Raw genomic sequence first — 144,179 nt, forward strand, 5'->3', positions numbered from 1 at the left:
AAACTACACAGTAGCATTCTGTGAAAATACTTTCTGTTCTGTGCATTCAACTAACAGATTTGAACCTTACTTTTGATTGAGCCGTTCTGAAACACTCTTTCTGTAGAAACTGCAATTGGACATGCTAAGCGCTAAGAGGCCTACATTGGGAAAAAGAATATCTTCAAATAAAAACTACACAGATGCATTCTGTGAAACTTATTTCTGATCTGTAAATTCAGTTAACAGAGGTAAAACATATTTTTGATTGAGCAGTTATGAAACACTCTTTTTGTAGAAAATGCAAGTGGAGATTCGGAGCGTTAAGAGGGTAATAGTGGAAAAAGGAATGTCTCCAAATATAAACTACACAGAATCATTCGGTGAAACTTCTTTCTGATCTGTGCATTCAGCTAACAGAGTTAAACCATACTTTTGATTGAGCAGATCTGAACACTCTTCCTGTAGAAAATGCAACTGGACATTTGGAGCGCTAAGAGAGTAGTAGTGGAAAAAGGAATATATTCAAATATAAAATACACAGAAGCATTCTGTGAAACTTCTTTCTGATCTGAGCATTCAGCTAACAGATTTAAACCATACTTTTGATTGAGCAGATTTGAAACACTCTGTCTGTAGAAAATGCAACTGGACATTCGTAGCGCTAAGTGGGTAATAGTGGAAAAAAGAATATGTTCAAAGATAAACTACACAGAAGCATTGTATGAAACTTCTTTCTGTTCTGTGCATTCAACTAACAGAGTTGAACCTTACTTTTGATTGAGCCTTTCTGAAACACTCTTTCTGTAGAAACTGCAATTGGACATTCTGAGCGCTAAGAGGCCTCTATTGGGAAAAATAATATCTTCAAATAAAAACTACACAGAAGCATTGTGTGAAACTTATTTCTGATATGTTCATTAAGCTAACAGAGTTAAACCATACTTTTGATTGCGCAGTTCTGAACACTCTTTCTGTAGAAAATGGAAGTGGACATTCGGAGCGCTAAGAGGGTAATAGTGGAAAAAGGAATGTCTTCAAATATAAACTACACAGAATCATTCGGTGAAACTTCTTTCTGTTCTGTGCATTCAACTAACAGAGTTGAACCTTACTTTTGATTGAGCCGTTCTGAAACACTCTTTCTGTAGAAACTGCAATTGGACATGCTAAGCGCTAAGAGGCCTACATTGGGAAAAAGAATATCTTCAAATAAAAACTACACAGATGCATTCTGTGAAACTTATTTCTGATCTGTAAATTCAGTTAGCAGAGATAAAACATATTTTTGATTGAGCAGTTATGAAACACTCTTTTTGTAGAAAATGCAAGTGGAGATTCGGAGCGCTAAGAGGGTAATAGTGGAAAAAGGAATGTCTTCAAATATAAACTACACAGAATCATTCGGTGAAACTTCTTTCTGATCTGTGCATTCAGCTAACAGAGTTAAACCATACTTTTGATTGAGCAGATCTGAACACTCTTTCTGTAGAAAATGCAACTGGACATGTTGAGCGGTAAGAGCGTACTAGTGGAAAAAGGAATATATTCAAATATAAACTACACAGAAGCATTCTGTGAAACTTCTTTCTGATCTGAGCATTCAGCTAACAGAGTTAAACCATACTTTTGATTGAGCAGTTTTGAAACACTCTGTCTGTAGAAAATGCCACTGGACATTCGTAGCGCTAAGTGGGTAATAGTGGAAAAAAGAATATGTTCAAATATAAACTACACAGAAGCATTGTATGAAAATACTTTCTGTTCTGTGCATTCAACTAACAGAGTTGAACCTTACTTTGATTGAGCCTTTCTGAAACACTCTTTCTGTAGAAACTGCAATTGGACATTCTGAGCGCTAAGAGGCCTCTATTGGGAAAAATAATATCTTCAAATAAAAACTACACAGAAGCATTGTGTGAAACTTATTTCTGATATGTTCATTAAGCTAACAGAGTTAAACCATACTTTTGATTGCGCAGTTCTGAACACTCTTTCTGTAGAAAATGCAAGTGGACATTCGGAGCGCTAAGAGGGTAATAGTGGAAAAAGGAATATATTCAAATATAAACTACACAGTAGCATTCTGTGAAAATTCTTTCTGTTCTGTGCATTCAACTAACAGAGTTGATCCTTACTTTTGATTGAGCCGTTCTGAAACACTCTCTCTGTAGAAACTGCAATTGGACATGCTAAGCGCTAAGAGGCCTACATTGGGAAAAAGAATATCTTCAAATAAAAACTACACAGATGCATTCTGTGAAACTTATTTCTGATCTGTAAATTCAGTTAGCAGAGATAAAACATATTTTTGATTGCCCAGTTCTGAACACTCTTTCTGTAGAAAATGCAAGTGGACATTCGGAGCGCTAAGAGGGTAATAGTGGAAAAAGGAATATATTCAAATATAAACTACACAGTAGCATTCTGTGAAAATACTTTCTGTTCTGTGCATTCAACTCACAGAGTTGAACCTTACTTTTGATTGAGCCGTTCTGAAACACTCTTTCTGTAGAAACTGCAATTGGACATGCTAAGCGCTAAGAGGCCTACATTGGGAAAAAGAATATCTTCAAATAAAAACTACACAGATGCATTCTGTGAAACTTATTTCTGATCTGTAAATTCAGTTAACAGAGATAAAACATATTTTTGATTGAGCAGTTATGAAACACTCTTTTTGTAGAAAATGCAAGTGGAGATTCGGAGCGCTAAGAGAGTAGTAGTTTAAAAAGGAATATATTCAAATATAAACTACACAGAAGCATTCTGTGAAACTTCTTTCTGATCTGAGCATTCAGCTAACAGAGTTAAACCATACTTTTGATTGAGCAGTTTTGAAACACTCTGTCTGTAGAAAATGCAACTGGACATTCGTAGTGCTAAGTGGGTAATAGTGGAAAAAAGAATATGTTCAAATATAAACTACACAGAAGCATTGTATGAAACTTCTTTCTGTTCTGTGCATTCAACTAACAGAGTTGAACCTTACTTTTGATTGAGCCGTTCTGAAACACTCTTTCTGTAGAAACTGCAATTGGACATTCTGAGCGCTAAGAGGCCTATATTGGGAAAAAGAATGTCTACAAATAAAAACTACACAGAAGAATTTTGTGAAACTTCTTTCTGTTCTGTTTGTTCAACTAAAAGAGTTGAACCTTAGTTTTGACTGAGCCGTTCTGAAACACTCTTTCTGTAGAAAATGCAAGTGGAGATTCGGAGCGCTAAGAGGGTAATAGTGGAAAAAGGAATGTCTCCAAATATAAACTACACAGAATCATTCTGTGAAACTTCTTTCTGATCTGTGCATTCAGCTAACAGAGTTAAACCATACTTTTGATTGAGCAGATCTGAACACTCTTTCTGTAGAAAATGCAACTGGACATTTGGAGCGCTAGGAGAGTAGTAGTGGAAAAAGGAATATATTCAAATATAAACTACACAGAAGCATTCTGTGAAACTTTTTTCTGATCTGAGCATTCACCTAACAGAGTTAAACCATATTTTGATTGAGCAGTTTTGAAACACTCTGTCTGTAGAAAATGCAACTGGACATTCGTAGCGCTAAGTGGGTAATAGTGGAAAAATGAATATGTTCAAATATAAACTACACAGAAGCATTGTATGAAACTTCTTTGTGTTCTGTGCATTCAACTAACAGAGTTGAACCTTACTTTTGATTGAGCCTTTCTGAAACACTCTTTCTGTAGAAACTGCAATTGGACATTCTGAGCGCTAGGAGGCCTATATTGGGAAAAATAATATCTTCAAATAAAAACTACACAGAAGCATTGTGTGAAACTTATTTCTGATATGTTCATTAAGCTAACAGAGTTAAACCATACTTTTGATTGCGCAGTTCTGAACACTCTTTCTGTAGAAAATGCAAGTGGACATTCGGAGCGCTAAGAGGGTAATAGTGGAAAAAGGAATATATTCAAATATAAACTACACAGTAGCATTCTGTGAAAATCCTTTCTGTTCTGTGCATTCAACTAACAGATTTGAACCTTACTTTTGATTGAGCCGTTCTGAAACACTCTTTCTGTAGAAACTGCAATTGGACATGCTAAGCGCTAAGAGGCCTACATTGGGAAAAAGAATATCTTCAAATAAAAACTACACAGATGCATTCTGTGAAACTTATTTCTGATCTGTAAATTCAGTTAACAGAGGTAAAACATATTTTTGATTGAGCAGTTATGAAACACTCTTTTTGTAGAAAATGCAAGTGGAGATTCGGAGCGCTAAGAGGGTAATAGTGGAAAAAGGAATGTCTTCAAATATAAACTACACAGAATCATTCGGTGAAACTTCTTTCTGATCTGTGCATTCAGCTAACAGAGTTAAACCATACTTTTGATTGAGCAGATCTGAACACTCTTTCTGTAGAAAATGCAACTGGACATTTGGAGCGCTAAGAGCGTAGTAGTGGAAAAAGCAATATATTCAAATATAAACTACACAGAAGCATTCTGTGAAACTTCTTTCTGATCTGAGCATTCAGCTAACAGAGTTAAACCATACTTTTGATTGAGCAGTTTTCAAACACTCTGTCTGTAGAAAATGCAACTGGACATTCGTAGCGCTATGTGGGTAATAGTGGAAAAAAGAATATGTTCAAATATAAACTACACAGAAGCATTGTATGAAACTTCTTTCTGTTCTGTGCATTCAACTAACAGAGTTGAACCTTACTTTTGATTGAGCCGTTCTGAAACACTCTTTCTGTAGAAACTGCAATTGGACATTCTGAGCGCTAAGAGGCCTATATTGGGAAAAAGAATGTCTACAAATAAAAACTACACAGAAGAATTGTGTGAAACTTCTTTCTGTTCTGTTTGTTCAACTAAAAGAGTTGAACCTTAGTTTTGATTGAGCCTTTCTGAAACAATCTTTCTGTAGAAAATGCAAGTGGAGATTCGGAGCGCTAAGAGGGTAATAGTGGAAAAAGGAATGTCTTCAAATATAAACTACACAGAATCATTCGGTGAAACTTCTTTCTGATCTGTGCATTCAGCTAACAGAGTTAAACCATACTTTTGATTGAGCAGATCTGAACACTCTTTCTGTAGAAAATGCAACTGGACATTTGGAGCGCTAAGAGCGTAGTAGTGGAAAAAGGAATATATTCAAATATAAACTACACAGAAGCATTCTGTGAAACTTCTGATCTGAGCATTCAGCTAACAGAGTTAAACCATACTTTTGATTGAGCAGTTTTGAAACACTCTGTCTGTAGAAAATTCAACTGGACATTCGTAGCGCTAAGTGGGTAATAGTGGAAAAAAGAATATGTTCAAATATAAACTACACAGAAGCATTGTATGAAACTTCTTTCTGTTCTGTGCATTCAACTAACAGAGTTGAACCTTACTTTTGATTGAGCCTTTCTGAAACACTCTTTCTGTAGAAACTGCAATTGGACATTCTGAGCACTAAGAGGCCTATATTGGGAAAAATAATATCTTCAAATAAAAACTACACAGAAGCATTGTGTGAAACTTATTTCTGATATGTTCATTAAGCTAACAGAGTTAAACCATACTTTTGATTGCGCAGTTCTGAACACTCTTTCTGTAGAAAATGCAAGTGGACATTCGGAGCGCTAAGAGGGTAATAGTGGAAAAAGTAATATATTCAAATATAAACTACACAGTAGCATTCTGTGAAAATTCTTTCTGTTCTGTGCATTCAACTAACAGAGTTGAACCTTACTTTTAATTGAGCCGTTCTGAAACACTCTTTCTGTAGAAACTGCAATTGGACATGCTAAGCGCTAAGAGGCCTACATTGGGAAAAAGAATATCTTCAAATAAAAACTATACAGATGCATTCTGTGAAACTTATTTCTGATCTGTAAATTCAGTTAACAGAGGTAAAACATATTTTTGATTGAGCAGTTATGAAACACTCTTTTTGTAGAAAATGCAAGTGGAGATTCGGAGCGCTAAGAGGGTAATAGTGGAAAAAGGAATGTCTTCAAATATAAACTACACAGAATCATTCGGTGAAACTTCTTTCTGATCTGTGCATTCAGCTAACAGAGTTAAACCATACTTTTGATTGAGCAGATCTGAACACTCTTTCTGTAGAAAATGCAACTGGACATTTTGAGCGCTAAGAGCGTAGTAGTGGAAAAAGGAATATATTCAAATATAAACTACACAGAAGCATTCTGTGAAACTTCTTTCTGATCTGAGCATTCAGCTAACAGAGTTAAACCATACCTTTGATTGAGCAGTTTTGAGACACTCTGTCTGTAGAAAATGCAACTGGACATTCGTAGCGCTAAGTGGGTAATAATGGAAAAAAGAATATGTTCAAATATAAACTACACAGAAGCATTGTATGAAACTTCTTTCTGTTCTGTGCATTCAACTAACAGAGTTGAACCTTACTTTTGATTGAGCCGTTCTGAAACACTCTTTCTGTAGAAACTGCAATTGGACATTCTGAGCGCTAAGAGGCCTATATTGGGAAAAAGAATGCCTACAAATAAAAACTACACAGAAGAAATGTGTGAAACTTCTTTCTGTTCTGTTTGTTCAACTAAAAGAGTTGAACCTTAGTTTTGATTGAGCCGTTCTGAAACACTCTTTCTGTAGAAAATGCAAGTGGAGATTCGGAGCGCTAAGAGGGTAATAGTGGAAAAAGGAATGTCTCCAAATATAAACTACACAGAATCATTCTGTGAAACTTCTTTCTGATCTGTGCATTCAGCTAACAGAGTTAAACCATACTTTTGATTGAGCAGATCTGAACACTCTTTCTGTAGAAAATGCAACTGGACATTTGGAGCTCTAAGAGAGTAGTAGTGGAAAAAGTAATATATTCAAATATAAACTACACAGAAGCATTCTGTGAAACTTCTTTCTGATCTGAGCATTCAGCTAACAGAATTAAACCATACTTTTGATTGAGCAGTTTTGAAACACTCTGTCTGTAGAAAATGCAACTGGACATTCGTAGCGCTAAGTGGGTAATAGTGGAAAAAAAATATGTTCAAATATAAACTACACAGAAGCATTGTATGAAACTTCTTTCTGTTCTGTGCCTTCAACTAACAGAGTTGAACCTTACTTTTGATTGAGCCGTTCTGAAACACTCTTTCTGTAGAAAATGCAAGTGGAGATTCGGAGCGCTAAGAGGGTAATAGTGGAAAAAGGAATGTCTCCAAATATAAACTACACAGAAGAATTCTGTGAAACTTCTTTCTGATCTGTGAATTCAGCTAACAGAGTTAAACCATACTTTTGATTGAGCAGATCTGAACACTCTTTCTGTAGAAAATGCAACTGGACATTTGGAGCGCTAAGAGAGTAGTAGTGGAAAAAGGAATATATTCAAATATAAACTACACAGAAGCATTCTGTGAAACTTCTTTCTCATCTGAGCATTCAGCTAACAGAGTTAAACCATACTTTTGATTGAGCAGTTTTGAAACACTCTGTCTGTAGAAAATGCAACTGGACATTCGTAGCGCTAAGTGGTTAATAGTGGAAAAAAGAATATGGTCAAATATAAACTACACAGTAGCATTGTATGAAACTTCTTTCTGTTCTGTGCATTCAACTAACAGAGTTGAACCTTACTTTTGATTGAGCCTTTCTGAAACACTCTTTCTGTAGAAACTGCAATTGGACATTCTGAGCGCTAGGAGGCCTATATTGGGAAAAATAATATCTTCAAATAAAAACTACACAGAAGCATTGTGTGAAACTTATTTCTGATATGTTCATTAAGCTAACAGAGTTAAACCATACTTTTGATTGCGCAGTTCTGAACACTCTTTCTGTAGAAAATGCAAGTGGACATTCGGAGCGCTAAGAGGGTAATAGTGGAAAAAGGAATATATTCAAATATAAACTACACAGTAGCATTCTGTGAAAATTCTTTCTGTTCTGTGCATTCAACTAACAGAGTTGAACCTTACTTTTCATTGAGCCGTTCTGAAACACTCTTTCTGTAGAAACTGCAATTGGACATGCTAAGCGCTAAGAGGCCTACATTGGGAAAAAGAATATCTTCAAATAAAATCTACACAGATGCATTCTGTGAAACTTATTTCTGATCTGTAAATTCAGTTAACAGAGGTAAAACATATTTTTGATTGAGCAGTTATGAAACACTCTTTTTGTAGAAAATGCAAGTGGAGATTCGGAGTGCTAAGAGGGTAATAGTGGAAAAAGGAATGTCTTCAAATATAAACTACACAGAATCATTCGGTGAAACTTCTTTCTGATCTGTGCATTCAGCTAACAGAGTTAAACCATACTTTTGATTGAGCAGATCTGAACACTCTTTCTGTAGAAAATGCAACTGGACATTTTGAGCGCTAAGAGCGTAGTAGTGGAAAAAGGAATATATTCAAATATAAACTACACAGAAGCATTCTGTGAAACTTCTTTCTGATCTGAGCATTCAGCTAACAGAGTTAAACCATACTTTTGATTGAGCAGTTTTGAGACACTCTGTCTGTAGAAAATGCAACTGGACATTCTTAGCGCTAAGTGGGTAATAGTGGAAAAAAGAATATGTTCAAATATAAACTACACAGAAGCATTGTATGAAACTTCTTTCTGTTCTGTGCATTCAACTAACAGAGTTGAACCTTACTTTTGATTGAGCCGTTCTGAAACACTCTTTCTGTAGAAACTGCAATTGGACATTCTGAGCGCTAAGAGGCCTATATTGGGAAAAAAAATGTCTACAAATAAAAACTACACAGAAGAATTGTGTGAAACTACTTTCTGTTCTGTTTGTTCAACTAAAAGAGTTGAACCTTAGTTTTGATTGAGCCGTTCTGAAACACTCTTTCTGTAGAAAATGCAAGTGGAGATTCGGAGCGCTAAGAGGGTAATAGTGGAAAAAGGAATGTCTCCAAATATAAACTACACAGAATCATTCTGTGAAACTTCTTTCTGATCTGTGAATTCAGCTAACAGAGTTAAACCATACTTTTGATTGAGCAGATCTGAACATTCTTTCTCTAGAAAATGCAACTGGACATTTGGAGCGCTAAGAGAGTAGTAGTGGAAAAAGGAATATATTCAAATATAAACTACACAGAAGCATTCTGTGAAACTTCTTTCTCATCTGAGCATTCAGCTAACAGAGTTAAACCATACTTTTGATTGAGCAGTTTTGAAACACTCTGTCTGTAGAAAATGCAACTGGACATTCGTAGCGCTAAGTGGGTAATAGTGGAAAAAAGAATATGTTCAAATATAAACTACACAGAAGCATTGTATGAAACTTCTTTCTGTTCTGTGCATTCAACCAACAGAGTTGAACCTTACTTTTGATTGAGCCTTTCTGAAACACTCTTTCTGTAGAAACTGCAATTGGACATTCTGAGCGCTAGGAGGCCTATATTGGGAAAAATAATATCTTCAAATAAAAACTACACAGAAGCATTGTGTGAAACTTATTTCTGATATGTTCATTAAGCTAACAGAGTTAAACCATACTTTTGATTGCGCAGTTCTGAACACTCTTTCTGTAGAAAATGCAAGTGGACATTCGGAGCGCTAAGAGGGTAATAGTGGAAAAAGGAATATATTCAAATATAAACTACACAGTAGCATTCTGTGAAAATTCTTTCTGTTCTGTGCATTCAACTAACAGATTTGAACCTTACTTTTGATTGAGCCGTTCTGAAACACTCTTTCTGTAGAAACTGCAATTGGACATGCTAAGAGCTAAGAGGCCTACATTGGGAAAAAGAATATCTTCAAATAAAAACTACACAGATGCATTCTGTGAAACTTATTTCTGATCTGTAAATTCAGTTAACAGAGGTAAAACATATTTTTGATTGAGCAGTTATGAAACATTCTTTTTGTAGAAAATGCAAGTGGAGATTCGGAGCGCTAAGAGGGTAATAGTGGAAAAAGGAATGTCTTCAAATATAAACTACACAGAATCATTCGGTGAAACTTCTTTCTGATCTGTGCATTCAGCTAACAGAGTTAAACCATACTTTTGATTGAGCAGATCTGAAAACTCTTTCTGTAGAAAATGCAACTGGACATTTTGAGCGCTAAGAGCGTAGTAGTGGAAAAAGGAATATATTCAAATATAAACTACACAGAAGCATTCTGTGAAACTTCTTTCTGATCTGAGCATTCAGCTAACAGAGTTAAACCATACTTTTGATTGAGCAGTTTTGAGACACTCTGTCTGTAGAAAATGCAACTGGACATTCGTAGCGCTAAGTGGGTAATAGTGGAAAAAAGAATATGTTCAAATATAAACTACACAGAAGCATTGTATGAAACTTCTTTCTGTTCTGTGCATTCAACTAACAGAGTTGAACCTTACTTTTGATTGAGCCGTTCTGAAACACTCTTTCTGTAGAATCTGCAATTGGACATTCTGAGCGCTAAGAGGCCTATATTGGGAAAAAGAATGTCTACAAATAAAAACTACACAGAAGAATTGTGTGAAACTTCTTTCTGTTCTGTTTTTTCAACTAAAAGAGTTGAACCTTAGTTGTGATTGATCCGTTCTGAAACACTCTTTCTGTAGAAAATGCAAGTGGAGATTCGGAGCGCTAAGAGGGTAATAGTGGAAAAAGGAATGTCTCCAAATATAAACTACACAGAAGCATTCTGTGAAATTTCTTTCTGATCTGAGCATTCAGCTAACAGAGTTAAACCATACTTTTGATTGAGCAGTTTTGAAACACTCTCTCTGTAGAAAATGCAACTGGACATTCGTAGCGCTAAGTGGGTAATAGTGGAAAAAAGAATATTTTCAAATATAAACTACACAGAAGCATTGTATGAAACTTCTTTCTGTTCTGTGCATTCAACTAACAGAGTTGAACCTTACTTTTGATTGAGCCGTTCAGAAACACTCTTTCTGTAGAAACTGCAATTGGACATTCTGAGCGCTAAGAGGCCTATATTGGGAAAAAGAATGTCTAAAAATAAAAACTACACATAAGAATTGTGTGAAACTTCTTTCTGTTCTGTTTGTTCAACTAAAAGAGTTGAACCTTAGTTTTGATTGAGCCGTTCTGAAACACTCTTTCTGTAGAAAATGCAAGTGGAGATTCGGAGCGCTAAGAGGGTAATAGTGGAAAAAGGAATGTCTCCAAATATAAACTACACAGAATCATTCTGTGAAACTTCTTTCGGATCTGTGCATTCAGCTAACAGAGTTAAACCATACTTTTGATTGAGCAGATCTGAACACTCTTTCTGTAGAAAATGCAACCGGACATTTGGAGCGCTAAGAGAGTAGTAGTGGAAAAAGTAATATATTCAAATATAAACTACACAGAAGCATTCTGTGAAACTTCTTTCTGATCTGAGCATTCAGCTAACAGAGTTAAATCATACTTTTGATTGAGCAGTTTTGAAACACTCTGTCTGTAGAAAATGCAACTGGACATTCGTAGCGCTAAGTGGGTAATAGTGGAAAAAAGAATATGTTCAAATATAAACTACACAGAAACATTGTATGAAACTACTTTCTGTTCTGTGCATTCAACTAACAGAGTTGAACCTTACTTTTGATTGAGCCTTTCTGAAACACTCTTTCTGTAGAAACTGCAATTGGACATTCTGAGCGCTAAGAGGCCTCTATTGGGAAAAAAAATATCTTCAAATAAAAATTACACAGAAGCATTGTGTGAAACTTATTTCTGATATGTTCATTAAGCTAACAGAGTTAAACCATACTTTTGATTGCGCAGTTCTGAACACTCTTTCTGTAGAAAATGCAAGTGGACATTCGGAGCGCTAAGAGGGTAATAGTGGAAAAAGGAATATATTCAAATATAAACTACACAGTAGCATTCTGTGAAAATTCTTTCTGTTCTGTGCATTCAACTAACAGAGTTGAACCTTACTTTTGATTGAGCCGTTCTGAAACACTCTTTCTGTAGAAACTGCAATTGGACATGCTAAGCGCTAAGAGGCCTACATTGGGAAAAAGAATATCTTCAAATAAAAACTACACAGATGCATTCTGTGAAACTTATTTCTGATCTGTAAATTCAGTTAACAGAGATAAAACATATTTTTGATTGAGCAGTTATGAAACACTCTTTTTGTAGAAAATGCAAGTGGAGATTCGGAGCGCTAAGAGGGTAATAGTGGAAAATGGAATGTCTTCAAATATAAACTACACAGAATCATTCGGTGAAACTTCTTTCTGATCTGTGCATTCAGCTAACAGAGTTAAACCATACTTTTGATTGAGCAGATCTGAACACTCTTTCTGTAGAAAATGCAAATGGACATTTGGAGCGCTAAGAGCGTAGTAGTGGAAAAAGGAATATATTCAAATATAAACTACACAGAAGCATTCTGTGAAACTTCTTTCTGATCTGAGCATTCAGCTAACAGAGTTAAACCATACTTTTGATTGAGCAGTTTTGAAACACTCTGTCTGTAGAAAATGCAACTGGACATTCGTAGCGCTAAGTGGGTAATAGTGGAAAAAAGAATATGTTCAAATATAAACTACACAGAAGCATTGTATGAAACTTCTTTCTGTTCTGTGCATTCAACTAACAGAGTTGAACCTTACTTTTGATTGAGCCGTTCTGAAACACTCTTTCTGTAGAAACTGCAATTGGACATTCTGAGTGCTAAGAGGCCTATATTGGGAAAAAGAATGTCTACAAATAAAAACTACACAGAAGAATTGTGTGAAACTTCTTTCTGTTCTGTTTGTTCAACTAAAAGAGTTCAACCTTAGATTTGATTGAGCCGTTCTGAAACACTCTTTCTGTAGAAAATGCAAGTGGAGATTCGGAGCGCTAAGAGGGTAATAGTGGAAAAAGGAATGTCTCCAAATATAAACTACACAGAATCATTCTGTGAAACTTCTTTCTGATCTGTGCATTCAGCTAACAGAGTTAAACCATACTTTTGATTGAGCAGATCTGAACACTCTTTCTGTAGAAAATGCAACTGGACATTTGGAGCGCTAAGAGAGTAGTAGATTAAAAAAGGAATATATTCAAATATAAACTACACAGAAGCATTCTGTGAAACTTCTTTCTGATCTGAGCATTCAGCTAACAGAGTTAAATCATACTTTTGATTGAGCAGTTTTGAAACACTCTGTCTGTAGAAAATGCAACTGGACATTCGTAGCGCTAAGTGGGTAATAGTGGAAAAAAGAATATGTTCAAATATGAACTACACAGAAGCATTGTATGAAACTTCTTTCTGTTCTGTGCATTCAACTAACAGAGTTGAACCTTACTTTTGATTGAGCCTTTCTGAAACACTCTTTCTGTAGAAACTGCAATTGGACATTCTGAGCGCTAAGAGGCCTATATTGGGAAAAATAATATCTTCAAATAAAAACTACACAGAAGCATTGTGTGAAACTTATTTCTGATATGTTCATTAAGCTAACAGAGTTAAACCATACTTTTGATTGCGCAGTTCTGAACACTCTTTCTGTAGAAAATGCAAGTGGACATTCGGAGCGCTAAGAGGGTAATAGTGGAAAAAGGAATATATTCAAATATAAACTACACAGTAGCATTCTGTGAAAATTCTTTCTGTTCTGTGCATTCAACTAACAGAGTTGAACCTTACTTTTGATTGAGCCGTTCTGAAACACTCTTTCTGTAGAAACTGCAATTGGACATGCTAAGCGCTAAGAGGCCTACATTGGGAAAAAGAATATCTTCAAATAAAAACTACACAGATGCATTCTGTGAAACTTATTTCTGATCTGTAAATTCAGTTAACAGAGATAAAACATATTTTTGATTGAGCAGTTATGAAACACTCTTTTTGTAGAAAATGCAAGTGGAGATTCGGAGCGCTAAGAGGGTAATAGTGGAAAATGGAATGTCTTCAAATATAAACTACACAGAATCATTCGGTGAAACTTCTTTCTGATCTGTGCATTCAGCTAACAGAGTTAAACCATACTTTTGATTGAGCAGATCTGAACACTCTTTCTGTAGAAAATGCAAATGGACATTTGGAGCGCTAAGAGCGTAGTAGTGGAAAAAGGAATATATTCAAATATAAACTACACAGAAGCATTCTGTGAAACTTCTTTCTGATCTGAGCATTCAGCTAACAGAGTTAAACCATACTTTTGATTGAGCAGTTTTGAAACACTCTGTCTGTAGAAAATGCAACTGGACATTCGTAGCGCTAAGTGGGTAATAGTGGAAAAAAGAATATGTTCAAATATAAACTACACAGAAGCATTGTATGAAACTTCTTTCTGTTCTGTGCATTCAACTAACAGAGTTGAACCTTACTTTTGATTGAGCCGTTCTGAAACACTCTTTCTGTAGAAACTGCAATTGGACATTCTGAGCGCTAAGAGGCCTATATTGGGAAAAAGAATGTCTACAAATAAAAACTACACAGAAGAATTGTGTGAAACTTCTTTCTGTTCTGTTTTTTCAACTAAAAGAGTTGAACCTTAGTTTTGATTGAGCCGTTCTGAAACACTCTTTCTGTAGAAAATGCAAGTGGAGATTCGGAGCGCTAAGAGGGTAATAGTGGAAAAAGGAATGTCTCCAAATATAAACTACACAGAAGCATTCTGTGAAATTTCTTTTTGATCTGAGCATTCAGCTAACAGAGATAAACCATACTTTTGATTGAGCAGTTTTGAAACACTCTGTCTGTAGAAAATGCAACTGGACATTCGTAGCGCTAAGTGGGTAATAGTGGAAAAAAGAATATGTTCAAACATAAACTACACAGAAGCATTGTATGAAACTTCTTTCTGTTCTGTGCATTCAACTAACAGAGTTGAACCTTACTTTTGATTGAGCCGTTCAGAAACACTCTTTCTGTAGAAACTGCAATTGGACATTCTGAGCGCTAAGAGGCCTATATTGGGAAAAAGAATGTCTAAAAATAAAAACTACACAGAAGAATTGTGTGAAACTTCTTTCTGTTCTGTTTGTTCAACTAAAAGAGTTGAACCTTAGTTTTGATTGAGCCGTTCTGAAACACTCTTTCTGTAGAAAATGCAAGTGGAGATTCGGAGCGCTAAGAGGGTAATAGTGGAAAAAGGAATGTCTCCAAATATAAACTACACAGAATCATTCTGTGAAACTTCTTTCGGATCTGTGCATTCAGCTAACAGAGTTAAACCATACTTTGATTGAGCAGATCTGAACACTCTTTCTGTAGAAAATGCAACCGGACATTTGGAGCGCTAAGAGAGTAGTAGTGGAAAAAGTAATATATTCAAATATAAACTACACAGAAGCATTCTGTGAAACTTCTTTCTGATCTGAGCATTCAGCTAACAGAGTTAAATCATACTTTTGATTGAGCAGTTTTGAAACACTCTGTCTGTAGAAAATGCAACTGGACATTCGTAGCGCTAAGTGGGTAATAGTGGAAAAAAGAATATGTTCAAATATAAACTACACAGAAACATTGTATGAAACTACTTTCTGTTCTGTGCATTCAACTAACAGAGTTGAACCTTACTTTTGATTGAGCCGTTCTGAAACACTCTTTCTGTAGAAACTGCAATTGGACATTCTGAGTGCTAAGAGGCCTATATTGGGAAAAAGAATGTCTACAAATAAAAACTACACAGAAGAATTGTGTGAAACTTCTTTCTGTTCTGTTTGTTCAACTAAAAGAGTTGAACCTTAGATTTGATTGAGCCGTTCTGAAACACTCTTTCTGTAGAAAATGCAAGTGGAGATTCGGAGCGCTAAGAGGGTAATAGTGGAAAAAGGAATGTCTCCAAATATAAACTACACAGAATCATTCTGTGAAACTTCTTTCTGATCTGTGCATTCAGCTAACAGAGTTAAACCATACTTTTGATTGAGCAGATCTGAACACTCTTTCTGTAGAAAATGCAACTGGACATTTGGAGCGCTAAGAGAGTAGTAGATTAAAAAAGGAATATATTCAAATATAAACTACACAGAAGCATTCTGTGAAACTTCTTTCTGATCTGAGCATTCAGCTAACAGAGTTAAACCATACTTTTGATTGAGCAGTTTTGAAACACTCTGTCTGTAGAAAATGCAACTGGACATTCGTAGCGCTAAGTGGGTAATAGTGGAAAAAAGAATATGTTCAAATATGAACTACACAGAAGCATTGTATGAAACTTCTTTCTGTTCTGTGCATTCAACTAACAGAGTTGAACCTTACTTTTGATTGAGCCTTTCTGAAACACTCTTTCTGTAGAAACTGCAATTGGACATTCTGAGCGCTAAGAGGCCTATATTGGGAAAAATAATATCTTCAAATAAAAACTACACAGAAGCATTGTGTGAAACTTATTTCTGATATGTTCATTAAGCTAACAGAGTTAAACCATACTTTTGATTGCGCAGTTCTGAACACTCTTTCTGTAGAAAATGCAAGTGGACATTCGGAGCGCTAAGAGGGTAATAGTGGAAAAAGGAATATATTCAAATATAAACTACACAGTAGCATTCTGTGAAAATTCTTTCTGTTCTGTGCATTCAACTAACAGAGTTGAACCTTACTTTTGATTGAGCCGTTCTGAAACACTCTTTCTGTAGAAACTGCAATTGGACATGCTAAGCGCTAAGAGGCCTACATTGGGAAAAAGAATATCTTCAAATAAAAACTACACAGATGCATTCTGTGAAACTTATTTCTGATCTGTAAATTCAGTTAACAGAGATAAAACATATTTTTGATTGAGCAGTTATGAAACACTCTTTTTGTAGAAAATGCAAGTGGAGATTCGGAGCGCTAAGAGGGTAATAGTGGAAAAAGGAATGTCTTCAAATATAAACTACACAGAATCATTCGGTGAAACTTCTTTCTGATCTGTGCATTCAGCTAACAGAGTTAAACCATACTTTTGATTGAGCAGATCTGAACACTCTTTCTGTAGAAAATGCAAATGGACATTTGGAGCGCTAAGAGCGTAGTAGTGGAAAAAGGAATATATTCAAATATAAACTACACAGAAGCATTCTGTGAAACTTCTTTCTGATCTGAGCATTCAGCTAACAGAGTTAAACCATACTTTTGATTGAGCAGTTTTGAAACACTCTGTCTGTAGAAAATGCAACTGGACATTCGTAGCGCTAAGTGGGTAATAGTGGAAAAAAGAATATGTTCAAATATAAACTACACAGAAGCATTGTATGAAACTTCTTTCTGTTCTGTGCATTCAACTAACAGAGTTGAACCTTACTTTTGATTGAGCCGTTCTGAAACACTCTTTCTGTAGAAACTGCAATTGGACATTCTGAGCGCTAAGAGGCCTATATTCATGATAATGTTTAAAATTTTTGCTACATTTAAACCCTAAGTTAGTTACAAAAACCCTAAAATTATGCTTGTTTAAAAACTTGGGCTAACTTACTTTTGAAAACATACTGACATATTCGTTCCATTCTTCTTATAATTATTTTTTTGTCACTCCCAAGCAGCACACCATTGTATATATCCCCAAAACGGCACTTCTTTGTTAAAGCCATTAGGACAGAAATATTTTTGAGCCAGATGCAATGGCTCATGCCTGTAATGTCAGTACTTTGGGAGGCCTAGGTTAGAGGACTGCTTGAGGATAGGAGTTTGTGACCTGCCTGGGCAACATAGCAAGACCCAGTCTTTACAAATGAAATGAAAATAAAATATAAAATAAACTGGCTGGACAAAGTAGTGCACACCTGTGGTCATAGCTACCAGGAGGCTGAGATGAGAGGACCATATGAACCCAGGAGTTTGGGGCTGAGAATGAGCTATGACTGCACCACTGCACTTCAGCCAGAACTATGGGTTGGTGCGTTAGAAATAAGTTCTCAGTTCTGAATATAATAACTGCTCCTGGCACTCCCCAGAATGAGCTGGGTTTTCTTTTGCCTCTCTATAGTCCCTCTTCCTCAGGAAATACCCCCATGGTTCTGCCCGCTGTGCTATTAATTACACCAATGCTTATTATATGTCAGTTCAGTTTTATCTAGATTCTCCCAAAGTCAGTGCTGAACTTAGTTGTTTGAAAATGTATATATTGTAATAGTTACCAAAAAGACCAAATACAGCTAGATATTTATGCTATTTGTTTTATTTCCATCGTAGGTATATTTCCTTTTAAAATTCATATATATCTTTCTCTAAGGATTGTCTCCGTTTTCAGATGTTAAGCACTTTCTCATGCACACACCACCTAAGCAGCAAAGACAGAGTCCACGTCAGGGAATGTCACATTCAGGATAAGTACCTATTATTCTGTAACTCAGAAGTAGGAAAATGGATGTCCTCAAGCAGATGCTTTTCTTGACAGATACAAAAATTTGACAAGGATCACTGACTGACTTCCAACCCACCATTCATCACTTTTATCTTATTTTGACCCTAAGGGTCCCAGAGGGATAATGGCACTACATTCCTATTTAGAATTCAGATTTCAGATTGCATTTCTTATATCATTGTTTATAAGTAGTGGTTGCACACAGTGGCGATAATACTATGACATTAATCTACATTCCTCGTTAAATCGATTTTTGTCTTCCGTTTTTGAGCTTAGCTACAATTTCTCACACGGTTTCTCTAGGAAGATTCCTCAATGACTGAAACATTTAGAACATGGTCGATTCATAAATACGACACTGGGATTCCCCAATGACTGAAACATTTTGAACATGGTCCATTCATAAATACGACACTGGGATTCCCCAATGACTGAAACATTTAGAACATGGTCCACTCATAAATATGACACTGGGATTCCCCAATGACTGAAACATTTAGAACATGGTCCATTCATAAATACGACACTGGGATTCCCCAATGACTGAAACTTTTAGAACATGGTCCATTCATAAATATGACATTGGGATTCCCCAATGACTGAAACATTTAGAACATGGTCCATTCATAAATATGACATTGGGATTCCCCAATGATTGAAAAATTTAGAACATGGTCTATTCATAAATATGAAGAGCTTGTGTAGAAAGTATAATTTACTTATCCTATTATGCTTAAGAAATTATGTGAAATAATGTGAAAATAATCTTAAAACATTTGCATGCATATTTGCTGCAAGAGTCATCTTTCATTGATACTTAATCATAATCATGGACATGGTGGGTCCCAATAACCAATATTTAATGCAAGACTGTAAATTTAATAGAGAGAAAACCTTATTTATAAATTTTCATGTGTTCTTTTCTTGACAATAAGGAGCTGTGAGATTTGTATTTTAAAAGATACTTAGTAATAAAAACTTTAATTTTTAAAACTTTTATTTTTAAATTCTGCTTAATTGCATAAAAGTTAAAAGGTAATATTTAATATTTAATGAGGCTTATTGAGCTAAATGATGATATGCAGCTTGGGTTATACTTGCAATTATAAGATTTGCTCATTATACCTAAGCAATCTCCTTCACTCAATCTAGCTACCACTAAGGAAGCAAAATTCCCTGAATCATAGTATCAAAGCATTCCATTATGTTTTCTATTAAGTTGTTTTGTTCTTTGAATCATTGTCTATTTTAATTTATCCTTTTAGAAAGAAAACAAATTACTTAACTTGCATTTCCCACTAGAAGCTTCACTACAGCTAGACTTGGAATGGATTTCAGGCCATTTTTTAATAAATGATGGTCCCTAGTGAAAGATAGAATACTTGAGCCATCAATATTGAGTAAATAAAAGGGTTTGGGTAAATAAGAGAGAAGATACCTATTTTTCTCAAATATTTTAAATATCTAATAACCTATTCCTCATCTAAAGCAAGCCACAATTACTGGAAATGATGGTCAGAGGAAGGTATTAGCAACCCTGTGTAATACTACATGTCATGTTGGATCACTATTACAGAGAAACAGTTGTCATGCTGCATTTTAGTAATTCTACACATCACCAGAGAAATAGACAACTCTTATAGCCAAAGAAATCCAACGTAGCTACTGTCTACATATTCTTGTTTTAGACCTTTGGTGAAAAAAACTACTATGTGTATTGAATATATTTTACATTAGTTTTATCACAAAAGAAAAATGAGAATTCTATTAGATGCAAATACAAATTCTGAATGACAGGAAAGAAAAATTAAAATCAAAGCTGATCTTAATTAACAAAATGTATTATCTGCTTACATGTATATACAACTGTTCATATACAAAGGCACAGATGCATTTGTGGTTTTGAAAAAATATCTATTTCATTTCAAATCTTCATTGAACAATATTACATATGGCAAGAAAACTGATCTTTTTGAAGGATCTTTTAAAAAGTGTTAAACTTTATTAGATACTCCAAACTAGCAAAGCTCAACTTCATCACAATTATATAATAACACTGCACACTTTCAATTTTATCTGGAGAAATATATCTATCCCTTGAAATAACTCTGTAAACTTCCTGCTCACAGATTTCATTTCAAGCCTTGAAAATGCAGAAAATCAATGCTGAATATACTTGCCCCGAAAGGAAAAGAAAATTTCAGGGGTGTCAGGATGTTTTATCACATAAAGTACAGAATTGCAATTTTTATATGAGCAGGCAACACACCTCCAAAAATAATACAATACTTATCACAAAATACATTCACAGATACTAGATTTGGCACAAACCACTCCATACAGCTATTGATGAAATCAGTATTGAAAGCCTTATTCCAAAATCTATGGCCCTTTTCTACTCTCCAACTGACATTTCAGGATGCCACAACCTTGCAGCTCCACTCTCTCATTAATTTCCCCTAAATACCCTTGGCAGAAGAACGAGAAACGTCACATTTTTCATTTAATTTCTAAAGAACATCACATCCTTTAAGAATAGGTTCTTGAAATTTTAAAATGTTAAACATAAAAACCCTAAAGAGACAAACATCCAAAAACATAAAAACCCTAAACAGACAAACGTCCAAAAACTTTTCTTCAAAATCACAACAACTTTATATGCTACGTGTTCCTGTAAAATACCACATACACAAACTCACAGGCACACCCACCCACCCAAAACCCACACACTCGAATTTATATGGCCTCGTAATACCTCACATATATATACATGTCACCAAATGCAACAGAGACACACGCATATATATGGCCTCATAATACCTCACATATATATACATATCATCAATTACAACAGAGAAAAGCCAATTTCAGAAACATGGCTTCAATTTTGATGCATTTACTCACACTTAATTCTATTTCAATTTAACTGCAGAGATATTACAATACCCTGTAACAAAAACCTGACGGAAGATTGTAACAAATTGCTTAAACATCAAACCAAACACTAAACATAATTTCATCACAAAGTGAAATTCGCATCCAACTCGCAAAGAATTAGAAAATCCTTGCACTTACCTTGGCCTTGTCCATTCCCCAGATGACCCCAAAACACCACCGTCATCATCAACAGCCCCGGAGCCCACGTCCACATCCTTCTAGTGACACGCTCGTGTCTTCTGGCCATTGCATCTTAAACTCTGCATATTCAGTGGGGTGGATGTGAAAGTACAATAAATTACATTCTTAGAGAAATACACTACGACTCAAATCCCATATCTAATATGCACTGTGCATTTCTGAATTATCCTGCCTACAAGGAGGTACATTTGAAAATCATGCTTCCCTTTAGGGTTGTCATATTGATGATTAATACGAAAGCTCATTCATTTTTAATCTTTAAGCATTCATCTGAATTCCATTTTTAATATCATTTTCCAAAACAGGCCACTTAACCTATGAATGTTAAAAAGTACTCCCGATATACATATTGGAGTTCAGTCAAGCAAAAGCATGGTGTATGGACACTACTTAAGTATAACTTGATATTTAGGCAAATTGATGAATTTAACATACCATGTAATCTCTACATATATACAAAAGGACTTTTCAACACATTTATGTAAGTTTTGCATAAATACCCTTGAAAATATTCTCAAGTTTTAAGTGGTATTCTAATTATGTCAGTAATTTTAACTGAATAAAGAGATGCATCATGTGCAAAAACTAATCTTGTTTACTTAAAATTGAGAGTAAAATTAATTATAGAAGGTACAAAACACTTGTAATTTTGATTTCAGATATATGACCCACAGGAACCTTCATATATACAAATATTATACACATATATGACAATGTATATTTGAATGTTCATTTTGAAACTGCTTTTCATACTGATACATGAAAATACTTAAATGTCCACCAAAGCAAGGTTATTTATTCATACATTTGAATGATATACAGTAGCTCAAAAGAATAAACTTGAGTTGCATGTACTAATATGGATAAGTGTCCAAAATGAATAGTGAAGCAAAACTAGCAAATTTAATAATGATAAGTTCAAAATTACACCTTTCATATGTAAACATGTGCAATAGTTAAAACTATAAATTTTATGTTGCATAAATATATAATACAGTATAATAACGCATAAGAATGAGAAACACCTTCAAGACTAAAGTTAGGAAATTACAAGACTACAATTTAAATGGTTAGTAGGTGGAATTTTAAATCAGAGGTTACTCCTAAATCCCAATTTTTCCACAGTTGACAAAATAACGGAGTTAAGAAAAATAAACTTAATGATTTCCAGAATGAATGCTTTATTCAAAATGCTACGTAATTACAATTCTAATAAACTTGCAAGGGAATCCAGTCACCCAGAAATTTTTTATGCCTTTCTCCTACATCACGAAAGGGGAAGATTTAATTACCAACTTTGCATTACTTAACGTCAGACTCATAGTATCAGAGCTAAAGAGAAATTGAAGAAACACCTAACTCAACCTCTCCATTTTAAATGACCAAATGAGTTGAGAAGGTTACAATGACATTTCTAAGTTCATATGTAAAAACAGAATTTTGATGACAATGACAGTTTAAGTACTAATAAACACTCCTGGAAAAGTTACTGTAATCCAGGTTATTTTACTGTGCTAAATGCCTTACATTCTTTACCCAATTCAGTTTTCACAGAAATCCTATGAACAAAGCACTTCCAAAATTTACCACTTCACAGCTAAGAAAACAAGGCTTAGAGAAATGCTACACGATCCCCTAGTCATGAGGTTAGTAGGTACCACTGTGGAGACTGAGGCAAAACAGGACGATTTCAAAGCCTATGCTCTGAACAAGTAAACACTAAGCAGGAATTTAGTTCTAGATCTCCCAGTTGTAGTCCAATAATCAGCCAAAAAATGGTGCTGAGAAGAGGGGAAAGAAAGATGTCTTGTATGTGGAGCCTCATGTATTTGATCCCAAATACATCTTCATATTGAAAATCATTAGAGCACAAGGCAAAAGAATTATTAGTTTGTTTCTAAAATCATCAACCTTTCCCAAGTTGAACATACAAATATATTTTATCATATATATACTATATGTGTGTATAGCGTGTGTTTATCTAAGTATTCCTGTGGTTTATATATCTGGATGTGGAATTACAAGTGTTTTGTGGTTTATTATTTATTTATTATTATACTTTGAGTTTTGGGGTACATGTGCACAATGTGCAGGTTTGTTACATATGTATCCATGTGCCATGTTGATGTGCTGCACCCATTAACTCGTCATATAGCATTAGGTGTATCTCCTAATGCTGTCCCTGCCCCCTCCCCCCACCCCACCACAGTCCCCAGAGTGTGATGTTCCCCTTCCTGTGTCCACGTGTTCTCATTGTCTCCCTCTGTTGCTCTGGCTGGAGTCAGTGGTGTGATCATAGCTCACTGCAGACTCCAAGTCCTAGGCTCAAGCGATACTTTTGCCTCGGCCTCTCAAGTAGCTCGGACTACAGGCACGCACCACCATCCCCGGCTAATTTTTTTACAGAGATGGGTCCCACCGTGTTGCTTGACTGGTCTCAGCCTCCTTAAGTCAAGGGATCCTCCCACCTGGACTTCCGAAAGCACTGAGATTACAGGTGTCAGCCACCGTGCGTTTTTTGATTTCTTCAATTAATTTTACTTATACACTTGATTACACAAGATTAATTTTGTGTACATAATGAATCTCTTTTGAGGTTTAAGTTACTGATTAATTAGAGTACCACTTAACAAGCGTGTCATCCCAGCACTTTGGGAGGCTGAAGTGGGCGGCTCACCTGAGGTCAGGCATGAGCCACCGTGCCCGGCTTACACACATTCTTTTCACTCCTGCTTGCAGATCTCTGTTCCCTTCTAATTCCAGTGGAACCACTTTCACTTAGTATCAAAATATCCAGATCCACTCATCAAAGTGTAAATAATCCTCCAGCAAATTACCTTTGCAAATCTATTTTTATGTAATATTTCCTTAACTTCTTCTTACCTACATCCAGTAGTCATTTTACAAGGCAGAATTTTTTCTATTTTATATAGAACTGAGGCAGTATTTGAAAAAAATCTCAAAACACTCTTCAGGAAGGACTGGCATCTAAAACACCAGTTCCAATATATATTTCAGTAACATTTTAAAGGACAGATGCTTTTCAAAATGTTATTATAATTTAAAAAAATGTAACCTTCCTCTCTGAGTTCATGTTTATGGAAAACTAATATTTCATAAATGCCAAGTTACTATGATGTATTATCTAAATGCTGCCCCTGCCATTCTATAAATACAAAAATCATAACCTTCTAACTAACTTTGGTATTAGTCAACAACTGTGCTGATGAAAAGTAAAATCAATTCATTTAAAATAATTTTCCATGAACAAAATCAAGTAACTTGTAAGTAGTATGGTAGATGAACCAAAAAATAAAGTAACATTAACCAGAAAGACATGCCATGGACTTCTCTAATCTTTTTTTGGAACACCCTTTTCATGCATATGAAAATAAAAATTAAATATAAAATACCTACTTTATGTATGTACTTTTACTTGTGTCTATTGTTCTTTAAAGATTAAAATAACTCCTAAAGCCTGGATAGCTGAGCCCATTGTGCTCTTCTGCCCATAAAATAGATCGGATGTGCAGTGAAAGAGGTAAAACTTAGGCTTTCAGGTTAGTTATGACGATGGAAACACAATTCTATTCAATAGTGTTCATCTTGGTCTTTCAAATGTTTAAGGTCACAAGGCAAAAGAGAACAGACTTTAAGAATGTTCGTGTATTACTTCTCGTCTTACCCAATAGCTACATTAGTTCAATTAGGCCAGTGTTTTGGAGTAAACAGCACTGTGAAATGTGTCGTGGAGTCCGGAGGCTCCACCACCTACCTCCATGTAGTTGTTCTGTCCGATGGAGCCTAGAGTAATACCTTAGGAGATGCATTACATCTACAGGTACCAACCAGGAAGGGTAGTCTTGAATTAAATGGCTTTAGAACACGTTATAAGAGCAAATCGAAGCTTCTAGGTATTACAACCACTTCAATCACAGAGCGTCTCTGGGTTCTATCTGTGGCCAGCATCAAGTATCTGTCTGCCCTCCCCGAATGCTTTCTCTCATCATGTGGATCTTCTAGATGGTCTTATTCTTCCCCAGCCAGCCAACTTGATCAACAAGCCTAGGTATATTAGATATGTATAAAGTTGGTTCTTAAATAAAGTCCATTTCTGTATCTAGGTAAGTAATGTCTTCAGACTTACAATTTCATTGATATCTAGAAAGAGTGACTCTAGTTAGCTTCTAGTGTCAGTTTTTCTAGCAGCTTCTTTAAAAACAAAAATCCTCTCTGGAACAAAGCTTCCTTGCAAGTATTGCTGTTGGCAATAGTCCTCTTTACTGAAATGCTTATCCGGTGAAACTTGCGCTGTGCCAGTGAGCCTGCAGGTTGATGGTCCTTTTGTTCAACTTCTACATTATAAAGCAACCTCTCTGATCACCCTTTTAAAACTAAAGACCAAAGAATCAAATGAGATCAGGAAGTGACCAGAGCTCACAGGTCATCAACTCCTCTTCTTAGCATATTATAGCACACAGTCTAAGCCCGAAAAACACAGCAGAACCCATTACAGCTCTCGAGTTCCAGTTATTAACATTGATTTTTTCCAATGGGAAATTTTCATTAGAAGCTATCACAGGACTCACATTCAGTAATAACTTAGATTAGGATACATACTGGAGCCTTTGTCCTTAGAGTAGGTGCCACTGAGTCACTATTAAAAGGAGTCTTTTTGATCTTAGTAAATTCTCACAGGGCTTATCTCAGTCTAAACTGTAACTGGCCTTTACTAGTGATGTCATGTGTAGTTCAAATTAATATTGTAATGTATATAAATTGTATATATAGGTATAATACATGCATGTATTTACAATTATTTATTTTATTTTATTTTTTAATAAGATAAAAGTTAGAGGTTAAAATATGACTCTAGGCCATTGTGCTTTAGAATGAAGAGCACAGACATGGGTTGGAAATGTAAATTTTGGCCCAATTTAATTTCTGTGACAAATTCATTAATGTCTTCAAGGTTCAGGCTCTATGTATGAGACAAATGAAAACAGCTCTAAGATTCCTGAAAACCCTAAAATATTAAAATTCCACTCTGCCATTAGTTCAGATAAATCATTTGCCAATTTGCCCCACAAGAACCAGGCATCTTTAAATGGTAACATAACATGCACTTCTCTCTCCCAAAGTGTGGTGCATAAACGTTCTGCTTCTCAATAACACAGGATGCCTGCTAAAATGTGCTGTCAGGGGGATTAGTAAGGAAATGTTGTATCAAAACTTCTGCAGATGTGGCCCTGAAATACACATTGTAATAAATCCTCCAGGCCTCTCAAGTTAGGAATAACTGGTTTATAAAATTGTACTTACTTAAAAATTATAGATAAACAGATTTCACCGTAACCCATTCTTTCTGTTCTGAATGAAATAAGGCTCTATATTCAGACTGAATTTTCAGTGAAAAACAACTTAAAATAGTGACAAATCATCTATAAGTTTAAATGAATATAACTAGGAGACCTGAAAACTCAGGTTTAGCAGTCATCTTCCAACAGTTTGAGAGCCCACAGGAGCCACAGAGCCCTCATGTCTCTCCAGAGAAGCAGGGTGATTCTTCCCCCTAAACACCATGCAATTCTTGAAGTGAGTGAAAGCATCCCTGCTCACACTGATACCCTCTCAAGTGAACTCAAAGTTAAGCCATCTCCAGCCAGACCAGATATCCTGGCCCATATCTCATTCATTAATATATGTTGAGAAGCCTTTGTTTCTTGGAAACTACATGAAGTGAATAGGCTGTGGACTCCACTGGACATAGTGGTCTATATTTAACCAATTCCCTTCACACATATGTATCAGATGCTCTCTTAGTTACGGAGCTGCAGTGGTGAATAAGAAAGCCACAGTCCTGTACTCCCAGGGTTTCAATTCTGAAGACGAAGACAGGCACAGAAACCCAACTGAGCAAAGAGAAGAGATTATTACAAAATGTGTTCACATGCAAAGTGAAGCAAGGGACTGAATATACAACAAGGGTTTTGGGGCGAACATTAGATACAATCTTAATTCAGATTATATAAGATTCATACATATAATTTTTATATATAGATATATTAATTTGGGCCGGGCGTGGTGGCTTATGCCTGTAATCCCAGCATTTTGGGAGGCCAAGGCGGATGGATCACTTCAGTCCAGGAGTTTCAGACCAGTCTGATCAACATGGCAAAACCCCATCTCTACTAAAAATAAAAAAGTTAGCCGGGTGTAGTGGTGTGCGCTTGTAGTCCCAGCTACTCAGGAGGCTGAGAAAGGAAAACTGCTTGAACCCAGGAGGCAGAGGTTTCAGTGAGCCAAGATTGTGCCACTGCACTCCAGCCTGGGTGACACAGCAAGACCCTGTCTCAAAAGAAAAAGAAAAAAAGAAATATTAATTTGGATTATACAGATTCTAACCACTTCTTTCAAGTGAGAATATTTAAGGTAAGACCTGAGAATAAAAAGAGTTAGCTTTTCATACACTACAGAAAGATTCGTCTTTTAGGAAAAACCCCCAGTGTTCATGGACCCTAATATATGAGCAAGATCTTGGCATGTAGAAGAAACCTGTGAATTGGATGAAATGAAAAACTGAAAAGTAGGAATCTGGATGAAGTACAGAAGGGAGAAAGACTAATGTGAGACGTGGCTGAAAGAGAAGGATATGTGAAACAGTACAGGTCTTCATTAGTAATGATGAGGAACATAAATGTTAGTCCAAGTACACCAGAAAAGTGGGAGAGTTGGAAACTGAAAGACATGTTAAGAGATCACTTTGGTTTCTCTGTAGCTAACAGGGTGTAGGAGATTAAGAATTAAAGTAGGTTGACTAAGGATGACCTAAGAAAATAAGCATAGGTAAGAAAATATGTGGCTCTGGCTAGGCTGGGGACATTGGAAATCAAAAGAGGTGGAGGAAATTACAGATGTATTTGGAACCAAAATATTTTTTAAATGAATGTTGAATTGGATATTGTCAGAATATTGAGGAAGGGCCAAAAATGACTTATAAGCGTCTAGCATGGCTGGCAGTGCCACTTACTGACATGTGGGAAACCAGGACATGTTACCTCTGAATTATTCGAGTGCTATTGTCATGTAAATCATCAACTCCCAGAATAAAGGTCTGGGCCAAACTCTAAGACTGGAAATTATGAGCTGTTTAGTAGTGTTTAGAGCTTAGAGAGAGTATGTGTGTGGAGAGAAAAGAAGAGCAATTAGGACAGAACCCTTAGAAACATCAATATTTAAAATTTGGGAAGAGAAACAGAAACAAATAAATTGTGGGAAAATGAAGCTCAGGGTAGTTGCAAGGGAATGCTAAAAATGAACTATGGCATTTGAGGAGGAAAACGTGGAAACTGAAAGCAAGAGAGTACGGATGGATCGTGAGGGAGCAGCAGCAGCTGTGTCCTAAGAAGAGTCTCAGTGAAAATGAAGGGTTGTAGGAATGAGGACATCTGGGCCAACGAGCTGGCAAGGAGTGATGTCCAGGAGGCAGAATATTTGCATCTAGATCCTGGTGGTATATACCCTTATAGAAAATGTTTCAGATTTGATGACAATAAAGTGGAGGAAAGAAAAAAAGTAATGGAAATAAAGATGTCAAAAAACGGGGAACCGAGGTTTGTACTGGTCCTTTCACGTGAAAGCTGAGCCACTAAAATGATGGCTGAACTTGCCTGAAGATGATATTGAGCAAAAGATCTACAGCCTTAAATAAATGGCAAGAGGCCAGGTGCAGTGGATCATGCCTGTAATCCCAGAACTTTGGGGGGCTGAGGCAGGCATATCACCTGAGGTCAGGAGTTCGAGACCAGCCTGGCCAACATGGCGAAACCCCGTCTCTACCAAAAATACAAAAATTAGCTGGGTGTGGTGGTATGCACCTGTAATCCCAGTTACTCAGGAACCTGAGGCAGGAGAATCACTTGAAACCGGGAGGAGGAGGTTGCAGTGAGCCGAGATCACACCATTACACTCCAGCATGGGTGACAGAGCAAGACTCCATCTCAAAAAAAAAAAAAAATAAGACCAGAGTGCCCAGGAGGGAGGTCTGTTGATGATGGTAATACCAAAGGGGCATGGCCGATATTTCCAAGGGGTTTGAGTTTCAAAGGAACAGTCTAATTTGCAAGGAGCGGAGAAATTAACAGTCTAGAAGTTGTAACGGGAACCAAGAACAACCACCTCGGCTTCCAGCCATAGGTATGTGGAGGGTGAGAAAAAGACCTGTCTCAATTTATGAAAGCTAGAGGAAAAACTGCACTTTAGTATCAACCAACTTTTGTTTTAAGATAATTACAAACCAATATGGAACTTAGCAAGAGTCAATTTTGACAGTTTCCTGCAGCTTAGTAAATTCTGCACAAAATTAAGATTTAACACAAAAGTAGAGAAAAATTTTAATGGCATAGCACATTTCTTCACAATTCCTTAAACCAAATAATTCCCTGTTCTTCTAACTCTCACCTTACACTATCAACTAGGCTTCTTATTCAATGAACGGTTTAAGTCTACTAAGACACACACACACACACACACACACACACACGTCTTATCCAGCTGCAGATCTCATTTTTGAAGGTACACTGAAAGTACATAGATCATTCTATAATCATCAACTATGAAGATTGTGAGCAACTGGAACAAGTATTCTTGGAAAAGAAGTTTCCTGTGTATAAGAAAAAAAAGAGTCCAACTCTGGGAACTGACTTGGCTGAGTCATCATTATATGCCACTGGCAAGAAATCAAGAAGTAACTCAGGACTGATAAACTTTGTTAAAGGAAATGGAAACAGCCTATCTGTGAGGCTTAATTCTTGATAATCTGGCCAAGATATAGCATCTGGATAAGAGTTCACTGACTCAACTAAATTTTGTGAAGGTGAAGTACTTGTTAAAATGAAAGATCTATTTAGAGAGAAATAAGTAGACATAATGTCTGCACTATGGATAGGTGTATACCTGTTTTTTGCAAAAACAGTTTGTATCTTTGAAATGCTGGTTTGCCCTGGACAGAGCTAACTTAAATAGAGACCAGGCGCGGTGGTTCATGCCTGTAATCCCAGCACTTTGGGAGGCCGAGGAGGGTGGATCATGAGGTCAGGAGATCGAGACCATCCTGGCTAACACGGTGAAACCCCGTCTGTACTAAAAATGCAAAAAATTAGCCGGGCATGGTAGCGGGCACCTGTAGTCCCAGCTACTCTGGAGGCTGAGGCAGGAGAATGGTGTGAACCCGGGAGGCGGAGCTTGCAGTGAGCCGAGATCGCGCCACTGCACTCCAGCTGGGTGACAGAGAGAAACTCCGTCCCCAAAATATATATATATAGTTTTTTTATATATATATGTATATATACCCAAAGGATTATAAGTCATGCTGCTATAAAGACACATGCACACGTATGTTTATTGTGGCACTATTCACAATAGCAAAGACTTGGAACCAACCCAAACGTCCAACGATGATAGACTGGATTAAGAAAATGTGGCTGGATACATATGTAACAAACCTGCACATTGTGCATATGTACCCTAAAACCTAAAGTATAATAAAAAAAAAAGAAAATGTGGCACATATACACCATGGAATACTATGCAGCCATAAAAAAGGATGAGTTCATGTCCTTTGTAGACACATGGATGAAGCTGGAAACCATAATTCTCAGCAAACTATCACAAGGACAAAAAAAACCAAACGCTGCATGTTCTCACTCATAGGTGTGAATTGAACAATGAGAACACATGGACCCAGGAAGGGGAACATCACACTCCGGGGCCTGTCATGGGGTGGGGTGAGGGGGAGGGACAGCATTTGGAGATATACCTAATGTAAATGATGAGTTACTGGGTGCAGCACACCAACATGGCACATGTATACATATGTAACAAACCTGCACGTTGTGCACATGTGTCCTAGAACTTAAAGTATATATATATATATATATATATATATATATATATATATATATATATAAATATAAAGAGAAAACCATTAAAGAAAGGCTATAATACACAGGAACACACAGACATACATACACCTGTGTGTCTATATCTTCAGTTATCACACTTTTTCTATACAGACTCCACACGAGACAAACATGTTACATTTTATGAGAAACTATAAGTGGAAAGAGGAGAATTTGTGAAATCAATATAGAATGTTCCTTGTTTAGCATAATTCTAACTGTTTCTCATTAGAGGTCTGAGTATCAATCTGTATTATATGTGGCCATGCTGGCATTTGGGAAATTCCACAAGAAACTTTTTAAATATGAATTTGGAAAAGGGAAAAGGATTTTTAAAGTGTCTTTTTTTGTTCTGCATTCTATGTGGAACATCTATTTTGTGCTAACTGCTCGTGTTAGCTTGTGATTGCCTGTGACTATGTGGAAGATATACTTTACGTGACTATGTGAGCAATAGTCTTAAAGTTAAGAAATCTAAAATTTGGTTGGTTTAGTTGCTAATTAGGTAAATTACCTTGTAATGGTTACTTAACCTCTCAAAGATTAATTATCTTCAGTGGTACATTGAAGGTTCCATTCATATTGATTTTAGTAGACTTATCCTACTAAAAAGTAAATTTAACAGAAATTATTCTAGACCTCATTATTTCAGGAGACCCCACCCCAGCTTTTATTCCTAACTTCAAGAAATGCAGAGAAATTTAAAAATTCGATGTTCTCCCAATTCAACAGAATATAACTGAACTAAATCGATTTATGTATAATTCATTATTTCAACCTTTAACGCTATATCCGAGCGGTTTGTTTTCACCATAAAGTTATAGCTGTTTAGGCCAATAATTAAAGAGGACCTTGATAGAGAATGACAAGAGAGGATGATCACCCTATTGTCTATCTTCCAGCTGTTTTCAATGCCCTGAAGTTTTATTCACACCCAAATATTAGAATCTTATCTGAGAGAGCGTACTCAAATGATGAATCATGCTAATTTCTCAAGAAAAGTGTTACAGAATAATAAATGCCTTTCTGGTCAAAGCACTGATGCTCTGGAAATAATCTTTATCCAAATGAGGTACAGGAATTGTTAGGACTATTAAAAGTTTGTATATGATATCTGCCAGGTTCGACTGAGCTTCACTTAAAATCTACCATATTAGGGCCAAGTGTAATGACTCAAATTAGTGAACTTAAAAATTGTTTTAAAATGTTTCCTGGAGACATTTCAAATATTGCTCTCTGATTTATCACTGTTACTTTTGCTGAATTCAATTTGATGCCAAGATTTATTCAGATTAATCAAATGCCATAAACTCTGATACCTAATGTTCCTTAACACCTTAAGAACTTTTAAACAGATCAAATGTTGAAGATACGCTTTTAGTGAAACTGTACCTAAGCACATGAATTCTATTGAATATAGCTTTTTAGAAGACTAACAAAGAAAGAAGACTTAGGAAATTCGGAAACATTTTTTAAACCTTCTAGAGGGAATTAAACTACTGAAAAATAATTTCAATTGGTGAATCTAATGGCATTAATCAGAAGATAAGAAAAAAGTAACCATAAAACTTTATGGGGGTAATATTTGCTATGAGGATCAGGAAAAACAACTAATGGATATTAGGCTTAATATCTGGGTGATGAAATAAACTGTACAACCAATCCCATGGCATAAGCTTACCTCTGTAACAAACCTACACTTGTACCCCTGAACTTAAAAGTTAAAATTTAAATAAATAACGTTGTGCTATTAATTTCAACCAGAGCCTTTCCAAGGTGCAGGGAACTTTTGAGAATTTTATTTCTTGCAAAAGGAAACTTGATTCCTTGCTTAGGGCCTTCCTAGGAAAACCTCTATTCTTTGGAGAAGCATCATACTCCTACAATATTTAAGGACCATCATATCTGTCAGACTTTTTTTCTGTTTTACTGTGAGCAGTTTACAGAACATAAAGAAAAATCAAATCCGAAGGTGCACTACACGTGTTTTATCAAAAGGAACATTTTTGTGTACTTTTAAGAAAATACGACAAATTGAGTTTTCTGACCTATTACCAAGTTAGACATCTTGAGTGAATTGAATCTGTTGTAATCCTGTTTGGTTTTCATCCCATGGCTCTGGAAAACTGACATTTATCTCCAATTTTTCAACTCTGCTTCTTTCCAGTACCTCATCTATACGACTATTATAGTACTTTTCATCTGCTTCTACCACTACACTATGGCTGCATTACTTTTAACACAGTGTCCCACATGTTACCCATTTCTACCTTATATAAAGAGTAGAAATTGAATTGTAATTGAGTATCCAGTTGCCTCATATTCAGGTCTTCAACTGAAATAACTCCAGCTATCTCAAAACTTCAACCCTCTCTGGAAGTATTGGACCAAATTATCCCAGATTATAGCACTCTCAGGCTAAAATTACTAATGCTTCTATAGTTTCAGAGACTGTATCAGGTTATTCAACACAACATTCCATGCACCATTCCAGCCTCATATAATCAGAGGACACTTAGACGACTTTAATAGCCTTCAAAAGACACCCTCCTCTTTTACTTATATATATATTTATTTATCTATTTATTTAATGGAGACAAGGTCTCACTCTGTCACCCAGACTGGAGCGCAGTGGCATAATCACGGTCCACCGCAGCCTGCACCTGCCGGGCTCCGATCCTTCCACCGCAGCCTCCTGAGTGGCTGGGACCACAGGCGCCGCCACCACGTCTGCCTGGTTTTTGTATTTTTGTGGAGATGGGGTTTCACATGTTGCCCAGGCTGATCTGAGACTCCTGGGCTCAAGAGATCCACCTGCCCCGGCCTCCCAAAGTGCTGGGATTACATGAATGAGCCATTGTGCCCAGCCGGTCCCGCCCGGTTTTTAACCTTCGTACTGTTTATATAATCATCCTTCACAAAATAGAACACTTCATTACTCGATGGTTCTCATTATTCTAATATGAAGAACTATATTAAGAAAATAAATTCCTGGCCGGGCGCGGTGGCTCACACTTGTAATCCCAGCACTTTGGGAGGCCGAGGCGGGCGGATCACGAGGTCAGGAGATCGAGACCACGGTGAAACCCCGTCTCTACTAAAAATACAGAAAATTAGCCGGCGTGGTGGCGGCGCCTGTAGTCCCAGCTACTCGGGAGGCTGAGGCAGGAGAATGGCGGGAACCCGGGAGGCAGAGCATGCAGTGAGCCGAGATCGCGCCACTGCACTCCAGCCTGGGCGACAGAGCCAGACTCCAGCTCAGACAAAAAAATAAATCAATAAATTTCCAATATTTCCTAGCATATCCAATTTAATTCTATACATCACATAAAAATAAAAGCCGTCTTACTGTGTTAGTTTCTTACTGCTGTTACAGTAAATTAACATAAACTCAGAGGCTTAAAACAACACATTTTTTTTCTTTATACTTCTGGGGGTCAGAAGTCCAAAATGGGTCTTAGTGTGCTAAAATCAAGGTATCATCAAGTGTATATTTTGTCTAGAGATTCCAGGAGAGAATTCACCAGGTTTGAGGGGTCACATGTATCCCTGAGCTCTTGGCCTCTGCACATCTTGGACACAGCACATCACTTCAGCCTCGGCTCCAGTTTCCCCAAGCTCTTCTGCTCACTCTGGTCTCTCCGCCTTCCTGTCTGAAGGTTCTTTGTGACTACAGTGGGCCCACCTAGATAATTCAGGATAATCGCTCCAGTTTAAGGTGAGGTGATTAGCAATCTTAATTCCACCTCTAACCATAATGCTTCCATGCTGCCTAACAACACATTCAAAAGGTCATCCTGCTAAGGGTCATTATTCTACCTACACACTAAGTGACTGAGAAAAAGTAAAGTTATCTATCATGCCTTACCTATGGCGAGGAAATAATAACTTATAATGATTTATCTACGAAAACCTGTTTTTAAAAGCTTTGGTCCTAGTCTATTGATTAAAGTTTTGGTATATTCCAGATAAATTTCATGTCCTTGATGCTAACACATTGTGCACAGTAGATGGCCTTTTTAAAATAGTACTGCATAAAGGAATATTTAAGGTTGTCTGGACAATAGAAAAGGAACTTTAGTTGCTATGCCACAAAAGGCCGGATTTCTGCACATTACACCTCCTACCAGTGCACACATGTGCCAAACTCCTTCCTGAAAGCCTGGTTTCTGTTTCCTATGTGCTTAGCAATAGTTTTACTCTCACGACTGTTTATATTAAGTCCTATTTTTTAAAGCATATCCTCATTTGTTTGTTTTCCTGAGCCTCTGAACTGGATTTCATCTGGTATGTATTGCACAGGTTTGCACACTTGATTGTACGCTACCTAAAAGCATCCTCTTGTGTTCTGGACACGGTTATTTTTCTCCATGGTAAGGTGATAAGTGACTTCTCTGAGGACTTGCCACCTTAGAATGCAGTGGTGACATCACCTGCTCAGGCTCTGTCTGCAATGTGGAATTTAGTATTTTCCAACTTCTGGTCTAACTTGAACTTCATAATTAAGCAGAGCCGCCTTTTGAGGGAACAGTAGGGTGTCTGCCCCTAAACGTCTGTGTAAATGCAGAGACACATTTGGGAACATAACTGACTTTTACGTACAGAAGCCAGATGCATTTCATGACCATGCATGCTTAGGGAAGCAAGTTCATCTCATCTATCACAATAAGCATCTGTGCCACTAAATTCCACTGCAGGATACTTTTCACACTTAGACAACAAAACATTTAAGGAAATAAAAGCTCTTTCCAATAAAAATGTGCATCAAATACTGTGTGTATGTTTAAAAAAAAACCTTCCTCTATAAGATAAGGCCACAGGAACTACTAAAAAAGCATTCTTGAAATACATTTTCTGATAGGAATCTAGGCCCTTGCCTTATATAAGATTTAAGGAAAGTGATGTGTGTGTCTTTATACTTGAAAGGCTGTTTTCAACAGCAAAGGGTATGCTTTGAGGTATCAATATAGTTTTGAGAATGCAAAAGTTTAAAAGAAATGGAATGCATATTCTCCAGGTATGAATATGCAATTGTCATTATTTTCCTACCATCTACTAGATTAGAAACAGAAGAAAAATTATGGAAATGTCTGTTTTCCCTCAATAGGAGTACCTATTTATTAAAGTTAATTAATTACTATTCTTTAAACATTTTCAAAATAGACTCATAAGTGACAACTTTCAGAGAAAACAAGGGTTTTTGGATGTAAATATTTACTTATAACATGGATAAAATAATTTTGTTAAATATTAACTCCATATTCATAATGTTCTCTATTGTTTTTGCATTTTGTTTAACAATAGAGAATCTAAGACATTTAGTGTTCATGAGTTTCATACAGTTTCCTGTCAATGTACTTTGTCTTTTTTTTATTGGACTACTAATCATTTATTTATGATTTGTTGGAACTACTCATATTTTAAATATGTCAAGTGAACTGCAAGCACTTGTTGCTGATTTGATATTTGCTTTTTACACATATTCATTGTATCCTCTGAAAAAGAAAAGTTTTATATTTTAACAAATTCCAATCCATAAATTTTTTTTTAAATTTTCTGTTATTGGTTAGGGCTATGTTTGGATATTTAATTTTAACCGTAATATTGCAAGTGATATTTGTCTATGGTATTTTTTCTTTATATTTTGGAAAAGTGTATTTGACATCCACTATGGAATTAATATTTATTAATGACATATTATACCTTTGTGCAACTATAAAATACATATAGCCAATTATCTGAACACCATTTTATGAACTGTTTATCACTTATCCACTGATTTGAAACACTATCTTTATCATATATTGGATTTTAGGTTTATCGAGATTATGTAACATGAAATTATTTAATTATGAAATTATGTGAATTCAAGCATGACAGTCAGCTCTTCTTCCCCACCACTACCCTGTAAAAGGATGGATGGAATAATTGCTTCCCTATGGCTTAAGTGTATGAGAGGTATACAACATGGTCTTGATGAAGTGGGAACTAAACAGAAACTGTTTTTGGTCCTGAAATGTACTCCAGCTTTACCAATTTGTTCTACACATATACCATTGAGGGTAGAAGCTGAATTTTGCTAATGATTATATTTACACTACTTAACATTGTGCCAGATACTGAGTAGATGCTTAGAAACATGTTTAATGACTTGTTTTATTGATAGAGACCTGATTATCTGCTGTAGTGGTGCTATCTCATTCAGAATCATTTTGACCAGCCTTTCTCCATCATGAATAAAACACTTATTTACACACTTGTGTACATGCACATGTGCATAGAAACACACACACCCTTTGCAGAGACAAACTGCATCGAAAGCATGTACAAACATTATAGTATTTTTGTTGATTCTGACCTGATTCTGATTCTATTGTATACATTTTCATTCTGATCACAATAACAATAAAAATAGAAAACTATAAGTTGTGAAGCTGGAAGATGCAGAACATGAAAGATCGAATTACCAATTTTTTTTTCTATTTTCTTTAGTTGGCTGCTGATAAAATCAGAAAAGAAATGGACACAAAAATGAAAGTATGCAATGTGTGTGCGTGTGTGTGTGTGTGTATCACATGCACTCGTTTCCATGATGTACATATGGAATTTCATAACCAGCCAAACTAAGCTTCATAAGTGAATGAGAAATAAAATCCTTTACAGACAAGCAGATGCTGACAGATTTAGTCACCATCAGACCTGCCTTCCAAGAGCTCCTAAAGGAAGCACTAAACATGGAAAGGAAAAACCAGTACCAGCCTCTGCAAAAACACACCAAAATATATAAACCAATGAAACTAGGAAGAAACTGCTTCAACTAATGTGCAGAATAACCAGCTAACATCATGATGACAGGACCAAATTCACACATAACAATATTAACGGTAAATATAAATGAGCTAAATGCCCCAATTAAAAGACATACACTGGCAAATTGGATAAAGAGTCAATACCCACAGGTGTGCTGTATTCAGGAGACACATCTCACTTGCAAGGTCACACATAGGCTCAAAATAAAGGGATGGAGGAATATTTACCAAGCAAATGGAAAGAAAGAAAAAAAAAGCAGGAGTTGCAATCCTAGTCTCTAATAAAACAGACTTTAAACCAACAAGGATAAAAAAGGACAAAGAAGGGCATTACATAGTAGTAAAGGGATCAATGCAACAAGAAGAGCTAAGTATCCTAAATATATATATATGCCAAATACAGGAGCACCAGGATTCATAAAACGAGTTCCTAGAGACCTACAAGGAGACTTAGACTCCCACACAATAATAGTGGGAAACTTTAACAACCCACTATCAATATTAGACAGATCAACAAGAAAGGAAATTAACAAGGATATTCAGACTTGAACTCAGCTCTGGTCCAAGTGGACCTAATAGATACCTACAGAACTCTCCACCCCAAATCAACAGAATATACATTCTTCTCAGCACCACATAGCACTTATTCTAAAATCAACCACATAATTGGAAGTAAAACACTCCTCAGCAAATGCAAAAGAATGAAAATCATAACAAACAATCTCTCACACCACAGTGTAATCAAATTAGAACTCAGAATTAAGAAGCTCACTCAAAACTGCACAACTACATGGAAACTGAACAACCTGCTTATGAATGACTACTGGGTAAATAGCAAAATTAAGGCAGAAATAAATAAGTTCTTTGAAACCAATGAGAACAAAGACACAACATATCAGAATTTCTGGGATACAGTTAAAACAGTGTTTAGAGGGAAATTTACAGCATTAAATGTCCACATTAGAAAGTGGGAAAGATCTAAAATAGACACCCTAACATCACAATCAAAAGAAGCAATGGAAAACACATTAAAAACCTAGTATAAAACAAGAAATAACTAAGATCACAGCAGAACCGAATGGGAGAGAAACACAAAAAAACCTTCAAAAAAAAATCAATGAATCTAAGAGTGGGTTTTTTGAAAAGATTAACAAAATAGATAGACCGGTAGCCAGACTAACAAGGAAGAAAAGAGAGAAAGATCAAATAGACACATTAAAAAACGATAAAGGGGATATCACCACTGATCCCACAGAAATACAAACTATTATTAGAGAATACTGTAAACACCTCTACACAAATAAACTAGAAAATCTAGAAGAAATGGATAAAGTCCTGGACACATACACCCTCCCAAGACTAAAGCAGGAAGAAGTCAAATCCCTGAATAGACCAATAACAAGTTCTGAAATTGACTCAGTAATTACTAGCCTACCAACCAAAAAAAGCCCAGGACCAGATGTCTTCACAGCCGAGTTCTACCAGAGGTACAAAGAGGAGCTGGTACCATTCCTTCTGAAACTATTCTGAACAATAGAAAAAGAAAGACTCCTCCCTAAATCATTTTATGAGGCCAGCATCACTCTGATTCCAAAACCTGGCGGAGACCCAATAGAAAAAGAAAATTTCAGGCCAATATCACTGATGAACATCGATGCGAAAATCCTGAATAAAATACTGGCAAGAGAATCCAGCAGCACATCAAAAACTTATCCACCACGATCAAGTTGGCTTCATGCCTGGCATGAAAGGCTGGTTCAACATATGCAAATCAATAAACATAATCCATCACATAAACAGAACCAATGACAAAAACCACATGATTATCTCAATAGATGCAGAAAAGGCCTTCAATAAAATTCAACACCCCTCATACTAAAAACTCTCAATAAACTAGGTATTGATGGAACATATCTCACAAAAATAAGAGCTATTTATGACAAATGCATAGCTAATATCATGCTAAATGGCCGAAAGCTGGAAGCATTACCTTTGAAAACTGGCCCAAGAGTAGGATGCCCTCTCTCCCCACTCTTATCAACATAGTATTGGAAGTTCTGGCCAGGGCAATCGAGTAAGAGAAAGAAATAAAAGCATGCAAATAGGAAGAGAGGAAATCAAATTGTCTCTGTCTGCAGATGACATGATTGTATATTTACAAAACGCCACCACCTCAGCCCAAAAATTCCTTAACCTGATAAGCAACTTTGGCAAAGTCTCAGGATATAAAATTCATGTGCAAAAATCACAATCATTCTTATATACCAATAACAGACAAGCAGAGAGCCAAATCATTAGTAAACTCCCATTCACAATTGCTATAAAGAAAACAAAATACCTAGGAATACAACCTACAAGGGATGTGAAGGACCTCTTCAAAGAAAACTACAAACCAGAGCTCAAGGAAATGACAGGACACAAACATATAGAGAAACACTCCATCCTCATGGATAGGAAGACTCAATATCATGAAAATGGCCATATTGCCCAAAGTAATTTATAGATTCAATGCTATTCCCATCAAGCTACCATTGACTTTCTTCACAGAACTAGAAAAAAACTATGTTAAATTTCATATGGAAGCAAAAAAGAGCCTGTGGAGCCAAGGCTAACCTAAGCAAAAAGAACAAAGCTGGAGGCATGACGCTGCCTGACTTCAAACTATATTACAAAGCTAAAGTAACCAAAACAGCATGGTGCTAATACCAAAACAGATATATAGACCAATGAAACAGAATAGAGGCCTCAGAAATAACACCACACATCTACAACAATCTGATCTTCAACAAACCTGACAAAAGCAAGCAATGGGGAAAGGATTCCCTATGTAATTAATGGCGCTGGGAAAACTGGGTAGCCATATGCAGAAAAGAGAAACTAGACCCCTTCATTATACCTTATAAAAGAATTAACTCAAGGTGGATTAAAAACATAAATGTAAAACCTAAAACTATAAAAACCCTAGAAGAAAACCTAGGCAATATGATTCAGGACATAGGTGTGGGCAAAGACTTCATGACTAAATCACCAACAGCACTTGAAACAACAGCCAAAATTGACAGATGGAATCTAATCAAACTAAAGAGCTTCTGCTCAGTAAAATAAACTATCACAAGAGTGAACAGGCAACCTACAAAATATGAGAAAATTTTTGCAATCTATCCATCTGACAAAGGTCTAATATCCAGAATCTAGAAGGAACTTAAACAAATTTACAAGAAAAAAAAAACAACCCCATCAAAAAGTGGGCAAAGGATATGAACAGACACTCCTCAAAAGAAGATATGTATATGGCCAATAAACATATGAAAAAAGCTCATTATCACTGTTCATTAGAGAAATGCAAATCAAAACCACAATGACATACCATCTCACACCAGTTAGAATGGTGATCATTAAAAATTCTGGAAACAGCAGATGCTGGAGAAGATGCAGAGAAATAGGAACACTTTTACACTGTTGGTGGGCTTGTAAAATAGTTCAACCATTGTGGAATACAATGTGGTGATTCCTCAAGGATATAAAACCAGAAATACCATTTGACCCAGCAATCCCATTACTGGGTATATACCAAAGGATTATACATCATTCTACTCTAAAGACACATGTACATATATGTTTATCATGGGACTATTTACAATAGCAAAGACTTGGAACCAACATAATGCCCATCAATGATAGACTGGATGAAGAAAATGTGGCACATATTCACCATGGAATACTACACAGCCATAAAAAAGGATGAGTTCACGTCCTTTGCGGGGATATGGATGAAGCTGGAAACCATCAACCTCAGCAAACTAACACAGGAACAGAAAACCAAACACTGCATGTTCTCACTCATAAGTGGGTGCTGAACAATGAGAACATGTTGACACAGGGAGAGGAACATCACACACTGGGGTCTGTAGGTGGGTGTGGGGAAAGGGGAGGGAGAGCATTAGGACAAATAGCTAATGCATGTGGAGCTTAAAACCTAGATGACGGGTTGATGGGTGCAGCAAATTACCATGGCACAAGTATACCTATGTAACAAACCTGCATGTTCAGCACATGTATCCCAGAACTTAAAGTAAAATTTTAAAAAATGAAAGTATGCAATATGTGTATGTGTGTGTATACATACATATAAAACAAGCACTCATTTTCATTTTGTACATATATGCACATTATGAGTGTGAATATATGTTAAATAATATCCTATCAGTTTTGTATTTGTAACACATATATGTACATGCATATACAACAAATAGAGGTGTTTTGCATAATAATTTCATTTATATTCATTTCATCAGCTAAGAACTAAAAAGAATTTAAATCAAAATCAATTATTCATTTACAGGTGTTTTTAACCATCATCTCCCCCTTTATCTTCAGTTTTATGCCTCCTTGTATTGCCATTTTGTGACTTTTTTGCCATAAATTATACATATTTGGAACAGTCACTTTAAGAAATTCAATCTTTGGATAAGATCTCTAAGATTGATTTAGTATGAATACGTGTGTGGGCACACACTTGACAAAGAAAGGTCAGTTATAAATATATGTGTACACTTATCAAAATAATTCACATAAAATCTCTGAATAAAATTATCTGTATGCTTTTTCTGTCAATAAAAGCAATATAGTATAATTCTTGGTAGTAAACCTGTTTGTTTTCATTCTGTTGCCTACCATGTGAGCTGCCATGTTGGTATAAAACATCGATCATTTGATATTTTACTACAGCAAATAATAGTGATCCCCACGAAATAATAAATAAATCAGTGAGTTTCACGGAAATAAGTTTTTGGATGGATCAGATAATTTGAAGTTGTTAGTTTATTCTCCAGCAAGGTGAAAGAAAAAAGCTGTTAGTTTGTTCTCTATCAGGTGATCGAAGATGAAAACTAAAGTTCTCAAGGCCAGTGCATAATAATGGTGCCGTATTCTGTGCATCAATCACCATTACCAAATACCTATATTGCCAAATATTTCATGTACCATTTTAGTGGTGATTAATCAATGTGCCATGGCACTGAAACTGAAACGAGACTTTGTAGTACAAGTGATATTCAAAGGGTTTTGAAAATTTATCAGCTCTATAGATATAGATGAAAATTTATCATCATCTATCTAGAAATCCTGTTTTTATAAATGTTACCTAGCCAAATATTGGTTTTATTTACTTAATATTTAGAAAACATGAGTTTAGTAAAAATTGTTCAGATTTTCTTAATGTAGTGTGTGAAATTACTATGTAATTATACAAGAAATATGCTACACAGCTGAATACACAAAGAGGTCAGCAGAGGGAGCAAAAGGTGCCTTTCCCCTATAATCCACAGCAACATCACCCGCTCTTCTCTCTACATCATCGATGTATGTTATCTAAAGTCCTGTGCAAATGCCACCTCAACACAAGTCCTCTAGCCTTGCCTTCTTATCAGAAGCAGCTCGAAAGCCCCGATAATTCTAGAACCACTGAAAAATACACACTTGTTGCAAGGATTGAAAAGCCTCATATTGCAAATTCAGAATTCACAGTACTGAAAAAATTCATAATTTTTTAAAGTTACAATACTGTGAACTATACAAAATGAATTATGCTGGGATCCGATGACTCTCTTCATTCCAGCCTATCTTATATTTTCTCATTCATTTCTCCACATAGTCACAACAACAGACTCACTATTACATTTCATTAATGGCTATTTTATAATAAATGATCTCAATAGCATTTCTGAAACCTCTGCTGTTCTGGTTTTACAGAACTCTTGAATTTTTGAATGAGTTAGTTTTTGATTGAAAAAGACCTGACTCTCATGCTTAGAAAAGCCATCATTTCTTTCTGTAAGCTTTCCGTCTTCTATAAGCTTTACATGTTCCATAAGCAAACATTCGCTGGTTTTGTGATCAAACTAGAGAGGCAAATTCAGTTAATAATAACAACGTCATTTATCATCCTCAAATCTAGTGTTATGGATAATACGATCTCCACAAGGAGACGGTTGCACGAGCGACAAGAGAAAGACAATCAACAGTCTTTTACTCATACCAAGATATGTCCACACACACTTGTTTCAACAGTCAAAGTAACGCCATACGTCCCCAGTGATGTGGGTGGGCAAAAGGAACAGTTGGCCTGCTAATGAGGGCCATATGTACACGCAGCCTATCGTACCATCCTTCTTACTTATGGTTGCTGAAAACTCAGTGGAAGAGCTTGCTCTGAGGAATGGCATGGCTGGAGGAGGAGAGGCTTCCTTAAGAGCAGGAAAGGACCATTTGTTGTACAACTACTGTATCTCTGAAACTGGGAGCTAAAGATATGCATGTACGTTACTCATTCTTATTAAGAGTTACTTACGCATCCGTAGAGTTCTTTACTCCAGTTTCACCTTCTTTCACTAAATTCTTTTGCATTTATGTGCAAAGGGATTTTGGGCCCTTTTCAAAAATTACTTTTCCTAATCAATCTTGTTAATTTGATGTTCATTTACATCGGCTTCTCTTTATTTTTAGCTTGATTTCCAGAAAAATTATACTTTCTTTGACATTGTTAAATGTTACAATATTAAAAGAAATGAAAAAGACTTAAAAACTTAGAATATTTGAATGAGGGTTTCTGGAAGGCAGAGAGAACAATAAGGCAAAAGTACTTACTGCACTACTGTTCCAAAGTAAAAGAAAAACAAAGATTTTAAAAATGATTATAGCAGCTTTGTATCTCAACCAGGGTTTCCTTTGAAATTTCTACAACTGCAAACACTATTCAGCAATTTGCACTGATTATAAAATTTATTGTTTTAAGGTCAATTGTGATACTATGATCAGATAATATAATTTACTTTACTCTTAATGGCTTCATTTTGACAACTGAGGGAGCTTTCAGGAAGGACAACGCTTCCTGCACAACAACCAGTAAAGCAGGTCACATCCATTTTCAATCTAATTTTAAGAAAAATGAAGGACAAACTACTTGTGAGGCAGCAAGAATTCATTTGCATTAAATTAATTTGAACAGGGCATTTCAAGTTCTCTCTGGCAACAATGGAATAAAGGGGAAAATGAATCTATCTTATGCAATGATCCTCTTCTAGGTTACAGAAAGATTTGAAAGGCTGACATGACCATTGCTAAATTTCTTCTAGAAGTCTATGATTAGTGTCATAGATATAACTCATGAGATAAAATATTCACAAAGAATGTCTGTGAACTGCATCAATTGTGATGGAACTACTGTCTAACATCCCTTTGAAAAGTTGTATTCTGCAAAGGTTAAAAAACACCAACCTTTCGATGCTTTCTTATATGGATGAGCTTTTGTCAACAAGAACTAAGCTTCACAATTAAGCACTATGGAAGATAATGTTCTAGGTTAATTTAAACCTAACTAATCCAGGACTTGGCCTTGATAAATAATGGGTTTAATTAATATTTTTGACCCTAGCAGTGCAAATACTTTTACTTATATTTTACTAAAGCTAGTTTTGACAAATCTAAGGGTATTTAATTTATCAGTATCTGTTGTCAGATGAAAACTTCCCCATCAATACCTTCTAATGGTTCAAAAATAAACTGTTACCCCCACAGATACATTGTTTTTCCATGCGTAAGCAAGTACATTAATTTCAGGGTCTCAAGGCATAAAAGTGATATTACCACTTGTGATAGGCTGCATAATAGTCCCAAAAGATGTTCTTCACCTAATCTCCCGGCCCTGGGAATGTGCTGCCTTACACAGCCAAAGGAATTGTAGATACGATTCATTTAAGGATCTGGAGACAAGGTGATTATCCCAGATCATCCACGTGAGTCCAAAGTAATCACAGGAGTCCTTAGATGAAGTGGAGAGAAGGACTCAAAGTTAAAGGAGGAGACAGCGCGGAGACAGAAACAGAAATAAAAGCAACGCACCTTGAAAATGGAGGAATGGGGAAAAGACAATGAAGACAGGTGCCACCAGAAGCAGAAAATGCAAGAGAATGGATTCTCCCCTCAGCACCTCCAGAAGGAACCCACACTGCAGACACATTGACTTAGCCATATTAAAGTGATTTTGGACTTCTGACCTTTGAAACTGCAAGACAATAAATATGTGTTAAGTTATGTAAATGTGTCGTAATTTGTTATAGCAGCAGTAATACAACTAATACACCACTACAATAAGCAAAGGAAATAAAGTGCAATAGTGACAAACTTAAGGGTTTCCAGGAAAGAGAAACGAAGTGGTAAACTCAATCACAGGATTATATTAGTAACTGTAGTATATGTTACTTGCTTACCCTTTCAATCACATTATTGCTGTAATTATCATTATCATCCAATCAATATGATTACACCAGTATGTATAACTTAGACATGAAAATTTTTTTCTATTTCACTCTTCCCATAATTCCATGCAGCTACCCCTAAGCAACTATGTATCTGATGAAGCTAATATTTTCAGGGAAAATCTTCCATGTTAAGCAGAAAATTTACATCTAAAATTAAATTCTTTTAAGCCAGTCTGGGGACAATACCTAGAAAATTCAAACATTACTTCTCAAGAATACCACTAGCAGTGAGTTTGTGACGCTATCTTCCACCAACTGAATCAAAATTAATTTTAAATATTTTCAAAGCAATATTTTAAAAAATCGTGTACACATTTTTTCCTCTTGGTAAAAATAAACCACTTCTCAACCATCCATTATATTTATGTTAGTTACATGAAGTCCATACATGAATTATCATACCACAAATAGAAAACTATTTAAATAGAAAAATCTCACTTGGTGCTGACAGAATGACAGCATAAAACTGTTAAGCATGAGGAGAAAGTTGTTTGCAGTGTAAATATTTCCCTTTTCCTATCAAAGTGTGTCCTGTGATCTAGCGCTCTTCTCTCCACATGCTTAAGTACAGCAAAAGTTATAAAAACACTCATTCTAGTTTTCTATACTTTAATGGTTGTAGAACATCAGAAGAGAATTGGGAGATGGGAATGTTTTGTGCTTGACATTGCATTTGAGGGGAAAATAAAAACTTGGACATAATATGTGGGATGTCTCCACAGTAATACATGGGAGGGCAAGAAAAAAATGCTATCAAATTTCTACCATGCGCTGAGCCCCTTATATCAACAAATATCCAGCCTTTCTAATGTACTAACAACCACTCTTCATAGCAAGTATTCTATTCCCAGCTTGTAGGTAAGAAACAAAGCTTCAGAAAGGGATCTTCACCAATTTCACACAGTCAATAAAAGGCAGAACTAGGGCAAATATCAATAATAAAAATAGCAATCTAATCCTAATTGGACCTGGCACTGTTCTAAGAAGAAAATCATTAACAAAGGATTTTGAGTTACCACACTCTTAGTCTCCCCGTTTTACAAAAGAAGCAACTGGGGTAAAGTGAAGCTATGCCGTTTCTTTTCAAGCTCATATACCTAACAAGATACCACTTTAATCATGGGTCTCTGATAGATCGTGTACCTCATTTCTAGCGTTTGCTGAGATTTTTCTTATTAACCCTAAGCAAGTATTTGATCCCTGGTAAGTATGCTGTAATTTTTTCACCGCTCATTCTTATCACGGTTCTTCAAGAAAAGTACAGTTCAACACATTTGTCCTATTTGGTTACAAATTTTGAAATTCAAAATATGTATCACACTAAGCTGTTAGCTCCATTTGGAATTTTAAAAAACTAAATTTTTCACTCAGTTAAAAAAAATTGCATTGTTTACTCCCATATCTACAATATAGCTTATAAGTGTATATTTGTATTGAAAACATAATTTTCTACAACTTTTATAATATTTAAATATTATTTAAGGTTTTAATAATATTTAAATATTTAAATAATACATTTAAAAACATAGTTCAACAAGTCCGAATAATCCATCACTTACTTATGACAGAATATTTGTTCAGTATCTTCTGTTTGTTCACTCTTGTGTAATATATCCTATTTTAAGAATCAAAAACTTCTCTTAATGTCAACACTACAGCCTCTTCACAATTCCTACTTATTCCTAATTACCCTTCAGGAGCAAATAAAATGAATTTATCCCAAATTTCTTTGCTTTGAAACAACTTCAGTGAAAATGGTGGTTGTCAACCATATCTACCATTCATATATCCCATTGTTTTCTGCATTAAATTTCATCTAATACTCCTTATGCCATCAGTGTCACTACAAAGGGGGACAGGGGATGAATCTCATCATGAACAAAGGTATATACACTAGATCTTAGGATGTTCAATCATTTCCTTACTCTATTATGTCCCATCTGAACTACTCATATTAAAATGAGCAACTATATGAACATGGTACTTTTAAGAAAGGATGTTCAAAAATTAATTCATATCTTGTACAAATTGGTATCCAAGAAATCATGACCTAATAGGCATCACATATGTGAATGAAAAAATTCACTTTCAGCAATGAATGTTGATGACACTCCTTTAGCAAGAGTTGTACCGAGCTACCCACAACTCCTCAGCACTCACTATTCTCATACATGCGGTCGGACAATGTCCAAGGGTGCAGTGATTCTGTCCAGAGGCTTTTCTGGGCCGTTAGAGCTGTCTCAGCCTGTGTACAGGGTTATACAGACACTCTAGGGCATTCATGACTCTGATCACTGGAGCAGCCCTGTACTAACTGCAAATTTATGGAGGAAACTTTCAAGTCCTCTTGCCCCCCAGTTGGGGTAACTCTGTTACCTATTTCATGTGGTCTCAGTTCTCCAACAAAAATGATCTCGGCCTGCTCATCTTACTTCCATTTCACTACATGGCATAACTAGAAGTTGACTAGGTATTCTGCTTTAATGTATATGCAAAGCCCTCTTGTTCAGGAATGTTTGTAGAATAATATTTCTAAATTAGGAATACAATTGGTCTTGTTCTTTCCTGAGGGATAAAATGTCATCTCTCTTCTTCTCTCCCTCTCTCCTTTCTTCCTAACTCAGCTAACCCTCTATCTGAAAGAATTACAAAGGAAGAAATCTAGGGCATTGTTTAGCATTCTCAGGAGGATTGGAAATGTTGGAATGACAGCGAGTATCACACATACACTGCTTGAAGTATTTTGTAGGATCCAAGGGAAGAGAAAATTTTGACATTCCAGAAAATTTAAGTCATCCTTTTAATATCAGGACCAGAAAGAAACAGGTCACACGGGCAAGAGCCATAAAACTAATTATCTTGACTCTTTCCAGAATACCTGAGCTATAAATGTACAGGGAATCCTGTAATCAGATGCAAAGTTGTGTATAATATACTTAGTTCCCAAATGTAACTAGGAATTTTATGTATATAATGTGAAAAATCGTTCCAAAGTATTTGAGACTCCAAAAACTTTCCTAGCTAGCATTCAATATTCTTGCTTAACTTCTCCTTATACCCCTAACTGTATTGAGCATGCATAGACACACAAAAGCTAGGATCAACTATTACCGCTTAAGAAAGAAAAGGAGGAAAAAGGCTGTATTATAGGGATTTAGTTTTCTTCCTCAACTCTTGAAGAAGCCTATTTGTATCAGCCCGTGTCAGACAACAAAGTACTTATCAATAAAGTTTTATGAATGTGGTCACATATGAAATATAAGAGCATTCAGTTTCTACCTCTCCTTTTCTCATAAATCCTACATCAGATAGACATTAGCTATATCTGCCAATGTTTCCACGGAATCTTAAAGACTATTCACTGCAAAGCTGGCAGTGTAGCCTGAAAGCAAGTTATGTCTGCGTTGCAACTTCACACTAAGTGGTTTAAAAATACAACTAAATGTGGCCTGTCTTTATCTTGATTATAAGACATAAATTATCCCAAGAATATTCTTAGTAAAAATTGGGTCTGCCGGTCAAGCCACTTCTATTAAGAAGGACACAGGTCAGTTTTTAGGAGTTTAGGTGTTATTTGGAAGTTAGGAGCATCTAAATATGGAATATAACTCCATTAAATTATAGTATATTTTATATCAAAGAGAAACGACAAAAATAAGAAATGTTTTAAGTATTTTTTCGTATAGCGTGTTCATATATAATTACTTCAGTAGTCTCAATGTAGTCATGCAATTGTTTGGGTAAAGAACTAAACTTGAAGTTAAATAGCATAGGTCTGAATTCTTATGGTTTATAACATTCATATATTTTATATGTTCCAGAATAATATGTAATTTCTAAGTTTATAACATAATAATTACAGAAATCTAGGTAAAGTAATACTTCTGTGACACAGTCTCTTCATCTACAAAATGGAATATTGCTTTTCTCCTTAAATTTATATTAAAAATTGGAGAAGTAATATATGTGAAAGAACCTTACATTAAATATGCAAGTTTTATTTGTTGAATTCAAACAGTCATTAAAGAACAAAATAAAACATTACATTTGGATTAACAAAGTAGATACATATATCTCAATCTGAGAAACCTTTAAGCTCTCTTGACCATAAAATGACATTGGATCCTATAAGAGAGTTTGGTAAATATTTGAAAGATATTTCAATTTCACACCTAAATGTTGATTCTGACATTTATTTCCTAAACTTATCATTTGTATACTTACCTGCTATTAAATCCACAGGGGTCATGTCACTAACTGTATGCCCACCGATTTTATTGAGAGGTATTCAGCAAGGCCCACAAAGTAAGTATTGAATTTTTTAAAAAAACAGACCCAAAACACCTAAAAGCAAAACACTTAGTAAATTCTTATAATCATGAAGATCACAAATTAGTGCTATTAGTAAGAAAGAAACTTCTAAACCAAATAAAGTCCTAATACCTCCAACGAATTTTGTCTCTCTGATACACACACACACGATTAAAAAAAAAATGAAGGAAATGTAAAAAAATAAATAAATGAAGGAAGTTCTGTGGGAAATGTCCATAATTTCATGCCCAGAATTTCCCTATCAATCTCTTTCCCCAAAGTTCTTCCGAGAAAATAAAGTTGCCTTTCTCTCAACGTTAACTCATCACTTTTCTCATAGCATTTTCAAAAGAAATATTTCCTGTCAGCCGGCCACTTAAACTTTGTGCTGTTAAAGAAATCCAAAAAGGTATCAATTTTGCAACAAAGGATAAAGAGGAGACGAAGTGAACCAACATGGCTTTTAAGCTAAATTGCCGTCACCTGTCACAGGTTGTCTAGCGAGCCTCAAGTTCCCTCTAATAAGCTTATGGAGGGTGCGGAGCAAAGGCACCTCAAGGTGCTCTGCGGGTTTTCCCCTGGTAAATTAGGCTGAAAGGAAAAGAGTCCCACCCCCCACCCCCAAACTTGGAGACCAGGGCTGCCCTGCCGAATGCTGTGCCCAGACCTCCTACTTCCACGCCCTTCCAGTCCTTTCCTCGGCTTGGAAAATTGGGCATGAGGCAAGCAAAAGGAAGGACAGAAGGCCAAAACGGGCATCCGGGAAGCCAAATTTCTGTCTCAAAAGCTCGTCTAGAAACGCGTACATAGCGCGTGCCTTGCAGACATCTCCTAAAACCCCGTTCACTGAAGCTAATTCCTCCCGAACGCCCCCACGCCGGCTGAGGATCGCAACCGCCCATGCGCCCCTCCAGCCTGTGCAGCCGCCCCCAAAACCTCCCGTGAATCGGGAAATGTCAAGGCAGCAGCGCTTGGGGAGCCGAGCAGCCTCGCCAGTTCCAAGTCTCTGGTTCGAGACCCCTCGCTTCGCCTCTTTGGGGAACTCACCTGGAGTCAGGTTTAGATGGCAGCCTCCACCCAGGGGACCGGGAAGCGGCCCCGGGAAGCGCCGCCGCGTCCTGTGAATAACGAGCGCAGCGCAGCGGAGCAGCTCCCCCTGGACTGGCCGCTCCCCGATTCCTCCCGCTCTGTCCGGGAACCGTCCCTCCGTTCTTTCCTCTCCCTCCCCTGCCTGCAGCCGCCGCGCTCCCTCCTCCTGCTGGCGGCTCAGGGCTGTGCTTCCGCCTCCCTCCTGCGGGCGCACGAGCTGCCCGCGCTGCTAATGAGCAGGCTCCAGGCTCCGCCCGGCCAGGGGTGCGCACACGCCCCACGCCGGAGACGAGCTCCCGGGAGCGGAGCTATGGATACGCCTGGTGCGGCCGCTGGAGAAATGAACTGGAGGAGGCATCCAGCATCTCACACTTTCTGGCCACTCAGCTTAACTAAGCCATAACCCCAGACTTCTTCCTAAATCTCCAGTAATTTACAGGTGCTGAAAAGTCAATGAGGGGTTTGAGCACAATCTGTGTTAACAGTATTGCCAGTATAGACATGCTAATCTGGCTAGATTCTAGGGATGAAATGTTCAAGGGACGGTATATGATTCTTTCTGGTGGTTATTTTGACATATTTTGGCTATACTTACAGATCTGTAAAATAAACCAGCAATCTTCTAATCATGACAACACAGATTCCTAATTGAAGGCAGCTGATACTTATTAAATACCAGGCTCTGTTTAATAGGCTCTTCTTTCCCAGCTGATCTTTACTACAATTCTGTGAGCACTACTAGCACCCCTATTCTATATTTTAAGAATTTGGGTTTAACTTTTAAAACAAGACGGTCTTAAAACAAGACTAAGGATCATGTCCAACCTTGCAGAGATTCTAAGTTTCTGAGCCTAAATAATAACTGAAATCTGTAGCTCCCACAACCCATAGCCTGTGTATAATGTGTTGCAGCATCTTGGATGGTACTGTGTAACTGAACCAACAAAGATAATAGGACCATCAGCAAATACACACCACGAGACTAATGAATACCTAGAATCCTAGTGAGACTTGTAAATAGTCAAGCACCCTAAGTAACAATAGTTCAAGTGCATGCTAAACATGGTGATTACTTATAAAAGAACAGCAACCAGTATGAGTGAAGACAGGCAAATAATGTTCAAAATGTTCAGAATCAATGTCCAGCCACTTATGAGTTGAATTCCCAACTCTAAAAAGGAGGCCAGATGTGATGTATTCTAAGAAGTCTACAATGGGCGTGGTCTTTTCGCAACCAAAAAGGGCTTTTTAAACACTTATTTCCCATTAAGAATATGCAATAGCTAATTAATATTAAATCTGAAAATCAGTGATAATTTATTTCAACTAACCTTACATGAAAAAATCATTACTCATTCAAGCTTTTAGAATTAGATTAAATAGCATTGAGTATCAAATTTACTTCAACCCATAGAAATAATAGACAGTTAATTAATAAAGTAAGTAATTTAATTAACTTTACTTTTGTGTCATGATGTATTTTTCCTTAGGAAAAGGATAAGACATTTTTTCCATGGTATAAAATACTAGAATATGACTTTTATATTTTTCTTCATGAAGATTAAAGAATTAATAAAATAAGTACAGACATATTGTCAACAAATCTATCCAGATCATTCATTCTCCACTCAAGAAATTATGCTAGGCAAGCTTTATTTCTCCATATGTACAAGGCAATTCAGAGGTCAAAAATTTGAAAACACTTCAATGAACATCAACCATTAATTAACTAAGAGTAGATTTTATTTATAAACAACTTTAAAAGACTATAAAAAAGGTATAACAAACTTCTACTTTATCAGTACTGCTACTCCTGTTGAACACAAAGATATATAATTATAGTTTTCTCCCTATTTAAAATATTTATTGATTCTGGCATAATAATGTCATACTCATCCCTCAATAATCAGTGTACATGGAACCAGAAATCTTTCCTTTCACCTAGTCAATTTAAGTATTTCTGTGTTTTGCATGTTAACACTCTATTTATTCTGTGTTTCTAGTGCTTATCCTCAAAATTTTTATAGTTCCGTTCACATATGAATTCTACCAATCAGCACTATATATAAATAATGCAACGTATAAAATGTGTTAAATAAATGGATGTAAGATTTATGCTAAATTTTTCACATAGTAAGTACTTCAAAACCCTTATTATTTTTCCTTAAGCTTTTATGTGCATATATTTTATCTCTCCAACTAAAGAATAAACTTCTAAATAAGAAGAGTTTTGTCTATAAATTTTACGCATTTTAATACATTATTAATCTAAAACCTTGGACTAGAGTTTGGAATTCTTTTATGTATTCATTTATTGATTCAAAAAATAGGTGTCCATGCCATTTTTTCTAAACCTTGTGCAAGATGTAGGGTATACAATGATGTCCAGACTTTAGAGTCCTTGACCTCATGGCGTTTAAAGTGCAGTAATGTACAGTAATTTTAAAATCTATTTATTATTATTTAAAACAATCAATGAATACATTCTTGTCGAAAATAACTGAAAAGTCTGTCTGAATTCCCTGGCCAAGGCCAAAACATGAAAGCAAAAGAGCTGCCTGAAAACAGTGCAAGCCACTCTCCAGAGGGTTTCTCTGTTGAAACAGCACATCGCATTATGGAAATAATGAGAAAAATTAGTAACTGTGCAAACGACAACACATATGCATCTTTGTGGTTTCTGACCTTTTAGCATCGTCGAAGCAAGACCACAAACCTTTCAACACCAGGCGTGGTATTAATCTTGCACAGAATATAATGTTTTCACATATTTTATTCTGATTTCCTACAAAGTAATTTCAATTTCTAGCTAAAGCTAATGGATTTTTCTAGTGAAAACATTGTGTACCGAATGACTTTCCAGTGAGATCCGCGTACCATGCGCCATTTTCATGTTCGTGCTCATTTCTCTGAAGTCTGTTTGCCTTTAATTCACCATAATGAAATTCCTTGTGTACTTTTATTGGCAACCATTGCATAGTGACACTTGCATCCAAATGTAATTCCATTTGAGCTTGGCAGTGTTTGCTTTTTTATCAGAAGAGGAAAGTTAGAGGGAACAAGGGGCAAAGATGTGTGTAAGAATATCTGAGGGACCATCACAGCATCATCACAAATTCAAGATTTTTTTGAAACATTAGACAAGGGACTCACAGCCATGCCCTGGGATGGCTGAAACACTTCACAACCTGCTCATGTTTATGACCAAAATCATCACCTAAAATGAATTCAATGTGTCAATATCATAATATTGTTTGTGTATAAGTAATCATGAAGCAGTTAGGGAAGGGAGTATAATCTAGTAAGAAATTGGAACAAAAAGTGTTAGACAAAATTCAAGAAGATTTAAAAGAAGAAAATTAACCTGTCTGATCTGAACAGAATTGGAAAAGCACATCAATCATAGCTCTATACATTGACCATAGACTTAAAGCATAACATAAAAATAAAGAAGGCAGATAACTCAGGAAAACATTTCTATTAAATCTACTCCGTAAAGTTTTCCCATACTTTTATTTTACTAACAGGAGCATACATTTAAATCTGACAAAATCATATATATTTTGTTGATTCAATTTGTAGCAGATAGAGGAGCATGTCCCAGTGCTATGACAGTGAGTTGTCACTATAACATACCACTGCTTTACATCTTACCCACAGGCTAAAATGTTTACCCCTAGAGTCGTGACTTTGTATATGACAGGAGATTGCTACTAAAAGTAAATATATTTGGCTGAAGGGTAGATACAACTTTAGGCCATTATATCATTCACTAAAATTTAGCTGGCATTTACATATTTACCTGCTTAGTTCATATGACAAATATGTTTGAGAGACTGCCATATACAAAAAAAAAAGATGGAACCATCTTACAAATTTAGAGATTACTTAAAGAAATGGAACTGAAGGGTTAACTGTGATGGCAAGAATGAAGAGAGCAAAACCAGAGGGTACTTCAAGGAGAACAGGCATGAGAGAGGCATTATAATTTGGAGGGTGCTATGATTTGAACCTATGTGCCCATCCAAAGTTTGTATGTTGAAACTAAAATCCCAGGACAATGACATCAAGAGATGGGGCTTTTGGTTAAGTGATTAAATGAAGAAGGATCCACCCTCATGAATGAGATAAACGTCCTCGTAAAAGATGCTTTAGAGGAATGCCGGGCTCCTCAGTCTCTTCTGCCATGTCGTTACATTGTCCGTTTTTGCCCACTTTTGTCACGTGAAGACGAAGCAAGAAGGTGCCACCTCGGGACCAACTGCCAAATCTCCACTGCCTTGATTTCGGACTTCTCAGCCCCAGAACTGTGAGAAATACATTTCTGTTTTTTATGAATTACTCAATCTGTGGCATTTTGTTATAGCAGCATACAGACAAAAACAGGGTAAACAGCCTGGTGAGAGTGGATATTTTAGAAACTTGAGATGATTCAATGTCGCTGATTCTCCATTTTCTCATATGTAAAATGAAGGAAATAATGCTGATTACTTCATAGTTCATTGTACAAATTAAATTAACTATGTAAATAAAGCAATATAGTTCCTTTTATCTAGTATACATTGTTTAAGTGTTGTTGTCATTACATGAGGAAAACAAGAACTTCCCCAAACAGAAGGATGTGGGAACCAAAACTAAGATATAAGAAAGGACCAAAGTTCACTGTGACAATCTGGTCAAGCGCTGGTTAGGGAAGATAGCATAATGTTACGCATAGATATTATTATAGGATAATTTTCCTCCACCCCGAACTCCTCTAGCACTTTCCCTACGTCTTTCATTGCACTTCTTCATTTGTCTCTTTAATTACGGTTATTTATATAAATCTTTTAGCTTCCTACAAAAATAAGCTTGTAGTGGGACAGATTCTTGAGGATCTATGTCAAAGCAATTTTTCTATTTCCTACAGCAAGTAACCCAGTAGTAATCACACAGAATTTGTTAAAAGAATAAACATAGGAAGATTAATTTCCATTTTTTTCTTTGCTAATTTTTAATCAGAATTATACCATTGTTAGGGAGGGAGAAATTATAAATTGAGGACATGAGTATTAACATTTAAATCTGTTATTCTGCTTTATTTTAGAGCTTGCCATGTTTTGTGATTAAAAAAAGAAACAGGACATTCTATATAGCTGTTGCAAAACGTGTGGTCTGTTGGTGAACTAGCAGCACCAGCATTATCAAGATTTCCTTAGTTTGCAGGGCTACTGAGTCAGAATTCGCATTTTGACAAAACTCCAGGTGATTCATGCTCTGCATTTAAGTTGGAGAAGCACTGTTCTATAGTTCTCCTTATGTCCTAAATGCATTGTCAGTGAAAGAAAATACTATACGTATGATAATAATAACGGTAATATTAACAAAAATGTAACTATTAGTAATTTTCTATGCTCTCCCAGATACTAAGTCCTTTATTTAATACTTGTGATATTTCTGCGAAGTTGCAATTGATACCACCTACTAAACTGATACTCAGAAATCTGAAGTAATTCTCCAAGGTCACAAAGCTAGTGAATCACAAACCAGATTTTTAAACTCTTGCTGCTTCATTCCAAAGACTAAACCGTTTCTAACTCACGGTTAATACATTTGCTTCTGCCTTCCATTTCCTAAATATGGTTTCCTTTCTATTTCATTAGCTTTACTTATACATGACTGATTTTTAACCCTCTCTAACATTTGCAGAATATGGTGTACTATGGTTAATAAGGACAATACCAAGTAATATCATGTTGAGAAAGCGTGCAGAAGTAGCATCAAAAAACAGACTTTTTCCAAAATGTTTACTAAAAACTTTCAATAAAAACAAGATTTTCTACTTAGAATTTCTACCTTGCATAACTCAAATGGAGCATGATTATTAAAATGACAAAAAGATTCCGTAATTGCCTAAGAGCTAAGAATAAGAATTGCTATATAAAAAAGCATAAATATGCCATATGAATGACATGTATAAGAATCATGGGAGTGCTATTTGGTATTTAGTATTTAGTTCCATTCTGCAGCATGATCAAAAAGAAGCATCTGTATAGTTCACTGTGCATTATAGCACAATAAATCACCTCATTAGGCTCAGATATATGTAAAGATTTACAGTCTGGGAAAGTCCACTAGATATTCTTAATCACTTCTTAGACTGTACTGTCCCCCATATTTCTCTTTTTCTATAGAAAGGTTGCACATGGAAAGGCTTTATTTGAAATCCAGCAATGAATGGAATGTCTGTGAAGCAAGAAATAGATGGAAATTGACATTTTAAAAGAAAGTTTGGCTTCTGAAGAGATACAGCTGTGACCTTGGTCTTTTTGTTGGAGAGAAGTATTCCCTAGCCTTACTGTACTATTTTTCCCAAAGCACCCTCTCTATTGTTCTCCCTTCATCTCTGGCTCGTATCATATGGCCCCTCCCTCATTCTATCTGGTGAGTTCTGAGAAAAATGCTTAAATTCTGCAGAGAAGATTGAGAACAATGCTAAATATTCCTCAGAGAAGCAAAATATTATGTTAACAGTTTATATTTTCACATGAAATTGTCTATCTCTTCTCTCTGTCTCATGTGTGTATGTGTGTATGTGTGTATGTGTATATATATATATACATATAATATACAGTAGATATGTATATATAGAGTATAATATTCAGTATATATGTATATATAGTATAATATACCGTATATATGTATATATATACAGTGTGTGTGTGTATATATATATACATATATATATATATGTATATATATACTACCATTTACCTCCCAGGCTATACGTCCTGACATCTTAAAAGTAGAAAGCCCTCACAGGCCGCGGTTGCTCATGCCTGTAATCCCAGCACTTTGAGAGGCCGAGGCGTGCAGATCACCTGAGGTCGGGAGTTCAAGACCAGCCTGACCAACATGGTGAAACCCCATCTCTACTAAAAATACAAAAAATTAGCTGGGCGTTGTGTTGCGCACCTGTAATCCCAGCTACTCAGGAGGTGGAGGCAGGAGAATCACATGAACCCGGGAGTCGGAGGTTGTGTGAGCCGAGACCATGACATTGCACTGCAGCCTGGGCAATGAGAGCAAAACTCCATCTGAAAAATAAAGGTGGATAGGCCTTAAAAGACTTTTGAAAATGAGATTTGTCAAATATTTATTAGAGATGAAGAAAATAAGTGCGGACCCACACGTAACTTGTCTGAGGTCACAGAAGTAGGGACCCACACGTAACTTGTATGAGGTCACAGAGGTAGTCATGCTGCAGCAGCCTTATTGGTTTTCCTCTATGACATGCATTATTATTGTTTTTGATCATTTCAAGAGGTTTCTAGTCGATAGTGGGACAAAATTTCTAATTTGGGAACCTAATTTTCTCTGCAAATCTTCTTTACATCTCTAGCTTATTAATACACCTCAGAAGTGTTACAGGAATTAATTCGCAGGATTTTGAAGAATATTTTGAGGTATGCTGGGAAAAATCATGTCAAGTATCAATGATTAGAAACTAAACAATCAATATTAGATATTGTAAAATTATATTTAATCTTCCATATGGCATAAATAAGTTATTTTAATGTACAGTCGTTGTACTTTGTAAATTTGCATATAAAATATTTGAAAAAATAACTTTCAATATGTAAAATGTAAATATACAAAGGAAAGGATCGGAAAAAATAGATAAAAATAATCAGGCTAAGAAAACACTACAGTGTCACCCTCAGAAGACTATAGAAGGATTCTCACCCTCGAGAAACAGAGGAACTTGAACATGGAAATGACCCTCTGCTGGCCATACTGATTATGGTACATAATTTTAAAAGGCTTTTAGAGAGAAGGGAAATGTTTTATTATGCATTCAGCACAGTGTTATGGTGATGTTTCTTAACTATCAGCTATTTTTAAAATTCTTATAATCTTTCTATAGATGACAAAGTTACATAAATATGAAGGATAAGAAGGGCCCCTGCAAACCTGATAATACAATTCTCTTTTCAATGATAACGTATTTCTAAGCGTGCATCTCCTAATCATATTGATGTGCATTAAGTGTTCTTTTACCTACACCTGTCAAAGTGGCTAAAGTAATATTTCATGAGGAGATAATTTTTTCCTTTAGGTGATTTTTTCCGCATAATACTCTAACATTTCCAATTCCATCTTTCTCGAAAAAGTTTACATGATATACATATACAATTACTAAAATTTTGGCGGCATAAATAATTTAAATGGACTTTACTTCAAAGATAATATTTACTTTTAAAGTTGTAAACCTTTGAATCATCAATTAATTAGAATTATCTTTTTCTTTATAAATAAAGTTTTTTGTCCCTACATATTTATGATTTGGAAATTTTCACCTGGAAAATTTCATTTTCAGTTGTATGCCTTGTCTTTAGTATAAAATTCAGTATTTCAATTTCAATATAATTTTTTGATTGATTTTAATGCAGAGAACAGAAAGGAATATCTTCAAATATAAACTACACAGAATCATTCTGTGAAACATCTTTCTGATCTGTGCATTCAGCTAACAGAGTTAAACCGTACTTTTGATTGAGCAGTTCTGAACACTCTTTCTGTAGAAAATGCAACTGGACATTTGCAGCGCTAAGAGGGTAGTAGTGGAAAAAGGAATATATTCAAATATAAAGTAAACAGAAGCATTCTGTGAAATTTCTTTCTGTTCTCTGCAACTTCTTTCTGTTCTCTGCATTCAACTAACAGAGTTGAGCCTTACTTTTGAAGGAGCAGTTCCGAAACACTCTTTGTGTAGAAACTGAAATTGGACATTCGGAGAGCTAAGAGGATAAAAGTCGAAAAAGGAATATCTTCAGCTAAATACTACACAGAAGCATTCTGTGAAACTTATTTCTGATATGTGCATTCAACTAACAGAGTAAAACCATACTTTTGATTGAGCCATTAGGAACACTCTTTCTGAAGAAAATGCAAGTGGACATTCGGAGCACTAAGAAGGTAATACAGGAAAAAGGAATATATTCAAATATAAACTACACAGAAGAATTCTGTGAAACTTCTTTCTGTTCTGTGCATTCAACTAACAGAGTTGAACCTTACTTTTGATTGAGCCGTCCTGAAAAACTCATTCTGTAGAAATTGCAATTGGACATTCTGAGCGCAAAGTGGCCTATATTGGGAAAAAGAATATCTCCAAATAAAAACTACTCAGAAGAATTCTGTGAAACTTATTTCTGATCTGTGCATTCAGCTAACAGAGTTAAACCATACTTTTGATTGAGCAGTTATTAAACACTGTTTCTGTAGGAAATGCAAGTGGACATTAGGAGCGCTAAGATTGTAATAGTGGAAAAAGGAATATCCCCAAATAAAAACTACACAGAAGCATTCTCTGAAACTCCTTTCTGTTCTCTGCATTAAACTAACAGAGTTGAGCCTTACTTTTGAAGGAGCTGTTCTGAAACACTCTTTGTGTAGAAACTGCCAGTGGACATTCGGAACGCTAAGAGGGTAATAGTCGAAAAAGGAATATCTTCAACTAAATACTAAACAGAAGCATTCTGTGAAACTTCTTTCTTTTCTGTGCATTCAACTAAAAGAGTTGAACCTTACTTTTGATTGAGCCGTTCTGAAACACTCTTTCTGTAGAAAATGCAAGTGGTGATTCGGAGCGCTAAGAGGGTAATAGAGGAAAAAGGAATATCTTCAAATATAAACTACACAGAAGCATTCTGTAGAACTTCTTTCTGTTCCTTGCATTCAACTAACAATATTGAACCTTACTTTTGATTGACCAGTTCTGAAACTCTCTTTCTGTAGATACTGCAATTGGAAATTCTGAACGCTAAGAGTCCTATATTGGAAAAAGGAATATCTTCAAATAAAAACTACACAGAAGAATTCTGTGAAACTTCTTTCTGATCTGTGCATTCAACTAACAGAGTTAAACCATACTTTTGATTGAGCAGTTCTGAACACTCTTTCTGTAGAAAATGCAAGTGGACATTCGGAGCTCTAAGAGGGTAATAGTGGAAAAAGTAATATCGTCAAATAAGAACTACAGACAAGCATTCTGTGAAACTACTTTCTGTTCTGTGCATTCAAATAACAGAGTTGAACCTTACTTTTGATAGAGCCATTCTGAAACACTCTTTCTGTAGAAAATTCAATTGGACAATCTGAGCGATAAGAGGCCTATATTGGGAAAAAGAATATCTACAAATAAAAACTACACAGAAGCATTCTGTGACACTTTTTCTGATCTGTGCATTCAGCTAACAGAGTTAAATCATACATTTGATTGATCAGTTCTGAACACTCTTTCTGTAGAAAATACAACTGGACATTTGGAGCGCTAAGAGGGTAGTAGTGCAAAAAGGAATATATTCAAATATAAACTACACAGAAGCATTCTGTGAAACTTGTTTCTGTTCTGTGCATTCAACTAACATAGTTGAACCTTACTTTTGATTGAGCCTTTCTGAAACACTCTTTCTGTAGAAAATGCAATTGGACATTCTGAGTGCTAAGAGGCCTATATTGGTAAAAAGAATATCTTCATATAAACACTACACAGCAGCATTCTGTGAAACTTCTTTCTGATCTGTGCATTCAGCTAACAGAGTTAAACCATACTTTTGATTGAGCAGTTCTGAAACACTCTTTCTGTAGAAAATGCAACTGGACATTCAGAGCGCTAAGTGGGTAATAGTGGAAAACGGAATATCTTCAAATATAAACTACACAGAAGAATTCTGTGAAACTTATTTCTGATCTGTGCATTCACCTAACACAGTTAAACCATACTTTTGATAGAGCAGTTCTGAACACACTTTCTGTAGAAAATGCAAGTGGACATTCGGAGATCTAAGAGGCCTATATTGGTAAAAAGAATATCTTCATATAAACACTACACAGCAGCATTCTGTGAAGCTTCTTTCTGATCTGTGCATTCAGCTAACAGAGTTAAACCATACTTTTGATTGAGCAGTTCTGAAACACTCTTTCTGTAGAAAATGCAACAGGACATACAGAGCGCTAAGTGGGTAATAGTGGAAAATGGAATATATTCAAATATAAACTACACAGAAGAATTCTGTGAAACTACATTCTGTTCTGTGCATTCAACTAACAGAGTTGAACCTTAATTTTGATTGAGCAGTTCTGAAACACTCTTTCTGTAGAAAGTGTAATTGGATTTCTGAACGCTAAGAGTCCTATATTGAGAAAAATAATATCTTCAAATAAAAACTACAGAGATGCATTCTCTGAAACTACTTTCTGATCTGTGCATTCAGCTAACAGAATTAAATGATACATTTGATTTAGCAGTTCTGAAACACTCTTTCTGTAGAAAATGCAAGTGGACATTCGGTGCGCTAAGTTGGTAATTGTGGAAAAAGTAATATCTTCAAATAAAAACTACACAGAGGCATTCTCTGAAACTTCTTTCTGTTCTCTGCATTCAACTAACAGAGTTGAGCCTTATTTTTGAAGGAGCAGCCCTGAAACACTTTCTGTAGAAACTGCAAGTGGACATTCCGAGCGCTACTAGGGTAATAGTGGAATAAGGAATACCTTCAAATAAATACTACACAGAAGCAATCTGTGAAACTACTTTCTGTTCTGTGAATTCAACTAAAAGTGTTGAACCCTACTTTTCATTTTGCCGTTCTGAAACACTCTTTCTGTAGAAACTGCAATTGGATATTCGGAGCGCTAAGAGGCCTATATTTGAAAAAGGACTATCTTCAAATAAAAACTACACAGAAGCATTCTGTGAAACTTCGTACTGATATGTGCATTCAGCTAACAGAGATAAACCATACTTTTGATTGAGCAGTTCTGAACACTCTTTTTGTAGAAAATGCAGGTGGACATTCGGAGCGCTAAGAGGGTAATACTGAAAAAAGGAATATATTCAAATATAAACTACACAGAAGCATTCTGTGAAACTTCTTTCTGTTCTCTGCATTAAACTTACAGTGTTGAGCATTACTTTTGAAGGAGCAGTTCTGAAAAACTCTTTGTGTAGAAACTGCCAGTGGACATTCGGAGCGCTAAGAGGTTAATATTCAAAAAAGGAATATCTTCAACTAAATACTACACAGAAGCCTTCTCTGAAACTTATTTCTGATATGTGCATTTAACTAACAGAGTAAAACCATATTTTTGATTGAGCCGTTCTGAACACTCTTTATGTAGAAAATGCAAGTGGACATTCGGAGCGCTAAGAGGGTAATAGTGGAAAAAGGAGTATATTCAAATATAAACTACTGAGAAGCATTCTGTGAAACTTCTTTTTGTTCTGTGCATTCAACTAACAGAGTTGAACCTTACTTTTGATTGAGCCGTTCTGAAACACTCTTTCTGTAGAAACTGCAATTTAACATACTGAGCGCTATGATGCCTATATTGGGATAAAGAATATCTTAAAATAAAAACTAAACAGATGCATTCTGTGAAACTTCTTTCTTATCTGTGCATTCAGCTAACAGAGTTAAACGATACTTTTGATTTAGCAGTTGTGAAACACTCTTTCTGTAGAAAATGCAAGTGGTCATTTGGTGCGCTAAGATGGTAATTGTGGAAAAAGGAATATCTTCAAATAAAAACTACACAGAGGCATTCTCTGAAACTTGTTTCTGTTCTCTGCTTTCAACTAACAGGGTTGAGCCTTATTTTTGAAGGAACAGTCCTGAAACACTCTTTCTGTAGAAACTGCAAGTGGACATTCGGAGCGCTAAGAGGGTAATAGTGGAAAAAGGAATATATTCAAATAAATATTACACAGAAGCATTCTGTGAAACTACTTTCTGTTCTGTGCATTCAACTAAAAGAGTTGAACCCTACTTTTGATTGAGCCATTCTGAAACACTCTTTCTGTAGAAACTGCAATTGGATATTCGGAGCGCTAAGAGGCCTATATTGGAAAAAGGACTATCTTCAAAGAAAAACTACACAGAAGCATTCCGTGAAACTTCGTACTGCTCTGTGCATTCAGCTAACAGAATTAAACCATACTTTTGATTGAGCAGTTTTGAAACACTCTTTCTGTAGAAAATGCAAGTGGACATTCGGAGCGCTTAGAAGGTAATAGTGGAAAAAGGAACATCTTCAAATATAAACTACACAGAAGCATTCTATGAAACTTCTTTCTGTTCCGTTCAGTCAACTAACAGAGTTGAACCTTACATTTGATTGAGCAGTTCAGAAACACTCTTTCTGTAGATACTGCAATTGGACATACTGAGCGCTAAGACTCCTATATTGGAGAAAGGAATATCTTCAAATAAAAAGTACACAGAAGCATTCTGTGAAAATTCTTTCTGATCTGTGCATTCAGCTAACAGCGTTAAACCATACTTTTGATTGAGCAGTTCTGAACACTCTTTCTGTAGAAAATGCAAGTGGACATTCGGAGCGCTAAGAGGGTAATACTGAAAAAGGGAATATATTCAAATATAAACTACACAGAGGCATTCTGTGTAACTCCTTTCTGTTCTCTGCATTCAACTAACAGAGTTGAGCCCTACTTTTGAAGGAGCAGTTCTGAAACACTCTTTGTGTAGAAACTGAAATTGGACATTCGGAGAGCTAAGAGGATAATAGTCGAAAAAGGAATATATTCAACAAAATACTACACGGAAGGATTCTGTGAAACTTATTTCTGTTATGTGCATTCAAATAACAGAGTAAAACCATACTTTTGATTGAGCCGTTCTGAACACTCTTTCTGTAGAAAATGCAAGTGGACATTCGGAGCACTAAGAGGGTAATACTGGAAAAAGGAATATATTCAAATATAAACTACACAGAAGCATTCTGTGAAACTTCTTGCTGTTCTGTGCATTCAAGTAACAGAGTTGAACCTTACTTTTGATGGAACCGTTCTGAAACCCTCTTTCTGTAGAAAATGCAAGTGGACATTCGGAGCGCTAAGATGGTAATAGTGGAAAAAGGAATACATTCAAATATAGACTACACAGAAGCATTCTGTGAAACTTCTTTCTGTTCTGTGCATTCAACTAACAGAGTTGAACCTTACTTTTGATTGAGCCTTCTGAAACACTCATTCTGTAGAAACTGCAATTGGACATTCTGAGCGCTAAGTGGCCTATATTGGGAAAAAGAATATCTCCAAATAAAAACTACTCAGAAGCATTCTGTGAAACTTATTTCTGATCTGTGCATTCAGCTAACAGAGTTAAACGATACTTTTGATTGAGAATTTATGAGACACTCTTTCTGTAGAAAATGCAAGTGGACATTCGGAGCGCTAAGATTGTATTAGTGGAAAAAGGAATATCCCCAAATTAAAACTACACAGAAGCATTCTCTGAAACTCTTTTCTGTTCTCTGCATTCAACTAACAGATTTGAGCCTTACTTTGAAGGAGCTGTTCTGAAACACTCATTGTGTAGAAACTGCCAGTGGACATTCGGAACGCTAAGAGGGTAATAGTTGAAAAAGGAATATCTATAACTAAATACTACACAGAAGCATTCTGTGAAACTTTTTTCTGTTCTGTTCATTCAACTAAAAGAGTTGAACCTTACTTTTGATTGAGCCGTTCTGAAACACTCTTTCTGTAGAAAATGCAAGTGGTGATTCGGAGCGCTAAGAGGGTAATAGTGAAAAAAGGAATATCTTCAAATATAAACTACACAGAAGCATTCTCTGAAACTTCTTTCTGTTCCGTGCATTCAACTAACAGTATTGAAACTTACTTTTGATTGAGCAGTTCTGAAACTCTCTTTCTGCAGATACTGCAATTGGACATTCTGAGCGCTAAGAGACCTATATTGGAAAAAGGAATATCTTCAAATAAAAACTACACAGAAGAATTCTGTGAAACTTCTTTCTGATCTGTGCATTCAACTAACAGAGTTAAACCATACTTTTGATTGAGCAGTTCTGAACACTCTTTCTGTAGAAAATGCAAGTGGACATTCGGAGCTCTAAGTGGGTAATAGTGGAAAACGGAATATCGTCAAATATGAATTACAGAGAAGCATTCTGTGAAACTACTTTCGGTTCTGTGCATTCAAATAACAGAGTTGAGCCCTACTTTTGAAGGAGCAGTTCTGAAACACTCTTTGTGTAGAAACTGCAATTGGACAATCTGAGCGCTAGAGGCCTATATTGGGAAAAAGAATATCTTCAAATAAAAACTACACAGAAGCATTCTGTGCAACTTTTTTCTAATCTGTGCATTCAGCTAAGAGAGTTAAATCATACATTTGATTGAGCAGTTCTGAACACTCTTTCTGTAGAAAATGCAACTGGACATTTGGAGCGCTAAGAGGGTAGTATTGGAAAAAGCAATATATTCAAATATAAACTACACAGAAGCATTCTGTGAAACTTCTTTTTGTTCTGTGCATTCAACTAACATAGTTGAACCTTACTTTTGATTGAGCTTTTCTGAAACACCCTTTCTGTAGAAACTGCAATTGGACATTCTGAGCGCTAAGAGGCCTATATTGGTAAAAAGAATATCTTCATATAAACATTACACCACAGCATTCTGTGAAACTTCTTTCTGTTCTGTGCTTTCAGCTAACAGAGTTAAAACATTCTTTTGATTGAGCAGTTCTGAAACAATCTTTCTGTAGATAATGCAACTGGAGATTCAGAGCGCTAAGTGGGTAATAGTGAAAAATGGAATATCTTCAAATATAAACTACACAGAAGAATTCTGTGAAACTTCTTTCTGATCTGTGCATTCACCTAACAGGGTTAAACCACACTTACGTTTGAGCAGTTCTGAACACTCCTTCTGTAGAAAATGCAACTGGACATTTGGAGCGCTAAGAGGTTAATAGTGGAAAAAGTAATACCTTCAAATAAATACTACACAGGAGCATTCTGTGAAACTTCTTTCTGTTCTGTGAATTCAACTAAAAGAGTTGAACCCTACTTTTCATTGAGCCGTTCTGAAACACTCTTTCTGTAGAAACTGCAATTGGATATTCGGAGCGCTAAGAGGCCTATATATGAGAAAGAACTATCTTCAAATGAAAACTACACAGAAACATTCTGTGAAACTTCGTACTGATCTGTGCATTCAGCTAACAGAGTTAAACCATACTTTTGATTGAGCAGTGCGGAAACACTCTTTCTGTAGAAAATGCAAGTGGACATTCGGAGCGCTTAGATGGTAATAGTGGAAAAAGGAATATCTTCAAATATAAACTACACAGAATCATTCTCTGAAACTTCTTTCTGTTCTGTTCATTCAACTAACAGAGTTGAACCTTACTTTTGATTGAGCCTTTCTGAAACACTCTTTCTGTAGAAACTGCAATTGGACATTCTGTGCGCTAAGAGGCCTATGTTGGTAAAAAGAATATCTCCATATAAACACTACACAGCAGCATTCTGTGAAACATCTTTCTGATCTGTGCATTCAGCTAACAGAGCTAAACCATACTTTTGATTGAGCAGTTCTGAAACACTCTTTCTGTAGAAAATGCAACTGGACATTCAGAGAGCTAAGTGGGTAATAGTGGAAAATGGAATATCTTCATATATAAACTACACAGAAGAATTCTGTGAAACTTATTTCTGATCTGTGCATTCACCTAACAGAGTTAAATCATACTTTTGATAGAGCAGTTCTGAACACACTTTCTGTAGAAAATGCAAGTGGACATTCTGAGCTCTAAGAGGGTAACAGTGGAAAAAGGAATATCTTCAAATACAAACTACACAGAAGCAATCTGTGAAACTACATTCTGTTCTGTGCATTCAACTAACAGATTTGAACCTTAGATTTGATTGAGCCGTTCTGAAACACTCTTTCTGTAGAAAATGCAAGTGGAGATTCGGAGCGCTAAGTGGGTAATAGTGGAAAATGGAATGTCTCCAAATATAAACTACACAGAATCATTCTGTGAAACTTCTTTCTGATCTGTGCATTCAGCTAACAGAGTTAAACCATACTTTTGATTGAGCAGATCTGAACACTCTTTCTGTAGAAAATGCAACTGGACATTTGGAGCGCTAAGAGAGTAGTAGTGGAAAAAGGAATATATTCAAATATAAACTACACAGAAGCATTCTGTGAAACTTCTTTCTGATCTGAGCATTCAGCTAACAGAGTTAAACCATACTTTTGATTGAGCAGTTTTGAAACACTCTTTCTGTAGAAACTGCAATTGGACATTCTGAGCGCTAAGAGGCCTATATTGGGAAAAATAATATCTTCAAATAAAAACTACACAGATGCATTCTGTGAAACTTATTTCTGATCTGTAAATTCAGATAACAGAGCTAAACCATACTTTTGATTGAGCAGTTTTGAAACACTCTGTCTATAGAAAATGCAACTGGACATTCGTAGCGCTAAGTGGGTAATAGTGGAAAAAAGAATATGTTCAAATATAAACTACACAGAAGCATTGTATGAAACTTCTTTCTGTTCTGTGCATTCAACTAAAAGAGTTGAACCTTACTTTTGATTGAGCCGTTCTGAAACACTCTTTCTGTAGAAACTGCAATTGGACATTCTAAGCGCTAAGAGGCCTACATTGGGAAAAATAATATCTTCAAATAAAAACTACACAGATGCATTCTGTGAAACTTATTTCTGATCTGTAAATTCAGATAACAGAGCTAAACCATATTTTTGATTGAGCAGATATGAAACACTCTTTTTGTAGAAAATGCAAGTGGACATTCGGAGCGCTAAGATTGTAATAGAGGAAAAAGGAATATCTCCAATTAAAAACTACACAGAAGCATTCTCGGAAACCCCTTTCTGTTCTCCGCATTCAACTAAGAGAGTTGAGCCTTACTTTCGAAGGAGCAGTTCTGAAACACTCTTTGTGTAGAAACTGACAGTGGATATTCGGAGCGCTAAGTGGGTAATAGTCCAAAAAGGAGTATCTTCAACTAAATACTACACAGAAGCATTCTGTGAGACTTCTTTCTGTTCTGTGCATTCAACTAAGAGAGTTGAACCTTACATTTGATTGAGCCGTTCTGAAACACTCTTTCTGTAGAAACTGGAATTGGACATTCTGAGTGCTAAGAGGCCTATATTGGGAAAAATAATATCTTCAAATAAAAACTACACAGAAGCATTGTTTGAAACTTATTTCTGATATGTGCATTCAGCTAACAGAGTTAAACAATACTTTGGATTGCGCAGTTCAGAACAGTATTTCTGTGGAAAATGCAAGTGGACATTCGAAGCGCAATGAGGGTAAGATTGGAAAAAGGAATATATTCAAATATAAACTACACAGTAGCATTCTGTGAAACTCCTTTCTGTTCTGTTCATTCAACTAAAAGAGTTGAACCTTAGTTTTGATTGAGCCGTTCTGAAACACTCTTTCTGTAGAAACTGCAATTGGACATTCTGAGCGCTAAGAGGCCTATATTGGGAAAGAGAATATCTACAAATAAAAACTACACAGAAGCATTCTGTGAAACTTCTTTCTGTTCTGTTCATTCAACTAAAAGAGTTGAACCTTAGTTTTGATTGAGCCGTTCTGAAACACTCTTTCTGTAGAAAATGCAAGTGGAGATTCTGAGAGCTAAGAGGGTAATAGTGGAAAAAGGAATGTCTTCAAATATAAACTACACAGAATCATTCGGTGAAACTTCTTTCTGATCTGTGCATTCAGCTAACAGAGTTAAACCATACTTTTGATTGAGCAGATCTGAACACTCTTTCTGTAGAAAATGCAACTGGATATTTGGAGCGCTAAGAGGGTAGTAGTGGAAAAGGAATATATTCAAATATAAACTACACAGAAGCATTCTGTGAAACTTCTTTCTGATCTGAGCATTCAGCTAACAGAGTTAAACCATACTTTTGATTGAGCAGATCTGAACACTCTTTCTGTAGATAATGCAACTGGACATTTGGAGCGCTAAGAGCGTAGTAGTGGAAAAAGTAATATATTCAAATATAAACTACACAGAAGCATTCTGTGAAAATTCTTTCTGATCTGATCATTAAGCTAACAGAGTTAAACCATACTTTTGATTGAGCAGTTTTGAAACACTCTGTCTGTAGAAAATGCAACTGGACATTCGTATCGCTAAGTGGGTAATAGTGGAAAAAAGAATATGTTCAAATATAAACTACACAGAAGCATTGTATGAAACTTCTTTTTGTTCTGTTCATTCAACTAACAGAGTTGAACCTGACTTTTGATTGAGCCGTTCTGAAACACTCTTTCTGTAGAAAGTGTAATTGGACATTCTGAGCGCTAAGAGGCCTATATTGGGAAAAAGAATATCTACAAATAAAAACTACACAGAAGCATTCTGTGAAACTTCATTCTGTTCTGTTCATTCAACTAAAAGAGTTGAACCTTACTTTTGATTGAGCCGTTCTGAAACACTCTTTCTGTAGAAACTGCAATTGGACATTCTGACCGCTAAGAGGCCTATATTGGGAAAAATAATATCTTCAAATAAAAACTACACAGAAGCACTGTGTGAAACTTATTTCTGATATGTGCATTCAGCTAACAGAGTTAAACCATACTTTTGATTGCGCAGTTCCGAACACTATTTCTGTAGAAAATGCAAGTGGACATTCGGAGCGCTAAGAGGGTAATAGTGGAAAAAGGAATATATTCAAATATAAACTACGCAGTAGCATTCTGTGAAACTTCTTTCTGTTCTGTGCATTCAACTAACAGAGTTGAACCTTACTTTTGATTGAGCCGTTCTGAAACACTCTTTTTGTAGAAACTGCAATTGGACATTCTAAGCGCTAAGAGGCCTACATTGGGAAAAAGAATATCTTCAAATAAAAACTACACAGATGCATTCTGTGAAACTTATTTATGATCTGTAAATTCAGTTAACAGAGCTTAACCATATTTTTGATTGGGCAGTTATGACATACTCTTTTTGTTGAAAATGCAAGTGGACATTCGGAGCGCTAAGATTGTAATAGAGGAAAAAGGAATATCTCCAATTAAAAACTACACAGAAGCATTCTCTGAAACCCCCTCTGTTCTCCGCATTCAACTAACAGAGTTGAACCTTACTTTAGAAGGAGCAGTTCTGAAACACTGTTTTTGTAGAAACTGCCAGTGGATATTCGGAGCGCTAAGTGGGTAATAGCCCAAAAAGGAGTATCTTCAACTAAATACTACACAGAAGCATTCTGTGAAACTTCTTTCTGTTCTGTGCATTCAACTAAGAGAGTTGAACCTTACATTTGATTGAGCCGTTCTGAAACACTCTTTCTGTAGGAACTGCAGTTGGACATTCTGAGCGCTAAGAGGCCTATATTGGGAAAAATAATATCTTCAAATAAAAATTACACAGAAGCATTGTTTGAAACTTATTTCTGATATGTGCATTCAGCTAACAGAGTTAAACCATACTTTTGATTGCGCAGTTCAGAACACTCTTTCTGTAGAAAATGCAAGTGGACATTCGGAGCGCTAAGAGGGTAATAGTGGAAAAAGGGATATATTCAAATATAAACTACACAGTAGCATTCTGTGAAACTTCTTTCTCTTCTGTGCATTCAACTAACAGTGTTGAACCTTACTTTTGATTGAGCCGTTTTGAAACACTCTTTCTGTAGAAACTGCAATTGGACATTCTAAGCGCTAAGAGGCCTACATTGGGAAAAAGAATATCTTCAAATAAAAACTACACAGATGCATTCTGTGAAACTTATTTCTGATCTGTAAATTCAGTTAACAGAGCTAAACCATATTTTTGATTGAGCAGTTGTGAAACACTCTTTTTGTAGAAAATGCAAGTGGACATTAGGAACGCTAAGATGGTAATAGAGGAAAAAGGAATATCTCCAATTAAAAACTGCACAGAAGTATTCTCTTAAACCCCTTTCTGTTCTCCGCATTCAACTAACAGAGTTGAGCCTTACTTTTGAAGGAGCAGTTCTGAAACACTCTTTGTGTAGAAACTGCCAGTGGATATTCGGAGCGCTAAGTGGGTAATAGTCCAAAAAGTAGTATCTTCAACTAAATACTACACAGAAGCATTCTGTGAAACTTCTTTCTGTTCTGTGCATTCAACTAAGAAAGTTGAACCTTACATTTGATTGAGCCGTTCTGAAACACTCTTTCTGTAGAAACTGCAATTGGACATTCTGAGCGCTAAGAGGCCTATATTGGGAAAAATAATATCTTCAAATAAAAACTACACAGAAGCATTGTGTGAAACCTATTTCTGATATGTGCATTCAGCTAACAGAGTTAAACCATACTTTTGATTGCGCAGTTCAGAACACTCTTTCTGTAGAAAATGCAAGTGGACATTCGGAGCGCTAAGAGGGTAATTGTGGAAAAAGGAATATATTCAAATATAAACTACACAGTAGCATTCTGTGAAACTTCTTTCTGTTCTGTGCATTCAACTAACAGAGTTGAACCTTACTTTTGATTGAGCCGTTCTGAAACACTCTTTTTGTAGAAACTGCAATTGGACATTCTAAGCGCTAAGAGGCCTACATTGGGAAAAAGAATATCTACAAATAAAAACTACACAGATGCATTCTGTGAAACTTATTTATGATCTGTAAATTCAGTTAACAGAGCTAAACCATATTTTTGATTGGGCGGTTATGAAATACTCTTTTTGTTGAAAATGCAAGTGGACATTCGGAGCGCTAAGATTGTAATAGAGGAAAAAGGAATATCTCCAATTAAAAACTACACAGAAGCATTCTTGAAACCCCCTCTGTTCTCCGCATTCAACTAACAGAGTTGAACCTTACTTTTGAAGGAGCAGTTCTGAAACACTCTTTTTGTAGAAACTGCCAGTGGATATTCGGAGCCCTAAGTGGGTAATAGCCCAAAAAGGAGTATCTTCAACTAAATACTACACAGAAGCATTCTGTGAAACTTCTTTCTGATCTGAGCATTCAGCTAACAGAGTTAAACCATAATTTTGATTGAGCAGTTTTGAAACACTCTGTCTGTAGAAAATGCAACTGGACATTCGTAGCGCTAAGTGGGTAATAGTGAAAAAAATAATATGTTCAAATATAAACTACACAGAAGCATTGTATGAAACATCTTTCTGTTCTGTGCATTCAGCTAACAGAGTTGAACCTTACATTTGATTGAGCCGTTCGGGAACACTCTTTCTGTAGAAACTGCAATTGGACATTCTGAGCGCTAAGAGGCCTATATTGGGAAAAATAATATCTTCAAATAAAAACTACACAGAAGCATTTTTTAAACTTATTTCTGATATGTGCATTCAGCTAACAGAGTTAAACCATAGTTTTGATTGCGCAGTTCAGAACACTCTTTTGTAGAAAATGCAAGTGGACATTCGGATCGCTAAGAGGGTAATATTGGAAAAAGGAATATATACAAATATAAACTACACAGAAGCATTCTGTGAAACGTCTTTCTGTTCTGTGCATTCAACTACCGGGGTTGAACCTTACTTTTGATTGAGCCGTTCTGAAACAATCTTTCTGTAGAAACTGCAATTGGACATTCTGAGCGCTAAGAGGCCTATATTGGGAAAAAGAATGTCTACAAATAAAAACGACACAGAAGCATTCTGTGAAACTTCTTTCTGTTCTGTTCATTCAACTAAAAGTGTTGAACCTTAGTTTTGATTGAGCCGTTCTGAAACACTCTTTCTGTAGAAAATGCAAGTGGAGATTCGGAGCGCTAAGAGGGTAATAGTGGAAAAAGGAATGTCTTCAAATATAAACTACACAGAAACATTCTGTGAAACTTCTTTCTGATCTGTGCATTCAGCTAACAGAGTTAAACCATACTTTTGATAGAGCAGATCTGAACACTCTTTCTGTAGAAAATGCAACTGGACATTTGGAGCGCTAAGAGGGTAGTAGTGGAAAAAGTAATATATTCAAATATAAACTACACAGAAGCATTCTGTGAAACTTCTTTCTGATCTGAGCATTCAGCTAACAGAGTTAAACCATACTTTTGATTGAGCAGTTTTGAAACACTCTGTAGAAAATGCAACTGGACATTCGTAGCGCTAAGTGGGTAATAGTGGAAAAAAGAATATGTTCAAATATAAACTACACAGAAGCATTGTATGAAACATCTTTCTGTTCTGTGCATTCAGCTAACAGAGTTGAACCTTACATTTGATTGAGCCGTTCGGGAACACTCTTTCTGTAGAAACTGCAATTGGACATTCTGAGCGCTAAGAGGCCTATATTGGGAAAAAAAATATCTTCAAATAAAAACTACAGAGAAGCATTTTGTGAAACTTATTTCTGATGTGTGCATTCAGCTAACAGAGTTAAACCATACTTTTGATTGCGCAGTTCCGAACATTCTTTCTGTAGAAAATGCAAGTGGACATTCGGAGCGCTAAGAGGGTAATAGTGGAAAAAGTAATATATTCAAATATAAACTACACAGTAGCATTCTGTGAAACTTCTTTCTGTTCTGTGCATTCAACTAACAGAGTTGAAACTTACTTTTGATTGAGCCGTTCTGAAAAACTCTTTTTGTAGAAACTGCAATTGGACATTCTAAGCGCTAAGAGGCCTACACTGGGAAAAAGAATATCTTCAAATAAAAACTACACAGATGCATTCTGTGAAACTTATTTCTGATCTGTAAATTCAGTTAACAGAGCTAAACCATATTTTTAATTGAGCAGTTATGAAATACTCTTTTTGTTAAAAATGCAAGTGGACATTCGGAGCGCTAAGATTGTAATAGAGGAAAAAGGAATATCTCCAATTAAAAACTACACAGAAGCATTCTCTGAAACCCCCTCTGTTCTCCGCATTCAAATAACAGTGTTGAGCATTACTTTTGAAGGAGCAGTTCTGAAACACTCTTTGTGTAGAAACTGCCAGTGGATATTCGGAGCGCTAAGTGTGTAATAGTCCAAAAAGGAGTATCTTCAACTAAATACTACACAGAAGCATTCTGTGAAACTTCTTTCTGTTCTGTGCATTCAACTAAGAGAGTTGAACCTTACATTTGATTGAGCCGTTCTGAAACACTCTTTCTGTAGAAACTGCAGTTGGACATTCTGAGCGCTAAGAGGCCTATATTGGGAAAAATAATATCTTCAAATAAAAATTACACAGAAGCATTGTTTGAAACTTATTTCTGATATGTGCATTCAGCTAACAGAGTTAAACCATACTTTTGATTGCGCAGTTCAGAACACTCTTTCTGTAGAAAATGCAAGTGGACATTCGGAGCGCTAAGAGGGTAATAGTGGAAAAAGGGATATATTCAAATATAAACTACACAGTAGCATTCTGTGAAACTTCTTTCTCTTCTGTGCATTCAACTAACAGTGTTGAACCTTACTTTTGATTGAGCCGTTTTGAAACACTCTTTCTGTAGAAACTGCAATTTTACATTCTAAGCGCTAAGAGGCCTACATTGGGAAAAAGAATATCTACAAATAAAAACTACACAGATGCATTCTGTGAAACTTATTTATGATCTGTAAATTCAGTTAACAGAGCTTAACCATATTTTTGATTGGGCAGTTATGAAATACTCTTTTTGTTGAAAATGCAAGTGGACATTCGGAGCGCTAAGATTGTAATAGAGGAAAAAGGAATATCTCCAATTAAAAATTACACAGAAGCATTCTCTGAAACCAACTCTGTTCTCCGCATTCAACTAACAGAGTAGAACCTTACTTTTGCAGGAGCAGTTCTGAAACACTGTTTTTGTAGAAACTGCCAGTGGATATTCGGAGCCCTAAGTGGGTAATAGCCCAAAAAGGAGTATCTTCAACTAAATACTACACAGAAGCATTCAGTGAAACTTCTTTCTGATCTGAGCATTCAGCTAACAGAGTTAAACCATACTTTTGATTGAGCAGTTTTGAAACACTCTGTCTGTAGAAAATGCAACTGGACATTCGTAGCGCTAAGTGGGTAATAGTGGAAAAAAGAATATGTTCAAATAGAAACTACACAGAAGCATTGTATGAAACTTCTTTCTGTTCTGTGCATTCAACTAAGAGAGTTGAACCTTACATTTGATTGAGCCGTTCTGAAACACTCTTTCTGTAGAAACTGCAATTGGACATTCTGAGCGCTAAGAGGCCTATATTGGGAAAAATAATATCTTCAAATAAAAACTACACAGAAGCATTTTTTAAACTTATTTCTGATATGTGCATTCAGCTAACAGAGTTAAACCATAGTTTTGATTGCGCAGTTCAGAACACTCTTTTGTAGAAAATGCAAGTGGACATTCGGAGCGCTAAGAGGGTAATATTGGAAAAAGGAATATATACAAATATAAACTACACAGAAGCATTCTGTGAAACGTCTTTCTGTTCTGTGCATTCAACTACCGGGGTTGAACCATACTTTTGATTGAGCCGTTCTGAAACAATCTTTCTGTAGAAACTGCAATTGGACATTCTGAGCGCTAAGAGGCCTATATTGGGAAAAAGAATTTCTACAAATAAAAACTACACAGAAGCATTCTGTGAAACTTCTTTCTGTTCTGTTCATTCAACTAAAAGTGTTGAACCTTAGTTTTTATTGAGCCGTTCTGAAACACTCTTTCTGTAGAAAATGCAAGTGGAGATTCGGAGCGCTAAGAGGGTAATAGTGGAAAAAGGAATGTCTTCAAATATAAACTACACAGAATCATTCTGTGAAACTTCTTTCTGATCTGTGCATTCAGCTAACAGAGTTAAACCATACTTTTGATAGAGCAGATCTGAACACTCTTTCTGTAGAAAATGCAACTGGACATTTGGAGCGCTAAGAGGGTAGTAGTGGAAAAAGTAATATATTCAAATATAAACTACACAGAAGCATTCTGTGAAACTTCTTTCTGATCTGAGCATTCAGCTAACAGAGTTAAACCATACTTTTGATTGAGCAGTTTTGAAACACTCTGTCTGTAGAAAATGCAACTGGACATTCGTAGCGCTAAGTGGGTAATAGTGGAAAAAAGAATATGTTCAAATATAAACTACACAGAAGCATTGTATGAAACATCTTTCTGTTCTGTGCATTCAGCTATCAGAGTTGAACCTTACATTTGATTGACCCGTTCGGGAACACTCTTTCTGTAGAAACTGCAATTGGACATTCTGAGCGCTAAGAGGCCTATATTGGGAAAAAAAATATCTTCAAATAAAAACTACAGAGAAGCATTGTGTGAAACTTATTTCTGATGTGTGCATTCAGCTAACAGAGTTAAACCATACTTTTGATTGCGCAGTTCCGAACATTCTTTCTGTAGAAAATGCAAGTGGACATTCGGAGCGCTAAGAGGGTAATAGTGGAAAAAGTAATATATTCAAATATAAACTACACAGTAGCATTCTGTGAAACTTCTTTCTGTTCTGTGCATTCAACTAACAGAGTTGAACCTTACTTTTGATTGAGCCGTTCTGAAACACTCTTTTTGTAGAAACTGCAATTGGACATTCTAAGCGCTAAGAGGCCTACACTGGGAAAAAGAATATCTTCAAATAAAAACTACACAGATGCATTCTGTGAAACTTATTTCTGATCTGTAAATTCAGTTAACAGAGCTAAACCATATTTTTAATTGAGCAGTTATGAAATACTCTTTTTGTTGAAAATGCAAGTGGACATTCGGAGCGCTAAGATTGTAATAGAGGAAAAAGGAATATCTCCAATTAAAAACTACACAGAAGCATTCTCTGAAACCCCCTCTGTTCTCCGCATTCAAATAACAGAGTTGAGCATTACTTTTGAAGGAGCAGTTCTGAAACACACTTTGTGTAGAAACTGCCAGTGGATATTCGGAGCGCTAAGTGTGTAATAGTCCAAAAAGGAGTATCTTCAACTAAATACTACACAGAAGCATTCAGTGAAACTTCTTTCTGTTCTGTGCATTCAACTAAGACAGTTGAACCTTACATTTGATTCAGCCGTTCTGAAACACTCTTTCTGTAGAAACTGCAATTGGACATTCTGAGCGCTAAGAGGCCTATATTGGGAAAAATAATATCTTCAAATAAAAATTACACAGAAGCATTGTTTGAAACTTATTTCTGATATGTGCATTCAGCTAACAGAGTTAAACCATACTTTTGATTGCGCAGTTCAGAACACTCTTTCTGTAGAAAATGCAAGTGGACATTCGGAGCGCTAAGAGGGTAATAGTGGAAAAAGGGATATATTCAAATATAAACTACACAGTAGCATTCTGTGAAACTTCTTTCTCTTCTGTGCATTCAACTAACAGTGTTGAACCTTACTTTTGATTGAGCCGTTCTGAAACACTCTTTCTGTAGAAACTGCAATTGGACATTCTAAGCGCTAAGAGGCCTACATGGGGAAAAAGAATATCTTCAAATAAAAACTACACAGATGCATTCTGTGAAACTTATTTCTGATCTGTAAATTCAGTTAACAGAGCTAAACCATATTTTTGATTGAGCAGTTGTGAAACATTCTTTTTGTAGAAAATGCAAGTGGACATTCGGAACGCTAAGATGGTAATAGAGGAAAAAGGAATATCTCCGATTAAAAACTACACAGAAGTATTCTCTGAAACCCCTTTCTGTTCTCCGGATTCAACTAACAGAGTTGAGCCTTACTTTTGAAGGAGCAGTTCTGAAACACTCTTTGTGTAGAAACTGCCAGTGGATATTCGGAGCGCTAAGTGGGTAATAGTCCAAAAAGTAGTATCTTCAACTAAATACTACACAGAAGCATTCTGTGGAACTTCTTTCTGTTCTGTGCATTCAACTAAGAAAGTTGAACCTTACATTTGATTGAGCCGTTCTGAAACACTCTTTCTGTAGAAACTGCAATTGGACATTCTGAGCGCTAAGAGGCCTATATTGGGAAAAATAATATCTTCAAATAAAAACTACACAGAAGCATTGTGTGAAACTTATTTCTGATATGTGCATTCAGCTAACCGAGTTAAACCATACTTTTGATTGCGCAGTTCAGAACACTCTTTCTGTAGAAAATGCAAGTGGACATTCGGAGCGCTAAGAGGTTAATAGTGGAAAAAGGAATATATTCAAATATAAACTACACAGTAGCATTCTGTGAAACTTCTTTCTGTTCTGTGCATTCAACTAACAGAGTTGAACCTTACTTTTGATTGAGCCGTTCTGAAACACTCTTTTTGTAGAAACTGCAATCGGACATTCTAAGCGCTAAGAGGCCTACATTGGGAAAAAGAATATCTACAAATAAAAACTACACAGATGCATTCTGTGAAACTTATTTATGATCTGTAAATTCAGTTAACAGAGCTTAACCATATTTTTGATTGGGCAGTTATGAAATACTCTTTTTGTTGAAAATGCAAGTGGACATTCGGAGCGCTAAGATTGTAATAGAGGAAAAAGGAATATCTCCAATTAAAAACTACACAGAATCATTCTCTGAAACACCCTCTGTTCTCCGCATTCAACTAACAGAGTTGAACCTTACTTTTGAAGGAGCAGTTCTGAAACACTGTTTTTGTAGATACTGCCAGTGGATATTCGGAGCCCTAAGTGGGTAATAGCCCAAAAAGGAGTATCTTCAACTAAATACTACACAGAAGCATTCTGTGAAACTTCTTTCTGATCTGAGCATTCAGCTAACAGAGTTAAACCATACTTTTGATTGAGCAATTTTGAAACACTCTGTCTGTAGAAAATGCAACTGGACATTCGTAGCACTAAGTGGGTAATAGTGGAAAAAAGAATATGTTCAAATAGAAACTACACAGAATCATTGTATGAAACTTCTTTCTGTTCTGTGCATTCAACTAAGAGAGTTGAAACTTACATTTGATTGAGCCGTTCTGAAACACTCTTTCTGTAGAAACTGCAATTGGATATTCTGAGCGCTAAGAGGCCTATATTGGGAAAAATAATATCTTCAAATAAAAACTACACAGAAGCATTTTTTAAACTTATTTCTGATATGTGCATTCAGCTAACAGAGTTAAACCATAGTTTTGATTGCGCAGTTCAGAACACTCTTTTGTAGAAAATGCAAGTGGACATTCGGAGCGCTAAGAGGGTAATATTGGAAAAAGGAATATATACAAATATAAACTACACAGAAGCATTCTGTGAAACGTCTTTCTGTTCTGTGCATTCAACTACCGGGGTTGAACGTTACTTTTGATTGAGCCGTTCTGAAACAATCTTTCTGTAGAAACTGCAATTGGACATTCTGAGCGCTAAGAGGCCTATATTGGGAAAAAGAATTTCTACAAATAAAAACTACACAGAAGCATTCTGTGAAACTTCTTTCTGTTCTGTTCATTCAACTAAAAGTGTTGAACCTTAGTTTTTATTGAGCCGTTCTGAAACACTCTTTCTGTAGAATATGCAAGTGGAGATTCGGAGCGCTAAGAGGGTAATAGTGGAAAAAGGAATGTCTTCAAATAAAAACTACACAGAATCATTCTGTGAAACTTCTTTCTGATCTGTGCATTCAGCTAACAGAATTAAACCATACTTTTGATAGAGCAGATCTGAACACTCTTTCTGTAGAAAATGCAACTGGACATTTGGAGCGCTAAGAGGGTAGTAGTGGAAAAAGTAATATATTCAAATATAAACTACACAGAAGCATTCTGTGAAACTTCTTTCTGATCTGAGCATTCAGCTAACAGAGTTAAACCATACTTTTGATTGAGCAGTTTTGAAACACTCTGTCTGTAGAAAATGCAACTGGACATTCGTAGCGCTAAGTGGGTAATAGTGGAAAAAAGAATATGTTCAAATATAAACTACACAGAAGCATTGTATGAAACATCTTTCTGTTCTGTGCATTCAGCTATCAGAGTTGAACCTTACATTTGATTGACCCGTTCGGGAACACTCTTTCTGTAGAAACTGCAATTGGACATTCTGAGCGCTAAGAGGCCTATATTGGGAAAAAAAATATCTTCAAATAAAAACTACAGAGAAGCATTGTGTGAAACTTATTTCTGATGTGTGCATTCAGCTAACAGAGTTAAACCATACTTTTGATTGCGCAGTTCCGAACATTCTTTCTGTAGAAAATGCAAGTGGACATTCGGAGCGCTAAGAGGGTAATAGTGGAAAAAGTAATATATTCAAATATAAACTACACAGTAGCATTCTGTGAAACTTCTTTCTGTTCTGTGCATTCAACTAACAGAGTTGAACCTTACTTTTGATTGAGCCGTTCTGAAACACTCTTTTTGTAGAAACTGCAATTGGACATTCTAAGCGCTAAGAGGCCTACACTGGGAAAAAGAATATCTTCAAATAAAAACTACACAGATGCATTCTGTGAAACTTATTTCTGATCTGTAAATTCAGTTAACAGAGCTAAACCATATTTTTAATTGAGCAGTTATGAAATACTCTTTTTGTTGAAAATGCAAGTGGACATTCGGAGCGCTAAGATTGTAATAGAGGAAAAAGGAATATCTCCAATTAAAAACTACACAGAAGCATTCTCTGAAACCCCCTCTGTTCTCCGCATTCAAATAACAGAGTTGAGCATTACTTTTGAAGGAGCAGTTCTGAAACACACTTTGTGTAGAAACTGCCAGTGGATATTCGGAGCGCTAAGTGTGTAATAGTCCAAAAAGGAGTATCTTCAACTAAATACTACACAGAAGCATTCAGTGAAACTTCTTTCTGTTCTGTGCATTCAACTAAGACAGTTGAACCTTACATTTGATTCAGCCGTTCTGAAACACTCTTTCTGTAGAAACTGCAATTGGACATTCTGAGCGCTAAGAGGCCTATATTGGGAAAAATAATATCTTCAAATAAAAATTACACAGAAGCATTGTTTGAAACTTATTTCTGATATGTGCATTCAGCTAACAGAGTTAAACCATACTTTTGATTGCGCAGTTCAGAACACTCTTTCTGTAGAAAATGCAAGTGGACATTCGGAGCGCTAAGAGGGTAATAGTGGAAAAAGGGATATATTCAAATATAAACTACACAGTAGCATTCTGTGAAACTTCTTTCTCTTCTGTGCATTCAACTAACAGTGTTGAACCTTACTTTTGATTGAGCCGTTCTGAAACACTCTTTCTGTAGAAACTGCAATTGGACATTCTAAGCGCTAAGAGGCCTACATGGGGAAAAAGAATATCTTCAAATAAAAACTACACAGATGCATTCTGTGAAACTTATTTCTGATCTGTAAATTCAGTTAACAGAGCTAAACCATATTTTTGATTGAGCAGTTGTGAAACATTCTTTTTGTAGAAAATGCAAGTGGACATTCGGAACGCTAAGATGGTAATAGAGGAAAAAGGAATATCTCCGATTAAAAACTACACAGAAGTATTCTCTGAAACCCCTTTCTGTTCTCCGGATTCAACTAACAGAGTTGAGCCTTACTTTTGAAGGAGCAGTTCTGAAACACTCTTTGTGTAGAAACTGCCAGTGGATATTCGGAGCGCTAAGTGGGTAATAGTCCAAAAAGTAGTATCTTCAACTAAATACTACACAGAAGCATTCTGTGAAACTTCTTTCTGTTCTGTGCATTCAACTAAGAAAGTTGAACCTTACATTTGATTGAGCCGTTCTGAAACACTCTTTCTGTAGAAACTGCAATTGGACATTCTGAGCGCTAAGAGGCCTATATTGGGAAAAATAATATCTTCAAATAAAAACTACACAGAAGCATTGTGTGAAACTTATTTCTGATATGTGCATTCAGCTAACCGAGTTAAACCATACTTTTGATTGCGCAGTTCAGAACACTCTTTCTGTAGAAAATGCAAGTGGACATTCGGAGCGCTAAGAGGTTAATAGTGGAAAAAGGAATATATTCAAATATAAACTACACAGTAGCATTCTGTGAAACTTCTTTCTGTTCTGTGCATTCAACTAACAGAGTTGAACCTTACTTTTGATTGAGCCGTTCTGAAACACTCTTTTTGTAGAAACTGCAATCGGACATTCTAAGCGCTAAGAGGCCTACATTGGGAAAAAGAATATCTACAAATAAAAACTACACAGATGCATTCTGTGAAACTTATTTATGATCTGTAAATTCAGTTAACAGAGCTTAACCATATTTTTGATTGGGCAGTTATGAAATACTCTTTTTGTTGAAAATGCAAGTGGACATTCGGAGCGCTAAGATTGTAATAGAGGAAAAAGGAATATCTCCAATTAAAAACTACACAGAATCATTCTCTGAAACACCCTCTGTTCTCCGCATTCAACTAACAGAGTTGAACCTTACTTTTGAAGGAGCAGTTCTGAAACACTGTTTTTGTAGAAACTGCCAGTGGATATTCGGAGCCCTAAGTGGGTAATAGCCCAAAAAGGAGTATCTTCAACTAAATACTACACAGAAGCATTCTGTGAAACTTCTTTCTGATCTGAGCATTCAGCTAACAGAGTTAAACCATACTTTTGATTGAGCAGTTTTGAAACACTCTGTCTGTAGAAAATGCAACTGGACATTCGTAGCACTAAGTGGGTAATAGTGGAAAAAAGAATATGTTCAAATAGAAACTACACAGAATCATTGTATGAAACTTCTTTCTGTTCTGTGCATTCAACTAAGAGAGTTGAAACTTACATTTGATTGAGCCGTTCTGAAACACTCTTTCTGTAGAAACTGCAATTGGATATTCTGAGCGCTAAGAGGCCTATATTGGGAAAAATAATATCTTCAAATAAAAACTACACAGAAGCATTTTTTAAACTTATTTCTGATATGTGCATTCAGCTAACAGAGTTAAACCATAGTTTTGATTGCGCAGTTCAGAACACTCTTTTGTAGAAAATGCAAGTGGACATTCGGAGCGCTAAGAGGGTAATATTGGAAAAAGGAATATATACAAATATAAACTACACAGAAGCATTCTGTGAAACGTCTTTCTGTTCTGTGCATTCAACTACCGGGGTTGAACGTTACTTTTGATTGAGCCGTTCTGAAACAATCTTTCTGTAGAAACTGCAATTGGACATTCTGAGCGCTAAGAGGCCTATATTGGGAAAAAGAATTTCTACAAATAAAAACTACACAGAAGCATTCTGTGAAACTTCTTTCTGTTCTGTTCATTCAACTAAAAGTGTTGAACCTTAGTTTTTATTGAGCCGTTCTGAAACACTCTTTCTGTAGAAAATGCAAGTGGAGATTCGGAGCGCTAAGAGGGTAATAGTGGAAAAAGGAATGTCTTCAAATAAAAACTACACAGAATCATTCTGTGAAACTTCTTTCTGATCTGTGCATTCAGCTAACAGAATTAAACCATACTTTTGATAGAGCAGATCTGAACACTCTTTCTGTAGAAAATGCAACTGGACATTTGGAGCGCTAAGAGGGTAGTAGTGGAAAAAGTAATATATTCAAATATAAACTACACAGAAGCATTCTGTGAAACTTCTTTCTGATCTGAGCATTCAGCTAACAGAGTTAAACCATACTTTTGATTGAGCAGTTTTGAAACACTCTGTCTGTAGGATATGCAACTGGACATTCGTAGCGCTAAGTGGATAATAGTGGAAAAAAGAATATGTTCAAATATAAACTACACAGAAGCATTGTATGAAACATCTTTCTGTTCTGTGCATTCAGCTAACAGAGTTGAACCTTACATTTGATTGAGCCGTTCGGGAACACTCTTTCTGTAGAAACTGCAATTGGACATTCTGAGCGCTAAGAGGCCTATATTGGGAAAAAAAATATCTTCAAATAAAAACTACAGAGAAGCATTGTGTGAAACTTATTTCTGATGTGTGCATTCAGCTAACAGAGTTAAACCATACTTTTGATTGCGCAGTTCCGAACATTCTTTCTGTAGAAAATGCAAGTGGACATTCGGAGCGCTAAGAGGGTAATAGTGGAAAAAGTAATATATTCAAATATAAACTACACAGTAGCATTCTGTGAAACTTCTTTCTGTTCTGTGCATTCAACTAACAGAGTTGAAACTTACTTTTGATTGAGCCGTTCTGAAAAACTCTTTTTGTAGAAACTGCAATTGGACATTCTAAGCGCTAAGAGGCCTACACTGGGAAAAAGAATATCTTCAAATAAAAACTACACAGATGCATTCTGTGAAACTTATTTCTGATCTGTAAATTCAGTTAACAGAGCTAAACCATATTTTTAATTGAGCAGTTATGAAATACTCTTTTTGTTAAAAATGCAAGTGGACATTCGGAGCGCTAAGATTGTAATAGAGGAAAAAGGAATATCTCCAATTAAAAACTACACAGAAGCATTCTCTGAAACCCCCTCTGTTCTCCGCATTCAAATAACAGTGTTGAGCATTACTTTTGAAGGAGCAGTTCTGAAACACTCTTTGTGTAGAAACTGCCAGTGGATATTCGGAGCGCTAAGTGTGTAATAGTCCAAAAAGGAGTATCTTCAACTAAATACTACACAGAAGCATTCTGTGAAACTTCTTTCTGTTCTGTGCATTCAACTAAGAGAGTTGAACCTTACATTTGATTGAGCCGTTCTGAAACACTCTTTCTGTAGAAACTGCAGTTGGACATTCTGAGCGCTAAGAGGCCTATATTGGGAAAAATAATATCTTCAAATAAAAATTACACAGAAGCATTGTTTGAAACTTATTTCTGATATGTGCATTCAGCTAACAGAGTTAAACCATACTTTTGATTGCGCAGTTCAGAACACTCTTTCTGTAGAAAATGCAAGTGGACATTCGGAGCGCTAAGAGGGTAATAGTGGAAAAAGGGATATATTCAAATATAAACTACACAGTAGCATTCTGTGAAACTTCTTTCTCTTCTGTGCATTCAACTAACAGTGTTGAACCTTACTTTTGATTGAGCCGTTTTGAAACACTCTTTCTGTAGAAACTGCAATTTTACATTCTAAGCGCTAAGAGGCCTACATTGGGAAAAAGAATATCTACAAATAAAAACTACACAGATGCATTCTGTGAAACTTATTTATGATCCGTAAATTCAGTTAACAGAGCTTAACCATATTTTTGATTGGGCGGTTATGAAATACTCTTTTTGTTGAAAATGCAAGTGGACATTCGGAGCGCTAAGATTGTAATAGAGGAAAAAGGAATATCTCCAATTAAAAACTACACAGAAGCATTCTCTGAAACACCCTCTGTTCTCCGCATTCAACTAACAGAGTTGAACCTTACTTTTGAAGGAGCAGTTCTGAAACACTCTTTGTGTAGAAACTGCCAGTGGATATTCGGAGCGCTAAGTGGGTAATAGTCCAAAAAGTAGTATCTTCAACTAAATACTACACAGAAGCATTCTGTGAAACTTCTTTCTGTTCTGTGCATTCAACTAAGAAAGTTGAACCTTACATTTGATTGAGCCGTTCTGAAACACTCTTTCTGTAGAAACTGCAATTGGACATTCTGAGCGCTAAGAGGCCTATATTGGGAAAAATAATATCTTCAAATAAAAACTACACAGAAGCATTGTGTGAAACCTATTTCTGATATGTGCATTCAGCTAACAGAGTTAAACCATACTTTTGATTGCGCAGTTCAGAACACTCTTTCTGTAGAAAATGCAAGTGGACATTCGGAGCGCTAAGAGGGTAATTGTGGAAAAAGGAATATATTCAAATATAAACTACACAGTAGCATTCTGTGAAACTTCTTTCTGTTCTGTGCATTCAACTAACAGAGTTGAACCTTACTTTTGATTGAGCCGTTCTGAAACACTCTTTTTGTAGAAACTGCAATTGGACATTCTAAGCGCTAAGAGGCCTACATTGGGAAAAAGAATATCTACAAATAAAAACTACACAGATGCATTCTGTGAAACTTATTTATGATCTGTAAATTCAGTTAACAGAGCTAAACCATATTTTTGATTGGGCGGTTATGAAATACTCTTTTTGTTGAAAATGCAAGTGGACATTCGGAGCGCTAAGATTGTAATAGAGGAAAAAGGAATATCTCCAATTAAAAACTACACAGAAGCATTCTTGAAACCCCCTCTGTTCTCCGCATTCAACTAACAGAGTTGAACCTTACTTTTGAAGGAGCAGTTCTGAAACACTCTTTTTGTAGAAACTGCCAGTGGATATTCGGAGCCCTAAGTGGGTAATAGCCCAAAAAGGAGTATCTTCAACTAAATACTACACAGAAGCATTCTGTGAAACTTCTTTCTGATCTGAGCATTCAGCTAACAGAGTTAAACCATAATTTTGATTGAGCAGTTTTGAAACACTCTGTCTGTAGAAAATGCAACTGGACATTCGTAGCGCTAAGTGGGTAATAGTGAAAAAAATAATATGTTCAAATATAAACTACACAGAAGCATTGTATGAAACATCTTTCTGTTCTGTGCATTCAGCTAACAGAGTTGAACCTTACATTTGATTGAGCCGTTCGGGAACACTCTTTCTGTAGAAACTGCAATTGGACATTCTGAGCGCTAAGAGGCCTATATTGGGAAAAATAATATCTTCAAATAAAAACTACACAGAAGCATTTTTTAAACTTATTTCTGATATGTGCATTCAGCTAACAGAGTTAAACCATAGTTTTGATTGCGCAGTTCAGAACACTCTTTTGTAGAAAATGCAAGTGGACATTCGGATCGCTAAGAGGGTAATATTGGAAAAAGGAATATATACAAATATAAACTACACAGAAGCATTCTGTGAAACGTCTTTCTGTTCTGTGCATTCAACTACCGGGGTTGAACCTTACTTTTGATTGAGCCGTTCTGAAACAATCTTTCTGTAGGAACTGCAATTGGACATTCTGAGCGCTAAGAGGCCTATATTGGGAAAAAGAATGTCTACAAATAAAAACGACACAGAAGCATTCTGTGAAACTTCTTTCTGTTCTGTTCATTCAACTAAAAGTGTTGAACCTTAGTTTTGATTGAGCCGTTCTGAAACACTCTTTCTGTAGAAAATGCAAGTGGAGATTCGGAGCGCTAAGAGGGTAATAGTGGAAAAAGGAATGTCTTCAAATATAAACTACACAGAAACATTCTGTGAAACTTCTTTCTGATCTGTGCATTCAGCTAACAGAGTTAAACCATACTTTTGATAGAGCAGATCTGAACACTCTTTCTGTAGAAAATGCAACTGGACATTTGGAGCGCTAAGAGGGTAGTAGTGGAAAAAGGAATATATTCAAATATAAACTACACAGAAGCATTCTGTGAAACTTCTTTCTGATCTGAGCATTCAGCTAACAGAGTTAAACCATACTTTTGATTGAGCAGTTTTGAAACACTCTGTAGAAAATGCAACTGGACATTCGTAGCGCTAAGTGGGTAATAGTGGAAAAAAGAATATGTTCAAATATAAACTACACAGAAGCATTGTATGAAACATCTTTCTGTTCTGTGCATTCAGCTAACAGAGTTGAACCTTACATTTGATTGAGCCGTTCGGGAACACTCTTTCTGTAGAAACTGCAATTGGACATTCTGAGCGCTAAGAGGCCTATATTGGGAAAAAAAATATCTTCAAATAAAAACTACAGAGAAGCATTGTGTGTAACTTATTTCTGATGTGTGCATTCAGCTAACAGAGTTAAACCATACTTTTGATTGCGCAGTTCCGAACATTCTTTCTGTAGAAAATGCAAGTGGACATTCGGAGCGCTAAGAGGGTAATAGTGGAAAAAGTAATATATTCAAATATAAACTACACAGTAGCATTCTGTGAAACTTCTTTCTGTTCTGTGCATTCAACTAACAGAGTTGAAACTTACTTTTGATTGAGCCGTTCTGAAAAACTCTTTTTGTAGAAACTGCAATTGGACATTCTAAGCGCTAAGAGGCCTACACTGGGAAAAAGAATATCTTCAAATAAAAACTACACAGATGCATTCTGTGAAACTTATTTCTGATCTGTAAATTCAGTTAACAGAGCTAAACCATATTTTTAATTGAGCAGTTATGAAATACTCTTTTTGTTAAAAATGCAAGTGGACATTCGGAGCGCTAAGATTGTAATAGAGGAAAAAGGAATATCTCCAATTAAAAACTACACAGAAGCATTCTCTGAAACCCCCTCTGTTCTCCGCATTCAAATAACAGTGTTGAGCATTGCTTTTGAAGGAGCAGTTCTGAAACACTCTTTGTGTAGAAACTGCCAGTGGATATTCGGAGCGCTAAGTGTGTAATAGTCCAAAAAGGAGTATCTTCAACTAAATACTACACAGAAGCATTCTGTGAAACTTCTTTCTGTTCTGTGCATTCAACTAAGAGAGTTGAACCTTACATTTGATTGAGCCGTTCTGAAACACTCTTTCTGTAGAAACTGCAGTTGGACATTCTGAGCGCTAAGAGGCCTATATTGGGAAAAATAATATCTTCAAATAAAAATTACACAGAAGCATTGTTTGAAACTTATTTCTGATATGTGCATTCAGCTAACAGAGTTAAACCATACTTTTGATTGCGCAGTTCAGAACACTCTTTCTGTAGAAAATGCAAGTGGACATTCGGAGCGCTAAGAGGGTAATAGTGGAAAAAGGGATATATTCAAATATAAACTACACAGTAGCATTCTGTGAAACTTCTTTCTCTTCTGTGCATTCAACTAACAGTGTTGAACCTTACTTTTGATTGAGCCGTTTTGAAACACTCTTTCTGTAGAAACTGCAATTTTACATTCTAAGCGCTAAGAGGCCTACATTGGGAAAAAGAATATCTACAAATAAAAACTACACAGATGCATTCTGTGAAACTTATTTATGATCTGTAAATTCAGTTAACAGAGCTTAACCATATTTTTGATTGGGCAGTTATGAAATACTCTTTTTGTTGAAAATGCAAGTGGACATTCGGAGCGCTAAGATTGTAATAGAGGAAAAAGGAATATCTCCAATTAAAAATTACACAGAAGCATTCTCTGAAACCAACTCTGTTCTCCGCATTCAACTAACAGAGTAGAACCTTACTTTTGCAGGAGCAGTTCTGAAACACTGTTTTTGTAGAAACTGCCAGTGGATATTCGGAGCCCTAAGTGGGTAATAGCCCAAAAAGGAGTATCTTCAACTAAATACTACACAGAAGCATTCAGTGAAACTTCTTTCTGATCTGAGCATTCAGCTAACAGAGTTAAACCATACTTTTGATTGAGCAGTTTTGAAACACTCTGTCTGTAGAAAATGCAACTGGACATTCGTAGCGCTAAGTGGGTAATAGTGGAAAAAAGAATATGTTCAAATAGAAACTACACAGAAGCATTGTATGAAACTTCTTTCTGTTCTGTGCATTCAACTAAGAGAGTTGAACCTTACATTTGATTGAGCCGTTCTGAAACACTCTTTCTGTAGAAACTGCAATTGGACATTCTGAGCGCTAAGAGGCCTATATTGGGAAAAATAATATCTTCAAATAAAAACTACACAGAAGCATTTTTTAAACTTATTTCTGATATGTGCATTCAGCTAACAGAGTTAAACCATAGTTTTGATTGCGCAGTTCAGAACACTCTTTTGTAGAAAATGCAAGTGGACATTCGGAGCGCTAAGAGGGTAATATTGGAAAAAGGAATATATACAAATATAAACTACACAGAAGCATTCTGTGAAACGTCTTTCTGTTCTGTGCATTCAACTACCGGGGTTGAACCATACTTTTGATTGAGCCGTTCTGAAACAATCTTTCTGTAGAAACTGCAATTGGACATTCTGAGCGCTAAGAGGCCTATATTGGGAAAAAGAATTTCTACAAATAAAAACTACACAGAAGCATTCTGTGAAACTTCTTTCTGTTCTGTTCATTCAACTAAAAGTGTTGAACCTTAGTTTTTATTGAGCCGTTCTGAAACACTCTTTCTGTAGAAAATGCAAGTGGAGATTCGGAGCGCTAAGAGGGTAATAGTGGAAAAAGGAATGTCTTCAAATATAAACTACACAGAATCATTCTGTGAAACTTCTTTCTGATCTGTGCATTCAGCTAACAGCGTTAAACCATACTTTTGATAGAGCAGATCTGAACACTCTTTCTGTAGAAAATGCAACTGGACATTTGGAGCGCTAAGAGGGTAGTAGTGGAAAAAGTAATATATTCAAATATAAACTACACAGAAGCATTCTGTGAAACTTCTTTCTGATCTGAGCATTCAGCTAACAGAGTTAAACCATACTTTTGATTGAGCAGTTTTGAAACACTCTGTCTGTAGAAAATGCAACTGGACATTCGTAGCGCTAAGTGGGTAATAGTGGAAAAAAGAATATGTTCAAATATAAACTACACAGAAGCATTGTATGAAACATCTTTCTGTTCTGTGCATTCAGCTATCAGAGTTGAACCTTACATTTGATTGACCCGTTCGGGAACACTCTTTCTGTAGAAACTGCAATTGGACATTCTGAGCGCTAAGAGGCCTATATTGGGAAAAAAAATATCTTCAAATAAAAACTACAGAGAAGCATTGTGTGAAACTTATTTCTGATGTGTGCATTCAGCTAACAGAGTTAAACCATACTTTTGATTGCGCAGTTCCGAACATTCTTTCTGTAGAAAATGCAAGTGGACATTCGGAGCGCTAAGAGGGTAATAGTGGAAAATGTAATATATTCAAATATAAACTACACAGTAGCATTCTGTGAAACTTCTTTCTGTTCTGTGCATTCAACTAACAGAGTTGAACCTTACTTTTGATTGAGCCGTTCTGAAACACTCTTTTTGTAGAAACTGCAATTGGACATTCTAAGCGCTAAGAGGCCTACACTGGGAAAAAGAATATCTTCAAATAAAAACTACACAGATGCATTCTGTGAAACTTATTTCTGATCTGTAAATTCAGTTAACAGAGCTAAACCATATTTTTAATTGAGCAGTTATGAAATACTCTTTTTGTTGAAAATGCAAGTGGACATTCGGAGCGCTAAGATTGTAATAGAGGAAAAAGGAATATCTCCAATTAAAAACTACACAGAAGCATTCTCTGAAACCCCCTCTGTTCTCCGCATTCAAATAACAGAGTTGAGCATTACTTTTGAAGGAGCAGTTCTGAAACACACTTTGTGTAGAAACTGCCAGTGGATATTCGGAGCGCTAAGTGTGTAATAGTCCAAAAAGGAGTATCTTCAACTAAATACTACACAGAAGCATTCAGTGAAACTTCTTTCTGTTCTGTGCATTCAACTAAGACAGTTGAACCTTACATTTGATTCAGCCGTTCTGAAACACTCTTTCTGTAGAAACTGCAATTGGACATTCTGAGCGCTAAGAGGCCTATATTGGGAAAAATAATATCTTCAAATAAAAATTACACAGAAGCATTGTTTGAAACTTATTTCTGATATGTGCATTCAGCTAACAGAGTTAAACCATACTTTTGATTGCGCAGTTCAGAACACTCTTTCTGTAGAAAATGCAAGTGGACATTCGGAGCGCTAAGAGGGTAATAGTGGAAAAAGGGATATATTCAAATATAAACTACACAGTAGCATTCTGTGAAACTTCTTTCTCTTCTGTGCATTCAACTAACAGTGTTGAACCTTACTTTTGATTGAGCCGTTCTGAAACACTCTTTCTGTAGAAACTGCAATTGGACATTCTAAGCGCTAAGAGGCCTACATGGGGAAAAAGAATATCTTCAAATAAAAACTACACAGATGCATTCTGTGAAACTTATTTCTGATCTGTAAATTCAGTTAACAGAGCTAAACCATATTTTTGATTGAGCAGTTGTGAAACATTCTTTTTGTAGAAAATGCAAGTGGACATTCGGAACGCTAAGATGGTAATAGAGGAAAAAGGAATATCTCCGATTAAAAACTACACAGAAGTATTCTCTGAAACCCCTTTCTGTTCTCCGGATTCAACTAACAGAGTTGAGCCTTACTTTTGAAGGAGCAGTTCTGAAACACTCTTTGTGTAGAAACTGCCAGTGGATATTCGGAGCGCTAAGTGGGTAATAGTCCAAAAAGTAGTATCTTCAACTAAATACTACACAGAAGCATTCTGTGAAACTTCTTTCTGTTCTGTGCATTCAACTAAGAAAGTTGAACCTTACATTTGATTGAGCCGTTCTGAAACACTCTTTCTGTAGAAACTGCAATTGGACATTCTGAGCGCTAAGAGGCCTATATTGGGAAAAATAATATCTTCAAATAAAAACTACACAGAAGCATTGTGTGAAACTTATTTCTGATATGTGCATTCAGCTAACCGAGTTAAACCATACTTTTGATTGCGCAGTTCAGAACACTCTTTCTGTAGAAAATGCAAGTGGACATTCGGAGCGCTAAGAGGTTAATAGTGGAAAAAGGAATATATTCAAATATAAACTACACAGTAGCATTCTGTGAAACTTCTTTCTGTTCTGTGCATTCAACTAACAGAGTTGAACCTTACTTTTGATTGAGCCGTTCTGAAACACTCTTTTTGTAGAAACTGCAATCGGACATTCTAAGCGCTAAGAGGCCTACATTGGGAAAAAGAATATCTACAAATAAAAACTACACAGATGCATTCTGTGAAACTTATTTATGATCTGTAAATTCAGTTAACAGAGCTTAACCATATTTTTGATTGGGCAGTTATGAAATACTCTTTTTGTTGAAAATGCAAGTGGACATTCGGAGCGCTAAGATTGTAATAGAGGAAAAAGGAATATCTCCAATTAAAAACTACACAGAATCATTCTCTGAAACACCCTCTGTTCTCCGCATTCAACTAACAGAGTTGAACCTTACTTTTGAAGGAGCAGTTCTGAAACACTGTTTTTGTAGAAACTGCCAGTGGATATTCGGAGCCCTAAGTGGGTAATAGCCCAAAAAGGAGTATCTTCAACTAAATACTACACAGAAGCATTCTGTGAAACTTCTTTCTGATCTGAGCATTCAGCTAACAGAGTTAAACCATACTTTTGATTGAGCAGTTTTGAAACACTCTGTCTGTAGAAAATGCAACTGGACATTCGTAGCACTAAGTGGGTAATAGTGGAAAAAAGAATATGTTCAAATAGAAACTACACAGAATCATTGTATGAAACTTCTTTCTGTTCTGTGCATTCAACTAAGAGAGTTGAAACTTACATTTGATTGAGCCGTTCTGAAACACTCTTTCTGTAGAAACTGCAATTGGATATTCTGAGCGCTAAGAGGCCTATATTGGGAAAAATAATATCTTCAAATAAAAACTACACAGAAGCATTTTTTAAACTTATTTCTGATATGTGCATTCAGCTAACAGAGTTAAACCATAGTTTTGATTGCGCAGTTCAGAACACTCTTTTGTAGAAAATGCAAGTGGACATTCGGAGCGCTAAGAGGGTAATATTGGAAAAAGGAATATATACAAATATAAACTACACAGAAGCATTCTGTGAAACGTCTTTCTGTTCTGTGCATTCAACTACCGGGGTTGAACGTTACTTTTGATTGAGCCGTTCTGAAACAATCTTTCTGTAGAAACTGCAATTGGACATTCTGAGCGCTAAGAGGCCTATATTGGGAAAAAGAATTTCTACAAATAAAAACTACACAGAAGCATTCTGTGAAACTTCTTTCTGTTCTGTTCATTCAACTAAAAGTGTTGAACCTTAGTTTTTATTGAGCCGTTCTGAAACACTCTTTCTGTAGAATATGCAAGTGGAGATTCGGAGCGCTAAGAGGGTAATAGTGGAAAAAGGAATGTCTTCAAATAAAAACTACACAGAATCATTCTGTGAAACTTCTTTCTGATCTGTGCATTCAGCTAACAGAATTAAACCATACTTTTGATAGAGCAGATCTGAACACTCTTTCTGTAGAAAATGCAACTGGACATTTGGAGCGCTAAGAGGGTAGTAGTGGAAAAAGTAATATATTCAAATATAAACTACACAGAAGCATTCTGTGAAACTTCTTTCTGATCTGAGCATTCAGCTAACAGAGTTAAACCATACTTTTGATTGAGCAGTTTTGAAACACTCTGTCTGTAGGATATGCAACTGGACATTCGTAGCGCTAAGTGGATAATAGTGGAAAAAAGAATATGTTCAAATATAAACTACACAGAAGCATTGTATGAAACATCTTTCTGTTCTGTGCATTCAGCTAACAGAGTTGAACCTTACATTTGATTGAGCCGTTCGGGAACACTCTTTCTGTAGAAACTGCAATTGGACATTCTGAGCGCTAAGAGGCCTATATTGGGAAAAAAAATATCTTCAAATAAAAACTACAGAGAAGCATTGTGTGAAACTTATTTCTGATGTGTGCATTCAGCTAACAGAGTTAAACCATACTTTTGATTGCGCAGTTCCGAACATTCTTTCTGTAGAAAATGCAAGTGGACATTCGGAGCGCTAAGAGGGTAATAGTGGAAAAAGTAATATATTCAAATATAAACTACACAGTAGCATTCTGTGAAACTTCTTTCTGTTCTGTGCATTCAACTAACAGAGTTGAAACTTACTTTTGATTGAGCCGTTCTGAAAAACTCTTTTTGTAGAAACTGCAATTGGACATTCTAAGCGCTAAGAGGCCTACACTGGGAAAAAGAATATCTTCAAATAAAAACTACACAGATGCATTCTGTGAAACTTATTTCTGATCTGTAAATTCAGTTAACAGAGCTAAACCATATTTTTAATTGAGCAGTTATGAAATACTCTTTTTGTTAAAAATGCAAGTGGACATTCGGAGCGCTAAGATTGTAATAGAGGAAAAAGGAATATCTCCAATTAAAAACTACACAGAAGCATTCTCTGAAACCCCCTCTGTTCTCCGCATTCAAATAACAGTGTTGAGCATTACTTTTGAAGGAGCAGTTCTGAAACACTCTTTGTGTAGAAACTGCCAGTGGATATTCGGAGCGCTAAGTGTGTAATAGTCCAAAAAGGAGTATCTTCAACTAAATACTACACAGAAGCATTCTGTGAAACTTCTTTCTGTTCTGTGCATTCAACTAAGAGAGTTGAACCTTACATTTGATTGAGCCGTTCTGAAACACTCTTTCTGTAGAAACTGCAGTTGGACATTCTGAGCGCTAAGAGGCCTATATTGGGAAAAATAATATCTTCAAATAAAAATTACACAGAAGCATTGTTTGAAACTTATTTCTGATATGTGCATTCAGCTAACAGAGTTAAACCATACTTTTGATTGCGCAGTTCAGAACACTCTTTCTGTAGAAAATGCAAGTGGACATTCGGAGCGCTAAGAGGGTAATAGTGGAAAAAGGGATATATTCAAATATAAACTACACAGTAGCATTCTGTGAAACTTCTTTCTCTTCTGTGCATTCAACTAACAGTGTTGAACCTTACTTTTGATTGAGCCGTTTTGAAACACTCTTTCTGTAGAAACTGCAATTTTACATTCTAAGCGCTAAGAGGCCTACATTGGGAAAAAGAATATCTACAAATAAAAACTACACAGATGCATTCTGTGAAACTTATTTATGATCCGTAAATTCAGTTAACAGAGCTTAACCATATTTTTGATTGGGCGGTTATGAAATACTCTTTTTGTTGAAAATGCAAGTGGACATTCGGAGCGCTAAGATTGTAATAGAGGAAAAAGGAATATCTCCAATTAAAAACTACACAGAAGCATTCTCTGAAACACCCTCTGTTCTCCGCATTCAACTAACAGAGTTGAACCTTACTTTTGAAGGAGCAGTTCTGAAACACTCTTTTTGTAGAAACTGCCAGTGGATATTCGGAGCCCTAAGTGGGTAATAGCCCAAAAAGGAGTATCTTCAACTAAATACTACACAGAAGCATTCTGTGAAACTTCTTTCTGATCTGAGCATTCAGCTAACAGAGTTAAACCATACTTTTGATTGAGCAGTTTTGAAACACTCTGTCTGTAGAAAATGCAACTGGACATTCGTAGCGCTAAGTGGGTAATAGTGAAAAAAATAATATGTTCAAATAGAAACTACACAGAAGCATTGTATGAAACATCTTTCTGTTCTGTGCATTCAACTAAGAGAGTTGAACCTTACATTTGATTGAGCCGTTCTGAAACACTCTATCTGTAGAAACTGCAATTGGACATTCTGAGCGCTAAGAGGCCTATATTGGGAAAAATAATATCTTCAAATAAAAACTACACAGAAGCATTTTTTAAACTTATTTCTGATATGTGCATTCAGCTAACAGAGTTAAACCATAGTTTTGATTGCGCAGTTCAGAACACTCTTTTGTAGAAAATGCAAGTGGACATTCGGATCGCTAAGAGGGTAATATTGGAAAAAGGAATATATACAAATATAAACTACACAGAAGCATTCTGTGAAACGTCTTTCTGTTCTGTGCATTCAACTACCGGGGTTGAACCTTACTTTTGATTGAGCCGTTCTGAAACAATCTTTCTGTAGAAACTGCAATTGGACATTCTGAGCGCTAAGAGGCCTATATTGGGAAAAAGAATGTCTACAAATAAAAACGACACAGAAGCATTCTGTGAAACTTCTTTCTGTTCTGTTCATTCAACTAAAAGTGTTGAACCTTAGTTTTGATTGAGCCGTTCTGAAACACTCTTTCTGTAGAAAATGCAAGTGGAGATTCGGAGCGCTAAGAGGGTAATAGTGGAAAAAGGAATGTCTTCAAATATAAACTACACAGAAACATTCTGTGAAACTTCTTTCTGATCTGTGCATTCAGCTAACAGAGTTAAACCATACTTTTGATAGAGCAGATCTGAACACTCTTTCTGTAGAAAATGCAACTGGACATTTGGAGCGCTAAGAGCGTAGTAGTGGAAAAAGGAATATATTCAAATATAAACTACACAGAAGCATTCTGTGAAACTTCTTTCTGATCTGAGCATTCAGCTAACAGAGTTAAACCATACTTTTGATTGAGCAGTTTTGAAACACTCTGTAGAAAATGCAACTGGACATTCGTAGCGCTAAGTGGGTAATAGTGGAAAAAAGAATATGTTCAAATATAAACTACACAGAAGCATTGTATGAAACATCTTTCTGTTCTGTGCATTCAGCTAACAGAGTTGAACCTTACATTTGATTGAGCCGTTCGGGAACACTCTTTCTGTAGAAACTGCAATTGGACATTCTGAGCGCTAAGAGGCCTATATTGGGAAAAAAAATATCTTCAAATAAAAACTAGAGAGAAGCATTGTGTGAAACTTATTTCTGATGTGTGCATTCAGCTAACAGAGTTAAACCATACTTTTGATTGCGCAGTTCCGAACATTCTTTCTGTAGAAAATGCAAGTGGACATTCGGAGCGCTAAGAGGGTAATAGTGGAAAAAGTAATATATTCAAATATAAACTACACAGTAGCATTCTGTGAAACTTCTTTCTGTTCTGTGCATTCAACTAACAGAGTTGAACCTTACTTTTGATTGAGCCGTTCTGAAACACTCTTTTTGTAGAAACTGCAATCGGACATTCTAAGCGCTAAGAGGCCTACATTGGGAAAAAGAATATCTACAAATAAAAACTACACAGATGCATTCTGTGAAACTTATTTATGATCTGTAAATTCAGTTAACAGAGCTTAACCATATTTTTGATTGGGCAGTTATGAAATACTCTTTTTGTTGAAAATGCAAGTGGACATTCGGAGCGCTAAGATTGTAATAGAGGAAAAAGGAATATCTCCAATTAAAAACTACACAGAATCATTCTCTGAAACACCCTCTGTTCTCCGCATTCAACTAACAGAGTTGAACCTTACTTTTGAAGGAGCAGTTCTGAAACACTGTTTTTGTAGATACTGCCAGTGGATATTCGGAGCCCTAAGTGGGTAATAGCCCAAAAAGGAGTATCTTCAACTAAATACTACACAGAAGCATTCTGTGAAACTTCTTTCTGATCTGAGCATTCAGCTAACAGAGTTAAACCATACTTTTGATTGAGCAATTTTGAAACACTCTGTCTGTAGAAAATGCAACTGGACATTCGTAGCACTAAGTGGGTAATAGTGGAAAAAAGAATATGTTCAAATAGAAACTACACAGAATCATTGTATGAAACTTCTTTCTGTTCTGTGCATTCAACTAAGAGAGTTGAAACTTACATTTGATTGAGCCGTTCTGAAACACTCTTTCTGTAGAAACTGCAATTGGATATTCTGAGCGCTAAGAGGCCTATATTGGGAAAAATAATATCTTCAAATAAAAACTACACAGAAGCATTTTTTAAACTTATTTCTGATATGTGCATTCAGCTAACAGAGTTAAACCATAGTTTTGATTGCGCAGTTCAGAACACTCTTTTGTAGAAAATGCAAGTGGACATTCGGAGCGCTAAGAGGGTAATATTGGAAAAAGGAATATATACAAATATAAACTACACAGAAGCATTCTGTGAAACGTCTTTCTGTTCTGTGCATTCAACTACCGGGGTTGAACGTTACTTTTGATTGAGCCGTTCTGAAACAATCTTTCTGTAGAAACTGCAATTGGACATTCTGAGCGCTAAGAGGCCTATATTGGGAAAAAGAATTTCTACAAATAAAAACTACACAGAAGCATTCTGTGAAACTTCTTTCTGTTCTGTTCATTCAACTAAAAGTGTTGAACCTTAGTTTTTATTGAGCCGTTCTGAAACACTCTTTCTGTAGAATATGCAAGTGGAGATTCGGAGCGCTAAGAGGGTAATAGTGGAAAAAGGAATGTCTTCAAATAAAAACTACACAGAATCATTCTGTGAAACTTCTTTCTGATCTGTGCATTCAGCTAACAGAATTAAACCATACTTTTGATAGAGCAGATCTGAACACTCTTTCTGTAGAAAATGCAACTGGACATTTGGAGCGCTAAGAGGGTAGTAGTGGAAAAAGTAATATATTCAAATATAAACTACACAGAAGCATTCTGTGAAACTTCTTTCTGATCTGAGCATTCAGCTAACAGAGTTAAACCATACTTTTGATTGAGCAGTTTTGAAACACTCTGTCTGTAGAAAATGCAACTGGACATTCGTAGCGCTAAGTGGGTAATAGTGGAAAAAAGAATATGTTCAAATATAAACTACACAGAAGCATTGTATGAAACATCTTTCTGTTCTGTGCATTCAGCTATCAGAGTTGAACCTTACATTTGATTGACCCGTTCGGGAACACTCTTTCTGTAGAAACTGCAATTGGACATTCTGAGCGCTAAGAGGCCTATATTGGGAAAAAAAATATCTTCAAATAAAAACTACAGAGAAGCATTGTGTGAAACTTATTTCTGATGTGTGCATTCAGCTAACAGAGTTAAACCATACTTTTGATTGCGCAGTTCCGAACATTCTTTCTGTAGAAAATGCAAGTGGACATTCGGAGCGCTAAGAGGGTAATAGTGGAAAAAGTAATATATTCAAATATAAACTACACAGTAGCATTCTGTGAAACTTCTTTCTGTTCTGTGCATTCAACTAACAGAGTTGAACCTTACTTTTGATTGAGCCGTTCTGAAACACTCTTTTTGTAGAAACTGCAATTGGACATTCTAAGCGCTAAGAGGCCTACACTGGGAAAAAGAATATCTTCAAATAAAAACTACACAGATGCATTCTGTGAAACTTATTTCTGATCTGTAAATTCAGTTAACAGAGCTAAACCATATTTTTAATTGAGCAGTTATGAAATACTCTTTTTGTTGAAAATGCAAGTGGACATTCGGAGCGCTAAGATTGTAATAGAGGAAAAAGGAATATCTCCAATTAAAAACTACACAGAAGCATTCTCTGAAACCCCCTCTGTTCTCCGCATTCAAATAACAGAGTTGAGCATTACTTTTGAAGGAGCAGTTCTGAAACACACTTTGTGTAGAAACTGCCAGTGGATATTCGGAGCGCTAAGTGTGTAATAGTCCAAAAAGGAGTATCTTCAACTAAATACTACACAGAAGCATTCAGTGAAACTTCTTTCTGTTCTGTGCATTCAACTAAGACAGTTGAACCTTACATTTGATTCAGCCGTTCTGAAACACTCTTTCTGTAGAAACTGCAATTGGACATTCTGAGCGCTAAGAGGCCTATATTGGGAAAAATAATATCTTCAAATAAAAATTACACAGAAGCATTGTTTGAAACTTATTTCTGATATGTGCATTCAGCTAACAGAGTTAAACCATACTTTTGATTGCGCAGTTCAGAACACTCTTTCTGTAGAAAATGCAAGTGGACATTCGGAGCGCTAAGAGGGTAATAGTGGAAAAAGGGATATATTCAAATATAAACTACACAGTAGCATTCTGTGAAACTTCTTTCTCTTCTGTGCATTCAACTAACAGTGTTGAACCTTACTTTTGATTGAGCCGTTCTGAAACACTCTTTCTGTAGAAACTGCAATTGGACATTCTAAGCGCTAAGAGGCCTACATGGGGAAAAAGAATATCTTCAAATAAAAACTACACAGATGCATTCTGTGAAACTTATTTCTGATCTGTAAATTCAGTTAACAGAGCTAAACCATATTTTTGATTGAGCAGTTGTGAAACATTCTTTTTGTAGAAAATGCAAGTGGACATTCGGAACGCTAAGATGGTAATAGAGGAAAAAGGAATATCTCCGATTAAAAACTACACAGAAGTATTCTCTGAAACCCCTTTCTGTTCTCCGGATTCAACTAACAGAGTTGAGCCTTACTTTTGAAGGAGCAGTTCTGAAACACTCTTTGTGTAGAAACTGCCAGTGGATATTCGGAGCGCTAAGTGGGTAATAGTCCAAAAAGTAGTATCTTCAACTAAATACTACACAGAAGCATTCTGTGAAACTTCTTTCTGTTCTGTGCATTCAACTAAGAAAGTTGAACCTTACATTTGATTGAGCCGTTCTGAAACACTCTTTCTGTAGAAACTGCAATTGGACATTCTGAGCGCTAAGAGGCCTATATTGGGAAAAATAATATCTTCAAATAAAAACTACACAGAAGCATTGTGTGAAACTTATTTCTGATATGTGCATTCAGCTAACCGAGTTAAACCATACTTTTGATTGCGCAGTTCAGAACACTCTTTCTGTAGAAAATGCAAGTGGACATTCGGAGCGCTAAGAGGTTAATAGTGGAAAAAGGAATATATTCAAATATAAACTACACAGTAGCATTCTGTGAAACTTCTTTCTGTTCTGTGCATTCAACTAACAGAGTTGAACCTTACTTTTGATTGAGCCGTTCTGAAACACTCTTTTTGTAGAAACTGCAATCGGACATTCTAAGCGCTAAGAGGCCTACATTGGGAAAAAGAATATCTACAAATAAAAACTACACAGATGCATTCTGTGAAACTTATTTATGATCTGTAAATTCAGTTAACAGAGCTTAACCATATTTTTGATTGGGCAGTTATGAAATACTCTTTTTGTTGAAAATGCAAGTGGACATTCGGAGCGCTAAGATTGTAATAGAGGAAAAAGGAATATCTCCAATTAAAAACTACACAGAATCATTCTCTGAAACACCCTCTGTTCTCCGCATTCAACTAACAGAGTTGAACCTTACTTTTGAAGGAGCAGTTCTGAAACACTGTTTTTGTAGAAACTGCCAGTGGATATTCGGAGCCCTAAGTGGGTAATAGCCCAAAAAGGAGTATCTTCAACTAAATACTACACAGAAGCATTCTGTGAAACTTCTTTCTGATCTGAGCATTCAGCTAACAGAGTTAAACCATACTTTTGATTGAGCAGTTTTGAAACACTCTGTCTGTAGAAAATGCAACTGGACATTCGTAGCACTAAGTGGGTAATAGTGGAAAAAAGAATATGTTCAAATAGAAACTACACAGAATCATTGTATGAAACTTCTTTCTGTTCTGTGCATTCAACTAAGAGAGTTGAAACTTACATTTGATTGAGCCGTTCTGAAACACTCTTTCTGTAGAAACTGCAATTGGATATTCTGAGCGCTAAGAGGCCTATATTGGGAAAAATAATATCTTCAAATAAAAACTACACAGAAGCATTTTTTAAACTTATTTCTGATATGTGCATTCAGCTAACAGAGTTAAACCATAGTTTTGATTGCGCAGTTCAGAACACTCTTTTGTAGAAAATGCAAGTGGACATTCGGAGCGCTAAGAGGGTAATATTGGAAAAAGGAATATATACAAATATAAACTACACAGAAGCATTCTGTGAAACGTCTTTCTGTTCTGTGCATTCAACTACCGGGGTTGAACGTTACTTTTGATTGAGCCGTTCTGAAACAATCTTTCTGTAGAAACTGCAATTGGACATTCTGAGCGCTAAGAGGCCTATATTGGGAAAAAGAATTTCTACAAATAAAAACTACACAGAAGCATTCTGTGAAACTTCTTTCTGTTCTGTTCATTCAACTAAAAGTGTTGAACCTTAGTTTTTATTGAGCCGTTCTGAAACACTCTTTCTGTAGAAAATGCAAGTGGAGATTCGGAGCGCTAAGAGGGTAATAGTGGAAAAAGGAATGTCTTCAAATAAAAACTACACAGAATCATTCTGTGAAACTTCTTTCTGATCTGTGCATTCAGCTAACAGAATTAAACCATACTTTTGATAGAGCAGATCTGAACACTCTTTCTGTAGAAAATGCAACTGGACATTTGGAGCGCTAAGAGGGTAGTAGTGGAAAAAGTAATATATTCAAATATAAACTACACAGAAGCATTCTGTGAAACTTCTTTCTGATCTGAGCATTCAGCTAACAGAGTTAAACCATACTTTTGATTGAGCAGTTTTGAAACACTCTGTCTGTAGGATATGCAACTGGACATTCGTAGCGCTAAGTGGATAATAGTGGAAAAAAGAATATGTTCAAATATAAACTACACAGAAGCATTGTATGAAACATCTTTCTGTTCTGTGCATTCAGCTAACAGAGTTGAACCTTACATTTGATTGAGCCGTTCGGGAACACTCTTTCTGTAGAAACTGCAATTGGACATTCTGAGCGCTAAGAGGCCTATATTGGGAAAAAAAATATCTTCAAATAAAAACTACAGAGAAGCATTGTGTGAAACTTATTTCTGATGTGTGCATTCAGCTAACAGAGTTAAACCATACTTTTGATTGCGCAGTTCCGAACATTCTTTCTGTAGAAAATGCAAGTGGACATTCGGAGCGCTAAGAGGGTAATAGTGGAAAAAGTAATATATTCAAATATAAACTACACAGTAGCATTCTGTGAAACTTCTTTCTGTTCTGTGCATTCAACTAACAGAGTTGAAACTTACTTTTGATTGAGCCGTTCTGAAAAACTCTTTTTGTAGAAACTGCAATTGGACATTCTAAGCGCTAAGAGGCCTACACTGGGAAAAAGAATATCTTCAAATAAAAACTACACAGATGCATTCTGTGAAACTTATTTCTGATCTGTAAATTCAGTTAACAGAGCTAAACCATATTTTTAATTGAGCAGTTATGAAATACTCTTTTTGTTAAAAATGCAAGTGGACATTCGGAGCGCTAAGATTGTAATAGAGGAAAAAGGAATATCTCCAATTAAAAACTACACAGAAGCATTCTCTGAAACCCCCTCTGTTCTCCGCATTCAAATAACAGTGTTGAGCATTACTTTTGAAGGAGCAGTTCTGAAACACTCTTTGTGTAGAAACTGCCAGTGGATATTCGGAGCGCTAAGTGTGTAATAGTCCAAAAAGGAGTATCTTCAACTAAATACTACACAGAAGCATTCTGTGAAACTTCTTTCTGTTCTGTGCATTCAACTAAGAGAGTTGAACCTTACATTTGATTGAGCCGTTCTGAAACACTCTTTCTGTAGAAACTGCAGTTGGACATTCTGAGCGCTAAGAGGCCTATATTGGGAAAAATAATATCTTCAAATAAAAATTACACAGAAGCATTGTTTGAAACTTATTTCTGATATGTGCATTCAGCTAACAGAGTTAAACCATACTTTTGATTGCGCAGTTCAGAACACTCTTTCTGTAGAAAATGCAAGTGGACATTCGGAGCGCTAAGAGGGTAATAGTGGAAAAAGGGATATATTCAAATATAAACTACACAGTAGCATTCTGTGAAACTTCTTTCTCTTCTGTGCATTCAACTAACAGTGTTGAACCTTACTTTTGATTGAGCCGTTTTGAAACACTCTTTCTGTAGAAACTGCAATTTTACATTCTAAGCGCTAAGAGGCCTACATTGGGAAAAAGAATATCTACAAATAAAAACTACACAGATGCATTCTGTGAAACTTATTTATGATCCGTAAATTCAGTTAACAGAGCTTAACCATATTTTTGATTGGGCGGTTATGAAATACTCTTTTTGTTGAAAATGCAAGTGGACATTCGGAGCGCTAAGATTGTAATAGAGGAAAAAGGAATATCTCCAATTAAAAACTACACAGAAGCATTCTCTGAAACACCCTCTGTTCTCCGCATTCAACTAACAGAGTTGAACCTTACTTTTGAAGGAGCAGTTCTGAAACACTCTTTGTGTAGAAACTGCCAGTGGATATTCGGAGCGCTAAGTGGGTAATAGTCCAAAAAGTAGTATCTTCAACTAAATACTACACAGAAGCATTCTGTGAAACTTCTTTCTGTTCTGTGCATTCAACTAAGAAAGTTGAACCTTACATTTGATTGAGCCGTTCTGAAACACTCTTTCTGTAGAAACTGCAATTGGACATTCTGAGCGCTAAGAGGCCTATATTGGGAAAAATAATATCTTCAAATAAAAACTACACAGAAGCATTGTGTGAAACCTATTTCTGATATGTGCATTCAGCTAACAGAGTTAAACCATACTTTTGATTGCGCAGTTCAGAACACTCTTTCTGTAGAAAATGCAAGTGGACATTCGGAGCGCTAAGAGGGTAATTGTGGAAAAAGGAATATATTCAAATATAAACTACACAGTAGCATTCTGTGAAACTTCTTTCTGTTCTGTGCATTCAACTAACAGAGTTGAACCTTACTTTTGATTGAGCCGTTCTGAAACACTCTTTTTGTAGAAACTGCAATTGGACATTCTAAGCGCTAAGAGGCCTACATTGGGAAAAAGAATATCTACAAATAAAAACTACACAGATGCATTCTGTGAAACTTATTTATGATCTGTAAATTCAGTTAACAGAGCTAAACCATATTTTTGATTGGGCGGTTATGAAATACTCTTTTTGTTGAAAATGCAAGTGGACATTCGGAGCGCTAAGATTGTAATAGAGGAAAAAGGAATATCTCCAATTAAAAACTACACAGAAGCATTCTTGAAACCCCCTCTGTTCTCCGCATTCAACTAACAGAGTTGAACCTTACTTTTGAAGGAGCAGTTCTGAAACACTCTTTTTGTAGAAACTGCCAGTGGATATTCGGAGCCCTAAGTGGGTAATAGCCCAAAAAGGAGTATCTTCAACTAAATACTACACAGAAGCATTCTGTGAAACTTCTTTCTGATCTGAGCATTCAGCTAACAGAGTTAAACCATAATTTTGATTGAGCAGTTTTGAAACACTCTGTCTGTAGAAAATGCAACTGGACATTCGTAGCGCTAAGTGGGTAATAGTGAAAAAAATAATATGTTCAAATATAAACTACACAGAAGCATTGTATGAAACATCTTTCTGTTCTGTGCATTCAGCTAACAGAGTTGAACCTTACATTTGATTGAGCCGTTCGGGAACACTCTTTCTGTAGAAACTGCAATTGGACATTCTGAGCGCTAAGAGGCCTATATTGGGAAAAATAATATCTTCAAATAAAAACTACACAGAAGCATTTTTTAAACTTATTTCTGATATGTGCATTCAGCTAACAGAGTTAAACCATAGTTTTGATTGCGCAGTTCAGAACACTCTTTTGTAGAAAATGCAAGTGGACATTCGGATCGCTAAGAGGGTAATATTGGAAAAAGGAATATATACAAATATAAACTACACAGAAGCATTCTGTGAAACGTCTTTCTGTTCTGTGCATTCAACTACCGGGGTTGAACCTTACTTTTGATTGAGCCGTTCTGAAACAATCTTTCTGTAGGAACTGCAATTGGACATTCTGAGCGCTAAGAGGCCTATATTGGGAAAAAGAATGTCTACAAATAAAAACGACACAGAAGCATTCTGTGAAACTTCTTTCTGTTCTGTTCATTCAACTAAAAGTGTTGAACCTTAGTTTTGATTGAGCCGTTCTGAAACACTCTTTCTGTAGAAAATGCAAGTGGAGATTCGGAGCGCTAAGAGGGTAATAGTGGAAAAAGGAATGTCTTCAAATATAAACTACACAGAAACATTCTGTGAAACTTCTTTCTGATCTGTGCATTCAGCTAACAGAGTTAAACCATACTTTTGATAGAGCAGATCTGAACACTCTTTCTGTAGAAAATGCAACTGGACATTTGGAGCGCTAAGAGGGTAGTAGTGGAAAAAGGAATATATTCAAATATAAACTACACAGAAGCATTCTGTGAAACTTCTTTCTGATCTGAGCATTCAGCTAACAGAGTTAAACCATACTTTTGATTGAGCAGTTTTGAAACACTCTGTAGAAAATGCAACTGGACATTCGTAGCGCTAAGTGGGTAATAGTGGAAAAAAGAATATGTTCAAATATAAACTACACAGAAGCATTGTATGAAACATCTTTCTGTTCTGTGCATTCAGCTAACAGAGTTGAACCTTACATTTGATTGAGCCGTTCGGGAACACTCTTTCTGTAGAAACTGCAATTGGACATTCTGAGCGCTAAGAGGCCTATATTGGGAAAAAAAATATCTTCAAATAAAAACTACAGAGAAGCATTGTGTGTAACTTATTTCTGATGTGTGCATTCAGCTAACAGAGTTAAACCATACTTTTGATTGCGCAGTTCCGAACATTCTTTCTGTAGAAAATGCAAGTGGACATTCGGAGCGCTAAGAGGGTAATAGTGGAAAAAGTAATATATTCAAATATAAACTACACAGTAGCATTCTGTGAAACTTCTTTCTGTTCTGTGCATTCAACTAACAGAGTTGAAACTTACTTTTGATTGAGCCGTTCTGAAAAACTCTTTTTGTAGAAACTGCAATTGGACATTCTAAGCGCTAAGAGGCCTACACTGGGAAAAAGAATATCTTCAAATAAAAACTACACAGATGCATTCTGTGAAACTTATTTCTGATCTGTAAATTCAGTTAACAGAGCTAAACCATATTTTTAATTGAGCAGTTATGAAATACTCTTTTTGTTAAAAATGCAAGTGGACATTCGGAGCGCTAAGATTGTAATAGAGGAAAAAGGAATATCTCCAATTAAAAACTACACAGAAGCATTCTCTGAAACCCCCTCTGTTCTCCGCATTCAAATAACAGTGTTGAGCATTGCTTTTGAAGGAGCAGTTCTGAAACACTCTTTGTGTAGAAACTGCCAGTGGATATTCGGAGCGCTAAGTGTGTAATAGTCCAAAAAGGAGTATCTTCAACTAAATACTACACAGAAGCATTCTGTGAAACTTCTTTCTGTTCTGTGCATTCAACTAAGAGAGTTGAACCTTACATTTGATTGAGCCGTTCTGAAACACTCTTTCTGTAGAAACTGCAGTTGGACATTCTGAGCGCTAAGAGGCCTATATTGGGAAAAATAATATCTTCAAATAAAAATTACACAGAAGCATTGTTTGAAACTTATTTCTGATATGTGCATTCAGCTAACAGAGTTAAACCATACTTTTGATTGCGCAGTTCAGAACACTCTTTCTGTAGAAAATGCAAGTGGACATTCGGAGCGCTAAGAGGGTAATAGTGGAAAAAGGGATATATTCAAATATAAACTACACAGTAGCATTCTGTGAAACTTCTTTCTCTTCTGTGCATTCAACTAACAGTGTTGAACCTTACTTTTGATTGAGCCGTTTTGAAACACTCTTTCTGTAGAAACTGCAATTTTACATTCTAAGCGCTAAGAGGCCTACATTGGGAAAAAGAATATCTACAAATAAAAACTACACAGATGCATTCTGTGAAACTTATTTATGATCTGTAAATTCAGTTAACAGAGCTTAACCATATTTTTGATTGGGCAGTTATGAAATACTCTTTTTGTTGAAAATGCAAGTGGACATTCGGAGCGCTAAGATTGTAATAGAGGAAAAAGGAATATCTCCAATTAAAAATTACACAGAAGCATTCTCTGAAACCAACTCTGTTCTCCGCATTCAACTAACAGAGTAGAACCTTACTTTTGCAGGAGCAGTTCTGAAACACTGTTTTTGTAGAAACTGCCAGTGGATATTCGGAGCCCTAAGTGGGTAATAGCCCAAAAAGGAGTATCTTCAACTAAATACTACACAGAAGCATTCAGTGAAACTTCTTTCTGATCTGAGCATTCAGCTAACAGAGTTAAACCATACTTTTGATTGAGCAGTTTTGAAACACTCTGTCTGTAGAAAATGCAACTGGACATTCGTAGCGCTAAGTGGGTAATAGTGGAAAAAAGAATATGTTCAAATAGAAACTACACAGAAGCATTGTATGAAACTTCTTTCTGTTCTGTGCATTCAACTAAGAGAGTTGAACCTTACATTTGATTGAGCCGTTCTGAAACACTCTTTCTGTAGAAACTGCAATTGGACATTCTGAGCGCTAAGAGGCCTATATTGGGAAAAATAATATCTTCAAATAAAAACTACACAGAAGCATTTTTTAAACTTATTTCTGATATGTGCATTCAGCTAACAGAGTTAAACCATAGTTTTGATTGCGCAGTTCAGAACACTCTTTTGTAGAAAATGCAAGTGGACATTCGGAGCGCTAAGAGGGTAATATTGGAAAAAGGAATATATACAAATATAAACTACACAGAAGCATTCTGTGAAACGTCTTTCTGTTCTGTGCATTCAACTACCGGGGTTGAACCATACTTTTGATTGAGCCGTTCTGAAACAATCTTTCTGTAGAAACTGCAATTGGACATTCTGAGCGCTAAGAGGCCTATATTGGGAAAAAGAATTTCTACAAATAAAAACTACACAGAAGCATTCTGTGAAACTTCTTTCTGTTCTGTTCATTCAACTAAAAGTGTTGAACCTTAGTTTTTATTGAGCCGTTCTGAAACACTCTTTCTGTAGAAAATGCAAGTGGAGATTCGGAGCGCTAAGAGGGTAATAGTGGAAAAAGGAATGTCTTCAAATATAAACTACACAGAATCATTCTGTGAAACTTCTTTCTGATCTGTGCATTCAGCTAACAGCGTTAAACCATACTTTTGATAGAGCAGATCTGAACACTCTTTCTGTAGAAAATGCAACTGGACATTTGGAGCGCTAAGAGGGTAGTAGTGGAAAAAGTAATATATTCAAATATAAACTACACAGAAGCATTCTGTGAAACTTCTTTCTGATCTGAGCATTCAGCTAACAGAGTTAAACCATACTTTTGATTGAGCAGTTTTGAAACACTCTGTCTGTAGAAAATGCAACTGGACATTCGTAGCGCTAAGTGGGTAATAGTGGAAAAAAGAATATGTTCAAATATAAACTACACAGAAGCATTGTATGAAACATCTTTCTGTTCTGTGCATTCAGCTATCAGAGTTGAACCTTACATTTGATTGACCCGTTCGGGAACACTCTTTCTGTAGAAACTGCAATTGGACATTCTGAGCGCTAAGAGGCCTATATTGGGAAAAAAAATATCTTCAAATAAAAACTACAGAGAAGCATTGTGTGAAACTTATTTCTGATGTGTGCATTCAGCTAACAGAGTTAAACCATACTTTTGATTGCGCAGTTCCGAACATTCTTTCTGTAGAAAATGCAAGTGGACATTCGGAGCGCTAAGAGGGTAATAGTGGAAAATGTAATATATTCAAATATAAACTACACAGTAGCATTCTGTGAAACTTCTTTCTGTTCTGTGCATTCAACTAACAGAGTTGAACCTTACTTTTGATTGAGCCGTTCTGAAACACTCTTTTTGTAGAAACTGCAATTGGACATTCTAAGCGCTAAGAGGCCTACACTGGGAAAAAGAATATCTTCAAATAAAAACTACACAGATGCATTCTGTGAAACTTATTTCTGATCTGTAAATTCAGTTAACAGAGCTAAACCATATTTTTAATTGAGCAGTTATGAAATACTCTTTTTGTTGAAAATGCAAGTGGACATTCGGAGCGCTAAGATTGTAATAGAGGAAAAAGGAATATCTCCAATTAAAAACTACACAGAAGCATTCTCTGAAACCCCCTCTGTTCTCCGCATTCAAATAACAGAGTTGAGCATTACTTTTGAAGGAGCAGTTCTGAAACACACTTTGTGTAGAAACTGCCAGTGGATATTCGGAGCGCTAAGTGTGTAATAGTCCAAAAAGGAGTATCTTCAACTAAATACTACACAGAAGCATTCAGTGAAACTTCTTTCTGTTCTGTGCATTCAACTAAGACAGTTGAACCTTACATTTGATTCAGCCGTTCTGAAACACTCTTTCTGTAGAAACTGCAATTGGACATTCTGAGCGCTAAGAGGCCTATATTGGGAAAAATAATATCTTCAAATAAAAATTACACAGAAGCATTGTTTGAAACTTATTTCTGATATGTGCATTCAGCTAACAGAGTTAAACCATACTTTTGATTGCGCAGTTCAGAACACTCTTTCTGTAGAAAATGCAAGTGGACATTCGGAGCGCTAAGAGGGTAATAGTGGAAAAAGGGATATATTCAAATATAAACTACACAGTAGCATTCTGTGAAACTTCTTTCTCTTCTGTGCATTCAACTAACAGTGTTGAACCTTACTTTTGATTGAGCCGTTCTGAAACACTCTTTCTGTAGAAACTGCAATTGGACATTCTAAGCGCTAAGAGGCCTACATGGGGAAAAAGAATATCTTCAAATAAAAACTACACAGATGCATTCTGTGAAACTTATTTCTGATCTGTAAATTCAGTTAACAGAGCTAAACCATATTTTTGATTGAGCAGTTGTGAAACATTCTTTTTGTAGAAAATGCAAGTGGACATTCGGAACGCTAAGATGGTAATAGAGGAAAAAGGAATATCTCCGATTAAAAACTACACAGAAGTATTCTCTGAAACCCCTTTCTGTTCTCCGGATTCAACTAACAGAGTTGAGCCTTACTTTTGAAGGAGCAGTTCTGAAACACTCTTTGTGTAGAAACTGCCAGTGGATATTCGGAGCGCTAAGTGGGTAATAGTCCAAAAAGTAGTATCTTCAACTAAATACTACACAGAAGCATTCTGTGAAACTTCTTTCTGTTCTGTGCATTCAACTAAGAAAGTTGAACCTTACATTTGATTGAGCCGTTCTGAAACACTCTTTCTGTAGAAACTGCAATTGGACATTCTGAGCGCTAAGAGGCCTATATTGGGAAAAATAATATCTTCAAATAAAAACTACACAGAAGCATTGTGTGAAACTTATTTCTGATATGTGCATTCAGCTAACCGAGTTAAACCATACTTTTGATTGCGCAGTTCAGAACACTCTTTCTGTAGAAAATGCAAGTGGACATTCGGAGCGCTAAGAGGTTAATAGTGGAAAAAGGAATATATTCAAATATAAACTACACAGTAGCATTCTGTGAAACTTCTTTCTGTTCTGTGCATTCAACTAACAGAGTTGAACCTTACTTTTGATTGAGCCGTTCTGAAACACTCTTTTTGTAGAAACTGCAATCGGACATTCTAAGCGCTAAGAGGCCTACATTGGGAAAAAGAATATCTACAAATAAAAACTACACAGATGCATTCTGTGAAACTTATTTATGATCTGTAAATTCAGTTAACAGAGCTTAACCATATTTTTGATTGGGCAGTTATGAAATACTCTTTTTGTTGAAAATGCAAGTGGACATTCGGAGCGCTAAGATTGTAATAGAGGAAAAAGGAATATCTCCAATTAAAAACTACACAGAATCATTCTCTGAAACACCCTCTGTTCTCCGCATTCAACTAACAGAGTTGAACCTTACTTTTGAAGGAGCAGTTCTGAAACACTGTTTTTGTAGAAACTGCCAGTGGATATTCGGAGCCCTAAGTGGGTAATAGCCCAAAAAGGAGTATCTTCAACTAAATACTACACAGAAGCATTCTGTGAAACTTCTTTCTGATCTGAGCATTCAGCTAACAGAGTTAAACCATACTTTTGATTGAGCAGTTTTGAAACACTCTGTCTGTAGAAAATGCAACTGGACATTCGTAGCACTAAGTGGGTAATAGTGGAAAAAAGAATATGTTCAAATAGAAACTACACAGAATCATTGTATGAAACTTCTTTCTGTTCTGTGCATTCAACTAAGAGAGTTGAAACTTACATTTGATTGAGCCGTTCTGAAACACTCTTTCTGTAGAAACTGCAATTGGATATTCTGAGCGCTAAGAGGCCTATATTGGGAAAAATAATATCTTCAAATAAAAACTACACAGAAGCATTTTTTAAACTTATTTCTGATATGTGCATTCAGCTAACAGAGTTAAACCATAGTTTTGATTGCGCAGTTCAGAACACTCTTTTGTAGAAAATGCAAGTGGACATTCGGAGCGCTAAGAGGGTAATATTGGAAAAAGGAATATATACAAATATAAACTACACAGAAGCATTCTGTGAAACGTCTTTCTGTTCTGTGCATTCAACTACCGGGGTTGAACGTTACTTTTGATTGAGCCGTTCTGAAACAATCTTTCTGTAGAAACTGCAATTGGACATTCTGAGCGCTAAGAGGCCTATATTGGGAAAAAGAATTTCTACAAATAAAAACTACACAGAAGCATTCTGTGAAACTTCTTTCTGTTCTGTTCATTCAACTAAAAGTGTTGAACCTTAGTTTTTATTGAGCCGTTCTGAAACACTCTTTCTGTAGAATATGCAAGTGGAGATTCGGAGCGCTAAGAGGGTAATAGTGGAAAAAGGAATGTCTTCAAATAAAAACTACACAGAATCATTCTGTGAAACTTCTTTCTGATCTGTGCATTCAGCTAACAGAATTAAACCATACTTTTGATAGAGCAGATCTGAACACTCTTTCTGTAGAAAATGCAACTGGACATTTGGAGCGCTAAGAGGGTAGTAGTGGAAAAAGTAATATATTCAAATATAAACTACACAGAAGCATTCTGTGAAACTTCTTTCTGATCTGAGCATTCAGCTAACAGAGTTAAACCATACTTTTGATTGAGCAGTTTTGAAACACTCTGTCTGTAGGATATGCAACTGGACATTCGTAGCGCTAAGTGGATAATAGTGGAAAAAAGAATATGTTCAAATATAAACTACACAGAAGCATTGTATGAAACATCTTTCTGTTCTGTGCATTCAGCTAACAGAGTTGAACCTTACATTTGATTGAGCCGTTCGGGAACACTCTTTCTGTAGAAACTGCAATTGGACATTCTGAGCGCTAAGAGGCCTATATTGGGAAAAAAAATATCTTCAAATAAAAACTACAGAGAAGCATTGTGTGAAACTTATTTCTGATGTGTGCATTCAGCTAACAGAGTTAAACCATACTTTTGATTGCGCAGTTCCGAACATTCTTTCTGTAGAAAATGCAAGTGGACATTCGGAGCGCTAAGAGGGTAATAGTGGAAAAAGTAATATATTCAAATATAAACTACACAGTAGCATTCTGTGAAACTTCTTTCTGTTCTGTGCATTCAACTAACAGAGTTGAAACTTACTTTTGATTGAGCCGTTCTGAAAAACTCTTTTTGTAGAAACTGCAATTGGACATTCTAAGCGCTAAGAGGCCTACACTGGGAAAAAGAATATCTTCAAATAAAAACTACACAGATGCATTCTGTGAAACTTATTTCTGATCTGTAAATTCAGTTAACAGAGCTAAACCATATTTTTAATTGAGCAGTTATGAAATACTCTTTTTGTTAAAAATGCAAGTGGACATTCGGAGCGCTAAGATTGTAATAGAGGAAAAAGGAATATCTCCAATTAAAAACTACACAGAAGCATTCTCTGAAACCCCCTCTGTTCTCCGCATTCAAATAACAGTGTTGAGCATTACTTTTGAAGGAGCAGTTCTGAAACACTCTTTGTGTAGAAACTGCCAGTGGATATTCGGAGCGCTAAGTGTGTAATAGTCCAAAAAGGAGTATCTTCAACTAAATACTACACAGAAGCATTCTGTGAAACTTCTTTCTGTTCTGTGCATTCAACTAAGAGAGTTGAACCTTACATTTGATTGAGCCGTTCTGAAACACTCTTTCTGTAGAAACTGCAGTTGGACATTCTGAGCGCTAAGAGGCCTATATTGGGAAAAATAATATCTTCAAATAAAAATTACACAGAAGCATTGTTTGAAACTTATTTCTGATATGTGCATTCAGCTAACAGAGTTAAACCATACTTTTGATTGCGCAGTTCAGAACACTCTTTCTGTAGAAAATGCAAGTGGACATTCGGAGCGCTAAGAGGGTAATAGTGGAAAAAGGGATATATTCAAATATAAACTACACAGTAGCATTCTGTGAAACTTCTTTCTCTTCTGTGCATTCAACTAACAGTGTTGAACCTTACTTTTGATTGAGCCGTTTTGAAACACTCTTTCTGTAGAAACTGCAATTTTACATTCTAAGCGCTAAGAGGCCTACATTGGGAAAAAGAATATCTACAAATAAAAACTACACAGATGCATTCTGTGAAACTTATTTATGATCCGTAAATTCAGTTAACAGAGCTTAACCATATTTTTGATTGGGCGGTTATGAAATACTCTTTTTGTTGAAAATGCAAGTGGACATTCGGAGCGCTAAGATTGTAATAGAGGAAAAAGGAATATCTCCAATTAAAAACTACACAGAAGCATTCTCTGAAACACCCTCTGTTCTCCGCATTCAACTAACAGAGTTGAACCTTACTTTTGAAGGAGCAGTTCTGAAACACTCTTTTTGTAGAAACTGCCAGTGGATATTCGGAGCCCTAAGTGGGTAATAGCCCAAAAAGGAGTATCTTCAACTAAATACTACACAGAAGCATTCTGTGAAACTTCTTTCTGATCTGAGCATTCAGCTAACAGAGTTAAACCATACTTTTGATTGAGCAGTTTTGAAACACTCTGTCTGTAGAAAATGCAACTGGACATTCGTAGCGCTAAGTGGGTAATAGTGAAAAAAATAATATGTTCAAATAGAAACTACACAGAAGCATTGTATGAAACATCTTTCTGTTCTGTGCATTCAACTAAGAGAGTTGAACCTTACATTTGATTGAGCCGTTCTGAAACACTCTATCTGTAGAAACTGCAATTGGACATTCTGAGCGCTAAGAGGCCTATATTGGGAAAAATAATATCTTCAAATAAAAACTACACAGAAGCATTTTTTAAACTTATTTCTGATATGTGCATTCAGCTAACAGAGTTAAACCATAGTTTTGATTGCGCAGTTCAGAACACTCTTTTGTAGAAAATGCAAGTGGACATTCGGATCGCTAAGAGGGTAATATTGGAAAAAGGAATATATACAAATATAAACTACACAGAAGCATTCTGTGAAACGTCTTTCTGTTCTGTGCATTCAACTACCGGGGTTGAACCTTACTTTTGATTGAGCCGTTCTGAAACAATCTTTCTGTAGAAACTGCAATTGGACATTCTGAGCGCTAAGAGGCCTATATTGGGAAAAAGAATGTCTACAAATAAAAACGACACAGAAGCATTCTGTGAAACTTCTTTCTGTTCTGTTCATTCAACTAAAAGTGTTGAACCTTAGTTTTGATTGAGCCGTTCTGAAACACTCTTTCTGTAGAAAATGCAAGTGGAGATTCGGAGCGCTAAGAGGGTAATAGTGGAAAAAGGAATGTCTTCAAATATAAACTACACAGAAACATTCTGTGAAACTTCTTTCTGATCTGTGCATTCAGCTAACAGAGTTAAACCATACTTTTGATAGAGCAGATCTGAACACTCTTTCTGTAGAAAATGCAACTGGACATTTGGAGCGCTAAGAGCGTAGTAGTGGAAAAAGGAATATATTCAAATATAAACTACACAGAAGCATTCTGTGAAACTTCTTTCTGATCTGAGCATTCAGCTAACAGAGTTAAACCATACTTTTGATTGAGCAGTTTTGAAACACTCTGTAGAAAATGCAACTGGACATTCGTAGCGCTAAGTGGGTAATAGTGGAAAAAAGAATATGTTCAAATATAAACTACACAGAAGCATTGTATGAAACATCTTTCTGTTCTGTGCATTCAGCTAACAGAGTTGAACCTTACATTTGATTGAGCCGTTCGGGAACACTCTTTCTGTAGAAACTGCAATTGGACATTCTGAGCGCTAAGAGGCCTATATTGGGAAAAAAAATATCTTCAAATAAAAACTAGAGAGAAGCATTGTGTGAAACTTATTTCTGATGTGTGCATTCAGCTAACAGAGTTAAACCATACTTTTGATTGCGCAGTTCCGAACATTCTTTCTGTAGAAAATGCAAGTGGACATTCGGAGCGCTAAGAGGGTAATAGTGGAAAAAGTAATATATTCAAATATAAACTACACAGTAGCATTCTGTGAAACTTCTTTCTGTTCTGTGCATTCAACTAACAGAGTTGAAACTTACTTTTGATTGAGCCGTTCTGAAAAACTCTTTTTGTAGAAACTGCAATTGGACATTCTAAGCGCTAAGAGGCCTACACTGGGAAAAAGAATATCTTCAAATAAAAACTACACAGATGCATTCTGTGAAACTTATTTCTGATCTGTAAATTCAGTTAACAGAGCTAAACCATATTTTTAATTGAGCAGTTATGAAATACTCTTTTTGTTAAAAATGCAAGTGGACATTCGGAGCGCTAAGATTGTAATAGAGGAAAAAGGATTATCTCCAATTAAAAACTACACAGAAGCATTCTCTGAAACCCCCTCTGTTCTCCGCATTCAAATAACAGTGTTGAGCATTACTTTTGAAGGAGCAGTTCTGAAACACTCTTTGTGTAGAAACTGCCAGTGGATATTCGGAGCGCTAAGTGTGTAATAGTCCAAAAAGGAGTATCTTCAACTAAATACTACACAGAAGCATTCTGTGAAACTTCTTTCTGTTCTGTGCATTCAACTAAGAGAGTTGAACCTTACATTTGATTGAGCCGTTCTGAAACACTCTTTCTGTAGAAACTGCAGTTGGACATTCTGAGCGCTAAGACGCCTATATTGGGAAAAATAATATCTTCAAATAAAAATTACACAGAAGCATTGTTTGAAACTTATTTCTGATATGTGCATTCAGCTAACAGAGTTAAACCATACTTTTGATTGCGCAGTTCAGAACACTCTTTCTGTAGAAAATGCAAGTGGACATTCGGAGCGCTAAGAGGGTAATAGTGGAAAAAGGGATATATTCAAATATAAACTACACAGTAGCATTCTGTGAAACTTCTTTCTCTTCTGTGCATTCAACTAACAGTGTTGAACCTTACTTTTGATTGAGCCGTTTTGAAACACTCTTTCTGTAGAAACTGCAATTTTACATTCTAAGCGCTAAGAGGCCTACATTGGGAAAAAGAATATCTACAAATAAAAACTACACAGATGCATTCTGTGAAACTTATTTCTGATCTGTAAATTCAGTTAACAGAGCTAAACCATATTTTTGATTGAGCAGTTGTGAAACATTCTTTTTGTAGAAAATGCAAGTGGACATTCGGAACGCTAAGATGGTAATAGAGGAAAAAGGAATATCTCCGATTAAAAACTACACAGAAGTATTCTCTGAAACCCCTTTCTGTTCTCCGGATTCAACTAACAGAGTTGAGCCTTACTTTTGAAGGAGCAGTTCTGAAACACTCTTTGTGTAGAAACTGCCAGTGGATATTCGGAGCGCTAAGTGGGTAATAGTCCAAAAAGTAGTATCTTCAACTAAATACTACACAGAAGCATTCTGTGAAACTTCTTTCTGTTCTGTGCATTCAACTAAGAAAGTTGAACCTTACATTTGATTGAGCCGTTCTGAAACACTCTTTCTGTAGAAACTGCAATTGGACATTCTGAGCGCTAAGAGGCCTATATTGGGAAAAATAATATCTTCAAATAAAAACTACACAGAAGCATTGTGTGAAACTTATTTCTGATATGTGCATTCAGCTAACAGAGTTAAACCATATTTTTGATTGCGCAGTTCAGAACACTCTTTCTGTAGAAAATGCAAGTGGACATTCGGAGCGCTAAGAGGTTAATAGTGGAAAAAGGAATATATTCAAATATAAACTACACAGTAGCATTCTGTGAAACTTCTTTCTGTTCTGTGCATTCAACTAACAGAGTTGAACCTTACTTTTGATTGAGCCGTTCTGAAACACTCTTTTTGTAGAAACTGCAATCGGACATTCTAAGCGCTAAGAGGCCTACATTGGGAAAAAGAATATCTACAAATAAAAACTACACAGATGCATTCTGTGAAACTTATTTATGATCTGTAAATTCAGTTAACAGAGCTTAACCATATTTTTGATTGGGCAGTTATGAAATACTCTTTTTGTTGAAAATGCAAGTGGACATTCGGAGCGCTAAGATTGTAATAGAGGAAAAAGGAATATCTCCAATTAAAAACTACACAGAAGCATTCTCTGAAACACCCTCTGTTCTCCGCATTCAACTAACAGAGTTGAACCTTACTTTTGAAGGAGCAGTTCTGAAACACTGTTTTTGTAGAAACTGCCAGTGGATATTCGGAGCCCTAAGTGGGTAATAGCCCAAAAAGGAGTATCTTCAACTAAATACTACACAGAAGCATTCTGTGAAACTTCTTTCTGATCTGAGCATTCAGCTAACAGAGTTAAACCATACTTTTGATTGAGCAGTTTTGAAACACTCTGTCTGTAGAAAATGCAACTGGACATTCGTAGCACTAAGTGGGTAATAGTGGAAAAAAGAATATGTTCAAATAGAAACTACACAGAATCATTGTATGAAACTTCTTTCTGTTCTGTGCATTCAACTAAGAGAGTTGAAACTTACATTTGATTGAGCCGTTCTGAAACACTCTTTCTGCAGAAACTGCAATTGGATATTCTGAGCGCTAAGAGGCCTATATTGGGAAAAATAATATCTTCAAATAAAAACTACACAGAAGCATTTTTTAAACTTATTTCTGATATGTGCATTCAGCTAACAGAGTTAAACCATAGTTTTGATTGCGCAGTTCAGAACACTCTTTTGTAGAAAATGCAAGTGGACATTCGGAGCGCTAAGAGGGTAATATTGGAAAAAGGAATATATACAAATATAAACTACACAGAAGCATTCTGTGAAACGTCTTTCTGTTCTGTGCATTCAACTACCGGGGTTGAACGTTACTTTTGATTGAGCCGTTCTGAAACAATCTTTCTGTAGAAACTGCAATTGGACATTCTGAGCGCTAAGAGGCCTACATTGGGAAAAAGAATTTCTACAAATAAAAACTACACAGAAGCATTCTGTGAAACTTCTTTCTGTTCTGTTCATTCAACTAAAAGTGTTGAACCTTAGTTTTGATTGAGCCGTTCTGAAACACTCTTTCTGTAGAAAATGCAAGTGGAGATTCGGAGCGCTAAGAGGGTAATAGTGGAAAAAGGAATGTCTTCAAATAAAAACTACACAGAATCATTCTGTGAAACTTCTTTCTGATCTGTGCATTCAGCTAACAGAATTAAACCATACTTTTGATAGAGCAGATCTGAACACTCTTTCTGTAGAAAATGCAACTGGACATTTGGAGCGCTAAGAGGGTAGTAGTGGAAAAAGTAATATATTCAAATATAAACTACACAGAAGCATTCTGTGAAACTTCTTTCTGATCTGAGCATTCAGCTAACAGAGTTAAACCATACTTTTGATTGAGCAGTTTTGAAACACTCTGTCTGTAGGAAATGCAACTGGACATTCGTAGCGCTAAGTGGGTAATAGTGGAAAAAAGAATATGTTCAAATATAAACTACACAGAAGCATTGTATGAAACATCTTTCTGTTCTGTGCATTCAGCTAACAGAGTTGAACCTTACATTTGATTGAGCCGTTCGGGAACACTCTTTCTGTAGAAACTGCAATTGGACATTCTGAGCGCTAAGAGGCCTATATTGGGAAAAAAAATATCTTCAAATAAAAACTACAGAGAAGCATTGTGTGAAACTTATTTCTGATGTGTGCATTCAGCTAACAGAGTTAAACCATACTTTTGATTGCGCAGTTCCGAACATTCTTTCTGTAGAAAATGCAAGTGGACATTCGGAGCGCTAAGAGGGTAATAGTGGAAAAAGTAATATATTCAAATATAAACTACACAGTAGCATTCTGTGAAACTTCTTTCTGTTCTGTGCATTCAACTAACAGAGTTGAAACTTACTTTTGATTGAGCCGTTCTGAAAAACTCTTTTTGTAGAAACTGCAATTGGACATTCTAAGCGCTAAGAGGCCTACACTGGGAAAAAGAATATCTTCAAATAAAAACTACACAGATGCATTCTGTGAAACTTATTTCTGATCTGTAAATTCAGTTAACAGAGCTAAACCATATTTTTAATTGAGCAGTTATGAAATACTCTTTTTGTTAAAAATGCAAGTGGACATTCGGAGCGCTAAGATTGTAATAGAGGAAAAAGGAATATCTCCAATTAAAAACTACACAGAAGCATTCTCTGAAACCCCCTCTGTTCTCCGCATTCAAATAACAGTGTTGAGCATTACTTTTGAAGGAGCAGTTCTGAAACACTCTTTGTGTAGAAACTGCCAGTGGATATTCGGAGCGCTAAGTGTGTAATAGTCCAAAAAGGAGTATCTTCAACTAAATACTACACAGAAGCATTCTGTGAAACTTCTTTCTGTTCTGTGCATTCAACTAAGAGAGTTGAACCTTACATTTGATTGAGCCGTTCTGAAACACTCTTTCTGTAGAAACTGCAGTTGGACATTCTGAGCGCTATGAGGCCTATATTGGGAAAAATAATATCTTCAAATAAAAATTACACAGAAGCATTGTTTGAAACTTATTTCTGATATGTGCATTCAGCTAACAGAGTTAAACCATACTTTTGATTGCGCAGTTCAGAACACTCTTTCTGTAGAAAATGCAAGTGGACATTCGGAGCGCTAAGAGGGTAATAGTGGAAAAAGGGATATATTCAAATATAAACTACACAGTAGCATTCTGTGAAACTTCTTTCTCTTCTGTGCATTCAACTAACAGTGTTGAACCTTACTTTTGATTGAGCCGTTTTGAAACACTCTTTCTGTAGAAACTGCAATTTTACATTCTAAGCGCTAAGAGGCCTACATTGGGAAAAAGAATATCTACAAATAAAAACTACACAGATGCATTCTGTGAAACTTATTTATGATCTGTAAATTCAGTTAACAGAGCTTAACCATATTTTTGATTGGGCAGTTATGAAATACTCTTTTTGTTGAAAATGCAAGTGGACATTCGGAGCGCTAAGATTGTAATAGAGGAAAAAGGAATATCTCCAATTAAAAATTACACAGAAGCATTCTCTGAAACCCCCTCTGTTCTCCGCATTCAACTAACAGAGTAGAACCTTACTTTTGCAGGAGCAGTTCTGAAACACTGTTTTTGTAGAAACTGCCAGTGGATATTCGGAGCCCTAAGTGGGTAATAGCCCAAAAAGGAGTATCTTCAACTAAATACTACACAGAAGCATTCAGTGAAACTTCTTTCTGATCTGAGCATTCAGCTAACAGAGTTAAACCATACTTTTGATTGAGCAGTTTTGAAACACTCTGTCTGTAGAAAATGCAACTGGACATTCGTAGCGCTAAGTGGGTAATAGTGGAAAAAAGAATATGTTCAAATAGAAACTACACAGAAGCATTGTATGAAACTTCTTTCTGTTCTGTGCATTCAACTAAGAGAGTTGAACCTTACATTTGATTGAGCCGTTCTGAAACACTCTTTCTGTAGAAACTGCAATTGGACATTCTGAGCGCTAAGAGGCCTATATTGGGAAAAATAATATCTTCAAATAAAAACTACACAGAAGCATTTTTTAAACTTATTTCTGATATGTGCATTCAGCTAACAGAGTTAAACCATAGTTTTGATTGCGCAGTTCAGAACACTCTTTTGTAGAAAATGCAAGTGGACATTCGGAGCGCTAAGAGGGTAATATTGGAAAAAGGAATATATACAAATATAAACTACACAGAAGCATTCTGTGAAACGTCTTTCTGTTCTGTGCATTCAACTACCGGGGTTGAACCATACTTTTGATTGAGCCGTTCTGAAACAATCTTTCTGTAGAAACTGCAATTGGACATTCTGAGCGCTAAGAGGCCTATATTGGGAAAAAGAATTTCTACAAATAAAAACTACACAGAAGCATTCTGTGAAACTTCTTTCTGTTCTGTTCATTCAACTAAAAGTGTTGAACCTTAGTTTTGATTGAGCCGTTCTGAAACACTCTTTCTGTAGAAAATGCAAGTGGAGATTCGGAGCGCTAAGAGGGTAATAGTGGAAAAAGGAATGTCTTCAAATATAAACTACACAGAATCATTCTGTGAAACTTCTTTCTGATCTGTGCATTCAGCTAACAGAGTTAAACCATACTTTTGATAGAGCAGATCTGAACACTCTTTCTGTAGAAAATGCAACTGGACATTTGGAGCGCTAAGAGGGTAGTAGTGGAAAAAGGAATATATTCAAATATAAACTACACAGAAGCATTCTGTGAAACTTCTTTCTGATCTGAGCATTCAGCTAACAGAGTTAAACCATACTTTTGATTGAGCAGTTTTGAAACACTCTGTCTGTAGAAAATGCAACTGGACATTCGTAGCGCTAAGTGGGTAATAGTGGAAAAAAGAATATGTTCAAATATAAACTACACAGAAGCATTGTATGAAACATCTTTCTGTTCTGTGCATTCAGCTAACAGAGTTGAACCTTACATTTGATTGACCCGTTCGGGAACACTCTTTCTGTAGAAACTGCAATTGGACATTCTGAGCGCTAAGAGGCCTATATTGGGAAAAAAAATATCTTCAAATAAAAACTACAGAGAAGCATTGTGTGAAACTTATTTCTGATGTGTGCATTCAGCTAACAGAGTTAAACCATACTTTTGATTGCGCAGTTCCGAACATTCTTTCTGTAGAAAATGCAAGTGGACATTCGGAGCGCTAAGAGGGTAATAGTGGAAAAAGTAATATATTCAAATATAAACTACACAGTAGCATTCTGTGAAACTTCTTTCTGTTCTGTGCATTCAACTAACAGAGTTGAACCTTACTTTTGATTGAGCCGTTCTGAAACACTCTTTTTGTAGAAACTGCAATTGGACATTCTAAGCGCTAAGAGGCCTACACTGGGAAAAAGAATATCTTCAAATAAAAACTACACAGATGCATTCTGTGAAACTTATTTCTGATCTGTAAATTCAGTTAACAGAGCTAAACCATATTTTTAATTGAGCAGTTATGAAATACTCTTTTTGTTGAAAATGCAAGTGGACATTCGGAGCGCTAAGATTGTAATAGAGGAAAAAGGAATATCTCCAATTAAAAACTACACAGAAGCATTCTCTGAAACCCCCTCTGTTCTCCGCATTCAAATAACAGAGTTGAGCATTACTTTTGAAGGAGCAGTTCTGAAACACACTTTGTGTAGAAACTGCCAGTGGATATTCGGAGCGCTAAGTGTGTAATAGTCCAAAAAGGAGTATCTTCAACTAAATACTACACAGAAGCATTCAGTGAAACTTCTTTCTGTTCTGTGCATTCAACTAAGACAGTTGAACCTTACATTTGATTCAGCCGTTCTGAAACACTCTTTCTGTAGAAACTGCAATTGGACATTCTGAGCGCTAAGAGGCCTATATTGGGAAAAATAATATCTTCAAATAAAAATTACACAGAAGCATTGTTTGAAACTTATTTCTGATATGTGCATTCAGCTAACAGAGTTAAACCATACTTTTGATTGCGCAGTTCAGAACACTCTTTCTGTAGAAAATGCAAGTGGACATTCGGAGCGCTAAGAGGGTAATAGTGGAAAAAGGGATATATTCAAATATAAACTACACAGTAGCATTCTGTGAAACTTCTTTCTCTTCTGTGCATTCAACTAACAGTGTTGAACCTTACTTTTGATTGAGCCGTTCTGAAACACTCTTTCTGTAGAAACTGCAATTGGACATTCTAAGCGCTAAGAGGCCTACATGGGGAAAAAGAATATCTTCAAATAAAAACTACACAGATGCATTCTGTGAAACTTATTTCTGATCTGTAAATTCAGTTAACAGAGCTAAACCATATTTTTGATTGAGCAGTTGTGAAACATTCTTTTTGTAGAAAATGCAAGTGGACATTCGGAACGCTAAGATGGTAATAGAGGAAAAAGGAATATCTCCGATTAAAAACTACACAGAAGTATTCTCTGAAACCCCTTTCTGTTCTCCGGATTCAACTAACAGAGTTGAGCCTTACTTTTGAAGGAGCAGTTCTGAAACACTCTTTGTGTAGAAACTGCCAGTGGATATTCGGAGCGCTAAGTGGGTAATAGTCCAAAAAGTAGTATCTTCAACTAAATACTACACAGAAGCATTCTGTGAAACTTCTTTCTGTTCTGTGCATTCAACTAAGAAAGTTGAACCTTACATTTGATTGAGCCGTTCTGAAACACTCTTTCTGTAGAAACTGCAATTGGACATTCTGAGCGCTAAGAGGCCTATATTGGGAAAAATAATGTCTTCAAATAAAAACTACACAGAAGCATTGTGTGAAACTTATTTCTGATATGTGCATTCAGCTAACAGAGTTAAACCATACTTTTGATTGCGCAGTTCAGAACACTCTTTCTGTAGAAAATGCAAGTGGACATTCGGAGCGCTAAGAGGTTAATAGTGGAAAAAGGAATATATTCAAATATAAACTACACAGTAGCATTCTGTGAAACTTCTTTCTGTTCTGTGCATTCAACTAACAGAGTTGAACCTTACTTTTGATTGAGCCGTTCTGAAACACTCTTTTTGTAGAAACTGCAATCGGACATTCTAAGCGCTAAGAGGCCTACATTGGGAAAAAGAATATCTACAAATAAAAACTACACAGATGCATTCTGTGAAACTTATTTATGATCTGTAAATTCAGTTAACAGAGCTTAACCATATTTTTGATTGGGCAGTTATGAAATACTCTTTTTGTTGAAAATGCAAGTGGACATTCGGAGCGCTAAGATTGTAATAGAGGAAAAAGGAATATCTCCAATTAAAAACTAGACAGAAGCATTCTCTGAAACACCCTCTGTTCTCCGCATTCAACTAACAGAGTTGAACCTTACTTTTGAAGGAGCAGTTCTGAAACACTGTTTTTGTAGAAACTGCCAGTGGATATTCGGAGCCCTAAGTGGGTAATAGCCCAAAAAGGAGTATCTTCAACTAAATACTACACAGAAGCATTCTGTGAAACTTCTTTCTGATCTGAGCATTCAGCTAACAGAGTTAAACCATACTTTTGATTGAGCAGTTTTGAAACACTCTGTCTGTAGAAAATGCAACTGGACATTCGTAGCACTAAGTGGGTAATAGTGGAAAAAAGAATATGTTCAAATAGAAACTACACAGAATCATTGTATGAAACTTCTTTCTGTTCTGTGCATTCAACTAAGAGAGTTGAAACTTACATTTGATTGAGCCGTTCTGAAACACTCTTTCTGTAGAAACTGCAATTGGATATTCTGAGCGCTAAGAGGCCTATATTGGGAAAAATAATATCTTCAAATAAAAACTACACAGAAGCATTTTTTAAACTTATTTCTGATATGTGCATTCAGCTAACAGAGTTAAACCATAGTTTTGATTGCGCAGTTCAGAACACTCTTTTGTAGAAAATGCAAGTGGACATTCGGAGCGCTAAGAGGGTAATATTGGAAAAAGGAATATATACAAATATAAACTACACAGAAGCATTCTGTGAAACGTCTTTCTGTTCTGTGCATTCAACTACCGGGGTTGAACGTTACTTTTGATTGAGCCGTTCTGAAACAATCTTTCTGTAGAAACTGCAATTGGACATTCTGAGCGCTAAGAGGCCTATATTGGGAAAAAGAATTTCTACAAATAAAAACTACACAGAAGCATTCTGTGAAACTTCTTTCTGTTCTGTTCATTCAACTAAAAGTGTTGAACCTTAGTTTTGATTGAGCCGTTCTGAAACACTCTTTCTGTAGAAAATGCAAGTGGAGATTCGGAGCGCTAAGAGGGTAATAGTGGAAAAAGGAATGTCTTCAAATAAAAACTACACAGAATCATTCTGTGAAACTTCTTTCTGATCTGTGCATTCAGCTAACAGAATTAAACCATAATTTTGATAGAGCAGATATGAACACTCTTTCTGTAGAAAATGCAACTGGACATTTGGAGCGCTAAGAGGGTAGTAGTGGAAAAAGTAATATATTCAAATATAAACTACACAGAAGCATTCTGTGAAACTTCTTTCTGATCTGAGCATTCAGCTAACAGAGTTAAACCATACTTTTGATTGAGCAGTTTTGAAACACTCTGTCTGTAGGAAATGCAACTGGACATTCGTAGCGCTAAGTGGGTAATAGTGGAAAAAAGAATATGTTCAAATATAAACTACACAGAAGCATTGTATGAAACATCTTTCTGTTCTGTGCATTCAGCTAACAGAGTTGAACCTTACATTTGATTGAGCCGTTCGGGAACACTCTTTCTGTAGAAACTGCAATTGGACATTCTGAGCGCTAAGAGGCCTATATTGGGAAAAAAAATACCTTCAAATAAAAACTACAGAGAAGCATTGTGTGAAACTTATTTCTGATGTGTGCATTCAGCTAACAGAGTTAAACCATACTTTTGATTGCGCAGTTCCGAACATTCTTTCTGTAGAAAATGCAAGTGGACATTCGGAGCGCTAAGAGGGTAATAGTGGAAAAAGTAATATATTCAAATATAAACTACACAGTAGCATTCTGTGAAACTTCTTTCTGTTCTGTGCATTCAACTAACAGAGTTGAACCTTACTTTTGATTGAGCCTTTCTGAGACACTCTTTCTGTAGAAAATGCAATTGGACATTCTGAGCGCTAAGAGGCCTATATTGGGAAAAATAATATCTTCAAATAAAAACTACACAGAAGCATTGTGTGAAACTTATTTCTGATATGTTCATTAAGCTAACAGAGTTAAACCATACTTTTGATTGCGCAGTTCTGAACACTCTTTCTGTAGAAACTGCAATTGGACATTCTGAGCGCTAAGAGGCCTCTAGTGGGAAAAATAATATCTTCAAATAAAAACTACACAGAAGCATTGTGTGAAACTTATTTCTGATATGTTCATTAAGCTAACAGAGTTAAACCATACTTTTGATTGCGCAGTTCTGAACACTCTTTCTGTAGAAAATGCAAGTGGACATTCGGAGCGCTAAGAGGGTAATAGTGGAAAAAGGAATATATTCAAATATAAACTACACAGTAGCATTCTGTGTAAATTCTTTCTGTTCTGTGCATTCCACTAACAGAGTTGAACCTTACTTTTGATTGAGCCGTTCTGAAACACTCTTTCTGTAGAAACTGCAATTGGACATGCTAAGCGTTAAGAGACCTACATTGGGAAAAAGAATATCTTCAAATAAATACTACACAGATGCATTCTGTGAAACTTATTTCTGATCTGTAAATTCTGTTAACAGAGATAAAACATATTTTTGATTGAGCAGTTATGAAACACTCTTTTTGTAGAAAATGCAAGTGGAGATTCGGAGCGCTAAGAGGGTAATAGTGGAAAAAGGAATGTCTCCAAATATAAACTACACAGAATCATTCTGTGAAACTTCTTTCTGATCTGTGCATTCAGCTAACAGAGTTAAACCATACTTTTGATTGAGCAGATCTGAACACTCTTACTGTAGAAAATGCAACTGGACATTTGGAGCGCTAAGAGAGTAGTAGTGGAAAAAGGAATATATTCAAATATAAACTACACAGAAGCATTCTGTGAAACTTCTTTCTGATCTGAGCATTCAGCTAACAGAGTTAAACCATACTTTTGATTGAGCAGATCTGAACACTCTTTCTGTAGAAAATGCAACTGGACATTTGGAGCGCTAAGAGCGTAGTAGTGGAAAAAGGAATATATCCAAATATAAACTACACAGAAGCATTCTGTGAAACTACTTTCTGATCTGAGCATTCAGCTAACAGAGTTAAACCATACTTTTGATTGAGCAGTTTTGAAACTCTCTGTCTGTAGAAAATGCAACTGGACATTCGTAGCGTTAATTGGGTAATAGTGGAAAAAAGAATATGTTCAAATATAAACTACACAGAAGCATTGTATGAAACTTCTTTCTGTTCTGTGCATTCAACTAACAGAGTTGAACCTTACTTTTGATTGAGCCGTTCTGAAACACTCTTTCTGTAGAAACTGCAATTGGACATTCTGAGCGCTAAGAGGCCTATATTGGGAAAAAGAATGTCTACAAATAAAAACTACACAGAAGAATTGTGTGAAACTTCTTTCTGTTCTGTTTGTTCAACTAAAAGAGTTGAACCTTAGTTTTGATTGAGCCGTTCTGAAACACTCTTTCTGTAGAAAATGCAAGTGGAGATTCGGAGCGCTAAGAGGGTAATAGTGGAAAATGGAATGTCTCCAAATATAAACTACACAGAATCATTCTGTGAAACTTCTTTCTGATCTGTGCATTCAGCTAACAGAGTTAAACCATACTTTTGATTGAGCAGATCTGAACACTCCTTCTGTAGAAAATGCAACTGGACATTTGGAGCGCTAAGAGAGTAGTAGTGGTAAAAGGAATATATTCAAATATAAACTACACAGAAGCATTCTGTGAAACTTCTTTCTGATCTGAGCATTCAGCTAACAGAGTTAAACCATACTTTTGATTGAGCAGTTTTGAAACACTCTGTCTGTAGAAAATGCAACTGGACATTCGTAGCGCTAAGTGGGTAATAGTGGAAAAAAGAATATGTTCAAATATAAACTACACTGAAGCATTGTATGAAACTACTTTCTGTTCTGTGCATTCAACTAACAGTGTTGAAACTTACTTTTGATTGAGCCTTTCTGAAACACTCTTTCTGTAGAAACTGCAATTGGACATTCTGAGCGCTAAGAGGCCTCTATTGGGAAAAATAATATCTTCAAATAAAAACTACACAGAAGCATTGTGTGAAACTTATTTCTGATATGTTCATTAAGCTAACAGAGTTAAACCATACTTTTGATTGCGCAGTTCTGAACACTCTTTCTGTAGAAAATGCAAGTGGACATTCGGAGCGCTAAGAGGGTAATAGTGGAAAAAGGAATATATTCAAAAATAAACTACACAGTAGCATTCTGTGAAAATTCTTTCTGTTCTGTGCATTCAACTAACAGAGTTGAACCTTACTTTTGATTGAGCCGTTCTGAAAAACTCTTTCTGTAGAAACTGCAATTGGACATGCTAAGCGCTAAGAGGCCTACATTGGGAAAAATAATATCTTCAAATAAAAACTACACAGATGCATTCTGTGAAACTTATTTCTGATCTGTAAATTCAGTTAACAGAGATAAAACATATTTTTGATTGAGCAGTTATGAAACACTCTTTTTGTAGAAAATGCAAGTGGAGATTCGGAGCGCTAAGCGGGTAATAGTGGAAAAAGGAATGTCTTCAAATATAAACTACACAGAATCATTCGGTAAAACTTCTTTCTGATCTGTGCATTCAGCTAGCAGTGTTAAACCATACTTTTGATTGAGCAGATCTGAACACTCTTTCTGTAGAAAATGCAACTGGACATATGGAGCGCTAAGAGCGTAGTAGTGGAAAAAGGAATATATTCAAATATAAACTACACAGAAGCATTCTGTGAAACTTCTTTCTGATCTGAGCATTCAGCTAACAGAGATAAACCATACTTTTGATTGAGCAGTTTTGAAACACTCTGTCTGTAGAAAATGCAACTGGACATTCGTAGCGCTAAGTGGGTAATAGTGGAAAAAAGAATATGTTCAAATAGAAACTACACAGAAGCATTGTATGAAACTTCTTTCTGTTCTGTGCATTCAACTAACAGAGTTGAACCATACTTTTGATTGAGCCGTTCTGAAACACTCTTTCTGTAGAAACTGCAATTGGACATTCTGAGCGCTAAGAGGCCTATATTGGGAAAAAGAATGTCTACAAATAAAAACTACACAGAAGAATTGTGTGAAACTTTTTTCTGTTCCGTTTGTTCAACTAAAAGAGTTTAACCTTAGTTTTGATTGAGCCGTTCTGAAACAGTCTTTCTGTAGAAAATGCAAGTGGAGATTCGGAGCGCTAAGAGGGTAATAGTGGAAAAAGGAATGTCTCCAAATATAAAATACACAGAATCATTCTGTGAAACTTCTTTCTGATCTGAGCATTCAGCTAACAGAGTTAAACCATACTTTTGATTGAGCAGATCTGAACACTCTTTCTGTAGAAAATGCAACTGGACATTTGGAGCGCTAAGAGAGTAGTAGTGGAAAAAGGAATATATTCAAATATAAACTACACAGAAGCATTCTGTGAAACTTCTTTCTGATCTGAGCATTCAGCTAACAGAGTTAAACCATACTTTTGATTGAGCAGTTTTGAAACACTCTGTCTGTAGAAAATGCAACTGGACATTCGTAGCGCTAAGTGGGTAATAGTGGAAAAAAGAATATGTTCAAATATAAACTCCACAGAAGCATTGTATGAAACTTCTTTCTGTTCTGTGCATTCAACTAACAGAGTTGAACCTTACTTTTGATTGAGCCTTTCTGAGACACTCTTTCTGTAGAAAATGCAATTGGACATTCTGAGCGCTAAGAGGACTGTATTGGGAAAAATATTATCTTCAAATAAAAACTACACAGAAGCATTGTGTGAAACTTATTTCTGATATGTTCATTAAGCTAACAGAGTTAAACCATACTTTTGATTGCGCAGTTCTGAACACTCTTTCTGTAGAAACTGTAATTGGACATTCTGAGCGCTAAGAGGCCTCTATTGGGAAAAATAATATCTTCAAATAAAAACTACACAGAAGCATTGTGTGAAACTTATTTCTGATATGTTCATTAAGCTAACAGAGTTAAACCATACTTTTGATTGCGCAGTTCTGAACACTCTTTCTGTAGAAAATGCAAGTGGACATTCGGAGCGCTAAGAGGGTAATAGTGGAAAAAGTAATATATTCAAATATAAACTACACAGTAGCATTCTGTGAAAATTCTTTCTGTTCTGTGCATTCAACTAACAGAGTTGAACCTTACTTTTGATTGAGCCGTTCTGAAACACTCTTTCTGTAGAAACTGCAATTGGACATGCTAAGCGCTAAGAGGCCTACATTGGGAAAAAGAATATCTTCAAATAAAAACTACACAGATGCATTCTGTGAAACTTATTTCTGATCTGTAAATTCAGTTAACAGAGATAAAACATATTTTTGATTGAGCAGTTATGAAACACTCTTTTTGTAGAAAATGCAAGTGGAGATTCGGAGCGCTAAGAGGGTAATAGTGGAAAAAGGAATGTCTTCAAATATAAACTACACAGAATCATTCGGTGAAACTTCTTTCTGATCTGTGCATTCAGCTAACAGAGTTAAACCATACTTTTGATTGAGCAGATCTGAACACTCTTTCTGTAGAAAATGCAACTGGACATTTGGAACGCTAAGAGCGTAGTAGTGGAAAAAGGAATATATTCAAATATAAACTACACAGAAGCATTCTGTGAAACTTCTTTCTGATCTGAGCATTCAGCTAACAGAGTTAAACCATACTTTTGATTGAGCAGTTTTGAAACACTCTGTCTGTAGAAAATGCAACTGGACATTCATAGCGCTAAGTGGGTAATAGTGGAAAAAAGAATATGTTCAAATAGAAACTACACAGAAGCATTGTATGAAACTTCTTTCTGTTCTGTGCATTCAACTAACAGAGTTGAACCTTACTTTTGATTGAGCCGTTCTGAAACACTCTTTCTGTAGAAACTGCAATTGGACATTCTGAGCGCTAAGAGGCCTATATTGGGAAAAAGAATGTCTACAAATAAAAACTACACAGAAGAATTGTGTGAAACTTCTTTCTGTTCTGTTTGTTCAACTAAAAGATTTGAACCTTAGTTTTGATTGAGCCGTTCTGAAACACTCTTTCTGTAGAAAATGCAAGTGGAGATTCGGAGCGCTAAGAGGGTAATAGTGGAAAAAGGAATGTCTCCAAATATAAACTACACAGAATCATTCTGTGAAATTTCTTTCTGATCTGTGCATTCAGCTAACAGAGTTAAACCATACTTTTGATTGAGCAGATCTGAACACTCTTTCTGTAGAAAATGCAACTGGACATTTGGAGCGCTAAGAGAGTAGTAGTGGAAAAAGGAATATATTCAAATATAAACTACACAGAAGCATTCTGTGAAACTTCTTTCTGATCTGAGCATTCAGCTAACAGAGTTAAACCATACTTTTGATTGAGCAGTTTTGAAACACTCTGTCTGTAGAAAATGCAACTGGACATTCGTAGCGCTAAGTGGGTAATAGTGGAAAAAAGAATATGTTCAAATATAAACTACACAGAAGCATTGTATGAAACTTCTTTCTGTTCTGTGCATTCAAATAACAGAGTTGAACCTTACTTTTGATTGAGCCTTTCTGAGACACACTTTCTGTAGAAAATGCAATTGGACATTCTGAGCGCTAAGAGGCCTATATTGGGAAAAATAATATCTTCAAATAAAAACTACACAGAAGCATTGTGTGAAACTTATTTCTGATATGTTCATTAAGCTAACAGAGTTAAACCATACTTTTGATTGCGCAGTTCTGAACACTCTTTCTGTAGAAACTGTAATTGGACATTCTGAGCGCTAAGAGGCCTCTATTGGGAAAAATAATATCTTCAAATAAAAACTACACAGAAGCATTGTGTGAAACTTATTTCTGATATGTTCATTAAGCTAACAGAGTTAAACCATACTTTTGATTGCGCAGTTCTGAACACTCTTTCTGTAGAAAATGCAAGTGGACATTCGGAGCGCTAAGAGGGTAATAGTGGAAAAAGGAATATATTCAAATATAAACTACACAGTAGCATTCTGTGAAAATTCTTTCCGTTCTGTGCATTCAACTAACAGAGTTGAACCTTACTTTTGATTGAGCCGTTCTGAAACACTCTTTCTGTAGAAACTGCCATTGGACATGCTAAGCGCTAAGAGGCCTACATTGGGAAAAAGAATATCTTCAAATAAAAACTACACAGATGCATTCTGTGAAACTTATTTCTGATCTGTAAATTCAGTTAACAGAGATAAAACATATTTTTGATTGAGCAGTTATGAAACACTCTTTTTGTAGAAAATGCAAGTGGAGATTTGGAGCGCTAAGAGGGTAATAGTGGAAAAAGGAATGTCTTCAAATATAAACTACACAGAATCATTCGGTGAAACTTCTTTCTGATCTGTGCATTCAGCTAACAGAGTTAAACCATACTTTTGATTGAGCAGATCTGAACACCCTTTCTGTAGAAAACGCAACTGGACATTTTTAACGCTAAGAGCGTAGTAGTGGAAAAAGGAATATATTCAAATATAAACTACACAGAAGCATTCTGTGAAACTTCTTTCTGATCTGAGCATTCAGCTAACAGAGTTAAACCATACTTTTGATTGAGCAGTTTTGAAACTCTCTGTCTGTAGAAAATGCAACTGGACATACGTAGCGCTAAGTGGGTAATAGTGGAAAAAAGAATATGTTCAAATATAAACTACACAGAAGCATTGTATGAAACTTCTTTCTGTTCTGTGCATTCAACTAACAGAGTTGAACCTTACTTTTGATTGAGCCGTTCTGAAACACTCTTTCTGTAGAAACTGCAATTGGACATTCTGAGCGCTAAGAGGCCTATATTGGGAAAAAGAATATCTACAAATAAAAACTACACAGAAGAATTGTGTGAAACTTCTTTCTGTTCTGTTTGTTCAACTAAAAGAGTTGAACCTTAGTTTTGATTGAGCCGTTCTGAAACACTCTTTCTGTAGAAAATGCAAGTGGAGATTCGGAGCGCTAAGAGGGTAATAGTGGAAAAAGGAATGTCTCCAAATATAAACTACACAGAAACATTCTGTGAAACTTCTTTCTGATCTGTGCATTCAGCTAACAGAGTTAAACCATACTTTTGATTGAGCAGATCTGAACACTCTTTCTGTAGAAAATGCAACTGTACATTTGGAGCGCTAAGAGAGTAGTAGTGGAAAAAGGAATATATTCAAATATAAACTACACAGAAGCATTCTGTGAAACTTCTTTCTGATCTGAGCATTCAGCTAACAGAGTTAAACCATACTTTTGATTGAGCAGTTTTGAAACACTCTGTCTGTAGAAAATGCAACTGGACATTCGTAGCGCTAAGTGGGTAATAGTGGAAAAAAGAATATGTTCAAATATAAACTCCACAGAAGCATTGTATGAAACTTCTTTCTGTTCTGTGCATTCAACTAACAGAGTTGAACCTTACTTTTGATTGAGCCTTTCTGAGACACTCTTTCTGTAGAAAATGCAATTGGACATTCTGAGCGCTAAGAGGACTGTATTGGAAAAATATTATCTTCAAATAAAAACTACACAGAAGCATTGTGTGAAACTTATTTCTGATATGTTCATTAAGCTAACAGAGTTAAACCATACTTTTGATTGCGCAGTTCTGAACACTCTTTCTGTAGAAACGGTAATTGGACATTCTGAGCGCTAAGAGGCCTCTATTGGGAAAAATAATATCTTCAAATAAAAACTACACAGAAGCATTGTGTGAAACTTATTTCTGATATGTTCATTAAGCTAACAGAGTTAAACCATACTTTTGATTGCGCAGTTCTGAACACTCTTTCTGTAGAAAATGCAAGTGGACATTCGGAGCGCTAAGAGGGTAATAGTGAAAAAGGAATATATTCAAATATAAACTACACAGTAGCATTCTGTGAAAATTCTTTCTGTTCTGTGCATTCAACTAACAGAGTTGAACCTTACTTTTGATTGAGCCGTTCTGAAACACTCTTTCTGTAGAAACTGCAATTGGACATGCTAAGCGCTAAGAGGCCTACATTGGGAAAAAGAATATCTTCAAATAAAAACTACACAGATGCATTCTGTGAAACTTATTTCTGATCTGTAAATTCAGTTAACAGAGATAAAACATATTTTTGATTGAGCAGTTATGAAACACTCTTTTTGTAGAAAATGCAAGTGGAGATTCGGAGCGCTAAGAGGGTAATAGTGGAAAAAGGAATGTCTTCAAATATAAACTACACAGAATCATTCGGTGAAACTTCTTTCTGATCTGTGCATTCAGCTAACAGAGTTAAACCATACTTTTGATTGAGCAGATCTGAACACTCTTTCTGTAGAAAATGCAACTGGACATTTGGAACGCTAAGAGCGTAGTAGTGGAAAAAGGAATATATTCAAATATAAACTACACAGAAGCATTCTGTGAAACTTCTTTCTGATCTGAGCATTCAGCTAACAGAGTTAAACCATACTTTTGATTGAGCAGTTTTGAAACACTCTGTCTGTAGAAAATGCAACTGGACATTCATAGCGCTAAGTTGGTAATAGTGGAAAAAAGAATATGTTCAAATATAAACTACACAGAAGCATTGTATGAAACTTCTTTCTGTTCTGTGCATTCAACTAACAGAGTTGAACCTTACTTTTGATTGAGCCGTTCTGAAACACTCTTTCTGTAGAAACTGCAATTGGACATTCTGAGCGCTAAGAGGCCTATATTGGGAAAAAGAATGTCTACAAATAAAAACTACACAGAAGAATTGTGTGAAACTTCTTTCTGTTCTGTTTGTTCAACTAAAAGAGTTGAACCTTAGTTTTGATTGAGCCGTTCTGAAACACTCTTTCTGTAGAAAATGCAAGTGGAGATTCGGAGCGCTAAGAGGGTAATAGTGGAAAAAGGAATGTCTCCAAATATAAACTACACAGAATCATTCTGTGAAACTTCTTTCTGATCTGTGCATTCAGCTAACAGAGTTAAACCATACTTTTGATTGAGCAGATCTGAACACTCTTTCTGTAGAAAATGCAACTGGACATTTGGAGCGCTAAGAGAGTAGTAGTGGAAAAGGGAATATATTCAAATATAAACTACACAGAAGCATTCTGTGAAACTTCTTTCTGATCTGAGCATTCAGCTAACAGAGTTAAACCATACTTTTGATTGAGCAGTTTTGAAACACTCTGTCTGTAGAAAATGCAACTGGACATTCGTAGCGCTAAGTGGGTAATAGTGGAAAAAAGAATACGTTCAAATATAAACTCCACAGAAGCATTGTATGAAACTTCTTTCTGTTCTGTGCATTCAACTAACAGAGTTGAACCTTACTTTTGATTGAGCCTTTCTGAGACACTCTTTCTGTAGAAAATGCAATTGGACATTCTGAGCGCTAAGAGGACTGTATTGGGAAAAATAATATCTTCAAATAAAAACTGCACAGAAGCATTGTGTGAAACTTATTTCTGATATGTTCATTAAGCTAACAGAGTTAAACCATACTTTTGATTGCGCAGTTCTGAACACTCTTTCTGTAGAAACTGTAATTGGACATTCTGAGCGCTAAGAGGCCTCTATTGGGAAAAATAATATCTTCAAATAAAAACTACACAGAAGCATTGTGTGAAACTTATTTCTGATATGTTCATTAAGCTAACAGAGTTAAACCATACTTTTGATTGCGCAGTTCTGAACACTCTTTCTGTAGAAAATGCAAGTGGACATTCGGAGCGCTAAGAGGGTAATAGTGGAAAAAGGAATATATTCAAATATAAACTACACAGTAGCATTCTGTGAAAATTCTTTCTGTTCTGTGCATTCAACTAACAGAGTTGAACCTTACTTTTGATTGAGCCGTTCTGAAACACTCTTTCTGTAGAAACTGCCGTTGGACATGCTAAGCGCTAAGAGGCCTACATTGGGAAAAAGAATATCTTCAAATAAAAACTACACAGATGCATTCTGTGAAACTTATTTCTGATCTGTAAATTCAGTTAACAGAGATAAAACATATTTTTGATTGAGCAGTTATGAAACACTCTTTTTGTAGAAAATGCAAGTGGAGATTCGGAGCGCTAAGAGGGTAATAGTGGAAAAAGGAATGTCTTCAAATATAAACTACACAGAATCATTCGGTGAAACTTCTTTCTGATCTGTGCATTCAGCTAACAGAGTTAAACCATACTTTTGATTGAGCAGATCTGAACACTCTTTCTGTAGAAAATGCAACTGGACATTTGGAACGCTAAGAGCGTAGTAGTGGAAAAAGGAATATATTCAAATATAAACTACACAGAAGCATTCTGTGAAACTTCTTTCTGATCTGAGCATTCAGCTAACAGAGTTAAACCTTACTTTTGATTGAGCAGTTTTGAAATTCTCTGTCTGTAGAAAATGCAACTGGACATACGTAGCGCTAATTGGGTAATAGTGGAAAAAAGAATATGTTCAAATATAAACTACACAGAAGCATTGTATGAAACTTCTTTCTGTTCTGTGCATTCAACTAACAGAGTTGAACCTTACTTTTGATTGAGCCGTTCTGAAACACTCTTTCTGTAGAAACTGCAATTGGACATTCTGAGCGCTAAGAGGCCTATATTGGGAAAAAGAATGTCTACAAATAAAAACTACACAGAAGAATTGTGTGAAACTTCTTTCTGTTCTGTTTGTTCAACTAAAAGAGTGGAAACTTAGTTTTGATTGAGCCGTTCTGAAACACTCTTTCTGTAGAAAATGCAAGTGGAGATTCGGAGCGATAAGAGGCTAATAGTGGAAAAAGGAATGTCTCCAAATATAAACTACACAGAATCATTCTGTGAAACTTCTTTCTGATCTATGCATTCAGCTAACAGAGTTAAACCAGACTTTTGATTGAGCAGATCTGAACACTCCTTCTGTAGAAAATGCAACTGGACATTTGGAGCGCTAAGAGCGTAGTAGTGGAAAAAGGAATATATTCAAATATAAACTACACAGAAGCATTCTGTGAAACTTCTTTCTGATCTGAGCATTCAGCTAACAGAGTTAAACCATACTTTTGATTGAGCAGTTTTGAAACACTCTGTCTGTAGAAAATGCAACTGGACATTCGTAGCGCTAAGAGGGTAATAGTGGAAAAAAGAATATGTTCAAATATAAACTACACAGAAGCATTGTATGAAACTTCTTTCTGTTCTGTGCATTCAACTAACAGTGTTGAAACTTACGTTTGATTGAGCCTTTCTGAAACACTCTTTCTGTAGAAACTGCAATTGGACATTCTGAGCGCTAAGAGGCCTCTATTGGGAAAAATAATATCTTCAAATAAAAACTACACAGAAGCATTGTGTGAAACTTATTTCTGATATGTTCATTAAGCTAACAGAGTTAAACCATACTTTTGATTGCGCAGTTCTGAACACTCTTTCTGTAGAAAATGCAAGTGGACATTCGGAGCGCTAAGAGGGTAATAGTGGAAAAAGGAATATATTCAAATATAAACTACACAGTAGCATTCTGTGAAAATTCTTTCTGTTCTGTGCATTCAACTAACAGAGTTGAACCTTACTTTTGATTGAGCCGTTCTGAAACACTCTTTCTGTAGAAACTGCAATTGGACATGCTAAGCGCTTAGAGGCCTACATTGGGAAAAAGAATATCTTCAAATAAAAAATACACAGATGCATTCTGTGAAACTTATTTCTGATCTGTAAATTCAGTTAACAGAGATAAAACATATTTTTGATTGAGCAGTTATGAAACACTCTTTTTGTAGAAAATGCAAGTGGAGATTCGGAGCGCTAAGAGGGTAATAGTGGAAAAAGGAATGTCTCCAAATATAAACTACACAGAATCATTCTGTGAAACTTCTTTCTGATCTGTGCATTCAGCTAACAGAGTTAAACCATACTTTTGATTGAGCAGATCTGAACACTCTTTCTGTAGAAAATGCAACTGGACATTTGGAGCGCTAAGAGAGTAGTAGTGGAAAAAGGAATATATTCAAATATAAACTACACAGAAGCATTCTGTGAAACTTCTTTCTGATCTGAGAATTCAGCTAACAGAGTTAAACCATACTTTTGATTGAGCAGATCTGAACACTCTTTCTGTAGAAAATGCAACTGGACATTTGGAGCGCTAAGAGCGTAGTAGTGGAAAAAGGAATATATTCAAATATAAACTACACAGAAGCATTCAGTGAAACTTCTTTCTGATCTGAGCATTCAGCTAACAGAGTTAAACCATACTTTTGATTGAGCAGTTTGAAACTCTCTGTCTGTAGAAAATGCAACTGGACATTCGTAGCGCTAAGTGGGTAACAGTGGAAAAAAGAGTATTTTCAAATATAAACTACACAGAAGCATTGTATGAAACTCCTTTCTGTTCTGTGCATTCAACTAACAGAGTTGAACCTTACTTTTGATTGAGCCGTTCTGAAACACTCTTTCTGTAGAAACTGCAATTGGTCATTCTGAGCGCTAAGAGGCCTATATTGGGAAAAAGAATGTCTACAAATAAAAACTACACAGAAGAATTGTGTGAAACTTCTTTCTCTTCTGTTTGTTCAACTAAAAGAGTTGAACCTTAGTTTTGATTGAGCCGTTCTGAAACACTCTTTCTGTACAAAATGCAAGTGGAGATTTGGAGCGCTAAGAGGGTAATAGTGGAAAAAGGAATGTCTCCAAATATAAACTACACAGAATCATTCTGTGAAACTTCTTTCTGATCTGTGCATTCAGCTAACAGAGTTAAACCATACTTTTGATTGAGCAGATCTGAACACTCTTTCTGTAGATAATGCAACTGGACATTTGGAGCGCTAAGAGAGCAGTAGTGGAAAAAGGAATATATTCAAATATAAACTACACAGAAGCATTCTGTGAAACTTCTTTCTGATCTGAGCATTCAGCTAACAGAGTTAAACCATACTTTTGATTGAGCAGTTTTGCAACACTCTGTCTGTAGAAAATGCAACTGGACATTCGTAGCGCTAAGTGGGTAATAGTGGAAAAAAGAATATGTTCAAATATAAACTACACAGAAGCATTGTATGAAACTTCTTTCTGTTCTGTGCATTCAACTAACAGAGTTGAACCTTACTTTTGATTGAGCCTTTCTGAAACACTCTTTCTGTATAAACTGCAATTGGACATTCTGAGCGCTAAGAGGCCTCTATTGGGAAAAATAATATCTTCAAATAAAAACTACACAGAAGCATTGTGTGAAACTTATTTCTGATATGTTCATTAAGCTAACAGAGTTAAACCATACTTTTGATTGCGCAGTTCTGAACACTCTTTCTGTAGAAAATGCAAGTGGACTTTCGGAGCGCTAAGACGGTAATAGTGGAAAAAGTAATATATTCAAATATAAACTACACAGTAGCATTCTGTGAAAATTCTTTCTGTTCTGTGCATTCAACTAACAGAGTTGAAGCTTACTTTTGATTGAGCCGTTCTGAAACACTCTTTCTGTAGAAACTGCAATTGGACATGCTAAGCGCTAAGAGGCCTACATTGGGAAAAAGAATATCTTCAAATAAAAACTACACAGATGCATTCTGTGAAACTTATTTCTGATCTGTAAATTCAGTTAACAGAGATAAAACATATTTTTGATTGAGCAGTTATGAAACACTCTTTTTGTAGAAAATGCAAGTGGAGATTCGGAGCGCTAAGAGGGTAATAGTGTAAAAAGGAATGTCTTCAAATATAAACTACACAGAATCATTCGGTGAAACTTCTTTCTGATCTGTGCATTCAGCTAACAGAGTTAAACCATAATTTTGATTGAGCAGATCTGAACACTCTTTCTGTAGAAAATGCAACTGGACATTTGGAGCGCTAAGAGCGTAGTAGTGGAAAAAGGAATATATTCAAATATAAACTACACAGAAGCATTCTGTGAAACTTCTTTCTGATCTGAGCCTTCAGCTAACAGAGTTAAACCATACTTTTGATTGAGCAGTTTTGAAACACTCTGTCTGTAGAAAATGCAACTGGACATTCGTAGCGCTAAGTGGGTAATAGTGGAAAAAAGAATATGTTCAAATAGAAACTACACAGAAGCATTGTATGAAACTTCTTTCTGTTCTGTGCATTCAACTAACAGAGTTGAACCTTACTTTTTATTGAGCCGTTCTGAAACACTCTTTCTGTAGAAACTGCAATTGGACATTCTGAGCGCTAAGAGGCCTATATTGGGAAAAAGAATGTCTACAAATAAAAACTACACAGAAGAATTGTGTGAAACTTATTTCTGTTCTGTTTGTTCAACTAAAAGAGTTGAACCTTAGTTTTGATTGAGCCGTTCTGAAACACTATTTCCGTAGAAAATGCAAGTGGAGATTCGGAGCGCTAAGAGGGTAATAGTGGAAAAAGGAATGTCTCCAAATATAAACTACACAGAATCATTCTCTGAAACTTCTTTCTGATCTGTGCATTCAGCTAACAGAGTTAAACCATACTTTTGATTGAGCAGATCTGAACACTCTTTCTGTAGAAAATGCAACTGGACATTTGGAGCGCGAAGAGAGTAGTAGTGGAAAAAGGAATATATTCAAATATAAACTACACAGAAGCATTCTGTGAAACTTCTTTCTGATCTGAGCATTCAGCTAACAGAGTTAAACCATACTTTTGATTGAGCAGTTTTGAAACTCTCTGTCTGTAGAAAATGCAACTGGACATTCGTAGCGCTAAGTGGGTAATAGTGGAAAAAAGAATATGTTCAAATATAAACTACACAGAAGCATTGTATGAAACTCCTTTCTGTTCTGTGCATTCAACTAACAGAGTTGAACCTGACTTTTGATTGAGCCGTTCTGAAACACTCTTTCTGTAGAAACTGCAATTGGACATTCTGAGCGCTAAGAGGCCTATATTGGGAAAAAGAATGTCTACAAATAAAAACTACACAGAAGAATTGTGTGAAACTTCTTTCTGTTCTGTTTGTTCAACTAAAAGAGTTGAACTTTAGTTTTGATTGAGCCGTTCTGAAACACTCTTTCTGTAGAAAATGCAAGTGGAGATTCGGAGCGCTAAGAGGGTAATAGTGGAAAAAGGAATGTCTCCAAATATAAACTACACAGAATCATTCTGTGAAACTTCTTTCTGATCTGTGCATTCAGCTAACAGAGTTATACCATACTTTTGATTGAGCAGATCTGAACACTCTTTCTGTAGAAAATGCAACTGGACATTTGGAGCGCTAAGAGAGTAGTAGTGGAAAAAGGAATATATTCAAATATAAACTACACAGAAGCATTCTGTGAAACTACTTTCTGATCTGAGCATTCAGCTAACAGAGTTAAACTATACTTTTGATTGAGCAGTTTTGAAACACTCTGTCTGTAGAAAATGCAACTGGACATTCGTAGCGCTAAGTGGGTAATAGTGGAAAAAAGAATATGTTCAAATATAAACTACACAGAAGCATTGTATGAAACTTCTTTCTGTTCTGTGCATTCAACTAACAGAGTTGAACCTTACTTTTGATTGAGCCTTTCTGAGACACTCTTTCTGTAGAAACTGCAATTGAACATTCTGAGCACTAAGAGGCCTCTATTGGGAAAAATAATATCTTCAAATAAAAACTACACAGAAGCATTATGTGAAACTTATTTCTGATATGTTCATTAAGCTAACAGAGTTAAACCATACTTTTGATTGTGCAGTTCTGAACACTCTTTCTGTAGAAAATGCAGGTGGACATTCGGAGCGCTAAGAGGGTAATAGTGGAA

This window comes from Symphalangus syndactylus, chromosome 23 (genome assembly GCF_028878055.3).
Source record: "Symphalangus syndactylus isolate Jambi chromosome 23, NHGRI_mSymSyn1-v2.1_pri, whole genome shotgun sequence".
Classification (NCBI taxonomy): Eukaryota; Metazoa; Chordata; class Mammalia; order Primates; family Hylobatidae; genus Symphalangus; species Symphalangus syndactylus.